General features: G+C 41.4%; 3 protein-coding genes across 5 annotated transcripts; all 3 read right to left on the bottom strand.

Moving 5' to 3' along the window:
* Window positions 1-230: 230 nt before the first annotated feature.
* On the bottom strand, window positions 231-68,595 carry map7d1 (MAP7 domain containing 1). Of its 3 annotated transcripts, none has more exons than XM_016997717.2 (18): window positions 68,092-68,595; window positions 33,173-33,601; window positions 31,400-31,468; window positions 28,347-28,510; window positions 26,686-26,800; window positions 21,008-21,118; window positions 16,430-16,552; window positions 16,196-16,341; window positions 15,051-15,172; window positions 13,709-13,959; window positions 12,037-12,223; window positions 10,835-11,015; window positions 9,605-9,709; window positions 7,430-7,483; window positions 6,739-6,802; window positions 5,291-5,399; window positions 3,595-3,797; window positions 231-1,014 (listed from the first exon to the last, which is right to left on the bottom strand). In XM_016997717.2, the coding sequence occupies exons 1-18, from the start codon at window positions 68,156-68,158 to the stop codon at window positions 1,004-1,006; spliced, it is 2,511 nt and encodes an 836-aa protein (XP_016853206.1). In that variant the 5' UTR covers window positions 68,159-68,595; the 3' UTR covers window positions 231-1,003. The 3 variants fall into 3 exon arrangements, with proteins under 3 accessions (XP_016853206.1, XP_008119648.1, XP_008119649.1); XM_008121441.3 differs by having other exon boundaries at window positions 31,400-31,471; XM_008121442.3 differs by lacking the exon at window positions 21,008-21,118 and having other exon boundaries at window positions 31,400-31,471.
* A 13,628-nt stretch (window positions 68,596-82,223) lies between these two features.
* Window positions 82,224-104,874, bottom strand: LOC103280967 (uncharacterized). The gene is made up of 15 exons (XM_008121439.3): window positions 104,589-104,874; window positions 101,111-101,259; window positions 99,746-99,906; window positions 98,101-98,260; window positions 96,324-96,494; window positions 95,019-95,110; window positions 93,754-93,911; window positions 93,331-93,434; window positions 91,847-92,071; window positions 90,293-90,378; window positions 89,110-89,246; window positions 88,234-88,323; window positions 86,523-86,731; window positions 84,860-85,066; window positions 82,224-82,752 (listed from the first exon to the last, which is right to left on the bottom strand). The coding sequence occupies exons 2-15, from the start codon at window positions 101,255-101,257 to the stop codon at window positions 82,465-82,467; spliced, it is 2,235 nt and encodes a 744-aa protein (XP_008119646.2). The 5' UTR covers window positions 101,258-101,259; window positions 104,589-104,874; the 3' UTR covers window positions 82,224-82,464.
* A 3,235-nt stretch (window positions 104,875-108,109) lies between these two features.
* On the bottom strand, window positions 108,110-126,279 carry LOC100567617 (angiopoietin-2). Its single transcript, XM_062962288.1, has 9 exons — window positions 125,659-126,279; window positions 116,949-117,104; window positions 116,637-116,758; window positions 115,468-115,700; window positions 115,227-115,351; window positions 114,058-114,159; window positions 113,642-113,808; window positions 112,164-112,294; window positions 108,110-110,634 (listed from the first exon to the last, which is right to left on the bottom strand). The coding sequence occupies exons 1-9, from the start codon at window positions 125,971-125,973 to the stop codon at window positions 110,465-110,467; spliced, it is 1,521 nt and encodes a 506-aa protein (XP_062818358.1). The 5' UTR covers window positions 125,974-126,279; the 3' UTR covers window positions 108,110-110,464.
* Window positions 126,280-134,069: the final 7,790 nt, after the last annotated feature.

Below are 134,069 nucleotides of genomic sequence, written 5' to 3' on the forward strand. Positions count from 1 at the left end.
TAATTAATATTATTATATGGTATTATTATCAATATTATATGTATATACAATATATAATATTATTAAAATGATATAAAATATTATATTATAAAACTGAGGGCGGGGGCCAGATAAATGACCTTGGAGGGCCGCATCCGGCCCCCGGGCCTTAGTTTGGGGACCCCTGGCTTACAGTAAAACTTTGCATATAGTTTTACCAACGTCGGCCCCAAAAGAAGAGAACAATCCTGTGTCGTTTCTCCACTTTATTGTCCACAAAAGGTTGTTCAGATGCATAATACTGTTACAATGACACCGAGCTCAAGGCGGTCCCAGCCATCACACACGTACGTACAGAAAACAGCCGAAACCCCCAAAAAGCACAGTGTAGTCGTTGAGTGGCTAACCAGGTGTGTGCCTCTGCACACAAACACAAATACTCTCTCTCACACACACACGCTTACATACAGATTCTGCAGGCATCCCGGCTTGGGACCAACCGTGGGAAATTAAATTAGAGATCTAGATGCTCCCCAAGGGCCCCGCCTCCCCTTGCCGAGCCCCCCTCCAAAAACACGGACCCCCAAAGGCTTATTTTGGGGAGGGGAGGCGAGCCACACCGCCGCCGTGTCCGCCCGCTAACACTGAGGTTTATATACACTATTCACATCCTTTTGTACCCAGCCAGTTAAATAGCTATGCGATTATATAGCCTCGTGGGATGAGCTATGGTGGGGCGAGGGGGGTGGGGAGAGGTCAGTCTGATAAGGTGCATATTAAAAAAAATAATAATAATAACGAGAACGGTAAAAGAACGAGAGTGTCCGTGGGGCTGGGCCGCTCCCCGCCTGGCTTCCTGCGAGTCCTCGTTCCACGCAGCGCAGGGAGTGGAGGAGTCGTCTTCGTCATCATCATCATCATCATCATCATCATCTTCTGGTTACAGCTAGCCTGGAGTTGGCACGTCGTGGCATCTCTTTTACAGGGAGGAAGAGGAAGAGGAGGAGGAAGGTGGCGTCAAGGCTTAGAGAACCTCTGCGGAGAGAAAATAAGAGAGAGCGGAGATCAAAGACTGGAAGGCGTGCCTCCTTCCAACAAATAAACATTGGCTTATTATTTATTTCCTGCGACAAAAATATGTGGGTGTGTTCAGGACCATCTGGAGAAAAAGAACAACAATAACGTCAACATTATCATCACCATCTAGAAGGAGCTACTGTTTACCTTTACCTGCCTCTTTTTTAGGCTCCAGGCAAAGCACAACATCTATAAAATACATCTATAAATTCACATATTAAGGCATAATAATAATAATAATAATAATAATAATAATAATAATAATAATAATAATTCTGGGACCCTGAAGAAGGAGACAGAAGGCCTGATCCTTGCAGCCCAGGAGCAAGCCATCAGAACAAATGCAATTAAGGCCAAGATTGAAAAATCAGCTGATGACCCAAAATGCAGACTGTGCAAGGAAACCGACGAAACCATTGATCATATCCTCAGCTGCTGTAAGAAAATCGCACAGACAGACTACAAACAGAGGCACAACTATGTGGCCCAAAGGATTCATTGGAACTTATGCCTCAAGTCCCACCTCCCAGCAGCAAAGAACTGGTGGGATCACAAACCTGCAAAAGTATTGGAAAATGAACATGCAAAGATACTGTGGGACTTCCGAATCCAGACTGACAAAGTTCTGGAACACAACACACCAGACATCACAGTTGTGGAAAAGAACAAGGTTTGGATCATTGATGTTGCCATCCCAGGTGACAGTCGCATAGATGAAAAACAACAGGAAAAACATCAGGACCTCAAGATTGAACTTCAAAGACTCTGGCAGAAACCAGTGCAGGTGGTCCCGGTGGTGATGGGCACACTGGGTGCTGTGCCAAAAGATCTCAGCCGGCATTTGGAAACAATAGACATTGACAAAATCACCATCTGCCAACTGCAAAAGGCCACCCTACTGGGATCTGCACACATCATCAGAAAATACATCACACAGTCCTAGACACTTGGGAAGTGTTCGACTTGTGGTTTTGCGAAACGAAATCCAGCATGTCTATCTTGTTTGCTGTGTCATACAATAATAAATATGTTTTATTATGTGTGATGTATTTTTTTTTGCGCATCACCCAAAAATACATCACACAGTCCTAAGCACTTGGGCAGTGTTCGACTTGTGATTTTGTGATACGAAATCCAGCATATAGATCTCGTTTGCTATGTCATGCTATGTCTTTGTGTCAATAATAATAATAATAATAATAATAATAATAATAATAATAATAATAATACAGTAGAGTCTCACTTATCTGAGCCTCGATTATCCAAGCCTCTGGATAATCCAAGCCATTTTTGTAGTCAATGTTTTCAATATATCGTGATATTTTGGTGCTAAATTCGTAAATACAGTAATTACAACATAACATTACTGCTTATTGAACTACTTTTTCTGTCAAATTTGTTGTATAACGTGATGTTTTGGTGCTTAATTTGTAAAATCATAACTTAATTTGATGTTTAGTAGGCTTTTCCTTAATCCCTCCTTATTGTCCAAGATATTCGCTTATCCAAGCTTCTGCTGGCCCATTTAGCTTGGATAAGTGAGACTCTACTGTGTGCGTGTGTGTGTGTGTGTGTGTGTGTATATATATATATATATATCATTCTATTATTCTATTATTATTGTAGCATATTATTATATTATTACTATTATATTATTATTATATTATTCATTATTCATGACTACATTGAAACTAGAATAGAGAGAAATCAGCGTGGAAACTGCAAAAGGTACCATAGATTGTTGTACATAAAAATAATGGTAGTAAATAGTTTTTGATTTATTAAATACAGTTATATATTACAATTATATATTTTTGTTATTTAAACTATACATATTGTGAAATTATGGTTTTTTTTCTTGAAGTGACACACCACCCAAGTCATGCTAGGTTTTTTGGTGAATTTTGACACACCAAGTGCAAAAGGTTGCCCATCATTGGTATAGACAGACACAGAGGCATTTTAATATTTTTCCAGCTTCACGATTCCGGCCACAGGGGGAGCTGTTGCTTCACCGTCCACTAGTGGCTGTACTTCCTCATTCCTTTCCTCGTGTTTTGCTGGCAGATTTTTATGGTGTTGTAAATTAGTTAAATTAGCCTCCCCGCATAAAGCGTACCTAAATTTCCCTACTTGACAACTGTCTTTCGGGGCTGCATAGGTCAACAGCAAGCCGGGCTATTTAATGGTCGGGGGCTTAACCTGACCCGGGCTTCGAACTCATGTAGTGATTTATTGCAGCTGGTTACTAGCCAGATGCACCACAGCCCAGCGCAGCTAGCAAGTAACAGCCAGTTCTAATGCAACCCGGGGAGAGCATGGATGAGCTCCTTCTACCAACTCCAGCTCCATGCAGGGACATGAAAGAAGTCTCCCACAAGGATGGTAAACACATCTAAACATCCCCTGGGAAACGTCCTTGTAGACTGCCAATTTTCTCACACCATGAGCTCCACGCCCTTTCCTGGCAGATAAGCTGCTCGTGGAGATCCAAGGCTTGCAATCACATGGATAAAAGCGGCCACAGGTTTGCCTTACCTGTAATCTGTGGTGCCTTTGCCACAGCCTTGGTGAGGAAAGGCTCCTTGTTGGCAAAGGGCAAGATGGGCTCGCCGGCCATGCTCAGCCCGGGGCTGGTGGGGCGCTCCCGCCCGCCCGTCTCCTTGGGGGAAGAGAAGCCGTTCTCGTGCTTGGCCGACTGCAGCCCATTCACCAGGGACAGAGCGGAGGTGGCGGGGGAGCTGCAGCAGAGAGAAGAGGTCAGAATTCAAACACAGAACTCGGCTAGTCTGCAGATTGGTATTGCAAAGGGATCTTGTAGTACCTTGGAGACTGATTGAGAGAATGGATCATAGGGCGCTTCCAGACAGCACCAAAATGCGGGATAAATGAGGGGTTTCTTAAAATAGGGGACCTCAAAGGGACTTGTTAGGTCTGCTGCATAATCCCTGCCATCCCCATAGCTGTATTTTGAAGTGGATTAAGATAGAAGGCAGACAGGGGACATGCAGTGGGAGTTTAAAAAAAATTCACTCCAGAGATGAGCATATGAGATCAGCACATAAAGAGAGTTGTATTTGCTTTCCGTTTGTGCTTCCCTGAGCCACCTGTGAGTCCACACAGGGAGATATCCTCCAGAATACCCCACTCCCTTATGACCCTGTTCGCTGTGGTTTTTATTTTTATGTCTTTCTCACCCCGAGTTTTAACTTAATGTTCATGTGGTCTGCCCTTGTTTTTATTGTCTCCTTGTTTTATTTTGTAATGGATATTATTTACTGTATTGCTTATTGTATTGTGTTGTGCTGTTCTTTTATATGCTGTTTACATTGTATTGTTTTGGGCATGGCCCCATGTAAGCCGCCCCGAGTCCCCGTTGGGGAGATGGTGGCGGGGTATAAATAAAGTTTATTATTATCATTATTATTATTATTATTATTATTATTATTATTATTATTATTATTAGAAGCGAAGGAAAGCATTGCACTTTATTGTCCATTTTAGCTGTGAAACTACCTCTCCCCATTTTGGAATATTCTGCACTTTGGCCTAGATCTGTGTATTAGTCTCTTGTTTTTAACATTTTATGCTGTATGTTGATTTTAATGACTGTTTTATTGATGCTGATGTTTTTATTGTTGGGATATTTGTTTTATTGTTTTATTGTTGTTATTATATTGTTGTATCAGGCAAGGCCCCATGTAAGCCGCCCTGAGTCCCTTCGGGGAGATGGGGGGGGTATAAAAATAAAGTTGTTGTTGTTGTTGTTGTTGTTGTTGTTGTTGTTGTTATTATTATTATTATTATTATTATTATTATTATTAAGCACATGTTTTCCATGCCTGCTGTGATACACAGCCGTGGAAAGGTGTGTGTTTCTCAGGAATAATCGGGTTTAAAGGCCACCTTTGAAACACGTGTTTTCTAGCCCTTATTCCGATTCCTCTTGCACTTTGGCTAAACATTGTTTAGCCAACTCCAGCTGAGACAATCCTGACTTCTAAGATTCTACCAGGTATTGACCGTCCATTTTTCAACTCACATGCAGCCAGAAGGACTAGTAACTTGCCTTTTAAAGGAGAAGGAATTTAATCACGTCCTCCATATAATATGATATTTGTGTTCAAGCAGAATACACACAAACCTGGCCAAGACCTGTCCGCCCATGAACATTTCTTTCTTTCCCCCTTTTTCTGGTTATCACAGCACAGATTTGAGCAGTTTAGGGCAATACCTGTGTTGCGTCCCCTCCGGAGCCGTGCCTTTGTGACCTGCCGGACTTGACGCCTGCATCTCAGGCAGTTCTTCTTCCTTCGGGAGGCTTCCGGGGCGTTTTTCCCCTCCTGCAAAACACAGGAAAAGGAGCCGTTAAGGATCGGACAAGAATCCTTTCTAACCTAGCAATGGCTAGAAGTCCAATGCCTAACATGTCCACCCTCCCCATTGCAAGAAAGCTGGAGTTAGCTAATGATTTGGCCCAAATGCATCCTGGTGAAAGCAATCTCTGGCTTCAGGAAAGAGAGAGGAGACTTTCCAGGGGACAAGACTTTACAACTGATTCAATATTCCAGGTCCCTGAACTCAGAATGGCCTGCAACCCTGCCTTTTTGTGGTCCCCAAGTAATATAATAATAATAATAATAATAATAATAATAATAATAATAATAATAATAATAATATTGACTGGCTATATCTGCCTAGAAGATCAGGGGGCAGAGGACTCTTACAAGTAAAACAAGCAGTCAAAGAAGAAGAACATACCCTGGCAGAATATGTAAAGCAAAGTGAAGAACCTGCTTTGATTGAAGTCAAAAACTCCTCAAAGCACAGCAGACAAAAAAACCAGTACAAGAAAACCGCACTACAAACTAGAGCTGACAGCTGGCAAAACAAAACATTGCATGGAAAGTTCCTTGACAAAATTGAAGGAAAAGCTGATAAGGAGAAGACCTGGCTATGGCTCATGAATGGGACACTTGCAGACTGTGCAAGGAAGCTGACGAAACCATGGATCATATCCTCAGCTGTTGTAAGAAAATCGCACAGACAGACTACAAACAGAGGCACAACTATGTGGTCCAAATGGTTCATTGGAACTTATGCCTCAAGTACCACCTCCCAGCAGCAAAGAACTGGTGGGATCACAAACCTGCAAAAGTATTGGAAAATGAGCACGCAAAGATACTGTGGGACTTCCGAATCCAGACTGACAAAGTTCTGGAACACAACACACCAGACATCACAGTTGTGGAAAAGAAAAACGCTTGGATTATTGATGTTGCCATCCCAGGTGACAGTCGCATTGATGAAAAACAACAGGAAAAACTCAGCCGCTATCAGGACCTCAAGATTGAACTTCAAAGACTCTGACAGAAACCAGTGCAGGTGGTCCCGGTGGTGATGGGCACACTGGGTGCCGTGCCAAAAGATCTCAGCCGGCATTTGGAAACAATAGACATTGACAAAATTACGATCTGCCAACTGCAGAAGGCCACTCTACTGGGATCTGCACGCATCATTCGAAAATACATCACACAGTCCTAGACACTTGGGAAGTGTTCGACTTGTGATTTTGTGATACGAAATCCAGCAAACAAGCTGTGTCATAATAAAATAACAACAACAACAACAACAACAACAACAACAACAACAACAACTAGTTGCAATTGGGATGATTCTCACCGATACCCATTTCGGCTTCTTGTTTCCCTTCCTTCCCATTCACAAGTTTCTTGTCTTCTTTCTTCTGCAAAAACAACACTACATGTTAGTTATTTAGCTTGCATAAAGCCCAGTAATCTCTTACTTCTCACTGTCATCTCTTATGCCATGGAATGTTTCTGCATTTGAAAAGCAAAGCATGACATGAGTTGTTTACACCTTTTTTGATCCAGTATCTGTATATATAGCTTTGCTTCACAAAATAAAAAGACAGGGCCATTTTGTGCGAATTGTAGAGTTTTTGACCCCAAAAATGTTTGTCCTTTCATTCCTGTGTGGAGGTGAGAAATCTTGGGAGGCTTGATGACTCTTGCGATGCCAAAACATTGTCGAGAATGAGTCATTGCACCCCTAATCCAGAAATAATGGCTATGGGAAACAGTAAGCTTGGATCGAATAGCCTGACGGAGAGACCCAGGTTTTGCCATTTGCATTTCCCTTGGAAATGAGGAGGATGTCCTGGTAAAAGTCCCTGAAACACAGATGCCACGGCTCACCTGCATGATGCACAGAAATGCACAGGAGCCAAGTGGGTGCATTGAGTTAATTGAGTTAATGAATAATGCGGATATCTGGATTGTTTGCATTTGGGACTGAAATCTCTCGGGTCTAGCCAGGATTGTCTGGGGAAAAGGACAAGAGGACTCCGCACCTTGGCATCGGCTCCGTCTGCTTTCCGTGTCCTCTTCATAATCTCCTCCAGCCGCTGCCAGGAAAAAAAAGAATCAGGAAAAGGGCTTCAGTACAATGGGTTTTGCACACTGCCGTTTTGCCAGCCGTAGCAAGGCTGGGCTTAAATATTTAGGCATGGATGCAACTTCCTGCTGGGTATGTGTTCTTTAGGAATCTCAAAAGTCTTTTTTAAAAATTTGTTTTTATTGTTGTTTTGTCATTTTATCCCACTCCCACCCTCCTTGTACATACACTTTATACAAAAACTACAGAAGTTACATTTGAAATATCAATCTCAATCTTAATTTTTCCACTCCACATCTTAGTACGTTCTCTAAATAGTTCTTAACTGGTTCCCACATCCCCTTGATGATTGCAATATTTTCAATTTTATCTATATTATTCCATTTGCAATTTGTGATTTCTACATTTAACATATCAACTATATACTTATACCAATTCGTCAGAGTCCATTTTGTTTTATCTTTCCAACCGCTCACTAAAACAATTTGTGCACATGCTATTAATTTGTCAATCATTTTTTCTTTTTGTATATTCTTCACTTCCGTTATCCTTGCAGGTAGTACATTTCTATTAACTATTACTATTTGTAGATTTAGCATTCTATTGATTTCTCCTTCAATCATTCTCCAGTATTCTTGCACCCGATCACACTCCCATATCATATGATTAAACACCCCTCTTTGTTCACAACCGTGCCAACACCTATCTTTCATCCCTGGTAAAAACCGTGAAAGTTGTGCAGGAGTTCTGTACCATTTTTGTAACATTTTCCTTCTTGCTTCCCTTAATACATTGTACCTTTCTTTTGCTATATTACTTATTTCCCTTTGTATATCTTCCCTCTCAATTTCCATGTCCATTCTCCATGTTTGGAAAAGGAGGAATCTCAAAAGTCAGCCCACAAATGTGGAAGGACAGTTGTATTGGCAATGAATAGAAATATTGGGCAAAGAATCGCAAGAACAGAATGGGAAATCTGGATGCCATTAATATACTGAATAATATGCTGAAATCACACCACCCATTTATTCCATTGCTAAAGCAAAACGTAACAGTATTTTTTCAGAGAGATAAAGTGGGATACAAATAATAATAATATGTATCATATTTTTTATCGTGTCAGAAGCGACATGAGAAAATACTGCAAGTTGCTCCTGGTGTGAAAGAATTAGCCGTCTACAGAGATGTTGCCCAGGGGACACCTGGATGTGCTACCATTCTGCTGGGAGCTAGAGCTGACAGATGGGAGCTCACCCCATCTCACAGATTCCAACTGCCAACTTTCAGCTTGGCAATCCAACCTTCAAGTCAGCAGTTCAGCCAGCACAAGGATTTAACCCATTGTGCCACCGCAGCTCAGTAATATCCATGTAGGGGCCGGGCTGTGGTGCAGGCTGGTGAGCAGCCTGCTGCAATAAATCACTCTGACCATGAGGTCATGAGTTCGAGGCCAGCCCATGGCAGGGTGAGCACCTGTCAATTAAAATTTTTTAAAAAATAGCCCCTGCTCCTTGCTGACCTAGCAACCCGAAAGATAGTGGCATCTATCAATTAGGAAACAAGGTACCACTTATAAAGTGGGGAGGCAAATTTAACTAATTTATGACCTTGGAATGAGGAAGTGCCGTCAGAGTGGATGATGAAGCAGCTGCTCCCCCCGTGGCCAGAATCAAACATCCCCTCAGGAGAAGGTTAAATTGCCTCTGCGTCTGTCTCTGTTCTATGTGTATATGGGCATTGAATGTTTGCCCTATATGTATATAATGTGATCCGCCCCAAGTCCCTTCGGGGTGAGAAAGAAGGGCGGAATATAAATACTGTAAATAAATAAATAAATAAATTCCTCACAGATACAAGGATCATACTTTATGGTTATTTTCTATCATCCATCCATCCATCCGTCCGTCTATCTATCCATCCATTCCTGCCATGAATGCCATTGCTATATCCACCCGCTCTCTCTCCCTCTACCTACTTATATATTCATCCTCCAACCTACCTATCTACCTGCTTACTTTGCTTTCTCTTTCTTCTTCTTATCTACCAGTATTGTCTTCCTTACAACCTTGCCAAGCCAGCATGAGAAGCAACCATATGTACAGGTTGTCCCTGCCTCAAAAGGTCGGCTCACCTTCTTCCGCTCCAGCCGTTCTTGCTCTTCGCGCTGGAAATGCTTCTCGCGTTCCACTCGCTGGCGTTCTGCTTCCTCGCGTGCGCGGGCCTCTGCCTCCTCCCTCTGCGGTCAAGAGGAAGAAACAAATCATGTATTGCTCTCTGAATGCATTCCCTGCTCTAATATTGTAGGGCCAGGTGGGTAGTTGTAATGAAGTATTTAGGGAAGTTCAAATCTCAGTCTGTGCTCTGATGAGGCACAGGGAAGATTGATTCTAGGTTGATGGAATCAAGGAGACTCAATTGTTCATTTTGAGTCGGTTTAAAATAAGTTTGGTGACTTATTTAATGTAGTCTGTTTCCTGGAAAGGCACAGAGAATCTGTGATAGTATATCACAGGGGTGACTGTGGTTTGAAGTCACTGGATAGTCCAAGTTTCAGACTTTGGGAACCAGTTCCAGCTGGACTCACAGCGATCCATTGAAGTAATAGTTTAAAAGGAGCAGAGGAAGAAGTTTTAAGTACTTTAAGTAAAAGAAGTAATACTTTAGAGAGTTTGATTCATCTCATTCTAGTATTGTAACTGTTAATAAGAATACCTCTAAGTGAAACATCTTTTGTAACCACTAAGCTCTGTGCCTGAATAAACTTGTTATTGTTCTTTTAACATCCAAGCCTCTGTCGCCTATATTCTAAAACAAGTTATGCTACCATCTAAAGTGAATAAGAAGAAGAAAGGAAAAACACAGGAAAAGGTCTCCTCCCTGAGTCTTTGGTGGTCACACATTGCTGAAATAGGAGGCACCTCCTTGTCAATTGGGGCTGCCACATTACAAATTGGTGGCAGTCGTTATTAGTTCTTTACAGTAGTATTAATACAGCTAGGCGTGGGTGGGTGCATGGCTTTCCTCCCAGGAAAAATGACTTCTGAGACTCCAGGCATCATCATTTCCATCCAAGAGAACAAAACTGGGTTCCCATCACTAGATGGCAGTGCTTCCCCATCCATTGGCCACTAAGGACACATCTACGTTTAGAATTAACTATCTGTGCCCGGCCACGCGTTGCTGTGGCGAATGGGAATCCTTTGTTGGCCAGGCGAGGAAGCAGTGAATAGCCTTGCAGCCTCAAAACCCGGCCGTTTTCTTCTTATGGGAATCTTTGTTTGGTGAGCTGGAATACAATGGAATAGACTTGCTGCTTGGAAGCCTGGGTACTTGCTTTCTAGTAAAACGGTCCAAAACAAACCTGCTTCTGCAGCCGCTCCTGCTCTTCCTGCTCGGCCTGGGCCCGCTCCTGGGCCTCGCGCTCCTCTTCTCGCGCTTTCTCCTCCTCCTGCTGCCGCCGCTCTTCTTCCAGCCTGGCCAGTTCGGCTTGTTGCTGGAGGCGTTCTTTGGCTTCTTGTTGGGCCCGCTCTTCGGCCAAGTGCCTGCCGGGGACCAAATGTCACTCTTACTCAACTTGTTTCAACCCAATACAGACAGGACTCTCCCACTGGCTGCAAGAATGGAAGTGGCGGCAGAAGAGGAATGAAAGAAAACGTCTACAATCCTCCCACCACTTTGCAGTTTTGGCTTTTGCAGACTTGAATAGTCCAGAATAGTCAAAATGTTCTCTAGGAATCTCTGGATCGTCCAGTGTGACTCCGTGGTCGACTTCCTCCAGTCATGCTGGAGGACTTAAAGATTCCTAGGGGAGTGTTCACATTGAAGGACTTAGGCTGGATCTACACTCCCATATAGAATCATAGAGTTGGAAGAGACCTTGTGGGCCATCCAGTCCAACCCCATTCTGCCAAGAAGCAGGAAATCACAATCAAAGTACCCCCAACAGATGGCCATCTGCTTAAAAGCCTCCAAAGAAGGAGCCAACACAACACTCCATGGCAGAGAGTTCCACTGATAAACAGTGAGGAAGTTCTTCCTAATGTTCAGGAGGAATCTCCTTTCCTGTATAATCCAGTTTCAAAATTCAGATTAACTGAATTGAACTGGTTTATATGAGTCTACACAGCCATATAACTAGATTATATGGCAGTGTTGATCCAGCCTTAGAGAGTCACGTTGAGATTCAGATTCCTAGAGAAACTGATCACAGAATCATATTGGAGGACCTAGACATTTCAAGAGAGGTGAACCCGCCAGGAACCTTTAGGTTCTCCAATATGATTTTATGGTCAACTTTCCAGAGAGAGCACTTGTCTGGTAACCTTTAGGTCCTCCAGTGTGAAATTCCTTGAGAGAACAATTCTCTAGGAACATCTGAGTCCTCCAGTGCGGCTCTATCTCCAGCTTCCATCAGACATTGACCAAAGAGTCATTCTGGAAGACCTAGAAATTCCTTGGGTAAAAAAAAGTTATGAATTGTGGGAGTTGAAGTCCAAAACACCTGGAGGAAGGCTGAAATTTGCCCATGCCTGGGCTAGCCAACGCTTCTTCCTGAGGACTCACCGCATTTGCTCCTCCTGCTCCCGGCGCTCCTGCTCCTCCCGCTCCCGCTGCTCCCGCGCTTGGCGCCGTTTCTCGGCCAGGAGCCGCGCGGCTTCCTCTCGGTCCGTGGTGCCCGCCATGGGTTTCCCAGGAGTCGTGGGCTGAGACGCCGGCACTGGGCTGGCTGCACTGGAGGGTCTGGCGGTGTCTGGAGTGTTGGAAAAAAAATGTCATCCTACACTGCTTAAGTCGCTATAGTTAGATAGGAAGCCTAGAAAAGGATTAGGGACACCTTCTCCAGTTCCTTGTATGCTTTAATTATTCACCGGGTATGTGAATAATAGGCAATATGTAAAACAGAGACACTAGATAGAGATAGTTGAGAAAAAGAATGTAAAAATTTCTTTTATACAAGATACTGTGCAAAAGATGGAAGTCAATTTTATGTCCCTTTTTTTCTTCCTTCTTCTTTCTTTCTTTCCTGTCACTGATATTTTGTAAATTTCTTTTTCTTTCTTTCTTTTTTTCCTTTATGTCAAATTTTGGTCTTATTTTATTTTTACGTTGAAAAGCACAAATAAATATTAATTCACCGTTGATTAGGCTTGACCATTGTTTCCTGCTTCCTGTCCTGTTTAGGTCAACCCCACCCTTTGATGCTTTAGAAATGTGATCTCTCCTAAGGCTTTGACGTAACTTCTCCAATTTGGCTTTTGGAATGTTTATGGCCCTAGAGAAGAACAGACCCACGAGGCTTGGTCGCCATTCCAGCTTCCTGCTTTGTTCCAGAGAGGACACACCTCTGTCTCCTATTAGTCAAGATGTAGCTATCTATACCTTTGTTATTTTAATCCGTCTATGTGTATTAGAACAGGATAGATAGTTAGCTCCAAACCTTTTCTATCTATCAATGGATTTCTTTTTACCTCAATAAATGCTTTTAAACTTTAAAGCTAACTTTGCATCCCTTTGCCTTCCTGATGACAAAGAGGCCTTCCGAAATTCACACTAAAATGAACTTACAGTAGCAACATTGTTGGAAATTAAATCCATAAAAAGTTCAGTCCTTGCTGCCTAGAGAAACAGCTGTGGGTCGGGACAGGAGGAAAACTGCATTGGATAATCCAGAATGTTGGATAAGCGAATGTCGGATAAGTGAGACTCTACTGTATATGGCTCCAGTTCAAAGCAGATATTGTGGGATTTCCTGCCTTGATATTTTGGATTATATAGCCTCACCGCTGCTGCAATTTTTACTCTGCTATTTTAATGGGAATTTACCTCATAAAGAAGGGGATTAGAGTTTAGCGGCTCGTCCATTCCCAACATGGAGAACCCCAAGCAAACACTGGGTCACCTCACCAAGATGAGGAGAAAGCAACCACACTTCATGTGGACCTTCACTTTCAGAATGGTATTGTGGGATGTGAAGACCCAAAGATTTATTTATTTATTTACAGTATTTATATTCTGCCCTTCTTTCTCACTCCGAAGGGGACTCAGGGCGGATCACATTACACATATAGGCAAACATTCAATGCCTTTAACATAGAACAAAGACAAGACAAACATAGGCTCCAAGCTGGCCTCGAACTCATGACCTCTTGGTCAGAGTGATTTGTTGCAGCTGGCTGGCTGCTCACCAGCCTGTGCCACAGCCCGGGCCCCACCACCCCAGCCCTTAAGGTCCCACCTGCTACGGTTTCATTGCTCCCCATAATCTTGGGGGTCTCGCCTGGGGCCGGGGAGGCCGTCCTCCGCTCCTTCTGCTCATCCTTGCGGACTTTGGGCTGGTTGTCGTGATCCTTGCGGGGTCGTGCCTTGGGCGAGGACTGGGCGCTGCGGATCAGAACCTGCCGGTGCGGCGAACTGGGACCCGTGCTCGGCGAGGAAGGGCGCTGCTTGGCAACGGCCGGAGACGATGGCCTGGGCTTGGGACCAGGACTGTCAAGGAACACACACACACACAGATATAAATATGAGATCAACTGGACTGTTGCAACTCAGCCTTTGCCTTTGTGTAATTCTGATGTGCCTTTGCATGACTCTGGTGAAGATTTTGGTTTATATGTGCATAATGATGGGATTCAGGATGAATTTCAAGATGACTCTGATGCTGGGAATTATAGGAGCGTTCCAGCTGTGGGAAATGAAGAGCAGGGAGTTGTTCCCATGGGAATAAATCATGATGTTGTTTCTAACTGGGAGGTTCAGGTGCAGGATGTAGATAGAGAAGATACTGCTTTCTTGCAGTAATATTACCAATAATATTACAATATATTGATACCGTACAATATAGTAATTTATTACCAGTATTGTACTATGCTAATAATATAATATTGTATGTAAATTTAATTTGTAAGCCGCTCTGAGTCCCCTTCGGGGTGAGAAGGGCGGCATATAAATGTAGCAAATAAATAAATAAATATACACACGCACATATATACATAGACACACACACCCTCAAGCCCTGGATGGTTAAATCTGTGCATATGGAGGACCAACTATACAAACAATGGTCCATAAACTATTCTGGAACCTGTGTCCAGTCTATGTCTTAAATGTAATTGCTAGGAATAACCCACCATATGTGATTATAGTAATTTTAATTGTCTCGGCTCCAGTCTAAGGCATTCTGGGATGTGTAATGTGATGCGGTATAGTCAGTCCTCCACAGTTGAAGGTTTACCTTTTGCAGATTTGATTATTTGCCAGTTTGATTAATACGTTCCCTCTAGGAAAGTCTATTTTCTCCAGGGTGACTCTGCAGTCAACTTTTGCCAGAAACTGACCACAGAGTCACACTGGTGGATCGAGAGATTCCTAGAGAAAACACTTTTCTAAGCATCTGTAGGTCCTCAAGTGCAATTTGATAGCAGAAGTGGACCATAGATTTGCCCTCAGCTCCAATGAATGTGGAGGGCTGACAGTATTCAGAATTTCCTCCTTGAAGGATCGACTCAAAATGATGGTCCAAGATCTCAAGCCAGGATGGAACAACAGAAAGCACCCCTTGTTTTCCTCGTGTCTTTTACCTGTTCTCCGGCGTGCGCAGCTTTCGAGTCTGTCCCGAAGGCATAGACTGGCGTTTGCGTAGGGCGAGGGCGCTTTTCTCCTGGGCATTTTCCCGGTCTTTGTCCTTCTTCTCTTTCTTTTTCTGAGGATGCAAGATGGAGGGGCATTAGTAACCAAATAAATAATTAACAAGTTCCTTGATCTTTCATGGCACCCAAAATCTGCCCCCAAGCACTGCCTAATGGTAGGGCCGGTGCCATCATCGGAAGGCTCAGCCTGGGAAGAATGGGAGCAAAGCTTGCAGATGTCATGGCTGTTGTATCCCAGCCACAGGCTGGCCAGATTCAAGATGAAGCTGAAGGGGATTCTGGTTTTGGGATTCCTGAGCAGTCTGAGGCTGAAGGCAAAGCCAGCTCAGAGATGCAGTTTCAGTTTAAGCAGGATGAACTGCTGACCCCAGGAGAGATAGATAACGGTCAGGCTGACATTCTTCCCTTAAGAACTGATGAGGGAAAAACTTCAGCTTTGAGAAATAATGAGGGATACGGGTTAGCTCCAGACCAGGTGCAAGATAACGGTAGCGCAAGCAATGAGTTATCCAGAGAGGACCGTTTGTCTTGGATGGGTTCCCAGTTTCGTAGAACTGAGCGGTTAGCGCGAAAAAGGGAGTTTAGCTGTGGGAAAAGGAACACCTTTCTGAGTTGTTATTAAAGGGTGCTTTTGCAGATCACTCTTTGTCAGAGCAATTCCTCGCTTTATCTAGGTGGATGTTTTCCTCGTCTGTGTTCTTGGATTCTTGGGCCTTGTTCTTGGGACTCTATGGACTCTATGGACCTTGCCTTGTGGATTATTGCTCTTGCCATGCTCTCTGAACTTACGGGCTTTGCATTTTGGGTTATTGGACATTTCTTTACGTTGTGACCTTATTGGACTTATTGCCTCTTTCACTATAACTTTGAACTACCTTTTGATTGCTTGTTTGACTTATATCTGCTTTGCTTAAATAAAAACCTCAAAAGAATATCTGTGTGTCTGACTGGGTATCTATAGCAAGGTGAACTTAGCCTGAGATGCGACAATGGCTGATCTTCAGAGGAGATGTCCTGAGGTCTCCTGGAAGCAAATGTTGCTGTTACTGGGAGTGAAGAAGAGAGGAGGAACTTACAGGGGAAGCCGCAGCCTTGCGCCGGGGCGTCACGTCAGGACTGCTGGTGGCCGGCCGCCGTCGCTCCGAGCAGCGGTGGTGCATCCGGTGGTTGTTGCAAGGGCTGAGGGGGCTGGCGGAGGCCGAGCGGGGGCACACGGGCACGGCTGCGGAGGCAATGGGGAGAGAAGGACAGTCAGCCAACCCAGGATTGGGGCAATGCTTCCCATTAAGCTCAATCCAGCTCCTGCTCACCTTGGTCTTTGCCATTCCCGGCGAGCGTCACGGCACTCCGGCTTCGTGCCAAAAAGGAGAGCGTGGGGGTCATGAGCCGGTCCACGATGCTGCTCTCCCAGGGGCTGAGCTGCAGGCTGCGGTCTGGCGGAAGGAAAGACAGGTGAGGACAGTCTAGTCAAGCCCAGATTGGTCTTAGTTTCAACCCTCACCAGAACGCAAGGAGGAGCCTTAACACTGCTTGAACCAAGATTAGAATATCTGGAACGGTTTCACATAGGGCAGGGGTGTCAGACTCATTTTCAGTGAGGGCCACATCAGCCTTATGGTTGCCTCCAAAGGGCCAGAGACACAAGATGGAGGAGACTCAGGCCCCATCTACACTGTCATATAATCCAGTTTCGGAATCCAGATTTGAGCTGGATTATATGACAGTGTAGACTCAACTTCAAAGCAGATCTGGATTCAGAAAATGGCAGAGTAGAAGGTTTTTGTGTGTGTGTGTGTGTCAGGAGAGACTTGAGAAACTGCAAGTCGCTTCTGGTGTGAGAGAATTGGCCATCTGCAAGGACGTTACCCAGGGGACATTGCCCGGATGTTTGATGTTTTGACCATCCTTGTGGGAGGCTTCTCTCATGTCCTCGCATGGGGAGTTGGAGCTGACAGAGGGAGCTCACCCACTCTCCCTGGATTCAAACCACCAACATGTCAGCAGTCCTGCTGGCACAAGGATTTAACCATTGCGATACTAGGGGTCCAGTTGGCTACTGTATAGACTAGAATCTTGGAGAGCTGGAGCTAACAGAAGGAGCTCACCCACTCTCCCTGGATTCGAACCGCCAACCTGTCAGTCAGCAGTCCTGCTGGCGCAAGGATTTAACCCATTATGCCACTGGGGGCTCAGTTAGCTACTGTGTAGACTAGAATCTTGGAGAGCTGGAGCTAATAGAGGGAGCTCACCCATTCTCCCCAGATTCAACCTGTCAGCCAGCAGTCCCGCTGGCACAAGGATTTAACCCACTGCACCACTAAGGGCTCAGTTGGCTACTGTGTAGACTAGAATCTAGGAGAGCTGGAGGTGACAGAGGGAGCTCACCCACTCTCCTCACATTCAACCTGTCGGCCAGCAGTCCTGCTGGCACAAGGATTTAACCCATTGCACCACTAAGGGCTCAGTTGGCTACTGTGTAGACTAGAATCTAGGAGAGCTGGAGCTGACAGAGGGAGCTCACCCACTCTCCCCACATTCAACCTGTCGGCCAGCAGTCCCGCTGGAACAAGGATTTAACCCATTGCACCACCAAGGGCTCAGTTGGCTACTGTAGGGACTAAAATATTGGGACTAGAAAGGGCTTAAGGCTGCTTTTTAATGTTCTTATAAGTTCCAGAAACATATTGTCCTCAAAAACAAAATTTTGTAGGAAGAAAGCCTGCTTTCTACCAGGCATTTTGACTTCTAGGCCTAGCCGAACTGAAGAACGAGCAATGCAGAGGCCAAAAAGAATACCGGTTTCAGAAGTAGGTCTTGCTTTCCATCTTTAAACAGGAGATATTTATGACACGGTGGGTTAGATTCAAGCAGCACAATATCACAAACCAAACCGACACAAAGCCCCTTGGAATGCGCAATTGCATTGCACAACGGACGCGGAGGTGAGCATTTCCCATGCCAAAGAGGGAGGGAGAGGAACAAGCAAAAAAGGCATGGTCAAAACAGGCCCCAAAAAAAGGATTCTCAACTTTTTGGCAATTTATCAGAACTCAAAAGCCAGAAATAAACCCTCATTTCCAAGTTGTGCAAATAAAAAAAAGGGAGATTTTAATTCGTTTCAACAACGCCATCCTTATATTTAGCAAGATGTATTATGCTGGCTTTATCGTATGCTTTGAAACATTATTTCCTGCACTCATGCCTACTGAATTATTACATTAAAACACAAAATAAGGTTTTGTAAACAAGGGAATCCAGGAGATGGTGACAAGTTGAGGCAACATTGCAAATATGCTGCCATGTTATAGAGTTAGAAATGGTTAGTTGGAAGAAAAAAAAGGCTGGGATCTCGCTGTCAATGGCACAAAGGGTTTTGCGTTGTGCGTGTCTCAATGATTCTATCATGCGGTCCCACCCAATTCCATATCTATGAAACATCCAGGCAGAGCCGGTGACGCTCTCGCTGGGCTCAGACGGGCCGGCCCTTCCTCGCTTTGGCCTCTTCCGGCATCTTGTTCGGATGCCCAGGGTATTTTTAATCATCCCTAAGCAACAGGGAAAACAAAACAACGAGGAGCGGAAACACTATCCTCACCAGCGGGGATGCGTTTGGAGAGGAGCCGATAGCAGAGTGGCTGGATCTGCCTGCAACGGTCCCGGACCCGATAGGTCAGGAGCAATGAAGATACAGTGCCATGGAAATGTAACTCCATGAAAACACATACTGAAAAACTCGGCTTATATTCGAGTATATACGGTATGTTTGTGGAATAGAGTCATAGACTCGTAAAGTTGGACGAGACCACATGGGTTATCCAGTCCAACCCTTGCCATGCAGGAAAAGCACCCCTGACAGATAACCATCCAGTTTCGTTTTAAAAGCCTCCAAAGAAGGAACCTCCTCCACACTCCGAGGCAGTGAGTTCCACTATTGAACAGCTTTTATTATTAGGAAATTCTTCCAAATGTTTCATGGACAGCAATGGTCCCTTCTACACTGCCATATAAAATCCACAATAATTGCTTTGAATGTAGATTTTCTGCTTTGATAATTTGGATTTTTTTTTTTTGGAAGTGTAGAAGGGGCCGAAGACATTCATTGTGTACTAGTAAGTGATGTCTGGCCAGTTCTTCTGCTTGAAGTCAGAAAATACAAAACCGTACATTCTTATGAGTATCAAGCCACTGTGTGTTTAATGTTCCCATCTTCTAGATATAGTTACTGTATATACTCGAGTATAAGCCTAGTTTTTCAGCTCTTTTTAGGACTGAAAAAACCCTACTCAGCTTATACTTGGGTGAGGGTCCTGGAGGGCTTATATTCAGGTCGGCTTATACTCAAGTATATATGGTATATTTATTATTTTTCTCTATTATTGGTATTGTTGCATTTATTATTTTACTCTATTAATTATTATTATTATATTTATTATTTTACTCTATTATTGTTATTTTTACATTTATTTTACTCCACAAAAACTCCACAAAAACATTGAATAATAGATTAATAGAGTTGGACAAGACCGCATGGGCCATCCAGTCCAACCCCTTGCCATGCAGGAAAAGCTCTCCCAACAGATAATCTTCCAGTCTCTGTTTAAAAGCCTCCAAATAAGGAGCCTCCCCACACTCCGAGGCAGTGAGTTCCACTATTGAACAGCTCTTACTATTAGGAAATTCTTCCAAATGTTTCATGGACAGCAATGGTCGCTTCTACACTGCCATATACTGTATATACTCGAGTATAAGCTTAGTTTTTCAGCCCTTTTTAGGACTGAAAAAATGCCTCCTCAGCTTATACTCGGGTGAGGGTCCTGGGGGGCTTATATTCAGGTCAAGTATATATGATATATTTATTATTTTTCTCTATTATTGGTATTGTTACATTTATTATTTTACTCTACTAATTATTATTATTAGGTTAGGTAAATGTAAAGGTTTCCCCTGTCGTTAAGTCCAGTCGTGTCCGACTCTGGGGGTCGGTGCTCATCTCCATTTCTAAGCCAAAGAGCCGGCGTTGTCCATAGACATCTCCAGGTCATGTGGCCGGTATGACTGCATGGAGCGCTGTTACCTTCCCGCCGGAGCAGTACCTATTGATCTACTCATATTTGCATGTTTTTGAACTGCTGGGTTGGCAGGAGCTGGGGCTAACAGTGGGCACTCATTCCGCTCCTGGGATTTGAACCTGGCACCTAGCAGTTCAAAAACATGCAAAATGTGAGTAGAGAAATAGGTACCGCTCCGGTGGGAAGGTAGCAGCGCTCCATGCAGTCATGCCAGTGGCCACGTGACCTAGGAGGTGTCTATGGACAACGCCGGTTCTTCGGCTTAGAAATTGAGATGAGCACCAACCCCCAGAGTCAGACACGACTGGACTTGACGTCAGGGGAAAACCTTTACTTTTACCTAAATTATACCAAATATCCAATTCTGCAGTTAGCTATAAAACACAGCAAGTGTGGAGTAGTTGTTAAAGCACTGGACTACAACACTAGAGACGAGGTTTACAGTCTCCATTTGGCCATGGAAACCAACAAGGTGAGTCACACACTCTCAGCCCCAAAACCCCCTGTGACAGGATCATAGAATCATAGAATCGTAGAGTTGGAAGAGACCTCACGGGCCATCCAGTCCAACCCCATTCTGCCAAGAAGCAGGAAATCGCATTCAAAGCACCCCCGACAGATGGCCATCCAGCCTCTGCTTAAAAGCCTCCAAAGAAGGAGCTTCAGCCTCCAAAGAAGAATCACCATAAGTTGGAAACGACTTGAAGGCACGCAACGAAGACACGGCCTCTGGGGTAGGAAGGGGGTGGGGAAGTTTAGGAACAGGGCCCCCCGCGACCTCCCCTTCCACTGCTCTTTGCCCCCCAAGGGGTCTCTTACTTCTACTGGGTGAGTTCCAGAGGGTGGCAGAAGATTTGGAGAGGCGCTTGTTGATTATAGAGTCCACATGTTTGGGGAGGTTTACAGCAGAGAGGGAGCACCTGCTGGCACCTACGAGAGGGAAAAGACAGACGGGCGTTAGGGGCAGCGGGGTGGGCATGCGCCATGCGGCAACACTCATGCAACGGAGGGAGCGGAAGGAGAGGAGCGGCCGTAGGGGAGAGAGAGGGTGCAGCATACTTTTGCCCCGTTTGCACAGGGACACAACACCACATATCTGTTGCATGTGCCGGTCCAGGCACAGCGACCACACTTCACTTGAACTTACTTATCTCTTTATGTAATTTGACCCTGTTATATATATACGAGGGCTATCCACAAAGTAGATTACGTTTTGGAATTAAAAATGAACAAAGTATAGGAGAAAACATTGAAAGCCACACCCAAATACCACATCTCACGTAGTCACCATTCAAATCTAGGCACTTATCATAGCGATGAATGAGCTTGGCAACTCCTTCCCCACTAAATTCTGCCACTTGTGTCTTCAACCACTTGTTTCCAACAATGGGGGCATGGCGGGCAACACAACGTTTTGGCGACGCTGCACAGCTGCGGGTAGCGGAGACCGGTTGGTTGAGGATGCAAGCAGCAGAGTTTTGTGGGGAAGGAGTTGCTAAACTCATTCATCACTATGATAAGTGCCTAGATTTGAATGGCGACTACGAATGGCGATATGCAGTTGAAAGCCACACCCAAATACCACATCTCACATAGTCACCATTCAAATCTAGGCACTTATCATAGCGATGAAGAAGCTTGGAAACTCCTTTCCCACAAAACTCTGCCGCTTGCTTCCTCAACCAACCGGTCTCCCCTTTCCGCAGCTGCGTAGTGTTGCCAAAACTCCGCGTTGCTAGCCATGCCCCCATTGTTGGAAACAAGTAGTTGAGGGTGCAAGTGGCAAAATTGAGTGGAGAAGGAGTTGCAAAGCTCATTCATCACTATGGTATTTGAATGGCGACTACGTGAGATGTGGTATTTGGGTCTGGCTTTCAACTGCATATGGTAAATCTTTTCTCCTATACTTGGTTCATTTTTAATTCCAAAACGTAATCTACTTTCTGGATAGCCCTCATATATTTATTATTGTACTTTGTGTATTTTGTCGCACTACTGCATGCTTTTGTGAGTTGTCCCAAGTCCCTTTTGGGAGATGGTAGCAGGATATAAATAAAGTTTATTATTATTTATTACAGTAGGTTCTCCACTTTTTCAGGAGGTTAGGGAAGCAGGATTCCCATGAAAGTGGAAAAATCATTAAGAAAATGCTACACTATTTATTTCTAACCTAATTTCCTAATTTCTCTAGGAATGTCTAAGGTTGGATCTACACTATCATATAATCCAGATTACAAAAGCAGATAAATCCATATTCTCTGCTTTGAACTGGAATATATGAGTCTATGCTACCATATAATCCAAATGATTAAAGCAGATAAATCCATATTATCTGCTTTGAACTGGATTATATGAGTCTACACTACCGTATAATACAGATTATTAAAGCAGATAAATCCATATTATCTGCTTTGAACTGGATTATATGAGTCTACGCTACCGTATAATCCAGATGATTAAAGCAGATAAATCCATATTATCTGCTTTGAACTGTAATATATGAGTCTACACTACAGTATAATCCAGATTATTAAAGCAGATAAATCCACATTATTTACTTTGAATTGGATGATATGAGTCTATACTGCCATTTAATCCAGTTCAAAGAAAATCTGGATTATATGGCAGTGTAGATCCAGTTTTAGGCCCCTTCTACACTGCCATACAATCGACATTATCGAAGTGGATAATCCACATTATCTACCTTGAATTGGATTATATGAGTCTATCCTGCCATATAATCCAATTCAAGGAAAATCTGGATCATGTGGCAGGGTAGATCCAGTTCAAAGAAAACCTGGACTATATGGCAGTGTAGATCCAGTCCTAGGCCCCTTTTACACTGCCATACAATCCAGATTATCGAAGATGATAATCCACATTATCTACTTTGAATTGGATTATATGTGTCTACATTGCCATATAATCCAATTCAAGGACTGCCATATAATCCAATTCAAGGAAAATCTGGATTATCTGGCAGTGTAGATCCAGTCTAAGTCCTCAAGCGCAAATCTGTAGTCAACATCTGGCGTAAATTGGTTCACAATGGAGAACTTGTTCATTGGATTCCAAGCTTTGCGGACTTGTTCATTGGATTGACTGGATTGTCTCTAAAATGTCCTTCAATGCAAATTGGTGAGGTTAAACTGCCCAGTGACATTCCCTTCCTCAAAGTTAACTAGAACCTTGAGATTGTGGTTTAACCTGCCCAGCCACATTGAATGCAAACTCTGAATCCGCGGTGCAGATGTGGCCATACAGCATGAACCCCTTTTTCCTTCTTATGGGTTCCTAGAAGGTACAAGGAAAGCCCCAAAAGGGATTTCCAGAGCAAACAGGACTTGGGATGTTAGTGTGTCAGTGGAAAGAGAGGAAAAAAGGAGGAAAACAGAGCAAGAAGGTGTCTTTTCAGGAACTTGTGATGAGCGTCTTACGAGATTGCAAGGTCTGGATTGGATGGATGGGTCACTTGAAGCCAAATATTCCCCCCTGTGCATGATATAGAGATGTTCCGATGCTAAACACATGGAAATCCAAAGTGATGGGGCACGTTATGTGGCTCCTCTCTTAAAAGTGACCTACCTCGCAGGAGTGTTGTGTAGGCACACATGAGAAGACCTTCTGGAGCTCATGGGAGGAAAGGCAGGACAGGAATGTAACAAAGAACTCACAAACAAAGCACTGCATGATACGTAGTTACAGAATGTGACCTAGAAACGTTCTCCAACCAGGCATCCCACCAAATGTGTTGGACTACAACTCCCACTATCCCCAGTCAGCATGACTAGTCTACTTGAGTTCTTAGTACATTACCATGAGATTTAACAGCATGGTGAACTTGGGAATAGAAGAGGAAACTTGGGTGAAAATTCCCAGAATTAGAAAATTTTGCTCATGGAAGGGCTTTGAACATGTACAGAGTGCCCAGTAACTTGGCACCAATCTATTCAGATTAGTCTTGATGTGTTGTTGAAGGCTTTCATGGCCGGAACCACTGGGTTGCTGTGGGTTTTCCAGGCTGTATGGCTATGTTCCAGAAGCATTCCCTCCTGACATTTTGCCCACATCTATGGCAAGCATCCTCAGAGGTTGTGAGGTCTATGAAACTATGCAAGTGGGGTTTCATATATCTGTGGAAGGTCCAGGCTGGGAGAAAGAACCCTTGTCTGTTGGAGGCAAGTATGAATGTTGCAACTGGCCACCTTGATTAGCATTGAATAGCCTTGCAGCTTCTGCAGGCGTCTTCTGCAGGAGTCCACAGCTGCATTGTATAGACAAGTCTACATAGGGACTACCAAACACAGCATTGCCCAGACACGAATAAAGGAACATGAAAGATCCATGATCTACACACTTGTGGCTTAGCTTCTAAAAGTATGGATTGTGTTCCAGATTGAACAGTGGGCTCCTTCCAGCCAAGACTGAGAGACATAAACAGAGCAAGGCTTGTCTAAAGCAAACACAAAAGAGTTCATGGCCTGGTGAGACTCATTCCTGGGACGGCCTGACTCATTGCTCATGCTCCTCTTAGTCACCGAAATACACCAGTTTTCAGGGAACTGAAGGCTGTCCTCCCATGTCCCATGTTTTCCCTTAGTTATAGGACACAGAATAGGATCTCTTCTATTTGGATCCATTTCCATTGCAGTGAGACCTTGGTTTTGGGGTTTTGTTAGGACAACTTATGGATGCCAACATTAGTGGATCCTCAAGTGCCATTAATCCAAATGGTGTCTGTTCCATAAAACGGCAAAAAGAGTGTAATATTTTCCAGCCATAGATGGCAAAATCCTTGGATTCAGTACCTATGGATATGTAGGGCAGCTTATTATATCCTCTACCCAAGAATGTCTCCATTGTGCTTATCCATCTCAATAGAGGTCCCCCCTAAAGCCATCGTTTTCTAATATTCCAACAGATAAATTGTTAATGTGGGATTTGTGTATAGATAGTGTTTAAATGATATTTGTGTCTAGCATGTATTGCATCATCCAGGAAATGCTATAGTGTGTAAAGAGTTAATTTGGTAAGAAGCTGTATTGACCTTGGATAGGTGGCTGGAGCCAGAGAGGAGTGTCCAGACTACAAGTGTGTTTGTATATAGCTGATTGCATCAGATGAGATCTGTTTCTGCCTGCTGAGAAGATCTGTGCTGTTTGTCTAGAGCGAAAGTCCTATGTCCATTGTCTGCAAGTCTGTTTGTCTTGTCAAGTAAAACTTTGTAAATACTTTTACATCATCTCTGATCATCTCTTCGTTCTGCGCTCAACTGACATCAAACATCTTCTACTACGCTGCGCGCATTACTCTGACATAAACGACCCAGGTAGAGAGAGGACCTAATACATTATGTATTACTGTATATACTCGAGTATAAGCCTAGTTTTTCAGCCCCTTTTTAGGGCTGAAAAAGGTCTCCTCGGCTTATACTCAAGTGAGGGTCCTGGCCGGCTTCTATTCAGGTTGGCTTATACTTGAGTATATAGGTATTCAGAGTTGGGCGGTCTTATCTTATTAAAGTCTTACTATTATTATCTTAGATTACAGGTTTATATAAATATGCAAAAACATTTAACCCACTGATGCCTCAAATAATGTGATTTTATTAATATCTATTTTTATTTTTGAATTTGACCCGTAGCTACTGCATTTACCACCCTTGTCTTATACTCGAGTCAATAAATTTTCCCAGTTTTTGTGGCAAAATCTGGTGCCTCGGCTTATATTCGGGTCGGCTTATACTCGAGTATATACGGTAGGTCCTCTCTTTACCTGGGTTATTTATCTGCTGGAATAAAGTGCTCTCCTGAGCTTAAAACAGCCTCATGGTCTGTGGTGGAGGGAACAAAGGGGGTAGTTTGGGGTAAAAATAATTTTAAATTGTTTTTATTGTGGTCCTGAGGGCCAGAATCATAAAACTTTGGTTCCATTAAACCAGGCATTGGCAAACCTAGGCCCTCCAGGTGTTTTGGACTTCAACTCCCACAATTCCTAACAGCCTACCGGCTGTTAGGAATTGTGGGAGTTGAAGTCCAAAACACCTGGAGGGCCTAGGTTTGCCAATGCCTGCATTAAACCCAGATTTGCAACAAGAACATCTTACAACCCTAAATCCGCTCTTAACCGTACCCTTGTTTTATTAACCTGAAATGAGATGAGAAAACAGATGTGGAAAGTTTAGAGCTGTACCCAGTCAGAGGAAGGAAAATACCACAGAAAGACCCAACTGACACTTGAAGGTGTGCCCGTCAAACGGTGCAAAGCCATGGCCAGATGTCCCCATGCAAAATAAAATAAAGAGCTTGCAGTGATCCCCGGTTATAAATCATGGTGCAAAGGTCCCTTTCAGATTCAGGCACATGCAAACGCATTGGCAGGGACGCTACCATGCCAACTCCCTAACGTCATGTGCCAATGCCAAGCTGGCATTGTCTTGCATGCGCCGTCCAAAGTGTATGTCAGAGAGGGTTTCTGCCCAGATGGTCTCCACTCACCGTCCTTGTGAACAGGAGAGCCGTGGTGCAGCGCGCCGGCCCACGACCACCGCTGCTGCCGGATTTCGGCCCAGGTTTTCTTCGTGGAGCGCTGGATGGCGGCTTCGTATCGTTCCTGAGGAAGACGGAAGGAAAAGGTGTCAGGAAGGACAAAATGCTTGAAATGTCACCGAGCCATCAGCGGTCAAGCAAGAGTCCTGGGACTGATGTAAGGCATGGGAAAAAGCGAGGGGATGGATGGATATATGTCTGTATGTAGATGTAAGTAAGTATGCATATACGAGGGTTATCCAGAAAGTAGATTACGTTTTGGAATTAAAAATGAACAAAGTATAGGAGAAAACATTTACCATTTGCAGTTGAAAGCTACACCCAAATCTTAAAATAGTCACCATTCAAATCTAGGCACTTATCATAGCGATGAATGAGCTTGGCAACTCCTTCCCCACAAAACTCTGCCGCTTGCGTCCTCAACCAGCCGGTCTCCCCTTCCCGCAGCTGCACATCGTCACCAAAACGCTGCGTTGAAGACGCAAGTGGCAGAGTTTGGTGGGGAAGGAGTTGCCAAGCTCTTTTATTTCTATGATAAGTGCCTAGATCAGCTTGAAATGTCACTGAGCCATCAGCAGTCAAGCAGGAGTCCTGGGACTGATGCAAGACATGGGGAAAAGCCAGAGGATGGATGGATGAATATGTGTTTGTGTGTATATAGATGTATGTATGTATGTATGTATGTATGTACGAGGGTTATCCAGAAAGTAGATTACATTTTGGAATTAAAAATGAACAATGTATAGGAGAAACCATTTACCATATGCAGTTGAAAGCCACAAGTAGTCGCCATTCAAATCTAGGCACTTATCATAGCGATGAATGAGCTTGGCAACTCCTCCCCCCACAAAACTCTGCCGCTTGCATCCTCAACCAACCGGTCTCCCCTACCCGCAGCTGCGCATTGTCGCCAAAATGCTGCATTGAGGACACAAGCGGCAGAGTTTGGTGGGGAAGGAGTTGCCAAGTTCATGTATGGAAGACTCTCCACCAAAAGCTTATGTCATTTCAGACGCCTGATAGATACGTCAAAGCTGGACAAGACTTGCCAGGGTGACATCTTATAGAATCCTGGGATTTGCATTTAGAGATGAATATTTGTAGCTGGAGCTATAAATCCTTGGATTTGAAGTTTGGTGAGGCACAAGAGAGTTCATCAGATCATTCAAAACACTCCTCCATAAACGAAAAGTCCCAGGTTTCCATAGGATGTTAATGTAGAATGACAGTATGTATCATAAACATGTACTGTTGACTCTCCAAAATTTGCAAGTTGGGCTTTTGTGGATTTCATTATTGATGGAGCTGATTAACATGGAACCTCTAGGTCCTCCAGCATGACTGAAGGACAATGACTATAGAGATTACTACAGAGGCATTTTTATTTCCATTTTTTCCACTTTTGCGGAGATTCAGCAACTCCAAAACACAGGAAATGTAGAGGTCTGATCAGAGTGTGAAAGGACCACAATGCATGAGGAACAGCAACTGAAAGTAACCCTTTCTTCCTCTTCTCTTCGAGGTTCTCCCATTCCCTATTACTCAGATGTTCCTGTACCAAACCCCGTTCCCCGCCTTCCTAGTGTGTTCTCATCCCATCCCAGGCCAACCTTGTTCTTCTCCAGCTTCTGGCGCTGGCGCTCTTCCAGGGCAGCCCGGCGTTTCTCGGCCCGAACCCGCTGCTCCTCGAGCCGCCGCCTCCGCTCTTCCAGCTGTTTCTCCCGCAAGACCCTGGCCTTCTCCTCCTTCTCCAGCCACAAGGCCCGCTTGGTCGCTGTTGGAGGAAAAGACAAAGACAGATGGGTTGGGCCTGGTCTGCAGACACAGACACATTCACACATCCCTGGGGCGTATCCCATTACACAGACACGGCGTGGTTTTCATTTCATCCAACAAGTCCCCCAGGAAGCGAAGGAAACAGCATTTGGTGGAAGCCTTGAAACCTGATGATATGCCAAGCTGGAGTAGAACAAAGGCCCTATCTAGACAGCTTCAAACTGCATTATATGGTCAGTGTAGATAAGTATAAGGCAGTGTAACTGCACTGAACTGCATTATGTGAGTCAGACAGAGAGAAAGATTGAGAAAATGATAGATAAATAGAAAGATATAGATAGATAATAGATGGGCAGGGCAAACTAAGGCCTGGGGGTCAAATGCAGTCCACTGGGTGCTTACCTCAGGCCCTCCTTATTTTCCCTGTCCTCCTGGCATAAGGATGTGGTTAAATAAGTCACCAAACTTATTTAAAACCGACTCAAAATGAACAATTGAGTCTCCTTGATCCCATCAACCGAGAATCAATCTTCCCTGTGCCTCATCAGAGCACAGACTGACATTCTTTTTTAAACTCTGCACTTCTTCAAGTAAACGGCAGTTGGCTCTGCCTACTTCTCCATGGCAACCAGCCTCTGAGTGCTGAGATGCAATAACTGTAATACTTACCCTTTTAAAACATAAACACACAATTAAACATAACATCTGTAAACCAAAATGCGTACTTCATTACAGGAAGTCATAGGGAGGAGAGAGCAAGCTTGTTTTCTGCTGCCCTGGAGACTAGGACGTGGAACAATGGCTTCAAACTACAGAAAAGGAGATTCAACCAGAACATCAGGAAGAACTTTCTCACTGTGAGGGCTGTTCGACAGTGTAACTCTATGCCTCGGACTGTGGTGGAGGCTCCTTCTTTGGAGGCTTTTTAAGCAGAGGCTGGATGGCCATCTGTCGGGGGTGCTTTGAATGAGATTTTCCTACTTCTTACAGGGGGTTGGACTGGATGGCCCATGAGGTCTCTTCCAACTCTACGATTCTATGATTCTATGATCCTGTCACTGGGGGTTTTGGGGTTGAGAGTGTGTGACCTGCCTTGTTGGTTTCCATGGCCAAATTGAGACTGTAAACCTCGTCTCTAGTGTTACAAACTTTGTAACCGGTGAGAGGAGGCAGGGCACCGGGGTCCCCAAATACAACGATTGTGGAGCCGGATACGAGTGGCCGGGAGGAAGGGAGGGAGGGGGGGGGGGAAGTTGGGGCTTAGGCCAGGCACAAAAGGAGAGGGAGCTGGCCTGGAAAACCCATTCAGGCCCAACAAAAGGGGAATGGGGGTGGAAAGTGATTCAAAAGGGGACGGTGCGCAGGGCATTGGAGCAGAGAGCGGCACCCTTGCAAAATGAATGGCGAGAGACCCGGCCTCCTGGGAAAGGAATGTCCTCAGTTCGGGCATTACCTCTGCACCCCACCATTGCGCACAACAGTCCTCACCGCCTAAAACTTGTGGGATTTTTTTTAGATTGCAGGAAATAACCCACTCTTGATCGCGCTGTATCCAAAAAGATGCTTGTAAACATTATCCAAATAAATAAATAAATAAATAAATAAACCCTGCTCTTAATTGCGCTGTATCCAAAAAAATGCTTGTAAACATTATCCAAATAAATAAACCCCGCTCTTAATCGCGCTGTATCCAAAAAGGTGCTTGTAAACATTATCCAAATAAATAAATAAATAAACAAACCCCGCTCTTAATCGCGCTGTATCCAAAAAGGTGCTTGTAAACATTATCCAAATAAATAAATAAATAAACAAACAAACCCCGCTCTTAATCACGCTGTATCCAAAAAGATGCTTGTAAACATTATCCAAATAAATAAATAAACAAACAAACCCCGCTCTTAATCGCGCTGTATCCAAAAAGATGCTTGTAAACGTTATCCAAATAAATAAATAAATAAATAAACCCCACTCTTGATCACGCTGTATCCAAAAAGATGCTTGTAAACGTTATCCAAATAAATAAATAAACAAACAAACCCCGCTCTTAATCGCGCTGTATCCAAAAAGATGCTTGTAAACGTTATCCAAATAAATAAATAAATAAACCCCGCTCTTAATCGCGCTGTATCCAAAAAGATGCTTGTAAACATTATTTTAAAAATAAATAAATAAATAAATAAACCCTCAACTTTATAAAATCTTTGGGGAAGAGAAAATGTTGCTTGGATAATTAGGTGAAACTTAATTTTTTTTAATTTAGTACATTTCAGGGGAACTTCAGGCACGGTTGTCGCACGTTTGCCCCCACCCTCAAATTCCCCTTTAAAAGGGAAGTTTACATTTCTGGTCACATAAAGTGAATTCCTTTCCAACAATGGGAAAATGACCCTATCAAACAGCAAGTCAATTATTAAATTGGACTTTAAAATATAACGCAGTGCAACCCCTGTATCCACAGGACCCGCACCCATAGTTCTACATCGCCCCATTTGACAAAATAAGCCAAAATATTTCCATAGAAAATATTAATATTATATTAAATATTATAGAGATAATTCTCTAGGAATTATCTGGGTCTTCCAAGCAATTCGATGGTATCATTGATCCTGGAGGACCCAGCAAATCCCTAGAGAGGGTACTCTATGGTAACGTCTGGCTCTCTCTAGGCCTCCAGGTGTTTTGGACTTCCTAACAGCCTAGGCATATTCTAAGTCCTCCAAATAAATTCTTCTGTATTTTTGGGCTGAAAGGCCATCATTTCAATCGGACTCGCTTTCACCATGGTTAGGCATAAGTCGGAGAACGTATCCCTTTGCAAATACTGAATTTGCGTGACGACATCTTTCGATCACAAAGCTGCAAATACAGACACGAGTTCGGTTCTTACCCAGATGCTTGGCTCGCTCCTCGCGCCGCTCCCGGGCCTGTTTATGCCTGGCTTGAGCCTTCTGTGTATCTGCTGGAGAGAGACAGAGATGTTAAACCCTCCAAAATACCAGCCCAATTCCCTTTCCATCTTCCTCCCAGTCTCCTATTTATTATTATTTATTATTTACAGCATTTATATTCCGCCCTTCTCATCCCAAAGAAGACTCAAGGCGGATCACATTACACATATAGGCAAACATTCAATGCCTTTTAACATAGAACAAAGACAAGACAAACATAGGCTCCGAGCAGGGCCTCGAACTCATGACCTCCTGGTCAGAGTGATTCATTGCAGTGATTGATTGCAGCTGCTCTTCCAGCCTGCGCCACAGCCCGAGCCCTAGATCCACAGTAATGCCTCTTGCGAAAGAAACTGTCATTTCGGCGAAATTTCGGGAATGCTCTTCCTCCTTTCCCAGTGTCATATGATCTGGGTGTGGTTTCTGGCTTGGATGCATCGCAACCTATCACCAGAAAACACTTTGATATTTGCAGACCAGTTCTTTTAAATTATACCCCTTGTAGGATCTAGCTTCTGGTCAACATGGTTGGATTCAATGTACTCAATGTTTGCACTCCAAAGTTGAAACGTTAACCATTTCCCACTTGCTATGCAAAGGTTAGACAATCTCGCCACATTAGATACTCACGAATGTGTATTTTTTCCCAATCCCAACATCAGGGAAATGTGAATTCAACTATGTTGAATTGGCTGAGACATTTATTGAAAAAACTAGAGCAAAATGGTGCTGCGGGATGTCCCACGAAAACGAAGTTTTTGCAGTTGAATAAACTTTTTTCTATGCTTTTATAACAAAACCAATTGGGAAATGATATTTATACGAGGGCTATCCAGAAAGTCATGTCCGACTCTGGGGGTTGGTGCTCATCTCCATTTCTAAGCCGAAGAGCCGGCGTTGTCCGTAGACACCTCCAAGGTCATGTGACCGGCATCACTGCATGGAACGCCATTACCTTCCCGCCAGAGCGGTACCTATTGATCTACTCACATTTGCATGTTTTCGAACTGCTAGGCTGGCAGGAGCTGGAACTAACTACGGGTGCTCAAGCCGCTCCCGGGATTTGAACCTGGGACGTTTCGGTCTGCAAGTTCAGCAGCTCAGCGCTTTAACACACTTCGCCATTGGGGCTCCTTGGGTATATACGATTATATACGGTATATGTATTTACCTGTACAGTTGGAATAGATACACTGATACTACAATCATAATATATAATATATAAGTAACTATATCACTATAGAAGTATATAACTATAAGATAACTTCAGGTTAAGGTAAAGGTTTTCCCCTGACGTTAAGTCCAGTCATGTCTGACTCTGGGGGTTGGTGCTCATCTCCATTTCTAAGCCGAAGAGCCAGCGTTGTCCATAGACACCTCCAAGGTCATGTGGCCAGCATGACTGCATGGAACGCCGTTACCTTCCCGCTGGAGCGGTACCTATTGATCTACTCACATTTGCATGTTTTCAAACTGCTAGGCTGGAAGGAGCCGGAACTAACTACGGGTGCTCAAGCCGCTCCTGGGATTTGAACCTGGGACCTTTCAGTCTGCAAGTTAAGCAACTCAGCGCTTTAACACACTTTGCCACTGGAGGCTCCATAACATAACTTACTTGATATTATATTATAGACCATACTTTTCCTTTTTTCCTTTTTGCCAGGTAAATAATGCCCGTGGAAGTAAGTTGCCAACAGGATCCCAACCCATACCTTGCTTGCTCCGAGGGCTGGCAGAGCCCTGTGTCGGGGAAGGCTGGTCGTGAGTCTTTGGGGACGGGCGGGGGCTTTCCGCAGGAGGCGGCGTTGGGGCTCCAATCGGCGGCGGGCGGTCACTTTTAGGCGGCAGGGTCTCCACGGATGGAAGGGCTGTGACGGGCGGGAGGCTCTCCTGGTGAGTCGGAAGGGGGGGCTTCAATTCGGGAGTGGTCTTGACCCCAGGGTGGCCATTTTGGGTGGGCAACACTGCGCCCGTAGGAGCCGTGGCAACAGACTGAACCGTGGCTGCCGGAGGAGGCGCTGTGGGCGAGCGGTCACTCCGGTGTGGATCTGCCTCCCTCACGAGGGGCGTCGTGGCACGCAAGTGGCTCTTCTGTCCACTCGAGGGGATCTGCGTCGCTTCAGGAGGGTTCTTTTTAGCAGCTGAAAGAGAGAAGAAGACCAAACAGTTCAAGGAGTGCTCATTCCTGTGACATATGCACACCTTTACCATTACCTTATGCACACAAGAGGAGCCCCGGTGGAGAAGTGCATTAAAGCACTCAGCTGGAGACCGAAAGGTCCCAGGTTCAAACCCTGGGAGCAGCGTGAGCAGCTGCTGTTAGCTCCAGCTCCTGCCAACCTAGCAGTTCGAAAACATGCAAATGTGAGTAGATCAATAGGTACCGCTCTGGCGGGAAGGTAAGGGCGCTCCATGCAGTCATGCCTATGGCCACATGACCTTGGAGGTGTCTACGGACAACGCCGGCTCTTCAGCTTAGAAATGTAGATGAGCCCAACCCCCAGAGTCAGACATGACTGGACTTAACATCAGGGGAAACCTTTACCTTTACCTTTTATGCACACAAGACGCCTCATTCAAACCATATACAGTAGAGTCTCACTTATCCAAGCTAAACGGGACAGCAGAAGCTTGGATAAGTGAATATCTTGGATAATAAGGAGGGATTAAGGAAAAGCCTATTAAACATCAAATTAGGTTATGATTTTACAAATTAAGCACCAAAACATCATGTTATACAACAAATTTGACAGAAAAAGTAGTTCAATACGCAGTAATGCTATGTTGTAATTACTGTATTTACGAATTTAGCACCAAAATATCATGATACAGTAGAGTCTCACTTATCCAAGCCTCGCTTATCCAAGTTTCTGGATAATCCAAGCCATTTTTGTAGTCAATGTTTTCAATATATCATGATATTTTGGTGCTGAATTCGTAAATACAGTAATTACAACACTGCATACTATACTATACTATTTTGATATTAATACACTAATTAAAAGCAAATTAAGACAAAGGAAACTTAAATGGAGAGTCTACTGTATCTGGACTGTAGAGAGCAAGCAATTTGCTCACTCCTGCTCCCTGTTATATAATCTGCCACCATCCTCGGGCTGCGCACATACATACATACATGCATGCACACGCTTTCTTTGCAGCCGCAGAAATCGCAACGTCCTTTGCAGACAACAATGAACTAATGCATCAAGAATGTCCAGAATCAGACCTGGAGAATGCCTCCAAGCCCTGAGCTATAGCCGTTAAAGTGGGGTCAATCTGCATTCATTCTACAGTGTATATGGAAAGAGATGAAGCACCCAATGAGCCTGGCCTTGTTCCTTTCCATGCCTTGGAATGAGCATTCCCCAGCCCTGGATTTGTTGATGGTGACTCAGTTCTTTGCGCCGCTGTTTGGCTTTTTTCTTTTGCAAGAGGGCAAGGAGAATCGGCTTGCTCAACATCCCCGACTCACCCGGCAGGTATTCCTGGTCTGATTCACCTGTTTGTGGTCCCTATCTCTCTGGGTCACAACATTCGACAGATCACTCCATAGTTGTTGTCTTTTAGTCGAAACCAAAGGTTAGCCAAGTATTGTCTTGTGCTGTTGACTCTGGCCAAAAACCCCAGACTTTAAAGGAATCTGGCCTTGGATGATGGAAAATAACAGAATGACGGATCACCTATTAGTTGCACATCTATATTTGAATGTCAGAAGGGGCCAGTATGGTCTGGTATAGTTAAAAGGAGCCGGTGATGGGGAAAACCTATTTAGTCTGAAATGTTGGATAGATTGGCATTTAAAGTAGACTATCGAATAGGAAAGGTTGTAGACATTGCACAGCTCTCTAAAATAGTGTATCTACACACTGTAGAATGGATGCAGTTTGACCTCACTTTAACTGCTATGACTCAATGCTATGGAATAATAATAATAATAATAATAATAATAATAATAATAATAATAACTTTATTTATAATCTGCTTCCATCTCCCCAAGGGAACTCGGAATGGTTCACATGGGGACCAAGCCCCATCAACAGATAAAACAATATGCCGAACAGCATATATAATTAAAACAATAACAATAAAATAACATTCATAAAATACATAGCGAACATCATGACTAAACAGTGAGGCTATTGAGATATGAAGTAAGTTCCATCTTGCCTCTTTGCATCAGCTAGTTTTATATATATGTATATAGTAATATTACATTTAATATACAGTAGAGTCTCACTTATCCAACATAAACAGGCCGGCAGAACGTTGGATAAGCGAATATGTTGGATAATGAGGGATTAAGGAAAAGCCTATTAAACATCAAATAAGGTTATGATTTTACAAATTAAGCACCAAAACATCATGTTATACAACAAATTTGACAGAAAAAGTAGTTCAATATGCAGTAATACTATGTAGTAATTACTGTGTTTACGAATTTAGCACCAAAATATCACGATGTATTGAAAACATTGACTACAAAAATGCGTTAGATAATCCAGAATGTTGGAAAGCGAATGTTGGATAAGTGAGACTCTACTGTATATACACACACATATGTGTGTGTGTGTGTGTGTATATATATATAATTTACAATAATTTACAATAATATATAATAATTATAACATATTGTGTATACGTATAATATTCATAATATTATATTGCAATTCGATATAATACAATATAATATTAATTATATATTATATTTTACATGTAATATTACTAATAATATTACAATATATTGATACAGTACAATACAGTAATTTATTACCAGTATTGTACTATCTATATATATAAAAGAGTGATGGCATCAGGGCAGCGGACAAAACGAAAAAACTACAGGCCCCCCAACCTCGAAATTTGACAACACAACCCATCATTCATGGCTCTAGGTTGATACAACAAAAAGAAAAGAAAAATAAAGTCCTAATTAGAGGGAGAGGAATAATTGTTTTTATCCAATTGCTGCCAGTTTGAAGGCTAAGCTCCGCCCACTTGGTCTCCTAGCAACCTACTCAGTCCAGGAGACAGGCACAGTTAGGCTTCACTTAGGCCTCTTCCACAGATTATCAGATTTTAACTGGATTATATGGCAGTGTAGACTCAAGGCCCTTCCACACAGCTATATAACCCATTTAGAATCTTATATTATCTGCTTTGAACTGGATTATCTTGACTCCACACTGCCATATAATCCACTTCAGTGAGCATACTAAACATAAAGACAACCATACAACAGACATTCAATACAACCACTACCTCAACAATTTCTCACCAACACCACCAGACAATGCCACAGCAACTCGTGGCCGGGCACAGCTAGTGCTAATATAAGATTGTATGTAAATTTAATTTGTAAGCCGCTCTGAATCCCATTCGGGGTGACAAGGGTGGCATATAAATGTAGCAAATAAATAAATAAATAAATATTATCGGGAAGGCAGCCATGTGCAAATATGCGGCACTGAGATTCAAGAATAGCTTAAAGTAGATTTGCAGTTTTTTGTCTGCTGTGCTTTGAAGAGTTTCTGATTTATTATTATTATTATTATTATTACATCGCATTTTTCTTAGTGGCTGCCCAAGAGCACTGTCCTATTTAGGGTTGTGTAATGCCCATGACACCTACAACAACACCAAGGAAAACTTTGCTTTGCCTAGGAGTTTCTGTAAATGCGGTTGTTATGATTACCCAGGGAACTGATCTGGTAGTTGTGCAAGCAGAGAATGCACAACCACACCTATTGTAACTGCACATGAAATAGTACTATCCATCCATTACTCATTGCCAATTTAATCATACGCCAGTGAATGGGATCTCAGCCTATTGTATCCCATTAAGTCTGATACTTTGATACTTTCTACAACCATTCCCTCCTACACACACTTTACACATGAGATCAAATTGACATTTCCTACTGATTTCAGGCAAAAATAGATCTTTTCCATCACTTGCTCTTTTAAAGCATATCACACTCCCCGCCTCCGACGTTCAAATACAGACATGCAACCAACAGAGAGCTGACGATCCATCATCCTATTATTTTCCATTATCCGAGCCCGGATTCCTTTAAAGTCCTTTAAGCATCTCCGCCTCGAGTAATTAGTGGGTACAAGCTGCACAGTCAACAGTATCGCTCTGTTAGGCGATGATGGATGATGTATAGCCATGCGGGAGACAAAAGGATCTGAGCAGACAGAGAGCAAAGAGAGGCGGAAATGGCCGGCGGAGGGGAAGGGCCGGCCGGCAAGAAGGACGACGGGGCCGGCGGTTGGCAAGGAGACTCTTGTGGAGCCCAAAGCTGTGAAGAAATAGATTCCGAGCCGCATCCCAAGCTCCCTCTTCACTTTGGTTCCCGAAAGCCATTTTCTTCCACAGTTCAATGAGTTACCCAAGCAATCTGGGAAATGTCAAGTATGGTCGCTTGGACTTTCCTGCAGTTAAAAACTGGAAACTAATCCCTATGAAGAACATCTTGATTGGCCATGGAGAAGAAGAGACGGGTGCCTGTGCATACCTTCACATTGTTTGTTGACTTAAGAGCAGTGGTTCCCAACCTCTTTTTGACCAGGGACCACTTGATCAGGGACCACTTTGACCAGGGCCCACTTGACCAGTGAACACTTACTGTATATACTCAAGTATAAGCCTAGTTTTTCAGCCCGTTTTTTAAGACTAAAAAAGCCCCCCTTGGCTTATACTCGGGTGAGGGTCCTGGTTGGCTTATATTTGGGTCAGCTTATACGCAAGAATATATAGTATCTATTTATTTATTTACTACATTTATATCCTGCTCTTCTCACCCCGAAGGGGACTCAGAGAGTACTATATTGTACTATATCATTATACAGTAATATTATTAGTAATATACTAATAATATACTAATATACTAATATTTCACATACACATATATATACTGTATATACTCGAGTATAAGCCTAGTTATACTCAAGAATATATGGTATATTTATTATTTTTCTCTATTATTATTGTTATTATTACATTTATTATTTTTCTCTATTATTGTTGCTACTATTACATTTATTTTACTCTATTTTTATTATTATTAATACATTTATTATTTCACTCTGATCTTATTATTATATTATTTGTTTTACTCTATTTATTATTACATGTATTGTTTTCCTGTATTTATTATTATTATTATTATTATTATTATTATTATTATTATTACATGTATTATTTTACTCTATTATTATGAAAAGGATACATAAGGGCATTTACATTGAAGAAGATGAGAGTGATGATTTCATCAGAGTTGGACAATCTTATCTTAAATTACAGTTTTGTGGAAATATTCAAAAGCATTTAACCTACGGATGCCTCAATTAATGTAATTTTATTGGTATCTATTTTTATTTCTGAAATTTACCACCCTCGGCTTATACTTGAGTCAATGTTTTCCCAGTTTTCTTGTGATAAAATGAGGTGCCTCGGCTTATATTTGGGTTGGCTTATACTCGAGTATATACGGTATACCAAGTATCCAATTCTGCACTTAGCTATCAACCATAGCACATGTGGAGCAGTTGGTGAAGAATAGGACTACAATACTAGTGACGAGGGTTACAGTCGAGTATATACAGTAATCGGGGACCACTTGACCGGGGACCACGTGACCCGGGACCACTTCGACCAGGCGGCCTCCCTTTGACAAATGATAGGACCAAAGGAAGCTGAAAAAGGAGAACTGCAGAGGGAAAGTCCACCAAGACACTACTCATGGGATATTGAAGAGGATTTTTCAGTAACTGGGCCCATAACCATTGGAAAGAGGTCCAGATGGTGTCCTTAGGGCAGCAGGATGGGGTCGGAAACTATCCAGATCTTGGAAAAGTTTCTTTTTGGGAGATGATTGCAATTCCTAAAATGCTCCAGCCAAATTCCCAGGGATAGGGGATTTGAGGAACTATAAATCCCAAAGTGACTTTTCCAAGCTCTGCCCCATGCGTTCAATGCCCTTTCTTATGACTGTACCATCCTTAAACCTTTCCCCACCATATCCTTTTGGAGGAACAAAGTCTTCCCATTGCACCGGCAGAACATTCTCACAATCCCTTCCACACACTGAGATTTATCAATGCTGTTGCTCTTTGCTTCTCAGGCTGAGTCTGCTGGCAGGGCACACTTGGAAACGCGCACACACAAATTCACAAGTCTCCTTCCTTCTTTGGCATTGGCTCCGGCTTCGGCTCCAACTGAGCTCGCTGCCAGCAACAACAAACTGGAGCGAGTCTGCAAGCTCAGAACAGGAATACCATAGACGCCTGTGCATGGCTGTGTCAGTTTATCTGCCTCTCCATTTGGTACCGAAATGCCACCTTTCAAGATGAAATTATTTTCCCAGGGTGGCATTCCACATATGTTAAAATCAAGGCTTGGCAACATTACCTTTTTTTTTTTTGGACTGCAGGTATTTACATTACGATTCATAGCAATAGCAAAATGACGGTTATGAAGTAGCAACGAAAATAATTTCATGGCTGAGAGTCACCACAACATGAAGAATTGTATTAAGGAATCAAGGCATTAGGAAGGTTGAGAAAATAGGATTTTTCTAGGTCCTCTAGCAAGACTATATTATATGGTCGATTCCAGCAGATGTTACTCATCACAATAGTATCTGTTATTGCTCACAATTTCCTGTTACCATGGTAAGTTCAGAAACATATGCCCACAGATATGGGGTCATACTATATAGGAATATTAATATAACCAAAATGACAAACCAGCTCTCCATACATATAATAAAAGGTAAAGGTTTCCCCTTGACATTAAGTCAAAGGAGTTGGTGCTCATCTCCATTTCTAAGCCAAAGAACCTGCATTGTCCATAGACACCTCCAAGGTCATGTGGCCACTGGCATGACTGATGGAGTCATTACCTTCCCGCTGGAGTGGTACGTATTGATCTACTCACATTTGCATGTTTTTGAACTACTAGGTTGGCAGAAGCTGGGGCTAATAGCAGAAGCTCACTCCACTCCCCTTTCGGTCCGCAAGTTTGGCAACTCAGCACTTTAACACACTGTGCCACCGAAAAGTTAGATACCATTTTATGTGGGGAGGCTAATTTAACTAATTTAAATGAAAAGTAATGACTCCACCTTCGTTACTTGGGTTTGGATGGGAATATTTTAATAAATCAAACTCAGAAATAATCCTTAGAATGTGCTCTTTAACTACCACTATTCATTTTTCCACACAATCACCACACAATTGGATACATTTCTGCCAACAATGAACAAGTTTTCTGAAGCTGTCACGGAAGAAGTCGACACTCTGTTTCTGCAACCAGCGTCTCACAGGACCCATCGTGCACAGATCTTCCAATAGCCAAGCAAAGCAATCATGTGACCCACATGTTCTTGTGAAATGCCAGTTATGCTTGAAATTTCTCTCTAAGTGATACGACGATCGTCCTGAATCAATCTGTCAACCTTTTGCATGTGAAACTCGGTGGTTGCTGTCACAGGACGTCCAACTCTTTGTTTGTCACGCAAGTCAGATGTTCCCACCTCAACATCTTTAAACAATGCACAGGACTCACATCAACACAATCACCATAAACAGCTTGCATTCTCTGAGGAATCTCCTTTAGGGTGACACCTTCTGCGGTCAAGAATTCAGTGATTGCATGTTGCTTAGGTTGCATTGACTGACCGTCTGTGGAGGGTTCCATACTTCGCACTTTAACAACACAACCTTTCAGTGCTAAGGCTTCCCCATCTGCGCAGGGTTCCATACTTCGTACTTTAACAACACAACCGTTCAATGCTAAGGCTTCCTCGTCTGCGCAGGGTTCCATACTTTGCACTTTAACAACACAACCGTTCAATGCTAAGGCTTCCCCATCTGCGCAGGGTTCCATACTTCACACTTTAACAACACAACTGTTCAATGCTAAGGCTTCCCACCAAATGGAACTGTAGAGGAGAGTCTACTGAACAAGCCAGGACCTGCCATCTGTTGAGGAGTTACGAAGGTGGAGGCATTACTTTTCATTCAACCCTCATACTTTTAATGTGGACTCCAACTATTAAGGGCTCTAAAAATGAATCCTGGCAGAGCTGGGTCTAGAAGCAAAGAGGTCACAGGATGCAATATGGAAAAAACACTTGTCAACATTCAGATCACTGCCTTCTGTTTTTCACAGGCAAGCATGACACAGGCGACATTCCATGTTGAGTCTCTCTCTCTCTCTTTCAACCTCTCTCCCCTTCTCAAATTCGGGCAGACAGACCCATAAATAGCTTGGACTTCTGCACCTCCTCCATTCCAAGTTCTGCTGCTGGAGGAGAAGAATCACAAGACTGGACTTCCTTAAGTGTGATTTATGCGGTTGGCAAAAACATATGTCAGGCTGCAAGGGAAGGTGGATGGCTTCCTCAAAGTGCTACGCTTTGTTTGGCTCCTTTTTACAGGGCTTCCAGACAGTGCCATTCTTAAATCAGTTGTAATCCCTTCCCCAATGTCAACCTACCCCTCGTTTTTCCCCAGACCAGATTAGCGGCATTTTCAGCAGACCTAAAGTAAGGGGTAGGCGAAGTTGTATTAACTCGTGTCTTTAATTACGGTAATATCTGTGTGTTTAAAAAAATGGAGAGAGGTTGCGTAAGATCGGACAAATTCCATTCTTTGCTCAAAGGCTGTGACAACACTCGGGAAAAATACCATTTGAGCCTCCGAGACTCCCACCAGCAGCACAAAGGAAGGGCATTTGGTGCTGCACTCGCTCGGAGTTACTTTCCACTGAGCGCAAAATGCCGGAGGGACAACACGCTTCCAGACCGATCACACACACTCAGAGAAAACAAAGAAAGAGCCCTGCGCGGGTTGAATCAACTCCAACCCTTATTTTCCCTCCAACAAACTGCATTAAACCAAAACATATCACCAAGTCCAGATGGAGGTTTCCTTTTTGCAAAGGGTTTTTCAAGGGAATCCTTTCTGCATCCCCAAAGTGCGATACACTTGCCTCTCTCTGTACGAGCCTGCGGGGCTTTGAAGACGCAAGTGCTTTTAAATTGGTCACAAGATTGTCCTGTTTGGGGGTGTTTTGTTCCAGATTTCCCCGTTTTCGCCTATTCTGTGTGCGCGCACATACGCATGCATGTCAAGCCGAGGCCAAATGAGCGAATGGGGAAAGGGTTGGCAAATACTAGGCATTAGGCATGTCCAATCAATGAAAAAAATGTTTCAATTCTCGTTTCTAAAGTAGGGGGCACTGGCGCTTCGATATAGAAAATATTTCCAATTTTTTTCACCCAAAAATTTCGGATATTTCCGAAAATTTGTAATGATTCTAAATGTTTCTAAAATGGCGGACCTTTGCGTCCATTTTGGAAGCTTCTGATTGGCCGGAGAGAGGCAGCCATGTTAGGCTGCACTAAGCTCCCATTCTAGGTAGGTTGCAGAAACAAAAAAAATTTTTAAAAATTAAAAAAATATTTTTTAAAAAAAAATTTGGGGAAAAAAATTAACGAAACATTAAGAGACAATTATAGAATGGGCCAACAATGGTTCGAATTACATTGCTGGTTGTGCTGTGAGACAATGTCTCGGAATGCGTATCAAAAAGCGAGAACAATCCGAAATAATTCCGATATACGATTCAAAACGATTTTTTGGACATGTCTACTAGGCATTGCTTGTTACGAAGCTTGAGCGGAGACACGGGAAGCGCGAGTGACTGACGTGGGCAAAGGATAAAAAGATGGTAACCAGGCAGAAAAATATCTGACATGAGAAGAAGGCTTCACGTTTGTCGCTGTTACAATCAAAATTACATAAGGCTGTCAGCTCGCTCATGGATGTGTGATACATGAAATCGATCGTCTTCGTATTCGACTAGTTTGAGCCCCACGGCAATCCAGATCGACACATGGATGCAGCACTGATCGAAAGCGCAGAAGTGGACTACGAAACACTCAGAGGCACTGCATGTTGTTCTTGAGTCTTTCCAATTTATAGTGACCCTTACGTATAGAGTTTCCTTGGCAAAATTTGTTCCAAGAGGGTGTGCTTCTGCCTTAATAATAATAATAACAACAACAACAACAACAACAACAACAAGCAGTCAAAGAAGAACATGCCCTGGCAGAATATGTAAAGCAAAGTGAAGAACCTGCTTTGATTGAAGTCAAAAATCAGAAACTCCTCAAAGCACAGCAGACAAAATATCAGTACAAGAAAACTGCACTACAAACTAGAGCTGACAGCTGGCACAACAAAACATTGCACGGAAAGTTCCTTGACAGAATTGAAGGAAAAGCTGATAAGGAGAAGACCTGGCTCTGGCTCACGAATGGGACCCTGAAGAAGGAGACAGAAGGCCTGATCCTTGCAGCCCAGGAGCAAGCCATCAGGACAAAGGCAATTCAGGCCAAGATCGAAAAATCAGCTGATGACCCAAAATGCAGACTGTGCAAGGAAGCCAACGAAACCATTGATCATATCCTCAGCTGCTGTAAGAAAGTCGCACAGACAGACTACAAACAGAGGCACAACTATGTGGCCCAAATGATTCATTGGAACTTATGCCTCAAGTACCACCTCCCAGCAGCAAAGAACTGGTGGGATCACAAACCTGCAAAGGTCGTGGAAAAAGATACTGTGGGACTTCCGAATCCAGACTGACAAAGTTGTGGAACACAACACACCAGACATCACAGTTGTGGAAAAGAAAAAGGATTGGATCATTGATGTTGTTATACCAGGTGACAGTCGCATTGACGAAAAACAACAGGAAAAACTCAGCCACTATCAGGACCTCAAGATTGAACTTCAAAGACTCTGGCAGAAACCAGTGCAGGTGGTCCCGGGGAAATAGTATTTGTTTGCGTCAGGAAATACCCAATTTTACAAATAACCCGGAATCTAATTTGGTTTTTTATTCCTCTTTACGTGTTCTGGCTCCGTAAATTTGGAGATGTCACACTTGATTCTCCCTGAACATCATGGATATGGAACCTTTATATTACGGTTGTGTGCCTTCAAGTCGTTTCCAACTTACAACAAATACTTTATTGACATTTTCATCGGGGTCAGTGAATTGTGGTCAAGCTTTGAGCTGTCCATGAAGAGAGAGAAAATGTTTTTGTTTGCTCTAGATAACATTGGGACATTTGGTGGACTTGTGGGGCCCATTTTTCACACTGCTACCCAATGGCACAAACCTTCCTTAGACTACAAATATGCAAAACTTTGCACCACAAATCAAGAAAGAAATCAGAATAAATGCATCCAGCATGCAGAGAGTTATATCCTTCTATGAACTCACAGGGCAGAGGGGAGGGAATCACAAAAGAGCCTACGATGGGCAAACACAACAATGTAGAGGGGAAAGTGTGGGAATGTTCCCACACTATACAGTTGGCAAGGACTTAATCCTTGATCCTGGAGTTTGTGTTTCAACAGAGAGATGAATCACAACATAACAGTCTCCGTTCTCCTCCGGTTCTGACTGTGCTTGAGCCCGGGGGGTGGTTTCCCACAATGGTGGCCAATGGTATCCAGGCCAGACTGGTTCGGGTCATGGGTGAAGGCTTTAAGACCCTTCCTCGCACCCTTTATATTGTTGGAATTCAACCCCGCACTGACCAAGTCTGCAGTCCTCAATGAGGAAGAATTAGCTCAGAATAGGGTGAGGGAAATCCCTTCTATCTCCTGAATGACAGTTGGAATGCATCTACAGTAGAGTTCCGGTTATCCGACATAAACGGGCAGGCTGAATGTCAGATAACCAAAACTGCTGGATAATAGGGAGGCCCTATTATCCCTCCCGGCAAGCACCCAGCACCAAGCACCTTCCATCCTGCTGGAAGGCTTCTCTCATGTCCTCGCAAGCTAGAGCTGACAGACAGGAGCTCACCCTGTCTTGCCCAGGGGATGCCTGGATGTGTTGCCATCCTGCTGGGAGGCTTCTCAAGCTAGAATAATGATGATGATGATGATGATGATGATGATGATGATGATGATGATGATGATGATGACAATAATGTGGGACTTCCGAATCCAGACTGACAAAGTTCTGGAACACAACACACCAGACATCACAGTTGTGGAAAAGAAAAAGGTTTGGATCATTGATGTCGCCATCCCAGGTGACAGTCGCATTGACGAAAAACAACAGGAAAAACTCGGCCGCTCTCAGGACCTCAAGATTGAACTTCAAAGACTCTGGCAGAAACCAGTGCAGGTGGTCCCAGTGGTGATGGGCACATTGGGTGCCGTGCCAAAAGATCTCAGCCAGCATTTGGAAACAATAGACATTGACAAAATCACGATCTGCCAACTGCAAAAGGCCACCCGACTGGGATCTGTGCGCATCATCCGAAAATACATCACACAGTCCTAGACACTTGGGAAGTGTTCGACTTGTGGTTTTGTGATACGAAATCCAGCATATCTATCTTGTTTGCTGTGAAATAATAATAATAATAATAATAATAATAATAATAATAATAACAACAACTTCTTCCCTGCAAGCTAGAGCTGACAGATGGGAGCTCACCCATCATAATAATCATTGCACTATGTGCTTTAATTTATGGATTTCATGATGATTTATTTTAACTGTGTTGTACACTGCCTCAAGGGCTAAGGAGAAGCAAGTAACAAATAATTATTATTACTATTAATTATTATTATTATTATTATTATTATTATTATTGACACAACAACATTGTATGACACAGCAAACAAAATAGACATGCTAGATTTCTTTCACAAAATAACAAGTCGAACACTTCCCAAGTGTCTAGGACTGTGTGATATATTTTCGGATGATGCGTGCAGATCCCAGTAGGGTGGCCTTTTGCAGTTGGCAGATCGTAATTTTGTCAATGTCTATAGTTTCCTAATGCCGGCTGAGATCTTTTGGCACGGCACCCAATGTGCCCATCACCACCGGGACCACCTGCACTGGTTTCTGCCAGAGCCTTTGCAGTTCAATCTTGAGGTCCTGATAGCGGCTGAGTTTTTCCTGTTGTTTTTCGTTCTTTACTTTGCTTTACATATTCTGCCAGGGCATGTTCTTATTCTTTGGCTGCTTGTTTTACTTGTAAGAGTCCTCTGCCCCCTGATCTTCTAGGCCATTATTATTATTATTATTATTATTATTATTATTATTATTATTATTATTATTATTATTATTATTATTATTATTGCAAAAGAAACAGGCTGAATTATTCCTACATTTCTGAGGGTACAAGGAAAAAAATCTCTGTGTATGTTCATACCCATCCTGGATAGGGCAGAACACCCACCGTCTCCATGAGGATCAAGGCCGGCCTTTCTAAATGCATTCTGGATTCCCCGACTGACATATATTCCTGCCTTGCTAATCAGATCAACACTCGGGTGGCGAACGTGGGGACTATGCCGGTACCAAATTTAGTGGTGCCCCATTAAACCATGGCAACCCGAAGCTGCTGAATCTCCACCGGGCTGCTTCTGAAATAAAGATTAGACGCTTAAAATAGATGCCGTCACCCAGCTCGACCCTTATGATCGTTGTCTGGTCATAAGCAGAAGCAATCGCCAGAGCAATGGCATGCACGTTCTATCTACATTGGACACAATGACAATCTCTGGTTCGTCTTAGCACCTCCCGAATAATTTTGTGAATGGAAGAACCCTTTCTTCTAATAGGAGCATAATAGCTGTGGAATCCATGTCCATGGATTTATTTACCTGCGCCCAGGGGAATTTGTTAGGTCCTCCAGATTATTTTATGGTATCCAACCACCTGACATTGAACTGGAGAAACTCGCAAATTTTTAGAATCGAACCCTAAGAGATACCAAGGATCCACCATATATGCTCATACCTATAATGCAATGTTTCTCAACCTGGGGGTCGGGACCCCTGGGCGGGGTCGCGAGGGAGGTTCATAGAGGTCACCAAAGACCAGTACCGTATATACTCGAGTATAAGCCGACCCGAATATAAGCTGAGGCACCTAATTTTACCAGAAAAAAATGGGAAAACGTTGACTCCAGTATAAGCCGAGATACCAATAAAATTACATTAATTGAGGCATCAGTAGTCTAAATGATTTTGAATCTTTACATCAAACTGTAATTTAAGATATGACTGTTCAACTCTGATTAAATCATTATTTTCATCTTCTTCAATGTAAATGTGCTAATGTCTCCTTTAAATAATAACAGAGTGAAATAATAAATGTAATAATAATAATAAATAAATAAATAATGCAGTAAAATAATAAATGTAATAATAAATAGAGTAAAATAACAAATGTATTAATACAGTAGAGTCTCACTTATCCAACGTTCTGGATTATCCAACACATTTTTGTAGTCAATGTTTTCAATATATCATGATATTTTGGTGCGAAATTCATAAATACAGTAATTACTATGTAGCATTACTGCGTATTGAACTAATTTTTCTGTCAGATTTGTTGTATAACATGATTTTTGGTGCTTAATTTGTAAAATCATAACCTAATTTGATGTTTAATAGGCTTCTCCGTAATCTCTCCTTATTATCCAACATATTCGCTTATTCAACATTCTGCCGGCCCGTTTATGTTGGATAAGTGAGACTCTACTATAATAATAATAATAATAATAATAATAAAATAGAGTAAAATAAATGTAAAAATACCAACAATAATAGAGTAAAATAATAAATGCAACAATACCAATAATAATAGAGAAAAATAATAAATATACCATATATACTTGCATATAAGCCAACCGGAATATAAACCCACCAGGACTCTCACCCGAGTATAAGTCGAGGAGGTTTTTTTTTCAGTCCTAAAAAAGGGCTGAAAAACTAGGCTTATACTCGAGTATATACAGTAAATACACGCCTACATACTCCTTGGAATAGGAACCGCAGGCATCCTCATGCAATTGGCAGAAGTATTCTGCTTTAAAGGAGGAAAACCCTCGTTGTTCTGAAGTGTTTACTTCTGAAAATGACGAAACTGTTCTAGGGCGTGCAAAGGCGGAAAGAGACGCCGGAGAAGAGATACGGAAAAACTTCTCTCTGCAACAAGTGCTTCTGCAGGAATGAAACGATTCTCAAAAGCAAAACCCCTCGCTTTCGGGATCCATCAAACACAAAGCTGACAGCCGGAGCTGACAAGGAATCAAAAGAGGTAAATCGCCCGGTTTGGAGACGTCGTTCTTGAAAGGGAGGAGATGACAGCGTTGCCAAGATGGAACATTTGCAGCGTTTGCTCAGCTGCCAGAAAGAACAACTTCCCAGAGGAAGGGGAAGGGAAGGCACACAAGTGGGCAGACACTTCATTTCCAGAGCTCATAAATCAGTATTTCTGGGACTAAGAGAAAGGTAAAGGTTTCCCCTGACATTAAGTCCAATCGTGTCCGACTCTGGGGGTTGGGGCTCATCTCCATTTCTAAGTCGAAGAGCCGGTGTTGTCCGTAGACACCTCCAAAGTCATGTGGCCAGCATGACTGCATGGAGAGGTGTTGCCTTCCCGCAGAAGCGGTACCTATTCATCTACTCACATTTGCATGTCTTTGAAGTGCTAGGTTATTATTATTATTATTATTATTATTACTACATTTTTTTTAAAAAAGACAAAAAACCAGTACAAGAAAGCCACACTACAAACTAGAGCTGACAGCTGGCACAACAAAACATTGCATGGAAAGTCCTTATTTCGGCTTGCATTGCCCATCGTCCAGCACAATTGCCCGCCTATGGATCTCATTCCCTGCACCCAAGAAACCTGGGATTATTCTCCTTCCTGGGGAACCTTAATTGCTCTGTAATACATAAGACTGATATGAAAAGGGAATCTTGCCTCCCTGCCTTTTGAAAGCCAGAAAGAAACCCGAGTCCATATGAATCGTTGTCAGGACCAAACAAGGATTGGTATGTGTTCCAGATCGGTGCCTTCGTGGCAAACAGAACGGTCTGGGGAAGGTTTTCCTCGGCTCCCTGAGATCTTCTTTCTATAATTAGGTCTGAGAATGGAGAATGAAAGGGAGGAAAGATGGCTTTCGGGAAATTCAGAAGCAGCCCTCCCCATCCTTCCAAGGTTGAACAACCAGTGGTAACAGCAGGCACGTCATTGGGATTCCAGAAGGCAAGTGGAGGGGAAGCCGGCCAAATTTCTCCGAAATCCAGGCAGCATTTCCCAGTGCCAATTAGAGGGCAAGGAAGAGGTCGAGAAGCTGGTGGAGCTCAAAAAGCGGGGCTGCAAAACCACCGGGTGCAAGTGATATCCCTGAACGTAAATGGAGCTTGGATATGTCCACTACTCCCTTGTGTGCCTGTTAGAGCAGATAGAAAATCAACATCAAACCTCTTGGCTAGTTCATCTGACAAAATACATTAGGAGTTGTGGATTTTTTATTCAATATCCAAATCTCTTAGAAGACCTAGACCCAAAAATAGTTGCTCAACGAGTACTGGATATAGAAGCCCAAAAGGACATTGCTACCCTCAGTAAAGCTGGCTCACTGAAATGGTTAAGTCGCTTTAAACATACAGTAGAGTCTCACATATCCAACATAAACGGGCCGGCAGAACGTTGGATAAGCAAATATGTTGGATAGTAAGGAGAGATTAAGGAGAAGCCAATCATCAAATTAGGTTATGATTTTACAAATTAAGCACCAAAATATCATGTTATACAACAAATCTGGCAGAAAAAGTAGTTCAATACGCAGTAATGCTACATAGTAATTACTGTATTTACGAATTTCGCACCAAAATAGCATGATGTATTGAAAACATTGACTACAAAAATGCATTGGATAATCCAGATCATTGGATAAGCGAGTGTTGGATAAGTGAGACTCTACTGTACTGTATATATTCGAGTATAAGCAGAGTTTTTCAGCCCTTTTTTTAAAACTGAAAAAGCCCCCCTCGGCTTATACTCAGGTGAGGGTCCTGGTTATTTGGTACATTTATTATTTTTCTCTATTATTGTTACTACTATTACATTTATTTTACGCTATTTTTATTATTATTAATAATAATACATTTATTATTTCACTCTGATCTTATTATTATTATTACATTTATTATTTTACTCTGTTTATTATTACATGGATTATTTTCCCATTATATTTATTTATTTATTTATTTATTATCGCCACAACATGAGGAACTGTCTTAAGGGGTCGCGGCATTAGGAAGGTTGAGAAGCACTGATGTAATGGCACACAGGTAACTCAGCTGTTAAACTGAAAAACCATAAAATAATCTTATGGTTGGGGGTCATCACAACATGAGGAACTGTATTAAGGGGTCGCGGCATTAGGAAGGTTGAGAAGCACTGATATAATGGCACACGGGTAACTCAGCTGTTAGACAGAAAAACCATAAAATAATCTTATGGTTGGGGGTCATCACAACATGAGGAACTGTATTAAGGGGTCACGGCATTAGGAAGGTTGAGAAGCACTGATGTAATGGCACACAGGTAACTCGGCGGTTAGACTGAAAAACCATAAAATAATCTTATGGTTGGGGAGTCATCACAACACGAGGAACTGTCTTAAGGGGGTCGCGGCATTAGGAAGGTTGAGAAGCACTGATGTAATGGCAGACAGGTAACTCAGCTGTTAGACCGAAAAACCATAAAATAATCTTATGGTTGGGGGCCATCACAACATGAGGAACTGGATTAAGGGGTCAGGCATTAGAAAAGTTGAGAACCACTAATGTAATGGCACACAGGTAATTCAGCTGTTAGACTGAAAAACCATAAAATAATCTTATGGTTGGGGGGTCATCACGACATAAGGAACTGGATTAAGGAGTCGCGGCATTAGGAAGGGTGAGAACCACTGGCATAGACGAAGCCGCACTCCAATGGACAACCTGAGCCACGCATTGCTCACCTCTTGAATAGGACCAGAGAATGGTATCTTCTCCTGGCAGAAACTTTGCATCCGCCCAACCCAGTTCTTCTAACGTTGTTCCGCATTAATGAAGCCAGGGCTTGTATACTGAAAAGGGACGCGAAGGGCGTGCCCAGAAGCCAGCCACACGTGCCAGATACTTTGAAGTGAACTAGATTCAACCCTGGGCCACCCTATTCCAACGGTTGTTGATCCCACAACCTTTAGAAGCAGATAAAATTGCAGACAACACAAAAGACGGGACTTCTTATTGGCCACAATAAGAAGATTGGAAGATTCTGGGAATCGTCACGCTCCCAAACTCTGGGCTGCGTCAGACCACGACTCTCACCCAGGAATGTTCTTCTGATATAAAGGTCCTCCTCACTCTGATGTCTTCTCTGACCTTCGGTTTGAAGGCTCTCCCTCCACGGCCTTCCTGCTAATCCCTTTGGCCCACTTCAATGCCCTTCAGACAGACACGGGACTCCCTCCGCTCAAGGATCCCTTGATAACACGTTCCCCAACCTTCGCAGGGCTGACGTTATCCCATCTTGCTCTTTCGCCCTAAACAAATGGCTCCAGACCAAGAAACACGCCTCGCTCTTTCAGCCTTCGCTTCGGAGCCAAGCTGGCTTTCCCAATACTAACTTAGGCTGCATCTACGATATAGAAGTGATGCAGTTTGACACCACTTGAACTGCTATGGCTTTTTTATATCGTGTTGGAAGCTGCTTGAGAACATACTGGTGTGAGAGAATTGGCTGTCTACAGAGACGTTGCCCAGGGGACGCCCGGATGTGTTAGCTGGGAGGCTTCTCTCATGTCCCCGCAAGCTAGAGCTGACAGATGGGAGCTCACCCCATCTCGCGGAGTCAGAAGCGACTTGAGAATATACTGCAAGTTGATTCTGGTGTGAGAGAATTGGCTGACTACAGAGACGTTGCCCAGGATGTGTTCGCTGGAAGGTTTCCCTCATGTCCCCGTGAGCTAGAGCTGACAGATGGGAGCTCACCCCATCTCGAGGAGTCAGAAGCGACTTGAGAATATACTATAAGTTGCATCTGGTGTGAGAGAATTGGCCATCTACAGAGACGTTGCCCAGGGGACGCCAGGATGTGTTCGCTAGGAGGTTTCTCTCATGTCCCTACAAGCTAGAGCTGACAGATGGGAGCTCACCCCATCTCACGGAGTCAGAAGCAACTTGAGAATATACTATAAGTTGCTTCTGGTGTGAGAGAATTGGCTGTCAACAGAAATGTTGCCCAGGGGATGCCGGGATGTGTTAGCTGGGAGGCTTCTCTCATGTCCTCGCAAGCTAGAGCTGACAGATGGGAGCTCACCCCATCTCGTGGAGTCAGAAGCGACTTGAGAACATTCTGCAAGTTACTTCTGGTGTGAGAGAATTGGCTATCTACAGAGACGTTGCCCAGGGGACACCAGGATGTGTTCGCTCAGAGGCTTCTCTCATGTCCTTGCAAGCTAGAGCTGACAGATGGGAGCTCACCCCATCTCGCAGAGTCAGAAGCGACTTGAGAACATAATGCAAGTTGCTTCTGGTGTGAGAGAATTGGCTGTCAACAGAAATGTTGCCCAGGGGATGCCGGGATGTGTTAGCTGGGAGGCTTCTCTCATGTCCCTGCAAGCTAGAGCTGACAGACGGGAGCTCACCTCATCTCGCAGATTTGAAACTGCAACCTTCAGGTCAGCAGTTCAGCTGGCACAAGGGTTTAACTTGGCAGAGGCATATATCAGTCTGGGACCGATTCTCCCACCCCACATTTTAACTGAAGGCTCTTACTTCCAGTAGTATTAAGCCCTTAAACCCCAAGAGAGCCATTTGTACCATTTAGAAGGAGACGAAGACATTTGAAAGGCGCATTTGCCTGTTCAAATGGAAACCTGACAAAGACAAATGGACTTAAGCAATTTCATCAGCGGATCATGATTTAATTTAATTTTTTTTTGTTGCTCAGAGAACATTTTCTCATCACTGCGCATTTGATTATAAAAACGACAGTTAATTTAATTTAATCGGCGGTTCCCAGGGTTATTTCAATGCCTTCCGCACGTCTGTTGTTGCCGGGAGCCTTCGAGTTGTTTCAAACTGACCGCAAACTGATAATAATATACTATATTATATCTATATATATAAAAGAGTGATGGCATCACGGCAACCCACAAAACAACAAAACTACAGGCCCCTCAACCTCGAAATTTGACAACACAACCCATCATCCACACCTCTAGGTTGATACAACAAAAAGAAAAGAAAAATAAAGTCCTAATTAAAGGGAGAGGAATAATTGCTTTTATCCAATTGCTGCCAGTTAGAAGGCTAAGCTCCTCCAACTTGGTCTCCTAGAAACCCAATGAAAAATAATAAAAAAACACTAAAAATAATTGAAAACACTAAAAAATTAATACAATAAAATACTATAATAACAAAAATAACTAAAAAATAATACAAGAAAATGATAAAATATAATAAATAAAAATATAACTTACAATAAAATTAATTTAAAAATACAAATAACATCAAATAAAAATTACACAACAAATTTTAACCAAATACCACCACCACTTTGCCACAGCAACGTGTGGCCGGGCACAGCTAGTATTATCTATAATATGTTATTATATATGTTATTTATTATATTATATGTAGTATATATAATATAATGTATAGAAACTGGCATAACATTTTCAGCACAAATTGAATATTGTCGAGATGCTTCCCCTGATATACACCATCATGGGCTCAAAGGAGAAAACCCAAGATATATACTTGAAGATAAGCTGAGTTTTTCAGCCCTTATTTATGAGCTGAAAAAGCCTCCCTCGGCTTATAAGGGAGAAGAAGAGAGAAATAGATCACATGCAATATGTGATCTATTTCTCTCTTCTCCTCCCTTATCAGTGTGTTTTCTTTTGCAAAACCTCCCTCGCTCTTAATCAAGGGAATGTTTTGAAAAGAGAAAGACGCCCTTGCAAGTCAGGAAGAAGAAAAATATATATTAATTAATCTTAAGAAAGCATTTTCCCCTGAAATATTTATTAAACTCTCCTACAGATATATCGGCATTAACCCCTTGTAAGCTCTCTATGTACCTTTATATGTGTATCTATATACATTAATTTTATATATGAATTTCCCCTCATATGTTTGCAGGTCTTTGCAAATCCTTTATACATATAGACCCATGTACCTGTGTATCTGTAGCCATATACACACATTATTTTTATATATTATATATTTGCAAGTCTCTGCAAATATCTATATAAAGAGAGATGTCTGGATAGATATGAATATATTTTTACCTACCTATATATAGGGCATGCAAATATTACAGGGGAAATGAATACACAAATATATATAGACATGTCTAGATAGATATGAATATATATGGCTTGCAAATATTGTAGGGGAAATGCACACACACACAGAGCGGGATTTGCAAATGTTTCAGGGGGAAATGCATATGAGAAATTAGTGTCTATAATTATAGATCTATATCTAGCTCTGCATTGTTTATATAAGCATTGAATGTTTGCCTGTTACTATGTTGGAAGCCGGCCTGAGTCCCCATAGGGAGATAGGGTGGGATCCAAATGAAGTTTTTATGATTATTATTATTATTATTATTATTATTATTATTATTATTATTATTATTAGGTTATTGTTGATACCATATTGTTTTTGTTGCCCCTACTTTTCCGCTTATAGAGCTAGTTTATTGTTTTTCTTTGAAATATGATAAATATTCAAAAACATTTAACCTACTGATGCCTCGATTAATGAAATTTTATTGGTATCTACAGTAGAGTCTCACTTATCCAACACTCGCGTATCCAACGTTCTGGATTGTCCAACGCATTTTTGTAGTCAATGTTTTCAATAAATCATAATAATGGTGCTAAATTGGTAAATACAATAATTACTACATAGCATTATTTCGTATTGAACTACTTTTTCTGTCAAGTTTGTCGTATAACATGATGTTTGGGTGCTTAATTTGTAAAATCATAACCTAATTTGATGTTTAATAGGCTTTTCCTTAATCCCTCCTTATTATCCAACATATTTGCTTATCCAATGTTCTGTCGGCCCATTTATGTTGGATAAGTGAGACTCTACTGCATTATTATTATTACATGTATTATTTTACTCTATTATTATTAAAAGGATACATAAGGGCATTTACATTGAATAAGATGAGAATCATGATTTGATCAGAGTTGGACAGACTTATCTGAAATTAGAGCGTTATGTAAATATTCAAAAACATTTAACCTACTGATGCCTCAATTAATGTAATTTTATTGGTATCTATTTTTATTTCTGAAATTTACCACTCACGGCTTTTACTGGAGTCAATGTTTTCCGAGTTTTTTGTGGTAAAATTAGGTGCCTCGACTTATATTTGGGTTGGCTTATACTCAGTAACTAATAGCACTAATAAATCATGCAGAATTGTATGTCGTTGCAATCAGTCAAAGGGTCTCAACATTTTGGTGAAAGATATAAAACGTGGGAAGGCGAATAGTTACGACAAATCCAGCCAGAAAGGATGCTCAACCCACCTGTTTGCTGCTTTTCCCTTGTATTTCCTGCCCATCTGAGATTCAAAACAACCTTCCTCTAAATAGTGCGTTTGAACTGTGGATTTCCCAAAGGAAAAGGTGAAACCATGCACTAAGGAAAACATCAGTCCTTTGCAAAGTTTGGACACCCTTCCGCTCAAGGCAATGCAAAGCAAGGCGGCCCGATTAATCACAGCAGGTGTCGCCAGCCAGGTGTGAAAAGATACACTTGCGGACTTAATCCGTAGGAAGTGTGTTTGTGCATCGGGTGTGTTTAATGGAGCGTGCAGCCAACCCAGGGCTTGCCAGAGGAGGTGGCGTCACCGGTAGAAGATCAGGTAGAGAAGGAAGGAGAAAAATCCCTGTAGTTTTATTTGCAGGGGAAGTACTAGGTCCGACTGGGAAGGAATCGGAAAACGCATCACTTTGACATGGGATGGGCCGAAACGGGGAGAAAATAATAATCAAAGCATTGTTTCCAAGATTCAGGAAGCAAGCCATTCGAATCCAACTTTCCCTGTTGGGAAGATGACTCAGGGTGCATACATGGACTATTTAACACCAGTATTCATGTCAAACTACTACAAGACAAGTTGTTTGTGGCCTTCATGGACCTGAAATCAGCATTTGATTCCATCTCAAGAAACAAACTATGGGGAAAGCTGGATAAGACATTAAAAGACAAAAGGCTTCTAGGTCCTATCAAGGCCCTTTACAGGGACCGCAAACTTCAGGTCAGGTGTGGCAACCTGGACCAGCTCTTTGGTGAGATATCCATGTTCAGATGCATCCTTGTCCCCACCCTGTTCAACATACAGTAGAGTCTCACTTATCCAACGTTCTGGATTATCCAACGCATTTTTGTAGTTAATGTTTTCAATATATCGTGATATTTTGGTGCTAAATTCGTAACTACAGTAATTACAACATAACATTACCGTGTATTGAACTACTTTTTCTGTCAAATTTGTTGTATAACATAATGTTTTGGTGCTTATTTTGTAACATCATAACCTAATTTGATGTTTAATAGACTTTTCCTTGATCCCTCCTTATTATCCAACATACTCGCTTATTCAACGTTCTGCCGGCCCGTTTATGTTGGATAAGTGAGACTATACTGTATTCATAAATTACACGGAGGATACCTTTTCGGACCCCAATGGACACATGCCCAAGCTTGGAACTAGACAAATCCTTTTATTGCTCTATGCAGATGATGCTGCCATCATCTCACGCTCCAGGGAAGGTCTAAATTACTTACTAAGGAAATTCCTGAATTACTGTTCCCAGAACAACCTAAAAATCTAAACTCCCAGGATTCCATAGTTAAAGGGTGACTTGTGACTTGAAGGTTGGGTTGCTGACCTGAAGGCTGCCAGGTTCGAATCCCACCCAGGGAGAGCGCGGATGAGCTCCCTCTATCAGCTCCAGCTCCATGCGGGGACATGAGAAAAGCCTCCCACAAGGATGGTAAAAACATCAAAACATCTGGGTGTCCCCTGGGCAACATCCTTGCAGACAGCCAATTCTCTCACACCAGAAGCGACTTGCAGTTTCTCAAGTTGCTCCTGACATGAAAAAAAATAGTTAAAGGGGAGTCAAACTGCATTAATTCCTAAAGTGTGGATGTACTGTACCTTGAGTTTTTATTTTTCCTCACCCAGGCTTTGAAATGGACCGCTTCATAAATAGGATATACTGTAGATTATAAGGTCCGTAAAATAGGCTTGTTTGTTTCTTTTAAAGACAAATTAGTAATTTGATTTCACCTCCCTGAGATGGTTCAAAATAATGAAAGAGCAATGTGAAATTTAACCTCAGAAGACTTTATTCTTTTCCATCACAAAGGCTCCACGTTTGGCAGAAACGAAGCACAACTCGCAATGTCAGTCCAAATCAGTGTCTTCTTCTCGGCACCACTTCGGATCACCCAAGAGGGGAGAGTATCAAATACACCCAAAGTATTTTTTTTCTTAAAGAGTCTGAATGTAAAAATATACATATTCGAGGCATTGCAAAAACACTCACAGATCAAAATGCCTCAAAGTCTAAGAGAACGCTTTATAAACACCAATTACTATTCTGCGCTTTGCCAAATATCTCAGAAGCCATTCATCATTTTAAAACCCCTCCAGGAGTGTAATTAACAATTGTGTGTTGTTTTTCTTTTTCTTGGAGCAAGGAAGGATTCCTCATCGCTCCCTGGGCTGCCACGGTCGCAAAGAAGGAGCCAAGAAAACAAATTGCTTTGAATACAAGGTGCATTGCAGCCAACTCGAGAATGTATGGTACATTTATTATTTTTCTCTATTATTATTGGTATTATTACACTTATTATTTTTCTCTATTATTGTTGCTACAATTACATTTATTTCACTCTGATCTTATTATTATTTTACTTTATTTATTATTACATGAATTATTTTCCTGTATTATTATTAATTATTATTATTATTATTACATGTATTATTTTACTCTATTATTATTAAAAGGATACATAAGCACATTTACATTGAAGGAGAATAATGATTTGATCAGAGTCGGAGAGTCTTATCTTAAATTTGAGCTTTATGTAAATATTCAAAAACATTTAACCTACTGATGCCTCAATTAATGTAATTTTATTGGTATCTATTTTTATTTCTGAAACTTACTACTCTCGGCTTATACTAGAATCAATGATTTCCCAGTTTTTTTGTGGTAAAATTAGGTGCCTTGGCTTATATTCGGGTATATACTCAAGTATATTGACCTGTGATCCTATCGTGTCAGCTTCAACTTAAGGTAGTTCTTGTATTCCTTCGAGTCATTTCTAATTACGGAGAACTTAAAGGTGACCCTATCATGGAGTTTTCTTGGAAGAGTTTCCATTTTGATGGCCAAACTAATAGACTATCTTCAAAAGTTGCTGGATGCAGCAAGTGAGGCAGGTTTAAATCCTTTCCTCTTTTATTTCTACTTGGTAAGAGTTTCTGGTGGCAGCTGCTTTTGACCTTGCCTGTTATAAACAGGCACACACAACTACAATGTGGTTTTCCAAGCGTTTTGGGCTTCATCTCCTTGAAATCCGGACCACTGGACAAGCTGCCCAGGATTTCTGGGAGTTGGGAGTCCCAAACACAAGCTCGGCACCACTAAGCTAGTCACATTCTCTCAGCCTCCAAGGAAGGCAATGGGAGATTTCCGAATAAATCTTACCAAGAAAGCCAATTAATAGCCTTAGGGTTATCTTAGGTTGGAAACAACTTGAAGGCACATGACAACAGACTGTAGATGGAGATGCTAGAGACTGAACCCGGGACCTTTCACATGCCGGTAGCCTTTCCTGTTATATCAATTAGCTCTTGGCCATCTTCTCCTGCACGTGTTTCACTCAATCATCAAAACCAGCACATTGCAAGAAACAAAGGGGAGTTCTTAAGTCAAATGCATTTAGTCTGCATCCATTCATCTGTCCTGAACTGACCTCTTCAAACCAGAGGTGTACCATTATTATTATTATTATTATTACCCATTCCTGACAAAATGCATGAAACAGGGTACGTTTCCGGTTGACGGCACCATTACGCCTATAAAGTAGAGAACAATGACTCAAGGAGAGTGCTTTTTTAAAGGGGAAAATAAGAAACCCTGGGGGAACGTTGTATACATCTTGAATAAAAATGTACAGCCTGGAGAGACATGTAAAAAAAGGGGGGGTTGTAAGGGGCAGAAACCATTGTGTACCTACGCCTTGGCACGGCTTCAACCCTGGGGATGTCGAGCCTGCCATCGTCTTATTCTTCGATGCAAATGTATTTGAAGGAAAGCCAGGCATAGAAACTGGAGATCCCTGACAAAGTCCGTCACTCCTAATCTTCACATCTTCATCACAGAGCAACCACATCTCAGTCCAAAGGAGCTCAAGGAACCACCTGACCCGTCACAACTTTTGGAGGTTGTGCCAAAGTGAGAAGAAGCCAAGCCCTGGTATTGTCGAAGGCTTTCAAGGCCGGAATCAATGGATTGTTGTGACTTTTTGGGGATGTATAGCCATGTTCCAGAAGCGTTGTAAGATCTATAACAATGATGGGCAACCTTTTGCGCTTGGTGTGTCAAAATTCACCAAAAAACCTAGCATGACTTGGGTGGTGTGTCACTTCGAGAAAAAAAACCCATAATTTTGCAATATGAGTAGTTTAAATAACAAAAATATATCATTGTAATATATAACCGTATTCAATAAATCAAAAACTATTTACTACCATTATTTCTATGTACAACAATCTATGGGACCTCTTGCAGTTTCCACGCTGATTTCTCTCTATTCTAGTTTCAATGTAGTCATGAATAATGAATAATATAAAAATAATATAATAGTAATTATATGATAATATACTACAATAATAATAGAATAATAAAAATTATATATATATATATACACACACACACACACACACACACACACATACTAGCTGTGCCCAGCCACGCGTTGCTGTGGCAAAGTGGTGGTGGTATTGGTTAAAAATTGTTGTGTAATTTTTATTTGACGTTATTTGTATTTTTTAATTAATTTTATTGTAAGTTATCTTTTTATTTATTATATTTTATTATTTTCTTGTATTATTTTTAGTTATTTTTTGTTATTATGGTATTTTATTGTATTAATCTTTTAGTGTTTTTAATTATTTTTTAGTGTTTTATTATTATTTTTTATTGGGTTGCTAGGAGACCAAGTTGGAGGAGCTTAGCCTTCTAACTGGCAGCAATTGGATAAAAGCAATTATTCCTCTCTCTCTAATTAGGACTTTATTTTTCTTTTCTTTTTGTTGTATCAACCTAGAGGCGTGGATGATGGGTTGTGTTGTCAAATTTCGAGGTTGGGGGGCCTGTAGTTTTGTTGTTTTGTCGGTCGCCGTGATGCCATCACTCTTTTATATATATAGATATAGATACACACACACACACACACACACACATATACACATACACACATATATAAATGCAATGTGCATAATTCCCATGGAGTAAACAACAAAACCACTGGACCAAATCACACCAAATTTGGCCACAAAAGACATAGTCATCCAATCAATCTGCATGCAGCAGCGTGTCAGCAAAAATGGCTAGGCGTGTCAGTGCTGACACACGTGTCATAGGTTGGCCATCACTGATCTGTAAGGTGTGGCCAAATTTATGGTAACGCTACTGATATCCCCAAATCATAGGGCTTCTGGAGAGAATGCTTCTGGAACATGGCCATACAGCCCGGGAAACTCACAACAACCCAAGTCCTGGCAGATCGCTCCCCTTCACATCCACCCACCCAAAACTCAAGGTAATCTGCAATGTAGGTCAATATTATTGTCCTGTGACTGTCTGGTGTCCTTGAAGTTTTGATAAACAGAAGCAGGTTCAATCGCGGCAAGGTCAGTAACATCACTTTGGTGAGTCCCATACTGGGAAAAAGGCAGGACCCACATTAAATAAGCACACCCCTGATGAAAGACTTTCTCAAACTCAGCTTGCTTGCTGGCTTGGGGAAACATCTGATATGCATCCTCCAAGGTGAAGCTTGACTTCATGAATTTTATCGGGTTGTCTTAGGCAAGGAAAACCCAGAAGTGGTTTGGCCAGTTCTTTCCTCTGAAACGCAGCCTGAAACAGTTGGTGTACGTTGGTGGTTTCCCATCCAAGTAGTAACTAGGGCTGACCTTGCTACTGATGGGATATGATGCCTTTGGGGTATTTAGGCCCTGTAATTTGGGGATATTGGTAGGGTTACCATAAATTTAGAAATCTACATCTTCTAGAGCAGGGGTCCTCAAATCTTTTAAATGGAGGGCCGGTTCACGGTCCCTCATATTGTTGGGGACCCGGACTATGATGAAATAGTCCAAAATTAGGATTGTTGTTGTTGTGTGGCTTCAAGTCGTTTCAGACTTAGGTCAACCCTAAGTCTAAAGTTTAGGACAGGGGCCAGGTCAATGACCTTGGAGGGCCTTAGTTTGGGGACCCCTCATCTTAGACGATCTCATAAGACCATAGGTAAGCAAAGAGACCTCCAAAGACCATCTAGATGGTCTCATAAGAACATAGGTAAGGAAAGGGGCCCTCAAAGGCCATCTAGATGATCTCATAAGGCCATCAGAAGACCATAGATAAGGAAAGGGACCTCCAAAGACCATCTAGATGGTCTCATAAGACCATAGGTAAGGAAAGGGGCCCTCAAAGGCCATCTAGATGATCTCATAAGGCCATCAGAAGACCACAGTTAATCTAATGTTTAGGACAGGGGGCAGGTAAATGCCCTTGGAGGGCCACATCCAGCCCATGGGCCTTAGTTTGGGGACCCCTGGAGCCTAGAAGGTGGACATAAAACCTTCCACAGACCATGAACCAAAATGGCTTGCAGAGACGAGAGCCAGAGATGCCAATCGTCATCCCATGCCAAGTGGATGGGGGATTCTGGGACCTGCAATCCACTGCATCTTGAGAGCACCGAGGGGCCAACGTACACAATGGCAAGGCAATACGCACACCCTACAATCAAGTTTTCCCTTTACAGAATGTCTATTAGTTGTGTTGGGTTGCATGACCCATCATATCCCGCCCACATGATTTTATGCATCCTCACATAACCCCTGAATGCAACTGAGGACTATTTCACTTCTCAAATTTTCCTCGCTCAAGTATGCATTTCCAAAGGAATCTACTCCAGTCTAAACTGGGAGAGAACCAGGAACTAAAGACGGGATTTGTGATGCTCTTGTAATTAAGCCATGCTCCTTTGAATGCTTTGATAAGTCAGTTTGGTGCCTCTCTCAGTAACTTTTCCCAGATGCCTAGCTGCTTTTGTTTGCCCAAATGGACCTTGTGCCCAGATTTCACCCCAATTGTGTCACAGTTATCAGGAGGAGATCATCAAAACAGGAAAGCAAAGGCATGTCCTGCTTCCCAAACAATGGGAAGCTCAGAACGGATCGCGCAACCTGAGAACCAGGCAGCTAAAGACAGCAAAGGCTGGAGTTATGATTGCTCGCCAAAATAAAACCTCCTAAAAACAATTAATAAAAAGCCATCTCACGCTGCATCATTTCCCCATAAGCTCGGGTTTGGGGTGACTCAGCCTTCCCTGAAAGCGGGGCCATTCAAATTCCTCTTTCAGACAGAACATGGAAACATGGTTTGGCTGTTTGAGAGAACTCTAGGAGTCATAGATGTGGGCGAAACATCAGGAGAGAATGCTTCTGGAGCATGGCCATAGGGCCCGGCAAACTCGTTTGCTTCTGGGATGCATCTACACTGTAGAATTAATGCAGTTTGACACCATGTGGAATCCTAGAGTGATGTAGTTTGGGGAAGCAACTGCAATCTTTGGCAAGAAAGGCTACAGACCTTGCAAAACTATAACGCCCAGGATTCCATAATATTGAGTCATGGCAGTTCCAGTAGACTCAAACTGCATTAATTCTACCATGTAGATGCACCCTCTGACTTGCCCAAAGTCACCCATGACCAAGTCAGGATCTGAACCCAAGTCTCCACATCTATCAAACAAGAATAAATGCAAAACTACATCTCCCAGGATTCCATAACATGGAGCCATGGCAGTTCCAGTGGGCTCAAACTGCATTAATTCTACCATGTAGATGCACCATCTGACTTGCCCAAAGTCACCCATGACCAAGTCAGGATCTGAACCCAAGTTTCCACGTCTATCGAGGTCATAACACTTGCATAAAGCAGATCAGGATCAAGATCCAGCCAAGCCTGAACCAAACAGGAATAAAAGCAAAACTACATTTCCCAGGATTCCATAACATGGAGCCATGGCAGTTCCACTGGACTCAAACTGCATTAATTCTACTGTGTAGATGTACCCTCCGACTTGCCCAAGGTCTCCCATGACCAAGTCAGGATCCGAACCCAAGTCTCCACACCTATCGAGGTCACAACACTTGAGTAAAGGAGGTCAGGATCAAGATCCAGCCAAGCCTGAACCAAACAGGAATAAAAGCAAAACTACATTTCCCAGGATTCCATAACATGGAGCCATGGCAGTTCCACTGGACTCAAACTACATTAATTCTACAGTGGAGATGCAGCCTGCAACTTGCCCAAAGTCACCCATGACCAAGTCGGGATCCGAACCCAAGTCTCCACGTCTATCGAGGTCACAACACTTGCATAAAGCAGATCAGGATCAAGATCCAGTTAAGCCTGAACCAAACTGGAACAAAAGCCCGAATGCCTCCTAGTATAGGCAGAAACAAACAGAAAGTTATGTTGCAGATTAACGGTTTCCAAATCAATGGCCAGAGCTGCCCAGAAACCCATGCAACTCAAACAACGGTCCTATTTTTAGAAGCCTACCATCAAGGGCCAAACGGCACCCGCCCTCCCCACAAAGCCCCACCGCCCTGCCGTTTGCAAAGGAACTTCTAAACCCCAAAGGCCACGTGATTTGAAGCAAAGCAGGGGTTTTGAAGAACTCTTCGCCGGACACGAAACCTCGAAACCAAACAGACAAAACCTTCTTGAAAGGAAGGAAGGAAGGAAAGGAGAACCTCCTCCGCATTTTCCTTGCACAAAAAAAAGACTGGCTGGTTGTGCACCAAACCAGGTTGTGCACCAAACAACAGAGCCTTTGCAAGGTAGGAATTGGATATTGGAAGGGGAAAACAGTAAACAAAAACAAACTAACAATCACAAGCTTACAACTTGATTTTGGCAAAGGTCTCTTTGCTTTGCTTCTTTGTTGTTGTGTGCTTTTGGGTCCATTTGTCCGTCACAAGCTTTCCTTGGCAAGAGTTGCTCCCAATTGGTTGGCCAATGCCATGGCCTTCCTTGGAGGCCGAGAGAGTGTGACTTTGCCCAGTTTCTAGTTTTAGTTCCAGTTTTGCCGAATAGAAATGAAAACCAAACAAAGTCTTATTGTCGACTTAATAATAATCTAAAGTGCTGTCTCAGCGTTAAGTAGAGTATACGTTGCTACATATACTACTAGTAGACGTGAGAGATTTTACAGGGACAGGGCTATGATCTACCACCGATTCCATTCAAATCCAGTTTAGATTGACGTTAGTATGACACCATAATCCCCTTCTTTTGCAGTTTGGAAAACAGTTGTTACTAAAATCTATATATATAAAATGGTAATGAAATTTCGGCCTAGGACAAGACAACAAAACTACACATCCCAGAAACACTAAACTTGGCAGCACAACCCCTCATCCATGCCTCTACGTTCATACAACAAAAAGAAAAGAAAAAGAAAGTTCTAATTAGAGGGTTGTTTTTAGCCAATTGCTGCCAGTTAGAAGGCTAAGCTCCACCCACTTGGTCTCCTAGCAACCCACTCAGCCCAGGGGACAGGCAGAGTTAGGCCTCACTTAGGCCTCTTCCCCACTGCCTATAAAATACAGATTATCTGATTTTAACTGGATTATATGGCAGTGCAGACTCAAGGCCCTTCCACACAGCTATATAACCCATTTATAATCTTATATTATCTGCTTTGCACTGGATTATCTTGACTCCACACTGCCATATAATCCACTTCAGTGTGCATTTTATACAGCTGTGTAGAAGGGGCCTCATATAATCCAGTTCTAAGCAAATAATATAAAATACTTTATTTCCCATACCACCATACTTCGCCACAGCAACGCGTGGCCGGGCACAGCTAGTTTGTTTATATAGAAGTTAATATTACATTACAAACATCGAACTTATATATCTATTACTTTATACTATATTATATACCATACTTTCCTTTTTACGTTTCACTGTAGATTATAGACATCTGCACGTTTTGCTAGCTATCCATAGCACCGAGCCTCGGCGGCTCAAGTGGCGTCAAACTGCATTAATTCCTCAGTGCGGATGCCTCCCTTGGGTTGGTGACACATGACACATGCAATCCACAAGGTCATGAGAATAGGGGCAGGTGGCTGTCCCCACCGTCACGTGTCCCCAAAGGCAACAGCTGTCGGAAGATGCCACTTTGGGGTTGGGCGGGACGGGAGGAAAGAAAAGGGGTTTGATTTACAAACCCAGCCTTTTCAACACAAGGCCTGACGAACGGCAAAAGGAGGGGATACATATAAAATCCATGAATGCATTCCCACTATACCATTCATCCAGTTTGGATCCACTTGAGCGGCCACTGGTCAATGCTATGGAATCCTGGAGTTGTGCTGTGTTTGTACATTATCTCTGGCCTCCCCTGTCGAAGTATGCTCTTGCCTCTCCAAACTACAGCCCCCAGCATTCCATAGCATTGAGCCGTGGCAGTTCAAGTGGTGCCAAACCACATTAATTCAACAATATAGACGCGCCCTATATCGATGTGGCCTTTCCCCACATGCCTGGGAAAATAAAAAGGCATTTTGGGATGCGAAAGGGAAGAAGGATGAATCTACACCGTAGAATGAATGCAGTCTGGCACAGCATGAATTGCCCAAGGCTCAACGTTATGGGATTCTGGGACTTTTAGTATTTGGGGATAATGAGACATCATTTTACCCATCAGGGCTCAATGCTATAGGATTTGTAGTTTGATGAGGCAACTACAACTCCCAGGATGCCATAACACTAAGCCATGGCAGTCAAACTGCATCAATCCTACAATGTAGATGCACCTAGGCCACACAAATACAAGTGGCACCAAACCACATTAATTCCACAGTGCAGATGCGACTTCAGGTACCCTTTGGGGAGATAAAGCAGGGTATGAATTATTATTATTATTATTTGTGGCTTGGCGAGGCCATAACAAACCTTGTTGAGGCCATGGCAGACCTTGTCAAACTACAACTCCCAGGATGCCATAACACTGAGACATGGCTGGGGAGATAAAGCGGGGTATGAATAATAATATTATTATTATTATTATTAATTATATTATTATTATTATTATTATTATTATTATTATTATTATTATTTGTGGCTTGTCGAGGCCATAGCAGACCTTGTTGAACTACAACTCCCAGGATGCCATAACACTGAGACATGGCTGGGGAGATAAAGCGGGGTATGAATAATAATAATATTATTATTATTAATTATATTATTATTATTATTTGTGGCTTGTCGAGGCCACAGCAGACCTTGTCAAACTACAACTCCCAGGATGCCATAACACTGAGACGTGGCTGGGGAGATAAAGCGGGGTGTGAATAATAATAATAATAATAATTTTATTATTATTATTATTATTATTATTATTATTATTATTATTTGTGGCTTGTCGAGGCCATAGCAGACCTTGTCAAACTACAACTCCCAGGATGCCATAACACTGAGCCATGGCAGTCAAACCGCATTAATTCTACAGTGCAGATGTGGCTTTGGGTCCTCTTTGGGGAGATAAAGTGGGGTATAAATAATAATAATAATAATAATAATAATAATAATAATAATAATTGCACTCTTAGCCTAGATTCTTTGAACTTTATTCATGATTTTAACATTTTATCTTGTATGAGGTTTTTATGACTTGTTTTTATGGTTTGATTATTGGTTTTATTGGTTTCTTGTCTTGTTTTTATTGTTCTATTCGGGCTTGGCCCCATGTAAGCCGCCCCGAGTCCCTTCGGGGAGATGGGGCGGGGTATAAGAATAAAATTATTATTATTATTATTATTATTATTGGCTTGGCAAAGCGGAGTATAAATAAATTATTATTATTATATTATTTGTGGCTTGGCAAGGCCATAGCAGACCTTGTCGAACTACAACTCCCAGGATGCCATAACACTGAGCCATGGCAGTCAAACTGCATTAATTCCACAGTGCAGATGCACCTCAAGATGCCTTCCTTGGCATGACAGCAACCCTCACTGCATCATGGCAATCCACACAAACACAAGTGGCACCAAACCGCATTAATTCCACAGTGCAGCTGGATTCCACACCAGTCCATCTTCCTTTTGGAAACCCCCTTCCTCCTTCGCTTGCATGCAAAGCCTCACACAATGCAATGCCCAAGCGATGAGTTCATGCTTTGGGAGGGATGGGAGGGGGGGGAAAAAGAGCAAAAAGCTGCCCTTAAACTCACAGCAAAAAAATAAGAATAAAAATACAGAGATCTGCAGGAACCTATAGGGCAAATATCTAGCTTTCCTAGGCAACAATCTGCAACATCACCTTCCTTATTATCAATAAATATTTACCTCCATGCTCATCCTCCGGCTGTTGCTTCGTCTCCAAGGCCTTGGTGGGCTCTTCCCTTTGCTCCATGCTTGGATTTATATTTTTTAGAAGGAAAATGGGGGAAAAATAAGAATTTTCCTCCCAGGTTGTTAATATTATTATTATTTGTAATTTTTTTGGTTAAAAAAATCCACCTAAATATTATTTTAAAATATATATACTAAAGATTGCAAAAATCCAGGTCTTGGCTCAGGTCATCCAAGGAGGGGGGAGGAGGCAGCTGGGCCCCCCTCCCTCCCAATGGAAAACTACAAACGCCTTTGCAGAGGGGTCCCCGACGTAGCTGGGATCCCCACAATGGTTGCAAAAAATACTTTCCAAGACGGGGAAATGGAAGCCGGGGATACTTAGTCTCGATCTGTATCCGCTTCTGGCTTTTTTTTTTTTTTTTGGAGTCCCAAATTGCGGCAGCTGATGTTGCAAAGAGAGGCCAGAGCACAACTATTGTAGAGCCTCTGCCCAGTCTGGCCCCTCAATCCGGAACGTACCATTGTCCAAAAAAGGGGAGCCGGGGAGGTCCCGCTCGCCCCGAAACCCCTTCCAGGGTGGGTTTTCTTTCCTTTTTAAAGCCCCAAAACACTAACATCGTCCTTATTTACTCCTCTGGGTACCTGAGTGAAATATGGGCGTTTGTAAACACCCCAACCGAGCCTCCCCGCCCCAACAGGACCCCCCTATTTCCTCCCTTCCACTTGGTCTCGCCCGCGAACATGTTGAGACTATGTTGGGAAAGTTGGATTCTTCGCCTGAGCAGCTGAAAGGGTGACTCATGGAGGGAAGAAAGGGAGGAAAAAAAGGGGGGAGAGGCTTCGGAAATGAATGGGGCCAAGGGGCCGAAGGGCTGCCACGCTCCTGGCTTCATCCTCATCGCGGTTTGGGTCTGCTCTTCTCTAATTTTCATGAATTTTGATTTTGGGATTTGACCCTAGTGCACGAATGCAAAGGATACTTAAGAATCCAGAGAGGAAGGAAGGAAGAGAAAGAAGAAATACAGGCAAAAATGTAATACAGTAGAGTCTCACTTATCCAACACTCGCTTATCCAACATTCTGGATTATCCAACGCATTTTTGTAGTCAATGCTTTCAATATATCGTGATATTTTGGTGCTAAATTCATAAATACAGTAATTACTATATAGCATTACTGTGTACTGAACTACTTTTTCTGACAAATTTGTTGTCTAACATGATGTTTTGGTGCTTAATTTGTAAAATCATGACTTAATTTGATGTTTAATAGGGTTATCCTTAATTCCTCATTATCCAACATATTCGCTTATCCAACGTTCTGCCGGCCCGTTTATGTTGGATAAGTGAGACTCTACTGTACATACACACATACATTCATATACATTTATTAGATACTAGCTATGCCCGGCCACGCATTGCTGTGGCGTTGTCTGGTGGTGTTGGTGAGAAATTGTTGAGGTAGTGGTGGTATTGAGTGTCTGTTATATGGTTGTCTTTAGGTTTAGTATGCATTGGGTTGTTTGTGTCCTGTGAAAGTGGTGAGGGTAGAGAGGGTCTATGTCCTTGTGTAGTATTGTATAGTATTTATACGTTAAGTCCATGTGTTGTGAATGCTTGGATTGTGTCCTGCTGCATAGTAGAAAGGGTTGGGCTGGATGGCCCTTAGGGGTCTCTCCAAACTCTTGGATTCTATGCTTCTATTATTATTATTATTATTATTATTATCATCTTCTTCTTCATCATTATTATGTAGAGGCTGGATGGCCATCTGTCAGGATAATATAAGATTATAAATGCGTAATATAGCTGTGTGGAAGGGCCTTGAGTCTACATTGCCATATAATCCAGTGCAAATTAGATAATGCGTGGAAGAGGCCTAAGTGAGGCCTAACCCTGCCTGTCCCCTGGGCTGAGTAGGTTGCTAGGAGACCAAGTGGGCGGAACATAGCCTTGTAATTGGCAGCAATTGGATAAAAACAATTATTCCTCTCCCTCTATTTTATTTTTCTTTCCTTTTTGTTGTATCAACCTAGAGCCGTGGATGATGGGTTGTGTTGTCAAATTTCGAGGTTGGGGGGCCTGTAGTTTTGTTGTTTTGTCCGCTGCCCTGATGCCATCACTCTTTTATATATATAGATGTATTGTAATATATAGTACACTCACTCATTATATATATTCCTATACGATATATATATATATATATATATATATATATATTCCTATACATTTACTATATGTATAATAATGTACAGTAGAATCATTCATAGAATCATAGAATAGTAGAGTTGGAAGAGACCTCATGGGTCATCTAGTCCAACCCCCCGCTAAGAAGCAGGAAATTTCATTCAAAGCATATAGTATATTAATGTGTATGAATATACTATATTCATACACATCTACTAGATATGTATACTATATGTATTCCTATACTATATATATATATATATATATTCCTATACATTTACTATATGTGTATAGTATAGTACATGCATTTATATACTACATTCATACACATCTACTAGTTATGTATACTATATATATTCCTATACTATATATATTCCTATACATTTACTATATATGTATACAGTAGAGTGTCACTTATCCAAGCTGAACGGGCCGGCAGAAGCTTGGATAAGTGAATATCTTGGATAATAAGGAGGGATTAAGGAAAAGCCTATTAAACATCAAATTAGGTTATGGTTTTACAAATTAAGCACCAAAACTTCATGTTATACAACAAATTTGACAGAAAAAGTAGTTCAATACGCAGTAATGTTATGTTGTAATTACTGTATTTATGAATTTAGCACCAAAATATCATGATATATTGAAAACATTGACTACAAAAATGGCTTGGATTATCCAGAGGCTTGGATAAGTGAGACTCTACTGTATATAGTACACTCATTCATATGCTACATTCATACACATCTACTAGATATGTATACTATATATATTCCTATACTATATATATTCTTATACTATATATATATATATATATATATATATATATATTCCTATACATTTGCTATATGTGTATAGTATAGTACACTCATTCATATACTACATTCATACACATCTACTAGATATGTATACTATATATATATTCCTATACTATATATATTCCTATACATTTACTATATGTGTATAGTAATGTATAGTGCATTCATTCATATACTTTATTCATATACGTTTACTAGATATGTATACTATATGTATTCCTATACTATATATATATATATATATATTCTTATACATTTACTATATGTATATCAATGTATAGTACATTCATTCATATACTACATTCATACACATCTACCAGATATGTATATTATATGTATTCCTATACCTTTACCTTATACATTTACTATATGTATAATAATGTATGGTATGTTCATTCATATACTATATTCATATACATTTACTAGATTTGTATACTATATATATTCCTATACTATATATATTCCTATACATTTACTATATGTGTATAGTATAGTACATTCATTCATATACTATGTTCATACACATCTACTAGATATGTATACTATATGTATTCCTATATTATATATATTCCTATACTATATATATTCCTATACATTTACTATATGTGTATAATAATGTATAGTACGTTCGTTCATATACTATATTCATACACATCTACTAGATATGTATATTATATGCATTCCTATACTATATATATATATATATATATATATATATATATATATACAGTAGTCTCTCACTTATCCAATGTAAATGAGCCAGCAGAACTTTGGTTAAGCGTTGGATAATAAGGAGAGATTAAGGAAAAGCCTATTAAACACCACATTAGGTTATGATTTTACAAATGACGCACCAAAACATCATGTTATACAATAAATTTGACAGAAAAAGTAGTTCACTGCGCAGGAGTGTTATGTTGTAATTACTGCATTTGCGAATTTAGCACCAAAATATCACGATATATTGAAAACATTGACTACAAAAATGGCTTATCCAGAAGCTTGGATAAGCGAGTCTTGGATAAGTGAGACTATACTGTATGTGTGTATGTCTTTGTATGACTAGAATACATTGTATACACATATGTTTGCTTGTGTGTATCTATATAACTAGTATACATTGTATATACCTATGTTTGTGTATTTCTGTAGGACTAGTATACATTGTATACACATATGTTTGTGTGTGTATCTCTCAATATGACTAGTATACATTGTATACACATATGTTTGTGTGTGTATCTCTCAATATGACTAGTATACATTGTATACACAATGGGAAACCTTTACCTTATTGCAAGTAGGCAGCTGAAAGTGAGAAAACAAGATGCCATTTGTGTAAAATAAAGGCGAGGAACTGCATGGGTAGTTGGGTCTGCTTTACATTTGTTACCGTAATGTTCTACTTGCTGGACTGAAACTCCCGTCATTTGTCTCCCTTGGCTATATTGTCTGAGAATGATGGGTTTTGAAGTCCATCTCAAGGCAGAAGACTCAGTGAAGTCAGTAATTTTCAGCCTTGGTCATTCATATGTTTGGATATCAAGTTCCAGAAACAATGCCAATTGAGATCTCTAGGATGGCAAAAACATTCAGAGGGTGAAAAGTGAGCCTCTGTTTTCAGAAACCTATAATTACAAATGCTAATGTTCCAGCTGTTTTTGCTAGTCAACGGGGACTTCCGATCCTCTGGGATCTTCCCCAAACACACCCGTCCAACTGGTTCTCGTATATGTGGGTGCCCAGGTGTGATTCAAGGAAAAGGTATATATATGACTAAATGCCGATGATGTGGCATCAAAGGTTTACTCCTTGGCATGAACAAAGAGAAGTTGCCTCACATCAAAAGCGTGGCACAGATCTCTCGGGCTTAACTACCGGTCTTGCCTTTGCCAAAAGGCGTGAACTTAAGAGGCAATGATGCCATCTCCCTAAATATGGAGATGCCTGGAAGACTGCAGTGAAACTCAGCTGATCTTGAAGATTGCCAGCATTTTCTCCTATTAATTGGCCCTGGCTTCTGCGTCTTCCAGCCAAACCATATGCAAATATTTAGCGTCAATGCTTATAAAGCAACGACGGAAGCGTTGCCTGCTGCTTCTTTGGGTGTCGTCCTGCTCTAAAAGGGCCAAAAGCAGTGGAAAAAGTTGGCAACCTAAGGTGCCTTTTAGGATTTGTAAAAGCAATCCCTACAGTGCAGGACAGAATATATATTTTATACAAGGATTCATAGCAAGGATTATCTTTAGTATTTATAACTCCCATCAAAGAACAGTCCCTGCCTTTGACAGGTGTGGCATTAATCCTTTTTTAATTGTTTAATTTTTAATTTATTCAAACAGATATAATTTTTTAAGTGTTTGTTGCGTACAGTGTAATACTTCCTGGCTATTAAGGTAAAAGTTTTCCCCTGACGTTAAGTGTAGTTGTGTCCGACTCTGGTGCTCACGTCCATTTCTAAGCCGAAGAGCCGGCGTTGTCCATAGACACCTCCAAGGTCATGTGGCCGGAATGACTGCATGGAGCGCCATTACCTTCCTGCCGAATTAGTACCTATTGATCTACTCACATTGGCATGTTTTCGAACTGCTAGGTTGGCAGAAGCTGGGGCTAACAGCAGGAGCTCACTCCGCTCCCCAGATTTGAACCTGCGACCTTTTGGTCCGCAAGTTCAGCAGCTCAGCAGTCAGGGGGCTCTGAGGTCAGGAGCATTATGCTCCAAAACACTATCAGTCTGAATTTGGAAGTCTCAAATTATATTATTATTATTATTATTATTATTATTATTATTATTATTATTATTATTATTATTATTATGACACAGCAAACAAGATAGATATGCTGGATTTCGTATCACAAAATCACAAGTCGAACACTTCCCAAGTGCCTAGGACTGTGTGATGTATTTTCGGATGATGCGCGCAGATCCCAGTAGGGTGGCCTTTTGCAGTTGGCAGATTGTGATTTTGTCAATGTCTATTGTTTCCAAATGCCGACTGAGATCTTTTGGCACAGCACCCAGTGTGCCTATCACCACCGGGACCACCTGCACTGGTTTCTGCCAGAGTCTTTGAAGTTCAATCTTGAGGTCCTGATAGCGGCTGATATTATTATTATTATTATTATTATTATTATTATTATTATTATTATTATTATTGTGTTATTTGTAGTTTTTGATACCATAAAATGACACCACAAATGTACCTTTTGAACATGCCTGATGAAGAACTAGAAAGGCATTAATCCTTTTGAAATTGGCACTTTTCCACTCCTGATAAAGTCTTATTGTACATATAATTATGACTGTAAAGGTGCATAAAAAATGCACAACGGGCATGATATTCAGTGGTTGTGTGCCTTCTGGCTCTGTGCTCAAACCACTACACCACACTGTCTTTTCCCTGCCAAAATTGTATTTTCCCCACCAAGCAAAGACCTTCCTGTTTAAATAGATCTTCGGCCTTAGCTGACCCGGAAAGATGGATATGCAATTAGACGTGCTCTATTTAACACCCAATATGTATTGGTTGTGATTTCATTGTTTGAATGTTATTATGTTAAAGTAGTGTTTCAATTAGGTGCCTGGTTTAGCGTGGAGCCCCCGGTGGCGCAGTGGGTTATACCCTTGTGCCGGCAGGACTGCTGACCGATACTTCGGCAGTTTGAATCCAGGGAGAGTGAGTGAGCTCCCTCTGTCAGCTCCAGCTCCCCATACGGGTACGTGAGAGAAGCCTCCCACAAGGTAAAACATCAAACATCCGGGTGTCCCCTGGGCGACGTCCTTGCAGATGGTCAATCCTATCACACCAGAAGTGACTTGCAGTTTCTCAAGTCACTCCTGACACAAAAACAAAAATGGTTTAACGTTTGCACTCCAGTGGTTTCTAACCTGTGGTCCATGGACCACCAGTGTCTGTGACCTCACCATTACTACACTGTTGCAATGAGACTGTTCCCGCGTAACCCTCTGATAGTGTCGAGGCAACAGGGATGTCAGGAGAAAGGCAAGCATGACAACAAGCCTCCTGACTGCTGCTTCTCCTCCTCCAATTCCATGTGGCACCCGAAAGTAGGGGCACCTTGGAGACTTCGTTTTGAGGCCTGTACCTGGGGTTATTTGGTGTGCCGATTCAGAAAATTGCATTGGATAGACCACATCAGCTCCAGATTATTAAATATGGTTTTCTGTGGGCGAGCAGATGGCGACTACTGGATGGCATATGTTCTGTATCAGAAACTAGAGGTGATGTGGTCTATCCAATGCGATTTTCTGAATCAGCATCCCAGGTAACCAAACAGAATCTAAAGTTGATTCGTAACCCTTTTCCTACTAATGTTGGAGACTGGGAACCACTGATCTAGACCAGGGGTCCTCAAACTTTTTAAGTGGAGGGCCGATTCACATTCCCTCAGACTGTTGGGGGGCCGGAATATGATGAAATAGTCCAAAATTAGGATGATTGTTGTTGTGTGCCTTCAAGCCATGTCAGACTTAGGTCAACCCTAAGCCTAAAGTTTAGGACAGGGGCCAGGTCAATGACCTTGGAGGGCCTTAGTTTGGGGACCCCTGATCTAGACGATCTCATAAGACCATAGATAAGCAAAGAGACCCCCAAAGACCATCTAGATGGTCTCGTAAGACCATAAGTAAGGAAAGAGACCCTCAAAGGCCATCTAGATGATCTCATCAGGCCATCAGAAGACCATAGATAAGGAAAGGGACCCTCAAAGGCCATCTAGATGGTCTCATAGGACTATAGGTAAGGAAAGTGGCCTCCAAAAGCCATCTAGATGGTCTAATAAGTCCATAGCTAAGCAAAGAGACCTCCAAAGACCATCTAGATGATCTCATAAGACCATAAGTAAGGAAAGGGACCCTCAAAGGCTATCTAGATGATCTCATCAGGCCATCAGAAGACCATAGATAAGGAAAGGGACCCTCAAAGGCCATCTAGATGATCTCATAGGACTATAGGTAAGGAAAGTGACCTCCAAAAGCCATCTAGATGGTCTAATAAGTCCATAGCTAAGCAAAGATATCTCCAAAGACCATCTAGATGATCTGATAAGACCATAGGTAAGCAAAGAGACCTCCAAAGACCAGAGAGACTTAGGTCAACCTTAAGTCTAAAGTTTAGGACAGGGGCCAGGTCAATGACCTTGGAGGGCCTTAGTTTGGGGACCCCTGATCTAGACCTATTGCATTTCGGCCTGCCACCAACTCGTGAGCTGAGCCAGTCTCTTCCTTACGCCTGTTGCCTCTTCTTCTGGAGGCACAAAGCTTTCCTAACCAAGTCTACATGGAGCACAGGTTTCCTGTGAAACTCTATCCATTTTCTGCTTGATTCAGTGCCAGCAGAACGTGGCAGCTGGAGAAGCAGGTTGGAGAAACCCGACTCCCTTGAAATGGACACGGGCTCATTTCAGAAGCACATGGCTGAGACCAGCAAGGCAGACGCATAAAAGTCTTGGGGGAATGGCAACGGCGATTTTAAAAGGTGGTCCGTTTGAGTTCAGCGCTTTGCACAGAACTCAGAAAAATTACTCTTACCATTCCCAGAATTGGACATTGATCTTTATTGGCATGACGACAGTTCTATTCCCATCAACGACGCCGTCATCTATGTAAAGAAAAGGATAGAACTATTTGGCCACCTTATTTGCCCACGTTGCCAAGTTGCCCAGGCTCAATGCAAGATTAATGGCTGTGTTGATAAGGTGGGATCTATGCAAACAAAGAACCAACAGGAATATAAACCTGTCGAAAACGGCGATGTAAAAATCTCATGAGATTCCAGCTGATACATAATTAGAACATAACATGCCAGACATAAAAAATAATGCTCGTAGTACTGATGCGTCAATTCCTGGAGAAAGCAAACAATTCCTGGAGAAAGAGAAAAGCATTATGAAATGTCAAGAGCTGCAAACTGAAAATCGGCACCTCTGGGAAAAGAAAACAAATGTGTTCCCGGTAGCAATAGGTGCTCTAAGAGTCAAATTGCACTATGAAATGGCACTATATTGCAGTGTAGATTGGGTCTAAGTTTGTTATAAAACACCAGAACTATGGTGAATACTTCAGAATCAAAACATATACAGTTAACCCTCCATATTCACTAGGCGTAGGGGTATATAGAACCCCCCACAAAAGTGAAAAACAAAAAAACCCAGATATAAAATAATGCTGGGCTGCTATGAATTTTCCGGGCTGTGTGGCCATGTTCCAGCAGCATTCTCTCCTGACCTTTTGCCCACATCCATGGCAGGCATCCTCAGAGGTTGTGAGGTCTGTTGGGGTCTATATATCTGCGGAATGATGTTCAGAGTGGTGCTTGAGGCAAGTGTGAATGTTGCAACTGGCCACCTTGATTAGCACTGAATTGCCTTGCAGCTTCAAAGCCTGGCTGCTTCCTGCCTGGGGGAATCGTAGAATAGAATAATAGAATCATAAGAGTTGGAAGAGACCTCACAGACAATCCAGTCCAACCCCCTGCCAAGAAACAGGAAAATCGCATTCAAAGCACCCCCGACAGATAGCTTAAATGTGGACTAGAGTCAAAACATATCAAGTAGTCTCCACTATTTAAACAGTTTCTGAAGACTCCAATTGGATTTGGCAACCAACATAGTATAAACACATTCAACCTTTGCAAAATAGTATTTGTTAATATATCTTTTAAGACTTCATAATATTTGTAACATTTATTTGTAACATAGCATTTAAACCTTGATGATTACAGTTTCCTTTAAACATTACGGTCTGGAAGATACTACTGTGTATTATAACAGTTGACTGTACTTATTATTATTTTCATTACTAGCTGTGCCCAGCCACGCGTTGCTGTGGCAAAGTGGTGGTGGTATTGGTTAAAATTGTTGTGTAATTTTTATTTGACGTTATTTGTATTTTTTTATTAATTTTATTGTAAGTTATCTTTTTATTTATTATATTTTATTATTTTCTTGTATTATTTTTAGTTATTTTCTGTTATTATAGTATTTTATTGTATTAATTTTTTAGTGTTTTTTTTTAATTGGGTTGCTAGGAGACCAAGTTGGAGGAGCTTAGCCTTCTAACTGGCAGCAATTGGATAAAAGCAATTATTCCTCTCTCTCTAATTAGGACTTTATTTTTCTTTTCTTTTTGTTGTATCAACCTAGAGGCGTGGATGATGGGTTGTGTGGTCAAATTTCGAGGTTGGGGGGCCTGTAGTTTTGTTGTTTTGTGGGTCGCCGTGATGCCATCACTCTTTTATATATATAGATTGTTAACTCTCAGGTGAATATTGTATGTACATGATGCTCTAAATTACATATTGCATTTTATGTTTTGAACCTTTATAGTATTTGCTTATCTTTTTGACATAGAAAGAAGATACCCTGTTTCCCTAAAATAAGACATCCCCAAAAAATAAGACCTAGCAGAGGTTTTGCTGAATTGCTAAATATAAGGCCTCCCCCAAAAGTAAGACCTAGCAAAGTTTTTGTTTGGAAGCATGCCCGCCGAACCAGAGTATTCAGGATTGGTAAATGTACGTATCATAGAGTGTTATACATGTAAATAATGGTAGTAACAAGAAATTATTAATAGAATTCACAGTTTGTCTGGTTATGCTGGTTTGTGATGACAACTACTGTACAGTATATAATAAATGTTCATTTTTTTTGTTCAACATTAAATGTGAATTCTTCTTCACGGAAAACTAAGACATCACCTGAAAATAAGACCTAGCACTTCTTTGGGAGCAAAAATTAATATAAGACACTGTCTTATTTTCGGGGAAACACGGTAGCTCTATACTCAGAGAGGCCTGACTATTTCTGTGGCCTTTGCATGATGCTCTAATATACATACCTCTTTTTATGTTTTGAGCCTTTATAGTGTTTGCTTATCTCTTCGACATTGTCTAGTATAGACATCTGTGTGTATTTATCATTAGGGGAAAAAAATCAGGGCCAGCTAACACCTCCCAACAAAAGATTCCCCCCAGGCAGGAGCAGCCAAACTTAAATAAATAAATAAATAATCTTTATTTAAAACCCGCTTCCATCTCCCCGAGGTTTCAACTGCAAGCAATGGAGGTTGGCAGCATCGTTGAGCGTGTTTCAAGATAACACAGCCATCCTCTGTGCATCTCCATTGCTTGCTGCAGCTTCCTGAAGTTTTAGGAGGCTTCCAGAGAACATTTCTTGTCCTGTCAATAGAGCCACAATCATGAATGAGTGGCATAGATGAATACAAGCCAATTACAGATCCGTAATTCTAGGTTACGAACCCGTAACTACAGCGAGGGATGCCAGCCATTGTTTCCAAGCAGGGAGGCCGTTGAAAGCGTTCCAAACGCAGGGAAATGAATTAGCGCAGCCGCTTCCAAAAGGAACTGTTGGGTTACTCTTTAATAAATTGCTTTTTAATAAGTAAGTAGTAAGTAGAGGAATAAACAATGGCTCCAATTACTGTATATACTCGAGTATAAGCCTAGTTTTTCAGCCCTTTTTTTAAGACTGAAAACTCCCCTCTCGGCTTATACTCGGGTGAGGGTCCTGGTTGGCTTATATTTGGGTCAACTTATACTCGAGAATACATGGTATTTATTTATTTATTTACTACATTTATATCCCGCTCTTCTCACCCCGAAGGGGACTCAGAGAGTACTATATTGTACTATATCATTATACGGTAATATTATTAGTAATATTACATTTAATATATAATATATAATTTATATTATTATATTGTACTATTAGTAGTATAATATTGTATTCCATTATAATAATATAATCAATAATATATGGTACATTTATTATTTTTCTATATTATTATTGGTATTATTACATTTATTATTTTTCTGTATTATTGTTGCTACTATTACATTTATTTCACTCTATTTTTATTATTATTAATACATTTATTATTTCACTCTGATATTATTATTATTGCTTTTATTATTTTACTCTATTTATTATTACATGTATTATTTTCCTGTATTTATTATTATTATTATTATTATTATTATTATTATTATTATTATTATTATTATTATAACACAGCAAACAAGATAGATATGCTGGATTTCGTATCACAAAATCATAAGTCGGACACTTCCCAAGCGTTTAGGACTGTGTGATGTATTTTCGGATGATACGTGCAGATCCCAGTAGGGTGGCCTTTTGCATTATTATTATTATTATTATTATTATTATTATTATTATTATATGTATTATTTCACTCTATTATTATTAACAGGATACATAAGCACATTTATATTGAAGAAGACGAGAATAATGATTTGATCAGAGTTGGACAGTCTTATCTTAAATTTGAGCTTGATGTAAATATTCAAAAACATTTAACCTACGGATGCCTCAATTAATGTAGTTTTATTGGTATCTATTTTTATTACTGAAATTTCTCACTCTCGACTTATACTGGAGTCAATGTTTTCCCAGTGTTTTCGTAGCAAAATTAGCTGCCTTGGCTTATATTTGGGTCGGCTTATACTCGAGTATATACGGTAATTGTTTTAGTAGGTCTGTTCTGGTAGCTTCAACATTATTTCAGGCACAAATGGGGGTTGCAATGGCAAGGCTTGTTGCCCAAGGCAAGGATGGCCACCAACTCTTGGGCTGGTGATTGGCGGCACAGCCGGTTGGCAAGGTTTATCCAATGCCTGGAAGGCCGATCGATACCCGTTTCTATAGATTGAGCGGCTGCCCTGCTTCATCTCGGAAGCAGCTGACTCAACGGAAAAATCCATGCGTTAATTATGACAGAACCCTAGGACACGATGGGAGAGACAAGCCGTTCTTCTGTCTCCGGCAAAGGATGGAGAATCGGGCAAGGTCAGCCTTTAGACATGGGCAGGCAACGTGCTGGGTGTGGGTTGGCCAGCTTGAATAGCACTGGACAGCCTTGCAGCTTCAAAGCCTGGCTGCTTCCTACCTAGGGGGATCCTTCGTTGGCCAGCTTGAATAGCACTGAATAGCCTTGCAGCTTCAAAGCCTGGCTACTTCCCACCTAGGGGAATCCTAGGGGAATACCATTGAGCAGCCTTGCAGCTTCAAAGCCTGTCTGCTTCCTACCTAGGGGAATCCTTTGTTGGCCAGCTTGAATAACACTGAATAGCCTTGCAGCATCAAAGTCTGGCTGCTTCCTGTCTAGAGGAATCCTTCATTGGCCAGCTTGAATAGCATTGAAAAACCTTGCAGCTTCAAAGCCTGGCTGCTTCCTATCTAGGGGGATCCTTCCTTGGCTAGCTTGAATAGCATTGAATAGTCTTGCAGCTTCAAAGCCAGGCTGCTTCCTGCCTAGCAGAATCCTTTCTTGGACAGCTTGAATAGCATTGAATAGTCTTGCAGTATCAAAGCTTGGCCGCTTCCTACCTAGGGGAATCCTTTCTGGGCCAACTTGAATAGCATTGAATAGGGGAATCCTTTCTGGGCCAACTTGAATAGCATTGAATAGCCCTGCGGCATCAAAGCCTGACTGCTTCCTACCTAGAGGAATCCTACTTTGAATAGCACTGAATAGCCTTGCAGCTTCAAAGCCTGGTGGCTTCCTACCAAAGGGAAACCTTTGTGGACCACCAGACTAAAGAGACACAGCAATGCATGGCTAGGCTAATGTGTGTGTGTGTGTGTGTGTGAATATATATATATATATATATATATATATATATATATATATATATATATATTCACACACACATATATACACACACTCTCTCCCTATTTGCTTCACTGCCAACAGAACCTCTGAAGATGCCAGCCACAGATGCAGGCGAAACGTCAGGACAGAATGCTGCTGGAACATGGCCCTACAGGCCGAAAAACTCACCGCAATCCAGTAATTGGGGCCATGAAAGCCTTTCCACAACACAACCAAGGATTCCATACCTCACAACCTCTGAGGATGCCTGCCATAGATGTGGGCGAAACGTCAGGAGAGAATGCTTCTGGAACATGGCCACACAGCCCGAAAGACATACAACAACCCAACCAAGGATTGTTATGAATGGGAACCTTGTAAAAGTATGTGCAAAGCTCCATCTGGTGGATATATGCACAGATTGCAGTTATTCCAGCACCACTTGAAAAAAGAAATGAACACATTGGCTTATTTCAGAAAACAATATTTTATTTTCCCTGCAAGCCCTTTCCTTGCCCTTGCCTGTTTCCCGTCGCAATCTGTTCCATGAACAATGTCAATTGCGCATCCGTGGCAAGGTCATCCCCACTTTGCAAACCATCGTGGCGTGTACTGTATTCTCTGCTCCAAATCTGGTCTTCTTTAATGTAAGAACATTCACTAACGTCATGAGTCCCTGCATTGCTTTTTTCCCAGTGAGTCACAGCGACTAGCATTGGCTTCTTTTGCATGAGCTTCCCGAAACAGTGAAATCAGCCTGAAGGATGTTGGAAGGGGCCCGGGTTTCTTGGAAGGGCTGCTGCCCGCCGACGAAAAGGGTGAAAGTGCCCGGCTCCAGCTGCCATTCCCCAGCCCATACGGCTCTCTGGTCGAAGGAGAGCAGGAAGGACACCTTGACGGATTGTCCTTGTGGTATCAGGACCCTCCGGAAGCCAACCAGCTGCCAACGCGGGACTGGCACCGATGCCCTTCCCCAACGGAGATAGAGCTGCACCACCTGCAGAGACAGAAGAAGAGCTATTAGGAAGGGAAAACAGCAAAACCCTTCCTCCTTGGAAGCCATTCCTGGCCTCCAAGCAAATATAGAACAGTGTAGACGTCATTGTTTCAACAGTTCTAAGCAATAAGGCAGGCAAAACGAGGATGGAGCATCAACTCAGCTTTCTGGGTCGTGCTGTCATGCACCTGGTTAGTAGCCAACTGCAATAAATCACTACTGACCGAGAGGTCATGAGACTGAAACTAGCCTGGGTCGGATTGAGCTCCCGACCACTTAATAGCCTAGCTCGCTGTTGATCAAAGCAGCTCGAAAGATCGTTGCATCTGTCGAGTAGAAAAGTTAGGTACCGCTTTATGCGGGGAGGCTAATTTAACTAATTTACGACACCATAAAAGCTTCCAGCAGTGTGCGGAAAGGAATGAGGAATTACTCTATCAAGGACTCAGTGTCACAAGTGGAAGATGAAGTGGCAGCTCCCCCTGTGGCCGGGCTGTGGTGCAGGCTGGTTAGCAGCCAGCTGCAATAAATCACTCTGACCAAGAGGTCATGAGTTCGAGGTCAGCCCATGTCAGAGTGAGCACCCAACAATTAAAAATAAAATATAGCCCCTGCTTGTTGCTGACCTAAGCAACCCGAAAGATAGTTGTATCTATCAAGTAGGAAATTTAGGTACCACTTATATGTGGGGAGGCTAATTTATGACACCATAAAAATCATCCAGCCGCTGCTGGAATGAGGAAGTTGCCGTCGCAGTGGATGATGAAGCAGCTGCTCCCCCTGTAGCCGGAATCAAAAGCATATCCTCAGGAAGCTGGAAGCTGGAGGAGGTTTAAATTGCCTCTGTGTCTGTCTCTGTCTCTGTTCTGTTATATGGCATTGAAAATTTGCCTTATATGTGTACAATGTGATCCGCCCCGAGTCCCCTTTGGGGTGAGAAGGGCGGAATATAAATACTGCAAATAATAAATAAATAAATCGAGCATATTTTCATGAAGCTAGAAAATGTTAAATTGCCTCTGTGTCTGTCTATATGTTGTATGTCTAATGGCACTGAATGTTTGCCATGTATGTGTGCATTGTGGTCCACCCTGAGTCTCCTTCGGGGTGGGAAGGGCGGAATATAAATACTGTAAATAATAATAATAATAATAATAATAATAATAATAATAATAATAATAATAATAAACAACCAAGGATGGCCTACAACTTAGTCATAAGAGCCAGGAATCTACCAGAGAGGGCCACGTATGAGCCTGACGGGTAAAATACCTGACCATATTTTTACTTGCAGGGAATTAATGTGGTATATATTGAGTTTTGCCTGTAGAATGAAAGATATTTTGTTTTAAGGTGCACCTCAAGATGTATCCAGGGTGAAATCCTGAAGTGTAAAGATATGGGCTCGGGCTGTGGTGCAGGCTGGAGAGCAGCTGCAATGAATCACTGCAATGAATCACTCTGACCAGGAGGTCATGAGTTCGAGGCCTGCTCGGAGCCTATGTTTGTCTTGTCTTTGTTTTATGTTAAAAGGCATTGAATGTTTACCTTATACAGTAGAGTCTCACTTATCCAACATAAACGGGCCAGCAGAACGTTGGATAAGTGAATATGTTGGATAATAAGGAGGGATTAAGGAAAAGCCTAATACACATCAAATTAAGTTATGATTTTACAAATTAAGCACTAAAATATAATGTTTAACAACAAACTTGACAGAAAAAGTAGTTCAATACGCAGTAATGCCATGTAGTAATTACTGTATTTACGAATTTAGCACCAAAATATCATGATGTATTGAAAACATTGACTACAAAAATGTGTTGGATAATCCAGAACGTTGGATAAGCGAGTGTTGGATAAGTGAGACTCTACTGTATGTGTAATGTGATCCGCCCTGAGGCCCCTTCGGGGTGAGAAAGAAGGGCGGAATAGAAATGCTGTAAATAATTAAATAAATAAATAAATAAATAAATAAATATGTCATTGAATATTAAAGTTTAGGATGGCCCATGCTATTGAAGTCCCCATTTCTATCTCTGGTTGTGAGAGCTGGAGAGTGGGGAAAACGCCGATGGGAAGAACATCAACGACTAAACCACCTCACCTCCTCGCCGTCTCTGGAGCCAACGTTCTTCACCACCACCGAGACAGTCAGGTTTCCGCAAATGGGCAGAACATCAGAACCCAGGGCCAAGTCGCTGTACAGAAAGGTGGTAAAAGAGAGTCCGTAGCCAAAGGGATACAACGGGGCCTCGTCCCCATAGTAGCGGTACGTGCGCCCAGCCATTGTGTAGTTCTCCATGGGTGGCACCTGTGGGAAGGGGCCAAAAATGATACAAGAAGGTCCATGGGAAGTGAAATGAAGAAAACCGTGGTGGAATGGGCATGTGTTGCAGCCAAGAGCAAGTCAAGAGGCACATTGAGCCCCTAACGAAGACCCAAGGGTTGCTTTTGTGTTGGAGCTGTCCATGTTTTATTTATTTATTTGTTTATTTACATCGCTTTTACCCCGCCTTTCTCTCCGAGGAGACTCAAAGCGGCTTACAGTAAATAGGCAAAAATTCAATGCCTAAAAACAATGTAAAAACAACAATTCATATAAAACAATCTACAAAACAACAGTTCATATAAAACAGATACCATTACAAAATAAATAAAATAAAATTTATTTTAAATGAATTTTATTTAATAATATGTTGGGGCTTATAGATATAAATAAATACAGTAGAGTCTCACTTATCCAAGCTAAACGGGCCGGCAGAAGCTTGGATAAGCGAATAACTTGAATAATAAGGAGGAACTAAGGAAAAGCCTATTAAACATCAAATTAGGTTATGATTTTACAAATTAAGCACCAAAACATCATGTTACACAACAAATTTGACAAAAAAAGTAGTTCAATACGCAGTAATGTTATGTTGTAATTACTGTATTTACGAATTTAGCACCAAAATATCACGATATATTGACAACATTGACTACAAAAATGGCTTGGATTATCCAGAGGCTTGGATAAGTGAGACTCTACTGTAGAAGCTTTACCACAGTTTCTGAACCCTGCAGGATATAAAGTGTCACTCAGGCTTATGTAACAGGTAAGAGTAACTTTACTTCAGTTCAAAAGATCAAACGGAAACAATATATACAGCAGTCTTTCTGAATTCTTATAGAGAACAGAGGGAATAAATAGTCCTTTTAAACAGTTTTTAAATATGCCTCATTTGCCTTAGAAAAGAAAATCAGGCTTCGGAGAGTATGGCCATTTCCTTCCTGACTATTTTCAGTCAGCACTCTCTTCACTCTCCGCGGTGACAATAGCAGTTAAATCCATTTCTCTCAGCAGCAAGCCAGAGACAGTAGCGAATTGGAATGTTGGCTCCTAGCTGGCTCAGCCAATCAGCTGCCAACACATGCCTTTCCGGTGAACCCATAACATCATCAAATAAAGACATTATATGATTGCTGGCATGTGCTGCAAGGATTTATTTGTTTGTTTTATTGCAACCTGAGTCCTGCCACATGCATAATGGAGGATCTTCTTATAGCAACACCAGAGGCATCTCCAAGCGGCCAACTATTGGTCAAAGGACATTTTTAAGTACTGATGATAGTTCAGTTCCATTTCAGTGCTGTTCTATATGATTTTGATTACGTTCTATTTTAATTTGTACTCTTTCTTGAGTCCCACTTATGTGGAAAGGGTGGGAATAAAAAATTACTGATAGCAATACTATATTCCCCAGATATAATCCTGGACTGGGTCTTACCTGGTTCATACCTGCTGGCCAGGTGGCCGGGAGCCTGCCTGCAGGGTTCGTCCCATCGGCTCCCACCAACACCTTGGCAATAGCCAGACCGGTGGCCTGAGCGGGGAAGAAACAGGCTACAATGGCTCCCACGCCATCGTTTTCCTTGGCCCAGCTCACGTCCAGCGGGCCGGCGTTGAACAGGAGCAGAATCACCGGCCGGCCAGCGGCTGAAACAAAATCCCAAAGACGTCTTTATTGAAGAGGCTGGAACTGCACAGGCAGAGAGCCATGCTCCACACACCTGGACACAGGTGATTTATTGACAGTTATAGTCAAGGAGGTCCATATTAATGGCTCCAGTGCAAAGTGGGGAGGAATTCTAACTTGGGAAGATGATCCTCCCCATTCCACCTAACCTCAGTCGGACCACTGCCGTGAGCAAGCATGTGACTGGGAAAGGATTGTTACCAGGTGAGTGTGCAGGGGAATCAGCAGAGTGCAGTTAACACCATGTGCAAAAGACTCAGACCAGGCAGAGGAATTAAAAGAACAAAAGGAAACTTTACTTGTTGAGTTGAAGACAAATAAACAGTTCAGCAATCGTACAATATCCTTGTAGTTGCATAGGATCAATAACTAATCAATCAGCATTCAAAATATATACAGCATAGCATAACTCAGGGGTCCCCAAACTAAGGCCCGGGGGCCGGATGCGGCCCTCCGAGGTCATTTACCTGGCCCCCGCCCTCAGTTTTATAATATAATATAGTGTATATACATATAATATTGATAATAATAATATAATGTAATACAATATAACACTAATAATAATACCATATAATAATAATTATATATTCTATATTACATATAATATTACTAATAATATTACAGTATAGTGGTATCGTTCAATATAGTAATATATAATGCTAATATTGTGCTATGCTAATAATATAATATATTGTATGTACATATAATTTGTAAGCCACTCTGAGTCCGCTTTGGGGTGAGAAGGGTGTGATACAAATGTAGTAAATAAATGCAGTAAATAAAAAATAAATTTTAGACTTAGACTCACCCAAAGTCTGAAATGACTTGAAGGCACACAACAACAACAACAGCAACAACAACCCTAATTAACTTGACTATCTCATTGGCCAGAAGCAGGACCACACTTCCCATTAACATCCTGATAAATGTATGTTGGTTAAAATTGTTTTTATTTTTAAATATTGGATTGTTCTTTCATTGTTGTTGTTGTTGTTGTTGTTGTTGTTGTTGTTTTTGCACTACAGATAAGACATGTGCAGTGTGCATCGGAATTTGTTTGTATTTTTTTTTCAAATGATAATCCGGCCCCTCAACAGTCTGAAGGATTGTGGACCGGCCCTCGGCTTAAAAAGTTTGAGGACCCCTGGCATAACTAATCAGCTACTTGACCGTAGCCAGAGAGCCTGTCCTGTTTCTGTGCTCTCCTTCCAAGCTCAAATTCCCAACCGACAAACCAACTGACAAACCAAGCCATCTGCCAGCAAACAGATACATTGTTATTTTAGGCGTGGCTTAGCCTCTGCAAAAGAGCTCAGCTCTCCTTTTGCAGAGATCTCTTGCAAACATCTTTGCAAGGATTTCTTTACACACACACATATAGCAATTTGGCGCAATAAGGATGACTGCTCATCTGGAGACTTTGACCTTGGGTTGTGGGCAAATAACCGCCACCGAAACTCACCCCAAGCCACAGCATCCTGCAGAAGGTCCAGCTGGTGCCCGGGCAAAGCCAGGTCTGTCCGGTCCAGGCCTTCACTCTCAAGGTCCGTTCCTGATCAAAAGGGGGAAAAGTTGAACTTTAAATACCAAATGAGGCCAGAACATATACTCCTAGGAATAACAGATTTAAAACTAACAGAAAATGATGAACTCTTACTGGATTATATGACAAGAGCAGCGAGGATTATATATGCGAAAAATTGGAGACAAGAAAATATACCGAACGTAGACCAATGGTTAATAAAATTAATGGAAATTAAGAATATGGACAGATTAACATATCTAATAAAGAAACAACAGGGTTTACCAAAGAAATGTACAGATTGGCAACCACTACTTGACTTTATTAGAAAAGAAATTTATCATAATATAATTAAGAATGGTTAGACTATGTCAAATAATAACAAGAGAGACATGAACTTAGGGAAGCTATGACATAAATAAGGAATGATAGAAAATGGAGGAGATGCGGGATTGGATCAAGGACAATATAAATATGGATGGAAGTCAACAATTTTTTTCCAATTTTTATTCCCATATTTTATACATACAGATGGGTTTTTTTTCTTTCTATGTTTGTTTTATTTCTCCTCAACTCTATTTTTTTAAAAATTATTTTCCTACTGTCCTATCAACCAAAATGTTCTCCCACTTTCAATGTATCTGTTTAAAACTATAAATAAAATATATTTTAAAAAAGGGGGGAAAAGTTGGGTGACAAGAGTCCATCAGCTCTTGCCTCAGGCATCCTGTTTTGCACACCAGGAAGGCAGCTCAGTCTCACGGCAACTTTCCTTTCCAAGCAACTGATAAGACATTGTCAACATGGGAGCCTTACCTGTACCCAGACAAACAACCACAACGTCTGCCGCCTGTACCACTTTTTCCACTTCCGCAGGGAAATACCGGTCGCAACTGGGATGGCTACACCCCGCAGCATAGGAGACATTCGCCGAGATGGTTGCGATCCCTCTTCTGCATTAGGCAAAGACAAGGATATCTCAGAAACACACACATTTGCCAACCTAGCAGTTCGAAAACATGCAAATGCGAGTAGATCAATAGGTACCACTCCGGCGGGAAAGTAATGATGCTCCATGCAGTCATACCAGTGGCCACACTACCTAGGAGGTGTCTATGGACAACGCCGGCTCTTTGGCTTACAAATCGAGATGAGCACCAACCCCCAGAGTCGGACACAACTGGACATAAATGTCAGGGGAAAACCTTTGCCTTTATTTATTTATTTTATTTACAGTATTTATATTCCGCCCTTCTCACCCCAAAGGGGACTCAGGGCGGATTACAACGAACACAGATATGGCAAACATTCAATGCCAACAAACAAACAACATACATTAGACAGACTCAGAGGCATTTTTAACATTTTTCCAGCTTCACGATTCCGGCCACAGGGGGAGCTGTTGCTTCACCGTCCAGTAGTGGCTGTACTTCCTCATTCCTTTCCTCGTGTTTTGCTGGCAGTTTTATGGTGTTGTAAATTAGCCTCCCGCATAAAGCGTCCCTAAATTTCCCTAATTGACAGATGCAACTGTCTTTTGGGGCTGCATAGGTCAACAGCAAGCCGGGGCTATTAATGGTCGGAGGCTTAACCCGACCCGGGCTTCGAACTCATGACTTCTCGGTCAGTAGTGATTTATAGCAGCTGGTTACTAGCCAGGTGCGCCACAGCCCGGCCCCCTTTACCTTTACCTTTACTATGTTTTAATTATATATGTTATGTTTTCTCTAGGAATTTCTAGGTCCTAACCCCCATCAAAGTAGAGGCCCTATTGTAAATCCAACGCCCATTGGTGACAATTCATCAAGTGGATTAGTATGTAATGGATTACAAAAAAAGACATTACAGGCATGGCACTCCCATATATCCATACACTTGAAAAACTTTGACCCATGTCTGGCGATAAGGATGACCTAAAATGAAGGTATCAACCATCCAGTAACAATAGAACCAACGTCAAAGGTTGGGTGGTTTGAGACGGAGAAGGGAAGCATCTTACCTGGGTGTGTAGATGTACTTGGGTAATGAAAGTGGAGCGTAGTCTCCAAACAAAAGTCTAGGGTTGTCTGCAAAAGGTCCAACCACCTGTCAAGAAGAAACATGGGGATACAAGAGGACCAAGTCCCATGCAAGGGTTGAGATAGGTCAATTGAGACACGTTTTTGTCCTTCCTCAAACATCTTGTTGGCTGACCACTGTAACATACTTTAGATTGGACTGCTCTTGAAACAAGTCAGCGGTTCAAATCCTGGGGCAACGGGTGAGCTCCTTCTGTCAGCTCTAACTCCCCATGCAAGGACATGAGAGCAGACTCCCATCAGGATGGTAAAACCTCAAAAAACATCTGGTCGTCCCCTGGGCAACATCCTTGCAGACAGCCAATTCTCTCACACAAAAAACAACTTGTAGTTTTTCACGCCACTCCTGACACAAAAAATAAAAAATAAATCCAGTTTCATTTTTCCACAGTAAGTTCAGAAACATATCCCCCACAGATATGATATTAAATTGGATGTATTCTGCCAAAGAGCTGCTAGTTTAACTGGCGGACATACTTCATTAGCACATGTGCTAGGTCTCCCTATATATATATCTATATATATAAATGAGTGATGGCATCACGGCGACCCACAAAACAACAAAACGACAGGCCCCCCAACCTCAAAATTTGACAACACAACCCATCATCCATGCCTCTAGGTTGATTCAACAAAAAGAAAAGAAAAATAAAGTCCTACTTAGAGGGAGAGCAATAATTGTTTTTATCCAATTGCTGCCACTTAGAAGGCTAAGCTCCGCCCACATGGTTTCCTAGCAACCCACTCAGCCCAGTGTTAATAAAAGAATAAAAATAAAATAAATACAAATAATACAATAAAAATAATTAAAAACACTAAAAAATTAATACAATAAAATACTATAACAAAATAACTAAAAATAATACAACAAAATAATAAAATATAATAAATAAAAAAGATAAGTTACAATAAAATTAATTAAAAAAATACAAATAACGTCAAATAAAAATTCCACAACAACTTTTAACCAATACCACCACCACTTGGCCACAGCAACGCGTGGCTGGGCACAGCTAGTATATATATAAAAATGTAATGTACGTTTGTAGGACTGAGTAAACAACAAATCCACTGAACCAAATCACACCAAATTTGGCCACATAAGACATAGTAAAAAAAAAAAAGACATAGTCATCCAATCTATGTATTTCAAACCAAAAACCCAGGAAAATAAAGTCCAAATTAGAGAACAAGGAAGAGCCGTTTTCAACCCTGGTTGCTGGTCAGAAGGGTAGGCCCTGCCCCCTTTAGGCCCCACCCACTTCGTCTCCTAGCAACCCCCTTGGCCACAGTGGCGCCGGGATACAGCCAGGGTTCAGGCTTTAGAGGCTGCAAGACTATTCACTGCTATTCCACCTGGCCAACAAAGCATTCCCATAAGCCACAGCAACGCATGGCCGGGCACAGCTAGTGCTGACATATACACAGACAATATATCAGGAATGAATGTTGGAGTGATGTGGCCTTTCACTTACTGCAAATGTCTTGTCAGATACATCTTGGGCCTTAAGAGGGAGGGTTCCTTGGTCGTTTTTGAGCAGGACGAAGGACTGAACGGCAGCACAGAGAGCTAGTTGGTGATGAGCTTCAGTGGCCACGTCGCCGAGTCCCAGAGCATTGTAGGGGTTCATGGCCGGTGGGTCGAACTCGCCCAGGCGCATGCGGGTGCGGAAGAGCGGGCGGACACGGGCCTTAACCGTCTGCGGAGAGACAAAGCACAGAGTCAACTGGTATAGCATCCATGTGATGAGGAAACTGAAATGGGAGGACTCAGAATTCACACATTCCTCCTGATGCCCTTTGGCGCAGTTGGCATTGACATTTGAAGTGAACCTGTTGACTTTGGCCCTTGACAAGGTGGCATAATAATAATAATAATAATAATAATAATAATAATAATAATAATAATAATAATATGTCTATCTTGTTTGCTGTGTCATACAATAATAATAATAATAATAATAATAATAATAATAATACATCACACAGACCTAGACTCTTGGGAAGGGTCCGGCGTGTGATCCAGTACAACAGCCAGATGAGCGTCTGCTGTGGACTCATCTTGTGTTTCAAATAATAATAATAATAATAATAATAATAATAATAATAATAATAATAATAATAATAATAATAATGGCTGCTACATAATAATAATAATCATTATTATTATTATTATTATTATTATTATTATTATTATTATATTTGTGTCAGGAGTGACTTGAGAAACTGCAAATCGCTTCTTGGTGTGAGAAAATTGGCTGTCTGCAAGGACGTTGCCCAGGGGACACCCGGATGTTCTTACCATCCTTGTGGGAGGCTTCTTTCATTTCCCCGCATGGAGCTGCAGCTGACAGAGGGAGCTCATCCACGTTCTCCCCAGGTTGGATTCGAACCTGGCAGCCTTCAGGTTAGCAACCCAACTTTTAAGTCACAAGGTTTTAACCCACTACGCCACTGGGGGCTCTATTGTTGTTTTTATTATTATTATTATTATTATTATTATTATTGCCTCTGGTGGTGCAATGGGTTAAGCCCTTGTGCCAGTAGGACTGATGTCCGACAGGTCGGCAGTTTGAATCTGAGGAGAGCGGGTGAGCTCCCTCTGTCAGCTCCAGCTCTGCAATAATTGGGTGTTAAACAACGTTCCCATCCCCAGATATCCAAATGTCCCAGATTTGTCCATGATGGCTTCTTATCTTGTTTTATGTATAATTGTGCTTGAATTCGTTTTTGATTTTATTCTGCTTGTTATTTTATTGTTTGGTTTTATATTTTAACATGTTTATAACTTGTCTTTTCTGGGCTTGGCCCACATGTTAGCCGCCCCGAGTCCCTTCGGGGAGATGGTGGCGGGATACAAAAATAAAGTATTATTATTATTATTATTATTATTATTATTATTATTATTATTATTATTTATTTTATTTGCCCCATCTTTCCCTATGGAAAGAACACTCACCTCCAAGGAGATGTTGCCCTTGGCCACAGCTTCACTTATGTGAGTGAACACATTCGCTTTCATCAAATACGCAAGTTCCAGGTTGCATCCAGCATTCACAGAAGCTGCATTAAGAAAAGAAATTGTGGTCATCAAAGCAAGAGGTGGCTTGAAAACTTCGCCGAGCGATAGCTTTTCCGTGAGATACAATCTGATCATCTATTTGGGGCGAGCCATAACTTAGCTGTAGAAAACTTCACCTGGTACAATTCGCATGAACCTATGTTGAAAATATGGCTTGAAGGTGGTCCCTGGTAGCTGAAGAGGAGGAGGAAACACACATGTTCCGCATGGGCTACTGTGAAAGGCGCACCAAAAAGAGCTTCAATGACTCAATGGTTATGGGCCAACCCAGAAGCACAAGCCTTGCGCTGCATTACTCACCAATTGCAGTCTCCAGGAAGCTCTGGGTGAAGTGGTGCCCAACCATGATCAACTCGATGGCTCCTTCGTCACTCACCACGTAGCCCTGGAAGCCCCACTCGCCACGCAGGATGTCCGTCAGAAGTTTCTTGTTGGCACAGGCGGGCACCCCATTAATCCTGCCAGGAATGAAAGAGGTAGGCGGAGAGGTTACGGACTTTGTAGAACTGCAGCTCACATGAGCCATAGTAGATAAAGTCGTGTCAAAACACATCAATTTTGTAGTTTAGGGGCATTATAGGTCTCTATGAGCTATCCAAGGTGCTAGACGTACTTAGGAATAGTGTTCAGCACCTTGGAAAGCTCCCTTAAACCCTAGATGAAAACCAGGAATGGAGTCACCACTTTATTGGCACTGCTGAGCCATACAGTAAATAGTCATGCCATGGTCTTTCTATGGTAACTACTCACACGTGAACATCATTCAACAAAGTTCCCTGCAAACTTCAAATAGATGTTTATTGTCTATATAGGCTGCCCAATAATGTTTGCAGGGGATGCATTACTGAACTTAACATGTAAACAGTGGATAATAGCAATCCCTGCCGTAATGAATTACCGGTACTTCATTTGGTAGTTAACTTAAGAGTTATACTGGAAAACATAGAAAATTCCTGAAGAGGTAACATTTGCAGGAATTTATTAAGTCCTTCTGGGTAAGTCTAGGGTATATTCTAGCAGAAGGAGACCATAAAAGTGCTTGGAGGACCTAGGAAATTTCTATTTTGTCAGATGTGGGGAGGAAAACTGCATGTACTGAATCCTGAAGAAGGGAGTTGCCTGAAACAAGATTTACGAACCTGGGGTTCTTTGTTGAGACTTTCCCAAGGGCACCTCAAGTATCTTACTCATTACTACAGAGACTTTTCTTAAACACATTTCTTTTTCATTGTTTATCAACCAATTATAAGACAATATGGAAGACAGAAGATATAACGTACGAGTGAAGACAAAAACTCTAATTATATGTATAATCTCTGTTAGAAAAAAACTGCACCATTGGGTATTGTACCATTATATATCTTTGTTCAGCTATTCATTTCTAGATTCAATTAACTCATAGGTTTTAGTACTGTATAAAACTATTGTGTATAACAGTTGACTACTTGTTGTTTTGCTTTTGGGTATTTGTTATAGATATCTGTGCCTCTTGGACAAATATGCACTGAAACAAAAGTTTTCTAGCCTACTAAAGACACACTGCCATCTTATACGGACACACATACCTGTTGTAACTGCACATGAAGCTGAAGGTTCCAGCCTGCACACAGGCTTCAAACTGAGGCAGGAAAGTCATGCGCCAGTCACGTTCCTCCACCTGGCATTATAGAGCACAGACATCATTCCTTTCTGATGGATGGCCACCTGAGCACTTCTGGTAAAATTTTAGACACCAGGACAAGCAAACAATTTTTGCGTGGGACCCTACAAAATGGATCTAGTTTTGTATTATTATTATTTTGTTGCTATGCACCTTCAAGTCATCTCTGACTTATGCCAACCCTCGGGTAAACCTATTACAGAGTAGGAATTGAATTTAGCATACAGAAAAAGGACCACCATGTTGTGACTCAGCTGGAACCTCAGAATGACTTTGATGGGAATTATGGGATTCAGGTTTAGAGTATTCCTGTTGTAGAAGATGAGGAACAGGGAGTCTTTCCCACAGCTGGGAATGGTGTTGATGATACTGAAACTAGCCAGGTGCACATTGACTTAGAAAAGGAGGACAGTTCTCAGTCTGATAGCAGGCAGATAGATGCTAGTGAGCTATCTGGCCTTGATGATACAGAATATTTAGATTGAGCTGACCGTTTGGAATTCAGGGTTCGAAGGAGTGTGAGAATAGCAAACAGGAAGGATGTCAGAGGCCAAAGAAATACTTTTATGCCATGCAAAGGGTATTTTTTTTCGTGTCAGGAGCAACCGGAGTTGCTTCTGGAGTGAGAGAATTGGCCGTCTGCAAGGATTTTGCCCAGGAGATGCCCAGATGTTTTGATGTTTTACCATCCTTGTGGGAAGGTTCCCTCATGTCCCTGCATGGAGCTGGAGCTGATAGAGGGAGCTCATCCGCGCTCTCCCTGGGTGGGATTCAAACTTCTCAGCCTCCAGGTCAGCAACCCAACCTTCGGGTTACAAGGCTTTTATCCCCTAGGCCACTGGAGGCTCCGCAAAGGGTATTAAAACAGTGTGTTGGGAGACAAACCTTTGTCAAAGCAACTTCTCGTTCAAGTCTCGTTTTTCCTGGATTATCCTGCAACCTTTGTGTATTCATGTTCATGGGACTTTGTCATGCTCTAATGGGACCTTGTCCATTCCTTATGATTTCTTGGATTATTCTTTGAAGCCTTGTTTTGTAACAATCTTTTGGAACTTTACTTTTTGCTTGTGAAGAACTATTTATTTTCTATTTCCTAATAAACGACAAAAGACTTCAACCTGTGTGCAGCCTGGCGTATATAGCAAGGTGAAACTAGCCTGAGGTGCGACACACCACTTCTCTGTTTCCCCCACCTACCACTCACACTGACCTTGGTGTCAAAGGAAAACCGGGACGTGGGGACATTCTCGGGACCTCCGTGGACATCGAAGTGTTTGCAGCCCGCGCTGGCCTTGACGTAGCGAGGGTGGTCTCCCTGAAGCCCCGTCACAAAAGCTACGCCCAGCTGCGCCGTCAGGAAGGGGTCCTCCCCATAAGTCTCCTAAGGGACACATGGACAGAAACACCAATCTCTCCCATTTCTTCAGGGACATCTCCCTCCACCCAACAATGCTCAGTCGCATTCTGAAACTGGATTATAGGACAGTGTAAATCAAGCCTTAGACACCTATAAAACAGATATAAAACAGATTCAAAAAGACTGGGCATAATGCATATAATATTTTTGCCGTCACTACAGGAAACGTGAATTTCTTTCACAATAAGATGAATGATTCAGGAGGGTGGGGCACCATCTATACCAATGATGGGCAACCTTTTGCGCTTGGTGTGTCAAAATTCACCAAAAAACCTAGCATGACTTGGGTGGTGTGTCACTTCGAGAAAAAAAACCATAATTTCGCAATATGTATAGTTTAAATAACAAATATATATAATTGTAATATATGTATTCAATAAATCAAAAACTATTTACTACCCTAATTTCCATGTACAACAATCTATGGGACCTCTTGCAGTTTCCACGCTAATTTCTCTCTATTCTAGTTTCAATGTAGTCATGAACAATGAATAATATAATAATAATATAATAGTGATAATATGATAATATACTACAAATATATATATATATATATATATATATATATATATATATATATATATGTAATGTGCATAATTCCACGCTGATTTCTCTCTATTGTAGTTTCAATGTAATCATGAATAATGAATAATATAATAATAATATAATAGTAATAATATAATAATATACTACAATCATAATAGAATAATAATAGAATGATTATATATATATATATATATATATACACACACACACACACACACACACACAGTAGAGTCTCACTTATCCAACATAAACGGGCCGGCAGAACGTTGGATAAGCGAATATGTTGGATAATAAGGAGAGATTAAGAAAAAGCCTATTAAACATCAAAATAGGTTATGATTTTACAAATTAAGCACCAAAACATCATGTTATGCAACAAATTTGACAGAAAAAGTAGTTCATTACACATTAATGCTATGTAGTAATTACTGTATTTACGAATTTAGCACCAAAATATCACAATGCATTGAAAACATTGACTACAAAAATGTGTTGGATAATCCAGAACGTTGGATAAGTGAGTGTTGGATAAGTGAAACTCTACTGTGTATATATATATATATATATATATGTATGTATGTAATGTGCATAATTCCCATGGAGTAAACAACAAAACCACTGGACCAAATCACACCAAATTTGGACACAAAAGACATTAGTCACCCAATCAATCTGCATGCGGCAGCGTGTCAGCAAAAAAGGCTAGGCGTGTCAGTGCTGACACGTGTGTCATAGGTTGGCCATCACTGATCTATCCTGTAAGATTAATGCAGTTTGACCACTTTAATTGCCATAGCTCAGTACTATAGGATCGTGGACATAGGTCCTTCAAGTGATTCTATGGCATCCTTCTAGTGGAAATTATAATATGAGTTGGGTTGGAAGACCCAGTATTTATGTCCAAGCTTTGGTCCTCCAGGTGTTTGGGACGCCAACTCCCAGAAACCTAAATATCTGGAGCCCCAACAGTTGGACACCACTGTTCTAGGTCCTCCAGCTTCTCCTTTTCCTAAACAGTCCGTACCTGGTTCCTGCCCCACAGCGGGTGCCTCATGATGTTCAGGACGGGGCTGAAGCAGCTCAGGCCGGTGTGGTCAAAGTAGTAGCCACGGGAGACAAAGTAGTTATGGTTGCCACGGACCTCCGTGGCTGTGACATTGGCGACGCTGTAGATGAGGTCAGGGCTGTCAGGAGAGAGGAATAGGTAAGCAAGAGAAACATCGTTGTCTTGATATTTAGGAAATCTGTATTTATGTTGTCTTTACATCAGAATGTATTTCACAAAATTACAAGTGCATCTACTTGCGCTTTCTTTGGTCCAGTTCTTTTTTGGAGCCAACCCAGGATTTTATAGTATACTAGCTTTGCCCAGCCACGCGTTGCTGTGGCTTATGGGAATCTTTATGGAATAGCAGTGAATAGCCTTGCAGTCTCAAAGCCTGGCTGTTTTCTGGAGTAGCTGGAGCTTTTTGTTGTATGAACATAGAGGCATGGATGAGAGGTTCTGCTGCCAAGTTTAGTGTTTCTGGGATGTGTAGTTTTGTTGTTTTGTCCTAGGCCGAAATTTCATTACCCTTTTATATATATAGATTTATCGTATGTGACCTCATTTATTTTATGACTTGTTTTATTGTTGATTGACTTGCTTTATTGTTGTGTTTTTATATTGTTTGTTGCCTTGGCTTGGCCCCATGTAAGCCGCCCCGAGTCCCTTCGGGGTATAAAAATAAAATTATTATTATTATTATTATTATTATTATTATTATTATTATTATTATTATTATTACTACATTGTTGGAATGATGCAATTTGGCACCACTTTAACTGCCATGGCTCAATACTATGGCATCATGGGAACTGTAGTTTCCCAATGTTTCACGCTGGTGACACACTATTGACAAGAAGCAGCGGCACATGGACCATCCATCCTCTTTCCTTGGGATTGACCCAAAGAAAGGGTGATTGTGTCCAAATGGACAATGAACTGGCTGTGGCGCAGGCTGGTGAGCAGTCAGCTGCAGGCAGCTGCAACAAATCACTCTGACCAAGAGGTCATGAGTTCGAGGCCAGCTCGGAGCCTGCGTTTGTCTCTGTCTTTGTTCTATGTTAAGGCATTGAATGTTTGCCTTATATGTGTCATGTGATCCGCCCTGAGTCCCCTTCGGGGTGAGAAGGGCGGAATATAAATACTGTAAATAAAATAAAATAAATAAATGAATAATGAACTGGCCGAAAATGGGCCCAATTTAGTATCCAAGTGGTCGCAAATCCTGCAGATACTCTGGAGTTTCCTACCCAGTATTTGAGTATTCTGACTTTGGTGAGAGCAGAGCAAAGTCAAGTTGAAAATACAAAGACATTTCGTTATTATAATTTATGTATGCGCCTGAATCTCTCATAAAGTGCTGGTTTCACCTCCAGTTTGGTAATGAGACTGAATTACCATGTTGCGAAATGATGTGTCTAAAATATATGCCAGCCCAACATGAAATGGTTGGGAAGCTTTGGCACAGAATCAAAGAAAGTAGGAGAGCCAAGAAAGAAGCAAGAAGGAGTAGCCTTGAGATGGTTGAGGAGCACCCCGACCTGAAGGCCTACCACCCTGAACATGCCCGATCTCAGAAGCTAAGCAGGGTCAGGCCTGGTTGTACTTGGATGGGAGACCCTACCTGAACGAGGCAGCCAAGCCCAGGGCTTGCGGGAAGGCGGTTGCCCAGCCCGGGGCTTCTACGTCTCCTCGGAGGCACTCCGTGTTCCAGTTGAAAGGGCCAATGCCCAGCCGCTCAATGGGGGGTGCCGGGCCGTTGGGACCTGCACCTCCTCTTGCCATCTGTACACAAAGATAGTAGCGTATATTCAGGCCATTTTTCAGGACTCTTAGCTCCAAAGAACGACGTCTTTTGCAACCGTCCTCCCAAGCAATTATTTCAACAACTAAACATGCAGACACCAAGATGCATAGTTGACAGTTTTTGACAGTGAGGAAATCATTTTATGCAGGAGGCTGCTCTTAATCATATTTTATGATCAGAAATATCTGTTGGAAGTATTCGCCGAAACTAAGGAAGTATTTGTGCAACTCATGAACATCCAACCCTTTGATTTATATTCCACAAACCCAAGGAAACTATCAGTGGTGGGAATGGCAGGCCTTCATTCCGTCTCCATGTGGGGTTTATATATCTGTGGAAAGTCCAGGGTGGGAGAACAAACTCTTGTCTGTTGGAGGCAAGTGGCCACCTTGATTAGCACTGAATAGCCTTGCAGCTTCAAAACCTGGCTGATTCCTGCCTGGGGGGGATCCTTTGTTGGGAGGTGTTAGCTGGCCCTGATTGTTTCATGTCTGGAATTCCTATTTTTGAGTGTTCTTTTTTTTTTTTTACTGTCCATGCAGGGACATGAGAGAAGACTCCCACAAGGATGGTAAAAACATCAAAACATCCGGGCAATGTCCCCTGGGCAACGTCCTTGCAGACAGCCAATTCTCTCACTCCAGAAGCAACTCCGGTTGCTCCCGATACGAAAAAAAAACTGTCCTGATTTTATTTATTTATTTATTTCCCATACTTGTGTCCCGCCCTTCTCACCCTGAAGAGGACTCAGGGTGGCCTCACAACTGGCAACAATTCGATGCCCGATTGGTTTGGGCATTTGTTCGCCTACACTTGAAAATTACCTTGGGCCGGCCCTGGTTGGAAGCTTCTCATATGCCTCTAGTTGCCTCTAGTTTAACCCATTGCGCCACTGCAGCCCCTTTTGATATCTTTTATAATTTCTGCCATCCCCTCCCAATTATTATTATTATTATTATTATTATTATTATTATTATTATTATTAAACTTTATTTATATCCTGCCTTTCTTCCCGTGGGGATTCAAGGCAGCTAACCACCACACAATCTAATGACAATTTACAACAAAACAAATATAAAAATTTAAAAAATATTAGTGTGTGAATATAAAGTTAAAATACAATTAAGCTACTTTATTATTAATAAATACAGTTAAGCTATATTATTAAAAATAATCTTGTACCTGCAGCACCATCTCCTCGAGAGTCAGCCTGTTGATCAGGTCGTCTAGCCGCTCTTCCCAGGGTAAAGTCGGGTCCCGGAAAGGGAAGTCCTGCCCTTGGCTCAGGCTGGCCAGCAACAACACGGCGGAGATGCCAAACACAGCCATTGCTTTGGGAATAGAGGAAAAACACAGATATGAGGGTACAGAAGTTCTGCTGAAGACTCACATCCCATCCATACCAAAATCAATCCTACTTTTCAGGAATATTGTTTTGATTCAAGGCATCAGGGCCAAAAGAGGTTCACAACACAGACTCACTCTTCATGTGTCCTAAATTCTGTATACACATAGTTATCGTTGTGGGCCTTCAAGTCTTCTCCAACCTATAGCGATCCAAAGACAATCCCATCACCGGAGTTTCTGGGCCAGATTTGTTGGGGCGGATGTCTTTCAGGCGGAGGCACCATCTACACTGCCATGTAATCCAGTTTCTGAATGCAGAATGCAGTATATGGCCGTGTAGAAGTGGCCTGAGAAAGTATAACTGCTCAAGTGGATTTCCATGGCTGAATGGGGATTTGAACCCCAGTCTCCAGAAACATAGCCCAGTGATCAAAGTACTGTACCAAGAAGTCCCCGCACATTATCAGGCACCTTTAAGATTGGATTCCCATATTGTATGGTGAGTATAGTAGGCTCTCAGTGTGTGACAACCAAAGGAAGCAGTCTGTCAGCCCCTTCATTGATGATGATAATAATAATAATAATAATAATAATAATAATAATAATAATAATAATAATGCCGTGCCAAAAGATATCAGCCGGCATTTGGAAACAATAGACATTGACAAAATTACGATCTGCCAACTGCAAAAGGCCACCCGACTGGGATCTGCGTACATCATCCGAAAATACATCACACAGTCCTAGACACTTGGGATGTGTTCGACTTGTGATATTTTGATACGAAATCCAGCATATCTATCTTGTTTGCTGTGTCATAATAAAATAATAATAATAATAATAATAATAATTATTATGACACAGCAAACAAGATGGGGTGGGGTATAAGAATAAAGTTGTTATTATTATTATTATTATTATTATTAATAATAATAATAATAATAATAATAACTTTATTCTTATACCCCGCCCCATCTCCCCGAAGGGACTTGGGACGGCTTACATGGGGCCAAGCCCGGAACAACAATATAAAAGCAAAAGCTTTTATCCAGCATATCTATCTTGTTTGCTGTGTCATAATAAAATAATAATAATAATAATAATTATTATTATTATTATGACACAGCAAACAAGATGGAGCGGGGTATAAGAATAAAGTTATTATTATTATTATAATTATTAATAATAATAATAATAATAATTTTATTCTTATACCCCGCCCCATCTCCCCGAAGGGACTCGGGGCGGCTTACATGGGGCCAAGCCTGGAACAACAATATAAAAGCAAAAGCAAACAATAAAAATAGATCAATCCGCAATAAAACATCAAACAACGATAAAAAGAGTCACATACAAAAATAAAATCTTAAAATCCCAATGATCTGGGTCAAGGTGCAAAATATGTCGATGTCATCAGGGAGGGGAGATTACCAGGGACATTCGCTCCTGACGTTTCGCCCACATCTATGGCAGGCATCCTCAGAGGTTGTGAGAATGCCTGCCATAGATGTGGGCGGGATGTCAGGGGGCGGGGGAGTGCTTCTGGAACACGGCCGTGCAGCCCGGAAAACTCACAGTGATTCCGGCCATGAAAGCCTTAGACAACACAAAAAATATCACAGTCTAATTCACACACCTAATATGTGATTAAACTAATATGTTATTATCTAGAGCAGGGGTCCCCAAACTAAGGCCCGGGGGCCAGATGCAGCCCTCCAAGGTCATTTACCTGGCCCCCGCCCTCAGTTTTATAATATAATATTTTTATATCATTTTAATAATATATTGTATTTACATATAATATTGATAATAATATTATAATGTTATACAATATAATACTAATACCATATAATAATATTAATTATATGTTATATATTACATATAATATTAAAGTATAGTGGTATCGTTCAATATAGTAATATATAATGCTAATATTGTGCTATGCTAATAATATAATACATATTGTATGTACATACAGCTGCTCTGAGTCCCCTTCAGGGTGAGAATTTTAGACTTAGGCTTAGACTTAGGCTCGCCCAAAGTCTGAAATGACTTGAAGGCACACAACAACAACAACAACAACAATCCTAATTCACTTGACTATCTCATTGGCCAGAAGCAGGCCCACACTTCCCATTGAAATCCTGATAGGTTTATGCTGGTTACAATTGTTTTCATTTTTAAATATTGTATTGTTCTTTCATTGTTGTTGTTTTGCACTACAAATAAGACATGTGCAGTGTGCATAGGAATTTGTCCGGTTTTTTTTCCAAATGATAATTCGGCCCCTCAATAGTCTGAAGGATTGTGGACCGGCCCTCTGCTTTAAAAGTTTGAGGACCCCTGATCTAGATCTTTATGGACTGTATTACCGTGTTTCCCCGAAAATAAGACAGTGTCTTATATTATTTTTTAACTCCCAAAGATGCGCTAGGTCTTATTTTCAGGGGATGTCTTATTTATCCATGAAGAAGAATTTACATTTATTGTTGAACAAAAAATGAACATTTATTCCATACTGTACAGTAGTTGTCATCACAAACCAACATAACCAAACCAGACAAACTGTGACTTCTGTCGAGAATTTCTTGATATTACCATTATTTCCATATACAACTGGTATGCACATTTACCAATCCTGCATGCTCTGGTGTTTTGTTTGGCGGGTGCCGGGCATGCTTCCAAACAAAAACTTTGCTAGGTCTTATTTTCGGGGGAGGCCTTATATTTAGCAATTCAGCAAAACCTCTACTAGGTCTTATTTTTTGGGGATGTCTTATTTTAGGGGAAACAGGGTATCTTCTGAAATTGACTGAGGTCCGCTGAATGTATGCCATAATAAATGTAATAGTTTTCTACTGAAAAAAAAAAGGGGGGGGAGGGGAGATTACCCAGCTGTCATAGTCAATTAAAGTGCAATTATACAGTAGAGTCTCACTTATCCAACACTCGCTTATCCAACGTTCTGGATTATCCAACGCTTTTTTGTAGTCAATGTTTTCAATACATTGTGATATTTTGGTGCCAAGTTTGTAAATACAGTAATTTCTACATAGCATTACTGTGCATTGAACTACTTTTTCTGTCAAATTTGTGGTATAACATGATGTTTTGGTGCTTTATTTGTAAAAGCATAACCTAATTTGATGTTTAATAGGCTTTCCCTTAATCCCTCCTTATTATCCAACATATTTGCTTATCCAACGTTCTGCCGGCCTGTTTATGTTGGATAAGTGAGACTCTACTGTAATACTGGGGAAGACATACCTGAACTTCTCTGAGCGAGTCGTGCGCTGACACATCTCTCTCTTACCTTTTCCCTTCTGGACTCCAGGATTCAGAAGCTGTGTTGGACCAGAACCTGCTCCTCTTTGGGCTCCTGCCTTTGCCTGGAAGCCTCACACAACTTGCCCAAAGAGTCCAGGGCAACAAACCAGCAGCAGGTCATGGACTCCTGCAAAGCTGCAAAGCCTTGTCCTTTGCTCCCATGTGTTTCTGCAAATCATAGCTTTGCAAAGAAAGGACTCCTCTGCTCCTCCCACCTTTGGGGACTTTTCCCCTCCCATTTCCTGGTTGTAACAAGAAGCAGAGGCTCTAGGATTGGTTTCAGAGGCTGCAGAGTTTTCCTCACCCAGCCATAGGCATTGAGAGCTTCCTTCTCTGCTGTATTACAAGCTGCAAAATACAGTGTCTCGAGCCTGCTATTCCCAGACTGGACAGTAGAGGGCGTCGGGTTCTCAATCATCTTGAGCAGGGCTCCCCAAACTAAGGCCCTCCAAGGTCATTTACCTGGCCCCCGCCCTCAGTTTTATAATAAAATATATTGTATAATAATATAATGTAATACAATACAACACTAACAATAATACCATAGAATAGTATTAATTATATATTATATACTAGCTGTGCCCGGCCACGCGTTGCTGTGGCAAAGCGGTGGTGGTATTGGTTAAAAATTGTTGTGTAATTTTTATTTGACGTTATTTGTAAATCTTTTAATTAATTTTATTGTAAGTTATCTTTTTATTTTTTATATTTTATTATTTTCTTGTATTATTTTTAGTTATTTTCTGTTATTATAGTATTTTATTGTATTAATTTTTTAGTGTTTTAAATTTTTTTTGTGTTTTTTATTATTTTTTATTGGGTTGCTACCGTGTTTCCCCGAAAATAAGACAGTGTCTTATATTAATTTTTGCTCCCAAAGATGCTCTAGGTCTTATTTTCAGGGGATGTTTTATTTTTCCATGAAGAAGAATTCACATTTATTGTTGAACAAAAAAAGAACATTTATTATATACTGCACAGTAGTTGTCATCATAAACCAGCATAACCAGACAAACTGTGAATCCTATCAAGAATTTCTTGTTACTACCAATATTTCCATGTACAACACTTTCTCGTACATACATTTACCAATCCTGCATGCTCTGGTGTTCTGTTTGGCGGTCATGCTTCCAAACAAAACCTTTGCTAGGTCTTACTTTCGGGGGAGGCCTTATATTTAGCAATTCAGCAAAACCTCTACTAGGTCCTATTTTTGGGGATGTCTTATTTTAGGGGAAACAGGGTAGGAAACCAAGTTGGAGGAGCTTAGCCTTCAAACTGGCAACAATTGGATGAAAACTATTATTCCTCTCCCTGTCATTAGGACTTTATTTTTCTTTTTGTTGTATCAACCTAGAGCCGTGAATGATGGGTTGTGTTGTCAAATTTCGAGGTTGGGGGGCCTGTAGTTTTGTTGTTTTGTCCACTGCCCTGATGCCATCACTCTTTTATATATATAGATTACTAATAATATTACTAATAATATTACAGTATAGTGGTATAGTTCAATATAGTAATATATAATGCTAATAGTGTGCTATGCTAATAATATAGTATATTGTATGTACATATAAGTTGTAAGCCACTCTGAGTCCCCTTTGGGGTGAGAAGGGTGTGACACAAATGTAATAAATAAATATAATAAATAAATAATAAATAAATTTTAGACATAGGCTCGCCCAAAGTCTGAAATGACTTGAAGGCACACAACAACAACAACAACAACAACAATCCTAATTAACTTGACTATCTCATTGGCCAGAAGCAGGCCCACACTTCCCATTGAAATCCTGATAAATGTCTGTTGGTTAAAATTGTTTATATTTTTAAATATTGTATTACTCTTTCATTGTTCTTTCATTGTTCTTCTTGTTGTTGTTTTTGCATTACAAATAAGACATGTGCAGTGTGCATTGGAATTTGTTTGTATTTTTTTTCCAAATGATAATTTGGCCCTTCAACAGTCTGAAGGATTGTGGACTGGCCCTCTGCTTAAAAAGTTTGGGGACCCCTGATCTTGAGGTCCAACCATGGTGGTTTTAAGTTGGCTTATGGTGGCCCCATGGGTTTCATAGGGTTTTCTTAGACCAGTGGTTCTCAACCTGGGTGCCCAGGCCCACAACTCCCAGAAATCCAAGCCAGTTTACCAGCTGTTAGGATTTCTGGGAGTTGAAGGCCCAAAACATCTGGGGACCCCAGGTTGAGAACTACGGTCTTAGTATTATAATGCTATGATACTCGACAAGTCCCAACCCTTTGGGGCTTCAGAAGAGCCCTAAAAACATGGCTGTGTGCGTTGGGTTCTCAATCATCTTGAGGTCCAACCATGGTGGTTTTAAGTTGGCTTATGGTGGCCCCATGGGTTTCGTAGGGTTTTCTTAGACCAGTGGTTCTCAACCTGGGTGCCCAGGCCCACAACTCCCAGAAATCCAAGCCAGTTTACCAGCTGTTAGGATTTCTGGGAGTTGAAGGCCCAAAACATCTGGGGACCCCAGGTTGAGAACTACGGTCTTAGTATTATAATGCTATGATACTCGACAAGTCCCAACCCTTTGGGGCTTCAGAAGAGCCCTAAAAACATGGCTGTGTGCGTTGGGTTCTCAATCATCTTGAGGTCCAACCATGGTGGTTTTAAGTTGGCTTATGGTGGCCCCATGGGTTTCGTAGGGTTTTCTTAGACCAGTGGTTCTCAACCTGGGTGCCCAGGCCCACAACTCCCAGAAATCCAAGCCAGTTTACCAGCTGTTAGGATTTCTGGGAGTTGAAGGCCAAAAACATCTGGGGACCCCAGGTTGAGAACTACGGTCTTAGTATTATAATGCTATAATACTCGACAAGTCCCAACCCTTTGGGGCTTCAGAAGAGCCCTAAAAACATGGCTATGTGCCCAGGCTTTCAAGCAATAAATGATAAAAACGACACGGCTGGCTCACATTTGGGTATATTGATTATTCATACCAAGTTTGGTCCAGATCCATCATTGTTGAAGTCCACAGTGCTGTCTGTGTGTAGGTGAACTACAACTCCCAAACTCAAGGTCAATGCCCAATACACCCGACACATCTCACCATTTCCAAGCTGAAGACTGTAATGGTGATATGTTCTTCCTTCTTTCTCATGGGACAGCATCTCTAAATGATATTCCATACTTTTTAAAGGGTGTGTATATTTAAATGATATCTGGAGCGAGTCAGGCTTTTATGATGCCGGCGAAACCTTGGCTCACGCACTTGCCTCTAAATCTGCATCAGACACTAGAGAAAGCCGAGGCCAAAATGTAATTACCCAATAAATTTTAAGCTTATCTGCATTTTCCCAGGCGTTTCAATCCATACGCCGATCCCGACGTTGCCTTTGCAATGGCTTTTGTCTTGGAATCGTTTGGAATAGCACGACCACGTTTGGACTATGGAGGTTATCCATTTGGCAAAGGATTTGGTACAGTTAGAGATATTGAAAGGATCAAGACGATGGGATGCGTTCCCAAGGAGGACAAAACGCAACATCTGGAACCGTATAGTTTATTTTTCTACAAGAATGACGGAGTTGGAGACCTCACAATATATACAATTTGTCAAATTAGGTCCAGTGTGGAGAAAGTGGTTACGGAAACTCCCTTAACGCTCCATTAACGCTGCAATTTAGAACTATGCGTTTTAGAGTACATTGAAAGATGGAAAGCATTCTCAGAAAGGGGACTTGTAACTTGTAACAAGTTTGGGAAGTAATTAGGGGTGCATCTACAGTGAATAATTAACGCAGTTTGATACCACATTCACCACCATGGCTCAATGCTATGGCAACCTGGGAGTTGTAGTTTGATGAGGCACCAGCAAAGTGAAGAACAGTGGTTCTCAACCTGTGGGTCCCCAGGTGTTTTGCGGACTACAACTCCCAGAAATCCCAGCTGTTAGGATTTCTGGGAGTTGAAGGCCAAAACATCTGGAGACCCACAGGTTGAGAACCACTGGCGAAGACTAAAGACCTTGCAAAACTATAACTCCCATGATTTCAACACCAATGGATTCCCCTTGCACTGCAGCTAATTACACTTAAAATGTAGTTTTTCAAGCTCTGTTATCAGTCAGTGCAAAGCTAATGTCAAAACAAACCTAAAGCTAAAATGTACAAATGGCCGTTTCCCGCACTGAATACATCGGAGTGTACTTGCATCATGTTTTCCTATCAGAAAGCTATGGAAAACACTGAAGATATATTTTGTGTGTGTGTGTGTGTGTGTCAGGAGTGACTGGAAAAACTGCAAATCGCTTCCGGTGTGAGAGAATTTTATGTCGCTTTATATTTATACTATTATATTTATTGTTTTAATTCATGGATTGTGTTTTTAACCTATGTTGATGCTGGGCTCGTCCCCTTGTGAGCCTTCAGGGTATAAAAATAAAGTTGTTGTTATTATTATTATTATTATTATTATTATTATTATTATTATTATTATTATTATTATTATTGGCTGTCTGCAAGGACGTTGCCCAGGGGATGCCTGGATGTTTTGATGTTTTTACTATTCTTGTAGGAGACTTCTCTTATGTCCCTGCGTGAAGCTGGAGCTGACACAGGGAGCTCATCTACGCACTCCCCAGGTTGGATTCGAACCGGCAACCTTGAGGTCAGCAATCCAACCTTTAAGTCATCAGTCATGCCGGCACAAGGGTTTAACCCACTGCGCCATTGAAGATGTATTTGATTGATCCTGGTCCTTCCTCCAGCACCTGAGAGGCAGATATTTTCAAGCAATATGTCCTACAAATATTATATTTTATAAAAGCTACAGATGAGATGCTTTCATTGGTGGTCATTATAGGAAAAAACCAAGTCCTATACAGTAAGATCCCTGTATCTGAGGGGAATAGATTTCCGGCTAGACTTCGATTACCTGGAAACATGCTTTAAAAATGCATGGCTTTAGTTCCAAAAAACATACGACATACGACGCCATTAGAAAAATTGGCTATACCAGTTCGAAATCGTGGGATACACACAATGGGATAACCCGCATTGGAACCACATTCAAAAGCGACAAAACATACGAATTAGATCCGACATACGACAGATACAACTTTTTTGCCCAACCCTAATAGATACAACCAAAGACAGTTGAATAATATGACTTCTGGTCCTAAAGTTATGATGGAGGACCTAAGGATTACTCGATGGGTATCCTATCCAGAAATTTACTAGGTCTTCCAGTGTACAGTAGAGTCTCACTTATCCAACATAAACGGGCCAGCAGAATGTTGGATAAGCGAATATGTTGGATAATAAGGAGGGATTAAGGAAAAGCCTATTAAACATCAAATTAGGTTATGATTTTACAAATTAAGCACCAAAACATTATGTTAAACAACAAATTTGACAGAAAAAGTAGTTCAATATGCAGTAATGCTATGTAGTAATTACAGTATTTACGAATTTAGTACCGAAATATCATGATGTATTGAAAACATTGACTACAAAAAATGTGTTGGATAATCCAGAACATTGGATAAGCGAGTGTTGGATAAATGAGACTCTACTGTAATTCTATGGGGTAACATATCATAGAACCTCTTTGGAGCACCTAGCATATAGAGACCATTTCCCCCCATGGGATACGTAAAGAAAACCATTGATATTAGTAACGTGGTTATGGGTGTCATACTGTATTTGCACAGTCACAATGAGATAAAGACCTGAGATGCATTTTGGACTTATTGTGTAGCTGCTGTCCCTTTGTGGTGAACACTGTGAACTAAAACACCGTTCCCAGTATGCCAAGTGTCCTTTGGACTGAAAGAAGTCACCATTCTGTGCCACCATTGTGACTATCCATCTCAGTTTTTTGGCAACCTACGACAGACTCCTTTAGTCCTCTCTGAAATCCACAGGTCGGATCATCATGCTGGTCGTCTTGAGGCTGTGGCTGGGCCCTTTCCAGTAGTGCCACTTCATGCCGTTGTATCTCATCATGGCAGGTGAAGGCGGGAAGTAAATGCCATTCAGGTTGGAAGGTCCGCATGCATCAAACCACCATCCTGGAGCATCAGAAGGGTGGGTTAGGAAGAAGAAGAAAGTATCAGGAGCAAGAGAACTTCAAGGCTTAAAGGTAGTCATTCCTATAGTCCTCCACTCACTAATAATTTCCCAGAATGATGCAGACTAAGCAGATGTTCTTCACTATAATAATAATAACAACAATACAGTAGTAGTATTAATAATAATAAAGCTTTCCCCTGACGTTAAGTCCAGTCGTGTCCAACTCTGGGGGGTTGGTGCTCATCTCCCTTTCTAAGCCGAAGAGCCAGCGTTGTCCGTAGACACCTCCAAGGTCATGTGGCCACTGGCATGACTGCATGGAGCGCAGTTACCTTCCCACTGGAGTGGTACCTATTGATCTACTTACATTTGCATGTTTTCGAACTGCTAGGTTGGCAGAAGCTGGGGCTAATAGCGGGTGCTCACATTGCTCCCCAGATTCAAACCTGGGACCTTTTGGTCCACAAGTTCAGCAGCTCAGAACTTTAACACACTGTGCCACCGGGGCCCCTAATAATAACAATAATAATAATAATAATAATAATAATAATAATAATAATAATAATAATAATAAGGTATTTAGGCACTGCACCCAGTGTGCTGATCACCATTGGGACCACCTTGACTGGCTTGTGCCAGAGTCTTTGCAATTCGATCTTTACATCCTCATATCGTGTCAGCTTTTCCAGGATTGACGAAAAACATCAGGAAAAGCTGACACAATATGAGGATTTAAAGATCGAATTGCAAAGACTCTGGCACAAGCTAGTCAAGGTGGTCCCAGTGGTGATGGGCACACTGGGTGCAGTGCCTCAAGACCTTGGCCTGCACTTAAACATGATTGGCACTGACAAAATCCCCACCTATCATCTGCAGAAGGCCACCTTACTGGGATTTGCACGCATTATTTGCTGATACATCACACAGTCCTAGACACTTCGGGAAGTGTCTGACGTGGGATCCAATACAACAGCCAGCAGAGTGTTTGCTGTGGACTCATCTTGTTGTGTTTCAAATAAATAATAATAATAATAATAATAATAATAATAATAATAATAATAATAATAATACCTTTATTTTCGTATCCTGAAGGGACTTGGGGTGGCTAACCAGGGGCCAAGCCCAAACAATTACAATAAAACAGCATTAAAATACAAACCAGGCACACAACAGCACTATAATCTTCCCTGAGTTGTGGAAAGTCTAGTTCTGGCATAATCTATAAATCATACATACAACGGGGTTCATTGAATATCAATAACTATCACAGAGGAAACCAGGGACGAATGCAACCAAGCAGTGTTGGAATGTGCTCAAGCTGGCCATAGCTATTAAAGAGGAAGATTCAACTAACTGGATGATATGTTTAGCTTGGATTTCAATTCTGAATATTTGAAATGATATCACATCGAGGAGGGAGTCTGCTGCTCCAGAGGTTAGGACAAGGAGTAATGGATTCAAACTGCAGAAAAAGAAATTCCATGTAAACATTAGGAAGAACTGTGTTGTTGTGAGTTGTGCTCCTTACCTCCGCCCGCCATCTGTGCACACTTGCAGGCACAGCGGTCATTGTCTACATCCTTGGTGCTGAATTCTGTCCCCGAAGGACTCAGGCTGCTCGTCCGCCCGGCCGTGCCACTGTATTTCCTTGCATGAAGCCTACAGAAGGAGAGCGCATGGCTGTTAGCAACTTCACCTCTGAGGTTAAGGTTACCAGAGTGAACACTGGAAAAGGGTTCTTGTCCCTTTAAATCCTATTCTGGAAACTAGCATGGGAAAAGCTGGACCGTAAATTCAGTCTCTAAAGAGCAAAAAATAACATAGAACAGTATACAGTAGAGTCTCACTTATCCAAGCCTCGCTTATCCAAGTTTCTGGATTATCCAAGCCATTTTTGTAGTCAATGTTTTCAATACATCGTAATATTTTGGTGCTAAATTCATAAATACAGTAATTACAACATAACATTACTGCGTATTGAACTGCTTTTTCTGTCAAATTTGTTGCAAAGCATGATGTTTTGGTGCTTAATTTGTAAAATCATAATCTAATTTAATATTTAATAGGCTTTTCCTTAATCCCTCCTTATTATCCAAGATATTCGCTTATCCAAGCTTCTGCCGGCCCGTTTAAGCTTGGATAAGTGAGACTCTACTGTAGTAGAAATAGCAGAAAATAAGAGGTCATCTATATATATAACTGAAAGGGTATAAAATAGTATAAATAGTATGTAGAAGTTCAGCCTTAAAAGGCAGTCTATAAATAGTAGAAATGATAGAAAATAGTACAAATGGCATAAAATAGTATCAATAGTATGTGAAGGTTCAACCTTAAAAAGCAATCTATAAATAGTATGAATAATTATGTAAAGTACAGTCTTTACATGGTATAGGAGCCAGTATGAGCATTGGAAGACCAGGGTTTGAATCCCTGCTGCATTAGGGCCATGGAAACCTATTAGGTGACCTTGGGCAAGTCACACTTTCTCAGCCTCAGAGAAAGGCAATGGCAACTAGAAATGCCAGGGAAATTTCATGATAGATTATGTCAGAGCAATTTGCTAGGCACACACGCAGCAGAAGTCGCTAGGTAAATAATGACGCTGGAGTCTTCAGCTCTCTATCAAAAGTTTACTCATGAACGGAATTCCACAAGACAATACACAGCTCTCACGCAGGCACACACGGGAAGGAAAAACAAAGAAGAGAAAAAGATAGGAAGCAGAGGACAATTTATCCCAGACTCTGCTGTCTGATGCAATCCAAGTTTGCAGGCACTTAACCCTTTACACACTGGCATAGTAAACAGTACACAGTGCATGATGCAATCTCCAGCACACATTGCACCACCATGACTCAATTACATTTAAACTCTATATACAATCATTCCTACTTTAACAGATTAGACATAGGTTCACCCTACATGGGAAATGATTTGAAGGCCCCTAACAACAATTAAAATAGCACAGGACAAGGAGACAACACTCAGTCCTTGAGTGAGACTCACCGATAATTCTGCTCCTCGGGGCCGACTTGGAAATGTTCATACAGGGCGTAGGCTTCGTTGTTTTCCCAGTCTTGGAGTTTGATACGAAGGGAATAGGAGCCCTGCGTTGTGAGTGAGTGGATCACGTCATTGCCCAGCCAGTGCTCTCCAAGCGGGGATCCAAAGCCCTGCAAAAGATGGGAACACGAAAGTGAAAAATAAATAAATAACCCATATGGGGATATTAGCGCAATTCCATTCCAATATGTGATGCTAAACCATAATAATGTCAAAATATGTCGTATAATTTTACATAGGATTTGTGCCCCTTGTATCCTTAACATACTTCAATTGCTGAAAACTGGCAGCTTTGTTAAACTACCAGCTAAAGAAGATATCCAGAGGTCTTTCTCTGCTGCTACCTGCATTTTCCCTACCTGTTTGTATTCCTTCCAGGTGCGCTGGAAATCCACGGACCCATCCTTTCGGTGTTGGATCACGGTCCAGCCACCTCCACTGGTTTCCATATCACAAAGTACCTGTTAGTAGAAAAAAAATAGAATTATTTTGGGGTGCATCTACAGTTAATGCAGTTTGGCAGCCCTTGGACTGTTATGGCTCAATGCTATGCAATTCTGAAATTTGTAGTTTTGTGAGATATTTATCTTTCTCTGTCAGTAGGGAGACAAAAAACTACAAAACTCAGGCTTCCATAGGATGGACCCATAGCAGTGAAAGTGGTGCAGACAACGATAATTCTGCAATTCTGGATCTTGCAGACCAGAGGTTCTTTTGGTATCTGTAAAGAAGTGTGTTTTCATTTTGATTTATAGATGTCATGTTTGTTTAATTTCGTTTTAAAAGTCATGTTTAACGATGTTTAAAAGGGTAAGTATTAGTTATCAGTGCGAGGGGGATGGTAACCAGCTCCGCATTCTGAGGCAGGTTACCATAGCAACGAGGGCGGAGCCAACCGCCGTTTGGAAGGAAAAAGAGGAAATGTTTTAAAAAACAGTTTAGTCTGTGATTTTTAGTCACAGGGAAGACACTGGTTCCAAGTTAGGGAAACCAGGGAAACTCAGATCTCTAGTGGTGTTGAATTAAGCAAGTTAGGAGACTTGTTTAGGTTTATTTGTAGAGTCTGAGGAGTAAGGGGAAGTAATCCCAGTTAGATCCAAAGTGATCAGTTAGTAGTTTCGGTTGGGAAAGGAAAGGAGAAAGTATTTGAAAGAGTATTCATCATAAATTATATTTGCAACCATTATCTAAGTGCCTTTAAAGAAGACCACTAAGCTCTGTGCCTGAAATAAACTTATGTTTTGTTCTTCAGTATCCAAGTTTCACATATATTCAAAACTAAGTTACGATACCAACTAAAGTAAATAAGAAGAATAAAGAAAATAAATTCCCCTCTGCCTGAGTTCTCCACAATTGGTGGCCGCAGTTAAATAAAACATATTTATATTGGTGGCAGCCGATATAGCTAAAAATATAATAAAATAATTAATAAAAAGATTCCTCCTCTACCCCATATCACCACAGTACCCCAAAAGCATTGGATGTATAGTATCCATACAAGAAAAAATACACTGATGTTCAGACTCACTTTAGCAATCTCCGTAGTATTGGGGATCCTTATGGTGTAGACTCCGTTTTTGGTAAATCCCAGTTTGTAGGCAGCTGCACAGTCCTTGAATGTCGTCTGCTCTTCCAAAGAAGGCAGGGAAATTTCTGCCAGGGTCAGAAAAATGGAATTTTGTAAAGGAATTATTCGCAAGTGATACGTTGTCGGACCTGCCATGGTCCCAATCGGGCAATTCTAACCCTGCTGGAGGAGCCGTACGTACGGTTGCATTGGGACACCAAGCCTATGAGGTGCTTGACCGTCTCGGCCAGCGAGGTCTGCTGCTTCTGTAGGGCCGTGTTGTTCAGGAGAGCCATGCCCAAGCGCTGCTCCAGGTGACCAACAAAGTCCATCTGCTTGGAAAGCAGCCGTTGCATCTCCAACTTCTCCGACCGAAGGCCTTGAAGTTCCTCCTCACGCTTCCCCTCCAGAGTCAGGACCTTCCTCTCGAGGAAGCTGCAGAAAACAAAGGGAAAAGGATAGCAAAGAACTCAAAGTCGGCGATAGTGAAGGACCACGTGGTGATCCCATCGTCGTGAACCCACCTTCAATCATCTCACCCCTACTCTTTGTTGAAGGCTGGTCTTTCTGAAATTTACCACTCTCGGCTTATACTTGAGTCAATGTTTTCCCAGTGTTTTTTTGTGGTAAAATTAGGTGCCTCAGCTTATATTTGGGTCGGCTTATACTCGAGAATATACGGTTATATATATATATATATATATATATATATATATATATATATATATATACACACACACACACACACACAGTAGAGTCAAACTTATCCAACACTCGCTTATCCAACGTTCTGGATTATCCAACGCATTTTTGTAGTCAATGTTTTCAATACATCGTGTTATTTTGGTGCTAAATTGTTAAATACAGTAATTACTACATAGCATTACTGTGTATTGAACTACCTTTTCTGTCAAATTTGTTGTATAACATGATGTTTTGGCGCTTAATTTGTAAAATCATAACCTAATTTGATGTTTAAGAGGCGTTTCTTTAATCCCTCCTTATTATCCCAGGTATTCGCTTATCCAAGCTTCTGCCGGCCCATTTAGCTTGGATGAGACTCTACTGTATATGTGTATATATATCATAATAATAATAATAATTTATTTGTTTGACCAGTCATATGACCATTTCAAAGTGCAACATAAATAAAAACAATGTAAAAAGGATGGGAGGACAGGCAGCTGACCATCTGTTTGCCGACAAAATCTTATTTTCCTGATTCTTATACACATATAGATATATGTGTATATCTATATCTATACACACACACACATACATACAGTCGATGATCAGCAATGGAAAATGTACAAGCATCAGAATAGCGTAGAAACGTATACAATTAGATTTAAAATAATATGCTGTCTCAACCTGTTCCTTTCTTGGAGCCTGCTGATCTCATGAGTCTGTAACAGGAGCTGCTTCTCAAGTTTGTTGGTCGATAAGGAGTTTTGCAAGACTTGGATTTCCAACCGGGAGGTTTGGTTGAGAACCTGGTCGGTGGGGACAGGCAGGAAGAAACGGGAAAATCAAGATGGTGAGCTGATTTCGGCATTAAGGGTCTCCACAGCCACAGCACCATTGAGGTGTCCCTGGAAGCAACGTCTTCAAGTCTTGTCTGAAGCCCAGAAGAGGCCCGATGCCTTCCTTCGCCCTCCTCTCCCAAAATGCAACCTTGCTCACCTGCATCTCTACATCGGTCAGCTTGCGGGTCTGCTCCGCGGTTTGGTTCAGAAGATTGGTGCCGATTTCCAGCATGGCAACGGTGTGGTTCTGCACAACACTGAAGTGGCTGTCAGGCATTTCCATCCTCACGTTCTCTTGAATGTAGCCCTCCAGCTGTTGGTAAGACACAATGAGACAAGGAAGAAGAGAGGCAAGGAGGAAGGAAGATATTATTATTATTATTATTATTATTATTATTATTATTATTATTATTATTATTATTATTATATTATTATTTTATTATGACACAGCGAACAAGATAGATATGCTGGATTTCGTATCACAAAATCACAAGTCGAACACTTCCCAAGTGTCTAGGAATGTGTGATGTATTTTCGGATGATGCTGCAGATCCCAGCAGGGTGGCCTTTTGCAGTTGGCAGATCGTAATTTTGTCAGTGTCTATTGTTTTCAAATGCCGGCTGAGATCTTTTGGCACGGCACCCACTGTGCCCATCACCACCAGGACCACCTGCACTGGTTTCTGCCAGAGTCTTTGAAGTTCAATCTTGAGGTCCTGAGAGCGGCTGAGTTTTTCCTGTTGTTTTTTGTCAATGCGACTGTCACCTGGGATGGCAACATCAATGATCCAGACCTTTTTCTTTTCCACAACTGTGATGTCTGGTGTGTTGTGTTCCAGAACTTTGTCAGTCTGGATTCGGAAGTCCCACAGTATCTTTGCGTGCTCATTTTCCAATACTTTTGCAGGTTTGTGATCCCACCAGTTCTTTGCTGCTGGGAGGTGGTACTTGAGGCATAAGTTCCAATGAATCATTTGGGCCACATAGTTGTGCCTCTGTTTGTAGTCTGTCTGTGCGATTTTCTTACAGCAGCTGAGGATATGATCCATGGTTTCGTCAGTTTCCTTGCACAGTCTGCATTTTGGGTCATCAGCTGATTTTTCGATCTTGGCCTGAATTGCCTTTGTCCTGATGTCTTGCTCCTGGGCTGCAAGGATCAGGCCTTCTGTCTCCTTCTTCAGGGTCCCATTCGTGAGCCAGAGCCAGGTCTTCTATTATTATTATTATTATTATTATTATTATTATTATTATTATTATTAATAGCCTTTGTCCTGATGTCTTGCTCCTGGGCTGCAAGGATCAGGCCTTCTGTCTCCTTCTTCAGGGTCCCATTTGTGAGCCAGAGCCAGGTCTTCTCCTTATCAGCTTTTCCTTCAATTTTGTCAAGGAACTTTCCATGCAATGTTTTGTTGTGCTAGCTGTCAGCTCTAGTTTGTAGTGCGGTTTTCTTGTACCGATTTTTTGTCTGCTGTGCTATTATTATTATTATTATTATTATTATTATTATTATTATTATTATTAGACTGCAGTTACAAGGAAGAGTCACCATAATGTCTACAAAAAAGCTGCCCATTTTCTGCTCTCCCACCTCTTTCTGAGATAAGGATTGTACTTGGCTACAATGCACATCAATAATACGCACAGTCAAATTTCTGGTGTTAATGCTCCCAATTACCCCCATTTTGGCTTCGATGTTGTGCAAATATTAACCATTTTTACAAGTGCATTACAGCAACGAGAAACTATGCTCGTGCTAATGGGAAAAAGCCCTACCGTCGCTTATTTCTTTCCAAAACAAAAGTGGCGCACAGAGCTCTGTCTTCTGCAGGAACGTTTCCAACTTATGAACACTTTTATCAATTGTTTTGCTTTAAGGAAAAAATCTTCTCCTTTCAACATCACGAAGGATCTGTTTTTGTTTTCGGCTTTTTGCATGCTCTCCACTCATACGCATTTCCCACTCTAATTTAAGCAGACAATTTGGCCAGGAAACGTACAAACAGAATTGTCCCGCCAGGTTTTCTTGCTAGCGATCCTGTCATAATAAATCTCTCTTCCTCTGTCTTCATACCATGCGTAATCCTGTTAGTCTTTGCGACGACCTCCACCCATGTTTTAGAATTTGGAAGCCATTCCAGCCCTGGAATCAGTGCCTTTCCTAATGCAGAACATCTCACGGATGCAAATGGAAAGTCATGGGGATGATGAGCAACCTCCATAGAGAGTGCTGTTCAACATCTATACAAATGGCTTGGATGTCATGTTTAAATTTATTGTTTTTTAATGTGGAATTTGATTATAACGTGTATGTTATTGTTATTTTACACTTTTGATATTAATGAAGAAATTGTGGCATTGAATGTTTGCCATTTATATGTATGTTAACTGCTCTGAGTCCCATTGGGGAGAGAGGGTGGTCTAGAAATAATTTTTGTTGTTGTTGTTGTTGTTGTTGTTGTTGTTATTTTATTATGACACAGCAAACAAGATAGATATGCTGGATTTCGTATCACAAAATCACAAGTCAAACACTTCCCAAGTGTCTAGGACTGATTATTATTATTATTATTATTATTATTATTATTATTATTTTATTATTATGACACAGCAAACAAGATAGATATGCTGCATTTCGTATCACAAAATCACAAGTGGAACACTTCCCAAGTGTCTAGGACTGATTATTATTATTATTATTATTATTATTATTATTATTATTATTATTATTATTATTATTTTATTATGACACAGCAAACAAGATAGATATGCTGGATTTCGTATCACAAAATCACAAGTTGCACACTTCCCAAGTGTCTAGGACTGTGTGATGTATTTTCAGATGATGCACGCAGATCCCAGTCGGGTGGCCTTTTGCAGTTGGCAAATCGTAATTTTGTCAATGTCTATTGTTTCCAAATGCCAGCTGAGATCTTTTGGGACGGCACCCAGTGTGCCCATCACCACTGGGACCACCTGCACTGGTTTCTGCCAGAGTCTTTGAAGTTCAATCTTGAGGTAAGATTCTCGCCTTCAGCAGTGTGTTGGGTCTGAGAAATGTGTCCTGGCCGCATCTCCGCTGCCGTTTGCCAGCATTTTGTCAAAATGTGGCTCTTTCAGACAGCATTCCGCGTTTACTCGAGGCAGCTGGACCAAGTTCTTTTCAACTCATATTTTTTCGCTGACATCTTTTGGCTGGCTTTCCAGAGGTTTCTGGTTCTAAAGTATATTTTTATTCTGCTTAGCATTTTATTATGGGCATTTGTCATATTATGATTGAAAGCTCCTTTGGGCACCATCAATCTGCCGGAGAACATGGCACATAAATTTGAAATAGGTTCGTAAAATCTACAGTCAACTGGACAATATGGACATCGTGTTGTCGAAGGCTTTCATGGCCAGGATCACAGGGTTGTTGTATGTTTTCCGGGCTGTATGGCCATGTTCTAGAAGTATTCTCTCCTGACGTTTCGCCCACATCTATGGCAGGCATCCTCAGAGGTTGCCTGCCATAGATGTGGGCGAAACGTCAGGAGAGAATACTACTAGAACATGGCCATACAGCCCGAAAAACATACAACAACCCATTACGGACATCGACATCTCACAAGGCCCAGTTGATGCCAAACCTTTCTGAGCAAATGCGGAGTAGTGTTTTTATTGTTAGGATTGTTAGTAGTGTTTTTATTGTTAGGATTGTTAGTAGTGTTTTTATTGTTAGGATTGTTAGTTGTGTTTTTATTGTTAGGATTGTTAGTAGTGTTTTTATTGTTAGGATTGTTAGTTGTGTTTTTATTGTTAGGATTGTTAGTTGTGTTTTTATTGTTAGGATTGTTAGTAGTATTTTTATTGTTAGGATTGTTAGTAGTGTTTTTATTGTTAGGATTGTTAGTAGTGTTTTTATTGTTAGGATTGTTAGTAGTGCTTTTATTGTTAGGATTGTTAGTAGTGCTTTTATTGTTAGGATTGTTAGTAGTGCTTTTATTGTTAGGATTGTTAGTAGTGTTTTTATTGTTAGGATTGTTAGTAGTGTTTTTATTGTTAGGATTGTTAGTAGTGTTTTTATTGTTAGGATTGTTAGTAGTGTTTTTATTGTTAGGATTGTTAGTAGTGTTTTTATTGTTAGGATTGTTAGTAGTGTTTTTATTGTTAGGATTGTTAGTAGTGTTTTTATTGTTAGGATTGTTAGTAGTGTTTTTATTGTTAGGATTGTTAGTAGTGTTTTTATTGTTAGGATTGTTAGTAGTGTTTTTATTGTTAGGATTGTTAGTAGTGTTTTTATTGTTAGGATTGTTAGTAGTGTTTTTATTGTTAGGATTGTTAGTAGTGTTTTTATTGTTAGGATTGTTAGTAGTGTTTTTATTGTTAGGATTGTTAGTAGTGTTTTTATTGTTAGGATTGTTTTATTGTTAGGATTGAATCCCTGGAAAACCAGTGGGTGACCTTGGGCGAGTCACACTCTCTCAGCCTCAGAGGAAAGGCCATGGAAAAACCCCTTTGAACCAGTCTTCCCAAGGTAAAGGTTTTTCTCTGACAGCTCTCACGTCCCAACAATATGTCCAGTGTTGATCTTGTGGCCAAAAAATATTGTACACTGCTGTCTTCAGGTAACACAGGAGGAGGCCTGGCATTTCATAAAATGTATATTTAGGAGCCTAAAACCAGAGGAAGGACAATATGTATGATTCTATCCCTAAAAATACTCTATTTTCCTCCTTCTGCTCATTCCAAACTCCGTCCTGCCAGTATCCGTCGTGTGCACAAACCGATAAGCGGGTTGCGCAGTTATTTTAAGATCGGGAGAACCAAAAAAAGACCTGGCATTCTTGGAGAGTGACAGGAAGTCACAAGCAGACTCATTGCAGGGGGGAAACAGCTTCGTCTTGCTCAATTGATAGAAAGCAGATGGAGGTAATAAGCAGAAAAGTCACTGTGGTCAATATTTTATGCGCTCTAGAGTCATGTCTGTCACTGTTTTAGATTAGGATTGCCAGCTGATGAGTCATAAATGGACCTGACTTGCTCTTGTGCCTTTAACACCAAGTCAATGTGTCAAAATAAGCTATTTCTAGAGGACCAGCCATGTTAGTCTGCACCATTGGGGGCTCCTATTATTATTATTATTATTATTATTATTATTATTATTATTATTGACACAACGACATTGTATGACACAGCAAACAAGATAGATATGCTGGATTTCGTATCACAAAATCACAAGTCGAACACTTCCCAAGTGTCTAGGACTGTGTGATGTATTTTTGGATGATGTGCGCAGATCCCTGTTGGGTGGCCTTTCGTAATTTTGTCAATGTCTATTGTTTCCAAATGCCGGCTGAGATCTTTTGGCATGGCACCCAATGTGCCCATCACCACCGGGACCACCTGCACTGGTTTCTGCCAGAGTCTTTGAAGTTCGATCTTGAGGTCCTGATAGCGGCTGAGTTTTTTCTGCTGTTTTTCGTCAATGCGACTGTCACCTGGGATGGCAACATCAATGATCCAAACCTTTTTTTCCCCACAACTGTGATGTCTGGTGTGTTGTGTTCCAGAACTTTGTCAGTCTGGATTCGGAAGTCCCACAGTATCTTTGCGTGCTCATTTTCCAATACTTTGTGATCCCACCAGTTCTTTGCTGCTGGGAGGTGGTACTTGAGGCATAAGTTCCAATGAATCATTTGGGCCACATAGTTGTGCCTCTGTTTGTAGTCTGTCTGTGCAATTTTCTTACAGCAGCTGAGGATATGATGATGATGATGATGATGATGATTACGATAATGATTATCTATATATATTACAAATGTCAGTGTTTGTATGCAGGTATGCATGTATGTATGTATCTGATTTCTGATTGGCCGCCACTATCACAGGCCACAGTGACCACCAGGAACGTTTGCGGGACAATGGATCATGGGCAATGGGATTTGTAGTACTTTCAATCGCTACGGCTCCCACAGGCCACTGCGACACCCAAGAGTGATGTAACTGGACCAAACCTGGCACATAGAACCACCATGAACCCCTTTCCATCATGGGGCAGATTGGGGGAGGATGGACCAAGTAACTTCATTCACTTCTTGCTCTGGGAGTTGTAGTTCATCCTTATACAGACAACACTGAACCCAGCCGACTTCGGATCTGGACCAAACTTGGCACACAGCCCCATCATGCCCAACTGTGCATACTGGCAGAGCTTTGGGGTGATTGACCTTTGCCTCTGGGAGTTGTAGTTCATCCTTATACAGACAGCACTGAACCCAGCCGACTTCGGATCTGGACCAAACTTGGCACAGAAGTCTCTCAAATGACCCGGGCACCGCCAGGTTCCCAAGATAGTTATTAATAATAATGCCTCGCTTTTTCTCTCCGCAAAAGAGACTCAAAGTGGCTTCATTCAGAGCATTCCAGATTGTCTTTCTCCTTCAAGGGAAAATTAAACACTGCAGATATATTTAAATCTTCCTTGCTTAGTTTCTCCATACCTCACAACTTCTGAGGATACCTGCCATAGAGGCCCGGGCTGTGGCGCAGGTGGGAGAGCAAGCCAGTGCAATTAACTGCAATGAATCACTCAGGAGGTCATGAGTTCGAGCCCCGCTCGGAGCCTATGTTTGTTTGTCTTTGTTCTATGTTAAAAGGCATTGAATGTTTGCCTATATGTGTAATGTGATCCACCCTGAGTCCCCTTCGGGGTGAGAAGGGCGGAATATAAATGCTGTAAATAAATAAATAAATAAATAGATTGTTGATTTATTGTTGTAAATTTGTGTTTTTGTTTTGATTTTATATTGTAATGTTGGGCAAGGCCCCATGTGAGCCTCCCCGAGTCCCTTCGGGGAGATGGGGCGGGGTACAAGAATAAATTATTATTATTATTATGTGGGCAAAACGTCAGGAGAGAATACTTCTAGAACATGGTCATACAGCCCGGAAAACATACAACAACCACTGCAAAAGATAACTCCAAGGAGGAGTCCATGCTTCTTTGCAGGGTGCCATTTTTTGTTTGGTTGTTCTTCGTCCGCTTTCTCCACAACTACATTGCAGAAGAAAAGTGAAAGAAGACTCTTTTCTTTCCCCCACTCCTCTCTTTGAGTTTACATTTTTCTGGTTTGGAAACTGGCCAGGAGGCAGAAACGCTGGTCAAGCCAGTGGATCCCTGGCCAGTTAGTGACCCCGTCTCCAAATCTCCTAATTGTGCCCAAGAATGTATAGAGCCCCTCCTGTTCAGGTGTCTAACCTTGGATCCATACTCTCCTGGTGATATACTGTATATACTCGAGTATAAGCCTAGTTTTCCAGCCCTTTTTTTAAGACTGAAAAAGCCCCCCTTCGCTTATACTTGGGTGAGGGTCCTAGTTGGCTTATATTTGGGTCAGCTTATACTCAAGAATATATGGTACATTTATTATTTTTCTCTATTATTATTGGTATTATTACATTTATTATTTTTCTTTATTATTATTGGTATTATTACATTTATTATTTTTCTCTATTATTATTGGTATTATTACATTTATTATTTTTCTCTATTATTATTGGTATTATTACATTTATTATTATACTCTATTACTATTGGTATTACATGTATTGTTTTTCTCTATTATTGTTGCTACTATTAATCATAGAATCATAGAATAGTAGAGTTGGAAGAGACCTCATGGGCCATCCAGCCTAATTTTACTCTATTATTATTATTATTATTATTATTATTATTATTATTATTATTATTGCATTTATTATTTTACTCTATTTATTATTACATGTGTTATTTTCCTGTATTTATTATTATTATTATTGTTACATGTATTATTTCACTCTATTATTATTAAAAGGATACATAAGCACATTTATATGGAAGATGAGAATTATTTGATCAGAGTTGGACAGTCTTATCTTAAATTAGAACTTGATGTAAATATTCAAAAACATTTAACCTACTGATGCCTCAATTAATGTAATTTTATTGATATCTATTTTTATTTCTGAAATGTCCCACCCTCGGCTTATACTTGAGTAACTGATTTCCCAGGTTTTTTGTGGTAAGATTAGGTGCCTCGGCTTATATTTGGGTCGGCTTATACTCGAGTATATAAGGTATTTTTCTGCGAGGACAGCCTTGGATGCTCCTGGTTTAGTGCTCAAGCACTGATCCAAAACTATTATTTATTTATTTATTTATTTACAGTATTTATATTCCGCCCTTCTTTCTCACCCCGAAGGGGACTCAGGGCGGATCACATCTATATATATAAAAGGGTAATGACGTTTCGGCCTAGGACAAAACAACAAAACCACCCATCCCAGAAACAGTAAACTTGGTAGCACAACCCCTCATCCATGCCTCTACGTTCATACAACAAACAGCTCCAGCTACTCCAGAAAACGGCCAGGCTTTGAGACTGCAAGGCTACTCACTGCTATTCCACCTGGCCAACAAAGGATTCCCATAAGCCACAGCAACGCGTGGCCAGGCACAGCTAGTTATACACATATAGGGCAAACATTCAATGCCCATAAACACATCAAACAGAGACAGACAGACGCAGAGGCAATTTAACCTTCTCCTGAGGGGATGTTCAATTCTGGCCACAGGGGCACTTCCTCATTCCAAGTCATAAATTAGTTAAACTTGCCTCCCCACTTTTTATAAGTGGTACCTTATTTCCTACTTGCTAGATGCAACTATCTTTCGAGTTGCTAGGTCAGCAATGAGCAGGGCTATATTTTTTATTTTTTATTGATGGGTGCTCACCCCGCCATGGGCTGGCCTCGAACTCATGACCTCATGGTCAGAGTGATTTATTGCAGCAGGCTGCTCACCAGCCTGCGCCACAGCCCGGCCCCTACCCCCAATCCCTTGCTCCTACCTTCTGCAGCCACTGCGTGTTGTTCTCCATGATGTCTTCCAGCTGCTGAAGCCTCTTGACCGGCCACTTGGCTTCCGAGACAGACGGGGCATCTCTCTGGAGAGAGTTGGAAACCTGGAAGTCGGCAGCAGAGGAGTCACAGCCGCCCATTTCTGGCAAGAGGAACGTATAGGTGCAGGAACCCTGTTGCACCCGGTGCTGGATCCGCTCTGCAGCATCCTTGCCCTTGGTGTGGGGACCGAGCCCCAAAGCCCCTGGGTTGATCCCTGCCCAGAGAAGGAAGAAGAGAGACCGCGAGTCCCACCAGCCACCCATATCGAGAGAAAAGAAAATCCTAAATATGTTTCAACCCCAGTTCTTCCAAATAGGGGTGTTCAGACAGCTCACAGGCTCGGACTGAAGGTTTCAAGAACAAGACAAGGAAAGTCCCTACAACTACTTTCTCCGTTCTCTGGCTCACGTTCGCTGGACAGCTGCTGGAACTTTTAAGATCACGCTTGCTAAACCCTCCCACTGTCTCCCTGCTCTCGTCCAGTCCCACTCCACGCTGCCTTGGCCTCAGCGGGTTTCTGGAACGTGGTCAGGCTCCGCTTGGGGATGTTCGCTGAGTCAAGCTCTGCTTCTGATGAGATAATGAGGCCACAAGAATGTACACTCCGAGGTCAGATCTTTCTGCTTTGTTTGCTTCAACACACTCTCAAGTTTTCCTGGCCAGCTTGGCCGAAACAGCGTTGGTCTTCCCAGAAACCCCAGAGGAATATGTTGCAGTTTCGCTTCAGTAAGAATGTGGGAAGAAATCCCTTTTGGGAATGCCAAAGAACCTAATATTGTACTTAGCTTGTTTGTTGTTGTGTACCTTCAGGCCATTTCTGACCTACGGTGACCTTAAGTGACCCTGTCATATGTTTTGGAGGCTGGAAGTGTGTCACTTGTGCAAGGTCACTATTACATTTATTTTACTCTATTATTATCAACACAACGACGTTGTATGGCACAGCTAACAAGATAGGGGCCGGGCTGTGGCGCAGATGGCTAGTAACCAGCTGCTATAAATCACTACTGACCGAGAGGTCATGAGTTCGAAGCCCAGGTCGGGTTAAGCCTCTGACCATAAAAAAAAAAAATAGCCCCGGCTTGCTGTTGACCTAGCAGCCCCGAAAGACAGTTGCATCTGTCAAGTAGGGAAAATTTAGGTACGCTTTATGCGGGAGGCTAATTTAACTAATCTACAACACCATAAAACTGCTCACGAGGAAAAGAAGAGGAAGAACAGCCACCAATGGACGGTGAAGCAACAGCTCCCCCTGTGGCCAGAATCGTGAAGCTGGAAAGATGTTTAAAAAAATGCCTCTGTGTCTGTCTAAAACTGAATGTTGTTTGTCTGTTGGCATTGAATGTTTGCCATATATGTGTTCATTGTAATCCGCCCTGAGTCCCCTTCGGGGTGAGAAGGGCGGAATATAAATACTGTAAATAAATAAATAAATAAATATTATTATTATTATTATTATTATTACATTTATTACTCTACTCTATTTTTATTACATGTATATTATTATTATTATTATTATTATTATTATTATTATTATTATTATTATTATTACATTTATCATTCTACTCTATTTTTATTACATGTATTATTTTCCTGTATTATTATTATTATTATTATTATTATTATTATTATTATTATTATTTTATTATGACACAGCAAACAAGATAGATATGCTGGATTTCATATCACAAAACCACAAGTCGAACACTTCCCAGTGTCTAGGACTGTGTGATGTATTTTCGGATGATGCGCGCAGATCCCAGTCGGGTGGCCTTTTGCAGTTGGCAGATCGTAATTTTGTCAATGTCTATTGCTTCCAAATGCCGGCTGAGATCTTGTAGCACAGCACCCAATGTGCCGATCACCACCGGGACCACCTGCACTGGTTTCTGCCAGAGTCTTTGAAGTTCAATCTTGAGGTCCTGATAGCGGCTGAGTTTTTCCTGTTGTTTTTCATCTATGCGACTGTCACCTGGGATGGCGACATCAATGATCCAACCCTTTTTCTTTTCCACAACTGTGATGTCTGGTGTGTTGTGTTCCAGAACTTTGTCAGTCTGGATTCGGAAGTCCCACAGTGTCTTTGTGTGCTCATTTTCCAATACTTTTGCAGGTTTGTGATCCCACCAGTTCTTTGCTGCTGGGAGGTGGTACTAATAATTATTAGGTGGTAATAATAATAATAATAATAATTATTATTATTATTATTACATTTGTTATTCTACTCTATTTTTTATTACATGTATTATTTTCCTGTATTATTTATTATTATTATTATTAATATTAATATTAGTATTACATGTATTATTTTACTCTATTACTATTAAAAGGATACATAAGCACATTTACATTGAAGAAGATGAGAATAATGACTTAATCAGAGTTAGACAGTCTTATCTTAAATTAGAGCTTGATGTAAATATTCAAAAACATTTAACTTCACTTTACTTTATTTCTTAATTAGTCGCTCTCCACCAAAGTGCTCAGAGCGACTTACAATTTAAAATATCAGTCCACAATATAACAACAGTTTAACCTACTGATGCCTCAATTAATGTAATTTTTGGTATCTATTTTTATTTCTGAAATTTCCCACCCTCAGCTTATACTTGAGTCAATGTTTTCCCAGTTTTTTTTGTGGTAAAATTAGATGCCTCGGCTTATATTCGAGTCGGCTTATATTCGGGTATATAGTAGAGTCTCACTTATCCAAGCTAAACGGGCCGGCAGAAGCTTGGATAAGCGAATATCTTGGATAATAAGGAGGGATTAAGGAAAAGCCTATTAAACATCAAATTAGGTTATGATTTTACAAATTAAGCACCAAAACATCATGTTATACAACAAATTTGACAAAAAAAGTTCAGTACACAGTAATGTTATATTGTAATTACTGTATTTACGAATTTAGCACCAAAATATCACGATATATTGAAAACATTGACGACAAAAATGCATTGGATAAGTGAGTGTTGGATAAGTGAGACTCTACTGTACATTAATTGAGGCATCAGTAGGTTAAATGTTTTTGAATATTTACATAAAGCTCAAATTTAAGATAAGACTGTCAAACTCTGATCCAATCATTATTCTCATCTTCTTCAATGTAAATGCCCTTATGTATCCTTTTAATAATAATAGAGTAAAATAATACATAATAATAATAATAATTAATAAAACTTTATTTATATACCGCCCTATTTCCCGGATGGGACTCAGGGCGGTTTACAGTCATAAAAGCAACACAAACATTACATAACAACATAATACACATTATGTAATACATGTAATAATAATAATAATAATAATAATAATAATAATAATAATAATAATAATAATAATATAATAAATACAGGAAAATAATACATGTAGTAATAAGCAAATATCCGGGTATATACGGTAATTATATTTGGGGTCAACAACAATCCAAAGAAAAGGGACAGGCAACATTACCAGGAAATGCCAATGCAGAAAATATAGGAGTTTTAGGTGCTAATGATTTTCAGTATCTATTTCTCTGCTACACTAGAAATTTGGGGAATGAAGGAAAATGTCCTTAAAGGGGTTGTTTTCATATTTGGAAAGGGAAATGGCTTCACTTTGCAGCTACGTCACTGCTGATTCCACTTATAAAAGCGGTATCTATCTGGTCATCTTCTGAACCATAACGTTCTTCGCTTGTGTTATGCTATATCTCCCTTGGCCCAGGAGGAAGAAGCCGGTTAGTATGGCACGTTGTCAACGGGGGGAAAGGGCTGCTTTGTTTTCCCCTTCTCTGCATTTCGCCTCGGTTTTCAGGCCAGGTGAGATCATGCGCCGCGACAGCAGATCCTCCTTTTCCCTTGGAAAGCCTCCCTTTATATCACTTCATCTCAAGACAAAGCCTGGAAAATGTTGTAGGCACCATAAAAACGCAAAGATCTTTTCACTTTGGTGAAGGCTGATGAGAGTAAGGATGGAAGTGAGATGCGAGCATAGCCAAGACAATGGGACGACAACACAGTACGTATCCACTATCAAGGATAATAATGTGACTGTAGTGGAATAGCAGGTTTGTGCAATAGAGTCCTTCCTAAAAGTCTCGAAAAATCTGAAATTCTAGGATAATTAAGAAATAACATTTGGCTTCGTCCCGGCGCTGTCCCCGACTTAGTCAATGAGAACACATGTAGTGTCATCCATGTTCTCAGGGCAACCTCTCAACACACAGCCATGATAGAGCCCTGCCAGAAGTATTAATGTGTCATGTCATGGGTTCCATCCTGGATGCATCATGACAGCATTCTCGGTAAAGGTAGAGGTTTAAAATGACATTAAATCTAGTTGTATCTGACTCTAGGGGTTGGTGCTCATCTCCATTTCTAAGCCGAAGAGCCGGCATTGTCCATAGACACCTCCAAGATCACATAGCCATTGGCATGACTGCATAGAGCGCCGTTACCTTCCCGTCAGAGCCTTACCTATTGATCTACTCACATTTGCATGTTTTCCGAACTGCTAGGTTGGCAGAAGCTGGGGCTAACAGTGGGAGCTCACCCTGTTCCCTGGATGTGAACCGCCGACCTTTCGGTCAGCAAGTTCAGCAGCTCAGCGGTTTAACCCAGCATCCTAGGACAGGGAAAAAGTCCTGTCTGATGGGCCGGGCTGTGGCGCAGGCTGGTTAGCAGCTAGCTGCAATAAATCACTCTGACCAAGAGGTCATGAGTTCGAGGCCAGCCCATGGCGGGCTGAGCACCTGACAATTATTTATTTATTTATTTATTTATTTACAGTATTTCTATTCCGCCCTTCTCACCCCGAAAGGGACTCAGGGCGGATCACATTACACATATAGGCAAACATTCAATGCCTTTTAACATAGAACAAAGACAAGACAAACATAGGCTCCGAGCGGGCCTCGAACTCATGACCTCCTGGTCAGAGTGATTCATTGCAGTGATTCATTGCAACTGCTCTCCAGCCTGCGCCACATCCTGAGACAATTAAAAATTAAAAAATAGCCCCTGCCCGTTGCTGACCTAGCAACCCGAAGGATAGTTGCATCTATCAAGTAGGAAATTAAGGTACCACTTATACAGTGGGGAGGCTAATTCAACTAATTTACGACTCCATAAAAATCAACCAGCTGCCGTTGGAATGAGGAAGTGTCGTCGCAGTGGATGATGAAGCAGCTGCTCTCCCTGTGACCGGAATCGAACATCCCCTCAGGAGAAGGTTAACTTGCCTCTGCGTCTGTCTCTGTCTTTGTTCTATGTGTATATGGCATTGAATGTTTGCCTTATATGTATACAATGTGGTCCGCCCTGAGTCCCCTTCGGGGTGAAAAGGGTGGAATATAAATAAATAAATAAATAAATAAATAATGTCCTATGAGTTGTTTGTAATACAGGACTGACTGTATCGCAGTAATGTCCCAAAATATCTTTGTAGTTAATTGTGCAGCCTTCCCAATAAATAGGAGTCTGGTTTGATCACAAATCTGATAAAGTCCTAATATCTTAGGACTAGACCTCTCGTCCAACTTTCTAAAGTCACACACCAAACAAGCTCTCTGATTTTATATTTTACTAGATGTGCCCGGCCACGCGTTGCTGTGGCGAAGTATGGTGGTATGGAAATAAAGTATTGAGGAATTGGTGGTAGTTAAGTCAAAGGGTAAAGGTGTGGAGTCCAGATAATCCAGTTAAAGCAGATAATATACCATTATAAATGGGTTATATAGCTGTGTGGAAGGGCCTTGAGTCTACACTGCCATATAATCCAGTTAAAATCTGATAATCTGTGGAAGAGGCCTAAGTGAGGCCTAACTCTGCCTGTCCCCTTGGTGAGTGGGTTGCTAGGAGAACATGTGGGCAGAGCTTAGCCTTCTAACTGGCAGCAATTGGCTAAAAACAATTATCCCTCTCCCTCTAATTAGGATTTTATTTTTCTTTTCTTTTTGTTGTATCAACCTAGATGCGTGGATGATGGGTTGTGTTGTCAATTTTTGAGGTTGTGGGGTGTTTAGTTTTGTTGTTTTGGCAGTTGCCAGGATGCCATCACTTATATATATAGATACAACCATTTATATTTTCTTTTCTTTCTTTTTTTTTTTTTTTTTGACGTTCTCCTGTGCTTTCAAGCTGACTCAATCTTATGGAAGTGTTTTCGTGAGAAGATATATTTCTTGAAGCATGACCCAGTGGTCTCCTGGTAGGTTTCCATAGCAAGTGTGGATTTGAATCTTGGTCTCTATAAGTCCAAACCCAACTCTCAAAACCACTGCACTGTTTCTGTAATATAGAATTTCTCTGTGTGTGAAGTCCTTGTGCTCTATTGCTCGGCTTTAAAACACAATTAATATTCCAATTAGCACATTTTCTTCACGATCTCAGTATCGGCATCTACATGGGTAGTATGAGCATTTATTTCTATAAGCCTGGTCAATTAAAATTCGATTGGTTAATGAGCTGAGAATTGTTTAAGTGGCTAACAGCTCTTGTTTAAACAACTTGTCTTGCTTTTCTGTCTACGTGTGATATATCTTGTAGAAAGGCTCAGCCCATCCAGACCATTGACGCCGGCATATTTTACATTTTGAGAGATTCTTGCTTGTGGTTATACTCATTAATATCCTTCAAATGCAAATATTTTGGCTAGCTTAATCGTTTCGATGTCAAAGTCACTGGACTAATATTTCTAACCAGCTCAAGAGTATTTTAAAGTTAGAAGCTTCAATTTCATTTCTAAAAGTTTTTTAAACAACTGCAAAGTTGCAAAAGTGCTAATTTATTAAGTTCCCATTGACTTTATGAGGGTAGCCTCATAAACGAACCGTTGGAATTTTCTCACAGATTATCATCTCAGTCAGACAGCAGTCCGCTGCCAATGCCAATCCACGATCCATTAAAAGAATGACTCAAGGATAATCTTCACTTGAATGGGATAAAATCCAAGTCCTCACTAGAAACCGAATCTTCGATTGTCAACTTGAGGATTATGTCATGTGCATTAAGCATCTATAATTTCTATACATTCTGGTTTCCCCGTCATAGTTTGGAAAGTGATCCCTGTCATGATGAATTGATTTTGGCTGAAAGGCATGACTGAATTTGGCCACGTTATCTGGAGTGACTGGCTGGTTTTACAAAAGATGTTGCGATCGTAATCGCACGCCATTGTTCTGTTGATTCCATTTCCACACATGCGTGAAACTGGAGAGTGATGGCGGCCAAATGTAAGAGTCAGCTTGAGTTGAGTGGTCAGAGTAATGGAACAGGACTGGGAAACCAGGCTCACAATCTCCTCTTAGCCTTCACATTCACTAGGTGATACTGGACTGGACGTTGTAACAATAAAAGGGCATCAGGAATTACAAGCACTGACCTTAGTAAAGGTAAAGGTTTTCCCCTGACGATAAGTCTAGTTGTGTCCGACTCTGGGGGTTGGTTCTCATCTTCATTTCTAAGCCGAAGAGCCTGCGTTGTCCATAGACACCTCCTAGGTTATGTGGCTGGCATGACTGCAAGGAGCACCATTACCTTCCTGCCGGAGCGGTACCTATTGATCTACTCACATTTGCATGTTTTCGAACTGCTTGGTTGGCAAAAGCTGGGGCTAACAGAGGGAGCTCACCCACTCCCCCTGATCTTTCAGTCAGCAAGTTTAACAGCTCAGTGGTTTAACATTAAATAAATATTGGCTGGAGTTCTGTTCTGTATTTATCATTGTCTAAACTACAAGAGTTCCATCATGGACTGCTTAAAAGACAAATGAATGGATCCTAGAGCAAATCAAGCTCAAAGTCAAGCCACTAAACTCAGTATGTGATACTTCGGACACATAATGAGAAGACATAACAGTAGAAAAGACAGTGATGCTTGGCAAGGTAGAAAGCGGTAAAAGATGAAGATGAGGGAACACTGTATTCTCAATCTTTGGCACTCAATATATTTTGGACTTCAGCTCCCAGAAGCACCTACCAATGTGGCTGAAGTCCAAAAGTTGAAGTCCAAAACATCATGAGGATAAAGGCTGAAGATATGTCAGACTTCCCGTCAAAACTTTGTTTGGATCACATGTCTGGGCCTTAATGCTGAATGACAGCCCATGCAAAACAAGATCTTATCTTCTTTATGAGTTAAAAAAGTCCTGATCCATTCTCATTCTAGGGATGTATGACATTGAAAAAGATAAAAATAAAGAAATTCTGTACAATTACTTAATCACAGTTGCGAGACTGACTTATGCCAAAAAATGGAGGGATAAAAATAGGCCAGACATCAAATTATGGTACAATAAAATTTTTGAAATAATGAATATGGATAAATTAACATATCTATTATCAAACACCCAAGGCAAGCCAAGAAAACAAACAAAT

This window comes from Anolis carolinensis, unplaced genomic scaffold (genome assembly GCF_035594765.1).
Source record: "Anolis carolinensis isolate JA03-04 unplaced genomic scaffold, rAnoCar3.1.pri scaffold_10, whole genome shotgun sequence".
NCBI lineage: Eukaryota > Metazoa > Chordata > Lepidosauria > Squamata > Dactyloidae > Anolis > Anolis carolinensis.

Bases quoted from the DNA above. Each gene is read 5' to 3' on its own strand.
- map7d1 (XM_008121441.3), bottom strand. From the start codon at position 68,158: ATGGAGCAAAGGGAAGAGCCCACCAAGGCCTTGGAGACGAAGCAACAG. The intron at 16,553-21,007 runs GTAAGAGACCCC...TCCTTCCGCCAG, and splicing joins CTGGAACTCACCCAGTAGAA to ACCGCAGCCTGCAGCTCAGC. The intron at 9,710-10,834 runs GTTTGTTTTGGA...TCTTGACCGCAG, and splicing joins AGGAGCGGCTGCAGAAGCAG to AGGGAGGAGGCAGAGGCCCG.
- LOC103280967 (XM_008121439.3), bottom strand. From the start codon at position 101,257: ATGGCTGTGTTTGGCATCTCCGCCGTGTTGTTGCTGGCCAGCCTGAGC. The intron at 98,261-99,745 runs GTAGGGTCTCCC...CTCTCCTGACAG, and splicing joins GGCTTGGCTGCCTCGTTCAG to CCCTGACCTCATCTACAGCG. The intron at 88,324-89,109 runs GTAAGGCTCCCA...CCTTTTGATCAG, and splicing joins GGTTGTTTGTCTGGGTACAG to GAACGGACCTTGAGAGTGAA.
- LOC100567617 (XM_062962288.1), bottom strand. From the start codon at position 125,973: ATGGGTGGCTGGTGGGACTCGCGGTCTCTCTTCTTCCTTCTCTGGGCA. The intron at 117,105-125,658 runs GTAGGAGCAAGG...TCTTACCAACAG, and splicing joins ACACGCAGTGGCTGCAGAAG to CTGGAGGGCTACATTCAAGA. The intron at 115,701-116,636 runs GTTGAGACAGCA...TGTTTTCTGCAG, and splicing joins AGGCTCCAAGAAAGGAACAG to CTTCCTCGAGAGGAAGGTCC.